This window comes from Megalops cyprinoides, chromosome 2 (assembly GCF_013368585.1).
Source record: "Megalops cyprinoides isolate fMegCyp1 chromosome 2, fMegCyp1.pri, whole genome shotgun sequence".
In the NCBI taxonomy this organism is placed as follows: domain Eukaryota; kingdom Metazoa; phylum Chordata; class Actinopteri; order Elopiformes; family Megalopidae; genus Megalops; species Megalops cyprinoides.
In genome coordinates, this window is record NC_050584.1 from 6700274 (window position 1) to 6844452 (window position 144179).

At 38.7% G+C, this 144179-nt stretch overlaps 1 protein-coding gene across 4 annotated transcripts; it reads right to left on the reverse strand.

Annotated features, from left to right (window-relative positions):
- Positions 1-8184: 8184 nt before the first annotated feature.
- LOC118772387 (cadherin-7-like) lies at positions 8185-120930 on the reverse strand. 4 transcript variants are annotated; one of them, XM_036520664.1, is made up of 12 exons: positions 120781-120930; positions 111133-111576; positions 69336-69630; positions 62138-62257; positions 45355-45522; positions 40863-41050; positions 39722-39975; positions 38627-38763; positions 30232-30353; positions 20772-20889; positions 19353-19604; positions 8185-9907 (listed from the first exon to the last, which is right to left on the reverse strand). In XM_036520664.1, exons 2-12 carry the CDS (start codon positions 111343-111345, stop codon positions 9405-9407), a joined length of 2370 nt encoding a protein of 789 aa, XP_036376557.1. In that variant the 5' UTR covers positions 111346-111576; positions 120781-120930; the 3' UTR covers positions 8185-9404. The 4 variants fall into 4 exon arrangements, with proteins under 4 accessions (XP_036376557.1, XP_036376559.1, XP_036376560.1 ...); XM_036520665.1 differs by having other exon boundaries at positions 9800-9907; positions 19339-19604; XM_036520666.1 differs by lacking the exons at positions 62138-62257; positions 69336-69630; positions 111133-111576; positions 120781-120930 and adding an exon at positions 56979-56998.
- Between the last annotated feature and the right edge of the window lie 23249 nt (positions 120931-144179).

Here is a 144179-nt window from a genome sequence, read left to right on the forward strand (position 1 = left end):
TCGGAGGGAATGAATTAATTTTTCTTCAAGCTATTTTGTTATACTTTAGACATTCTGTATTTGACACTCCCCCACAGATTGACTTTAAACTATGGGTTATATTACATACAGAGAAGACAGAAGACAGAGAATGGAGGTGTTTTAGGCTTGCATTTCTGTTGGAGTCCACAAATGAATATGCACACAAGCCAGATTTAGATTTAGAGTAATGATACACTGCCATAGCAATCCATCAAACTTAGGTGCCATTGAGAAAGAACATTTTCAAATTGTTAGTGGGAACTAAGGTGAAACCTCCCCCTGGGACACTTCTGGGTCATCACAATCTTCACAGTCAGTTAAGGCTTATGTAGCTCTTAAATACACTTACACTTACTCTTGCCTCTCAGCCGTCTGAGCTGTCTCTCCCTTGGATGTCCTGTCATGGCACCTTTAGCTGATGCTCTTCTTGACCCTGGTGAGGGCCAGGTTGCTGAGTGTGCGGGGGTTTGCGATTGTTTCCCTATCTGAAAATGTTTGCATGTGGCAAGCAAGAGCCCTCTTAGACCCATGTGCATGGAGGTTTGGTCTCCCTGAAGAACACTGCAGAGACCCATGTTCAAGGAGCACTGAGGCAAAACAAATGCAATCCTTCAAGAGACCTACCTATTTTTTTTTTTTTTACACTTAAAGTCACACAGTGCACTACAGGAGAGTAGGGTGCATATTGGTGGATAGGTACTATTCCACTGACGTCATCTGAGAAACTTGCACCTGTCTGACAAATCAGAGGAAGCCCTATTTGGTCAACCCACCCTGGCTGTTTTCACTATGAACCATGGTTTCATGTCTTTGCAAAACATAGCATGGAATGTTTGATTTGGTCATGTGGGAGAACACCTTTATTCAAAACATTACCACCATACCATACCACAATAACTGTAACCGAGACAGACATTCTTTTTACATTACATCATTATTGTCATTTTGCAGACACTCTTATCCTGAGCAACTTATATAGGCTACACTTTCATCCATTTGTACTGCTGGATATTTACTGAGGCAGTTATGTATTAAGTAATTTTCCCAGAGGTACAACAGCAGTGCTTCATCAGGAAATTGAACCAGAAACAGTTTGGTTGCAAGCCCTGCTCCTTCCCATTATTTCACACTGCTGCCATCTTTTAACCATGTACTGTTACTACATGTTGATCTGTGAAAGATGACTCCTTTCTTTTTAAAGATTTAATTGCATCCTGGAGCTGTATGGGCCTCACAACCTCCTCTGTACTGGCGAATCTGTCTGGTGAACTGGTTATGTACTGTTCTTTAAACAATGACACAAGCAGTGATGCCACTCAGCTGGAAAAGGGAACATCTTTCTGAACATACAGCTGATGAGGGAATTTTATGTGTATAATTGGTGTGTTCCCTTAGATTTATGAACTACATTATGCATTATGGTAGGATATTCTGCTCATACTAAATAAGCAAGTGACATGCAAAAATGTGTCATGTCCATTTTAATTGATATGATTTTTCTGAAAACATAATTTGGTAATGATGAATATTCTTCTATAAGCATATGTTTGATTTGTTTTTCTAAATGTTGTTTCATCCTTTTAGAATTGGGATCTCTTTATGTTAGTAAATATGAGCTGTTGCTTATGTGAACTATTACTGTAAATGCTTTTGTGCCAGTACTTTACAATGCCAGAACTTTAGCTATCTCTGTAGTGTGCTTGCTTGGTTTGATGTGCAGATAGTTATCATTGTGATGATTAAATATATCATTGAAAGGAAATGGTAAAAATGACTAACTACTAACCAACTACATATAACTAACACAGTTGATAATGCATTGTATTCATGTCACTGTGGTAAACCTCTGCAGTCATCATAGTTCCAGTCCTAGATCTGTTGAGAGCTCCATAATAATTATATAAATAAATTCATGGATCCATTGATCCAGCAGGGGCTGCCAATGCAGTGCTAGCTGTGTATTGACAAGACTGGCTTAGCAAATTCATGCGTATTTTCTTGAAAGTTGGAAGTCTAAATCACCATTGAACAAGAGTGCCTGTAAGGAACATGGAATCTGCTCCATGGAAAATCCATGTTAAGTATTTTCAATACTGTAGAGGAAACATATCTCAGGAAAATTGAAATAAACTAGTAAATGTCCCCATTGCACCCTAGGGGTAGAGGATACAACGAGTAACAGCTGAAATTGATGTCATTTATGTGGAATCAGGAATGTTACATGACATTTTTTAAAATGAAATAATTGATGGTAAATCATTCTTAGAAGCAGAGGTTGTATAATCCTCTATTGTATCTGGGACCTCTCTTGTTTTACCCTTAATATCTGGAGGTTTATGTAGTGGATGAATACGGTAGATTTGTTCCCCAGGGTAATCCATAAGCTTGCATTGTAAACTACAGTATAGTAAACAACTGCTATATTGTATTTATTTTCTAAATCCTGTCCAAAGGCTGTTCTTACTATTTATGGCTCTATTCTGACATCGTGGAAAAGAGAAAGAGGTGTTGGCAGAGGGAATTTGTAGTTATAAAAAACGGATGACTGTCTGTGCACTTTAAGAGAGAATTTTTTTCAACAATTCAACAATTGTCAGGTTGAAATGAAGTTGGAAACAATAGGATCATGTCTAAATCGACAGCCTCTGAAAGGAATGTCAGAATAAAATCTAGCTTGTGTGGCTTTCTCCCAATGAGAAACATGAAACCTGGGTACATGAATTCAGCAAATTGGAAAGCAGGCAAAGAACAAATTAGTAAAAATACAGCTTAAAACTGGGAAAGGCTAGGCCCCTACTGGATCTTTTGTAGAGAGTTTAATACGTTTAGTAGAGAGTTTAATACATTTTCTATTCAGTTTCTATATGTTCTATGAAGCAGGGCGTCAGATTGCCATTGTTTTCAATGAAACTAAACTAAACTGAACAAACCACTGCTGTAAAAAAGTAATACCAACCTCAAATTTACATTCTACAGTAGAGAAGTGGAACTAAAATCAGAAAAACGTGCATTTCTACATGACTTCTGTTTTCTAAGAGTGAGGGTAAGGTCCTCTGACAAGAAATTACTCCAACCCCCAGTAAGAATTAAAAACTTTGGTCTGACTATTCTGTTAACTGAAAAAACAGCAACAACAACAACTATGCCATAGGCTACAGAAACATATTTGCATATACCTCTCCATGTTAAATATTATCACTGATACCTAAATGGAGAGGTATCTACTAATACTATTGCAACTGGAGCAGCAGTCAAATATATTTTCTAAATTTTACATAAGGAAAAAAATGGAAATAACAATGAAAAGTAGCATCACTGATAACTTTAATTTCATTTCAATTAGGTTGTGTCCTTTAGTGAAAGCTGTAGCTAACTGTAGCATAGTTTGCTAATGCAATATTAAAAGACCCTTTTCCTTTGTCATTATTTACAAAGTCTGATCTGTCTGTATTGTTTATGTGGGTTTGCAGAATCCAGTGATCAATTTCCCTGATTGGCATTATGCTGCTGGTGGGCAGAACTGTCATTTTTCTAAGAAAGTGAGGATTTTTAACTGCAGGATAAAATTTGATAGATTCTCTGCCAAAATTACTCATCATGCAGGAATTACACTTCTGGTTCCTGTGAATTACCTGCAATCAATCCCTTGTATGGTATCTAAACACACACTTACTAATGTGTGAATGCTAAAATAATGAATATTTTTGTCATTTATGCTCATAGTTTAAAATGATTTTCCCCATCACATTTTAAACACAAATACAACTGTGAAAGACTGTGAAAGTCACACCAGGGGTACATTGTAAAGAATCCAATAAGTTCTAATAAGTACTGCTCTTGTTCTGCTACAGTCAGTCAAGGATGTGCTGATTATTGTTTTGAATCAATCATTGATCATTTGAGTGATCATTGTTTTTATAAATATAGTCTTCAATCTGCTGAATGAATGAATCAATCATGAATTTTCTCACATATGGCTTTCACCAAATTCCAGCTAATTCACACATAAATCAATAGAAGATATCTTCTATTGATTTAAGTGAAGTCAAAATTGGGGGTTGGGGGAATAATATAAAATTTTATTTTTAAAATCAGTGTAAGAAACAACATAACAACATATGTCCTAACATATGAACAAATTGTTTGAACAGATTGATGGCATGATTACCAAAGAATAATGAAGAATGAAAGGAACAAGTGTTTGCCCTTACCAAAGCTGTGAGATATCTATTAGCCCTGTATTTATCCTTTCAATTGCAATACATTATTGATTGCTGAAGGGCTGATTAACTTAATTTAACTTAAACTATTTTTTTTTTCAAAATTACCCACAGAAACCCCTTCTTTCTGGCCATATTCCTCCTCCTTACAGTACATCCTCAAACAAATCTATATACATCTTTATTCACTGTTTTTCTCCTCTCAAAACCCATAAATATCATTCACCAACTCACTGCCATCCTCTGATTTAATTTATTTTGATCTCTGCTACATTTTATCCTGCAGATGAATGAAAATAATTATAATAACAAGAATATAAATAGCAAATAATAAATAAATCTGTCCTTAACAACAGTTAGCAATCAGTAGCAATGGGTGTAACACCACAAATCAATTACACAAAATGAAAACAGACAAAAACAATAAGCAAATAATAAAATAAAAATAAAAAACAATAAGCAAATAATGAAGTTACTAATTAATTAGTGCATTACAGTTTAATTGCAGTTTGACCCACATTACAGTTTGATTTTGATAAATAATGGATGTCCTTGTATAAAGAGGAGAGTAGTTGTTATTAAAAGTACATATTGTTTTATAATGGTTTTTTTTCTGACAAAACTACTATTTTTTTCTTCAAAAGTCATCTTCTCAACAAATGCAAACAGTGGAGCATGAAACAGTGATTGTCTGCTTTGACTGCTTGAGGCTTAGCGTGTTATTAGTCTCTTAAGATTAATTTTGCCTTGGCACAAAGAGGGTCACATAGAAATTTGGAATATCGTTATCCAGCTTTGGGAATGTAAAGAGTTCATATATTGCTTTAAATGCTTGACACTTGTCTGTCCCAATTGGCACATTTCATTTAGTTTTCTATAAGTTATGTGGAAAATGAGGATAAATTTAAGGCCATTTAAAATATTAGTGCCAGTAAAGCAAGAATCAAAACACAGACAAATTGTTAACTGGAACAAATATCGTTTTGGCATTCGGCCCTTGTAAACACGAAACAGATAACACTACCAGGTTTCTTAATTGGTCCCAAACAAAAATGAAAACTGTGAAAGGACATTAAAAATATCTTTGCAAACTCTGCCAATTCTCACTGAAGCCTGAAGTGTGGCCTGGCATTCATTGCTCATACTGGTATAAGGCGTCCCAATGTGTAGATGTGATACAATGACTAGGTGAAGAATCTGTTATCCAAAGGAGTTTTTGATGTAACCCATCCTAAGGGGTCATCAACCCCATCAGGCTTCCATGTGTACCACAACAGGACTGTCGTGCATGAAATGCAATATATTTTGTTAGTGTGTTATACATTTAAAAAATAATTGTGAGTGATGTAGTTATTTGACTAAGGTACTGTCTGTGAAATTGGATCCTGTAATAGCACCACAATAAGAAGCTGTTATTAACATTCCACTGCAGTTGCTCTGAGGGTGGTTGTTCTTCTAATGAATGAACACTTAAAAATACATTTTGTTCAAACTAGTAAAATGTAAAGATAAAACATGGATGCTCAAATGTACCATCACACATCTTTGTAACTTTTTCCAGCTGAAAAGTCCCGATGCAAATAGCAAATGTCTGGCTGTCAACTGGTAAAATGTTTTCGATGGATACTGTCCAGAATATGGTACAAGCACCTAATTCTAAATGAGTGAATCCTACAACTTTCTGAACAATGTAAGTACTAACTCAATTTGCCAGTATGCGAAGGCTTTTGGTACTCAATGGCACATGATTGACTAAGCCACACTGAAGCTGTCACATGAATCTGCATTGGTGCAGACTGTAAGGAACATTTCACAATGTATTTCAGTAGCATTACTTGGTTTGCTGATTTGCTGAAATAAAGACTGCATGAGAACTTGTAACTAATTCCAATATTTGATTTGAATTCTAACAAAATAACATTGGTGCAACACTGAATAAAATGGCTTGGCACTTTGAGAAGAATGGTGATTTGTCATAAATGAGAAATACAAAGTTAGATGCATATTTAACAATCAAGCATCTATTAAGCAATGAAGACCTCATATCAACATTCCAATGCAGCACTTGGAACCATTTTCCACTGGCTCACCAGCTACATTTCCAATTAACCCCTTTTTCTGGATTTGTGTATAACACATATGTGCGTATATTTTGATCTCCAGGCATCAACCAAGTCTGAGGCAACTGTTTCTCTCTTTTTGCTTTATTTAGGGTTAATAAGGCTCATCTCTTCTAATTTGCTTCATTAAAATGGTATTTATCAGGCCTTTGCGCAGAACAAAATGAGGTTTCGATTGCCTTTTTAGATTAGGTTTTGAAAGCCAGTTAACAAATAATTAGATTTGCTTTAAGGCAGCAGCCCCTTTCAGACAATATTCTCAATCTTCATTATCTCCACTTTGCAGCAAAATGACTAAATTATTCTTTGAGTAATTAAAAAATTGCATTAGTGATACGGTCAAATGGACATATTTTAAGTATAAAGGATGGTAGTTTCTTGTAGGGAAAAAGATTTAGTTTTTTGTTATGAATTAGAACTGATAAGTTAACAGCAAACCTGTATTCTGTATGTGCTAGATTAACAACTAAATTTATCTTTGTTGAAGTCAACTGTATGAGGAGCCTCTTTAAAAAAAAGCTATTACTTCTCACTGTTCGAAAGACGTTAGTTCAACATTAGCGTATAGAAAGGTTTCCAGAACCTAGAACACACAGTAGGCCTACAATGATAAAAGGGTCTTGACTGACAGAAGTACCGACAAAACTAGGAATGTAGCGTAATGGGGAAACTCAATATTCAAGGGAGCCAGAGAGAGGACACAGAGACCCCTTAAGGGGCGTTCTTTTGAATTACAATCATCTGGACCATTCGCCACATATGCTTTCATAACGTTTACCCCAAATACAGGTACAGCATGTGCACACTGTATTCCTTTAATCTTCCCATTCATTTATTGATCGCAGGCCGTAAGCATTACAGACAGGCCCTGAATAAAGCGAATGGGTTGAATAATGCCTGACCTGTGGAAGAAATCATTCTTCACAAAGCTTCTTGATCTTTGACTGTAATGTAATGTTTGTTAACATTAAAGGGGAAAAATCAACCTTGCTTTCATATCATAGATGGGAATGCAGCAAGTGCTGTTAAAACCTATCCAGATGTAACAGATACTATTATTCTTTATTGCTGTTGTGTCCTGGCAGAGGAAATGCATATTTTATCAGAGCAATTATAGATTGATATTTAAAAGCAACATCAGATGGTACAACCATAAATGTGTACATGTGTACACATTTATGATTTATTTGCAAAAGTGTTTACAGACCCTAAACTGACAGTTTAAGTAGAGAAACACCTACCTAATTTGCAAAGGCCTTTTAAATGGTCTGACATGACCAGCCCAGCAGATTGCAATTCCTCAGGCTTCATCTGTCTCAGATTCTCTTTTCAAGTAAACAGGTTCATAGAGAAAAAAGGAAAAAACTCTGTTCCTTCATCAGCTGAGTCAAAAACATGTTGCATTTTCCATGCTGCCTATCACTGAAGGCAAGGATATACCTCTGTAAGCTTTTCCTTCTTTTTTGTTTCTTTTTGTTCTTTTTGTTTCTACCTAGGTATATCTGCCTCACCTTGATAAGATAAAACATCAGAATTTTGTTAAATGTTTTGTCATATTGGAAGGAACTGAATGGGCCTCGGTGTTTTGAAGAACAGAAGTTCTTTTTATTGTCAGTAAACTCAGAAAACATCAGTCACATTTTGCCTCTGCCAAATAAAATAAATAAATAAAGGTTCTCTTGTCATCACTTCTCATATAATAAACATATTCGAGAAAGAAGTTAAATACTGAAATTCAGAAAGAATCTTTGAAGCCAAACCTTACACTTAATATCCACAGTGACTTGCAGACATCACTGACTCCTACATTGTTTATCTGGGGGGACAAGCCTGTGACTTTCAAATTCTCAAACTAATTTACATTAGTTTTCTTATGCATGAGCCACATGGGTACAAAGTACCCTTCAAGGTCTACCACCAAAATACTTTAAAATATACATCTTTTCAGAGCCAGCTACTTGCTCCTGTGTGTTTTGTTCATCCCATACAGAAGCATAATTCAATCTTGACTAAACCTCAGAAAGACCCAGGCTGCATACTCTAAGGATATGATTTTTTTCTCAGGAAAAGATCACACTGTTTGTGACAATGTTTACCAGCGCAAGCGAGAAAGTGTTTATTCTTCTGTATCGAACAGAGGAAACATCAGAATACCTCAACAGGGAACAGATTTTTTTTTTTTCCTCAGCTAGAGATCCCCCTTTTCTATTTCTTGGTATGTGATTGTAAAGTCTCTTTTACATAGGAATAGAGCAGTTGCTTCGCTAGACTCATGTCTAGCATACACACCCTTGTTAGGAAACATTGATGGATTTAATCCTGCTGTTTTTTTTTTCATCCTACACTAAACTCTCTCTTCTAATGACTACAAGCCCATTGTTGTGACATTTTGTTCCGTTTCCCTAAAAATCCATGAAAAAAAAGAAAGAAACACCTTATACTGATCGAATTGTACACTCTTAATGACCACTGAACTGATTAAACTGCCGCTGTACTGACCAACCACTACAGAAAAAGCAATAAAAAAAAGATGTCACTTGGAGAACAACAAAAGCAGTAAGATGCATTGCAGCATTAGGCGAATAACACTGATGCTGGGACTCCACCCAGCTCAGACACAGGAGCCAGGGTCAACACATGAGGTTCCACTTATTAGGTCCAGTAGTTGAAGTCCCAGGCTGGCTCCCATGGCAGCATCTACATTTCATAGTCTTTGCCCTGTACATTTCTCTGGGAATATCATATTTATGGTTGATGTCAAAACTTCTCTTGTTTATCCTCTTAAAAAAAATTGTCTTCAGGAAATTGAGGAGTAACACCTTCTGAATTGAAAATGTTCTCATGGTTGTTTGTGTTCTTGTAACTTTTTTCTTTCTTGCTTTCTTGGTCAAAAGTAGGTTTCTACTGTCCAAAGAACGAGCCCCTGCTTTTTTCCGCTCTCTGGGTCAGCCTACATTTTCACTTTATGTAACAATGTAAATAATCTTACATTTTTATCAATTTTACCTCCACAGTCAATGGGAACAGTAAATGTAAAACAGGGCTATGAGAATATATTGCAGCCTTCGGTGTTCCCATACAGGTCAGCCAGCTTCTTAAAACGAGGCCCCCAATCACTGAGATAATCATAGTTCTGGTCGGAGTCTGTGCTCAGTGACTCCAGCGAGCTGAGCGATTCTGCAATGGAGCCACTACCCTCGAATGCGTAGGTTTGCAGGGAGTCATAGGGGGGTGCTGATGGGTCCACATCTGCATCTTTCAGCCGATCCCATATAAACTCCCGGAAGATAACATTGTCCGGCAGGGTCTTGTAGGCCGGCCGAGAGGAAAAGAAAGAAGTCGCCTCAGGGGTCACATCCCGCCGCGTCTTGTGGTCCCGAATGACGTTGAGGTTTCGCAGGGCCATCATGTCAAAAGCTTCTGTGTCCTCCTCCCCACCGCCCTCATCGTCGTAGCGCACAATGTTCTCCCTCACATCCCGCTCTTCCTCCAGGATGAGAGGCTCCTTCTTCCGGCGGCGCATGGTCACGATAAGCAGGACCAGAACTGAGGCAGTAGCAGAGGGAGAGGGACAAAATTAGTCTAGAGGATATACACTTTGCACGGAAACAAGGGATGGATTCCAATCTCTTGATTGAAACTGCCAACTATATTACACTACATCACACGATTTGTTCATATGTACATATTCAAACATATTTGCCTACTCTGATAGCTCATGTTTTAAACATTAGCCATACAGCTGGGTGTAGTCAAGCAATTCAATTTAAGTACCTTGCTTAAAGGTATGATGGCAGCGCCTAGGAATTAAACCTGAACGTTTTGGGATATGAAACACTGCCAATTTCACTGCAAGTGTAAAAGTCACTGAGTTCTAATATGCAATATGAGACAAAAATGCCTTTTTCTTTCATATAAATTATGCCTCCAATGACATAATTAATATATGTGTTGGAAGCAAGGCATTCTTGATTTTCTACCAGAATAGACTGGGATACATTGCTTACCTTTTTAACATTTTTTTTTCTCCTATGTTGTGGTGTCTTCTTTCAAGTTTCTATTATCTAGCAGAGCAGTCTCTGATGTTACTTCATTTCTATTTTATAGGTCATAAAGCCATAGGCTTTTGCTGAGAATAGTCAATTTTGAAAAAAAAATTGTGTATATATATATATACCATTATGCTGTTTTGACTTTCCATAATGCCTGCAACACATTAATGCTGCTACAGCAAGACTGTGACTGTTTACTGTATAGTCACTTTCTACACTTTGTAACCAGGAGAGGAGAAAGCTTAAAGACAAACAACACAAGATGTGCATACCTGTGCATGTAAAACTGCACTCATTCCAAATCTCTTTGCCCTCTGCACACACAAGCAAGTTGTAGAGCTCTAAGCCATTACAGAAAGTCCCAAATCAGAATCTAAACACCCATGCAACTTTCTGGCTGCCCCTCCCATCCCAGTGGATGTATTAGGGCTGAAAATAACTTCCTGCGCTGGAGAAAACAGGCAAACACCTAATGATCCATCCATCAGCACTGTCAGAGTGAGTGTGAAATATTGCTTCATAGACCCATGTTTCTCTCCTCCACCATACACATTTTCCCCGGGCTAGGCAAGTCAAGAGCAAGTAAATGAGGGGAAACTGCATTTCCCACTACATAATGAAAAGGCAAATGGAGGAGGAGGAGCAGGTGGCAATGTCTCTGTAATAAATTACTGAATGGATATACTTTTTCCTGTGATTTGGTTGCTTTGTATTTTATTGCCCTCATGCAAAAAATTGGGGGTTGCCCTAGTCTGTCAAATGCATTAGCCAATAGGAGGAGCGATTTGTTGCTCTGGCTTTGCAGAAGTAATTAGAGAGAGGAAATGTGCAATGCCTCTCGTGCAGTTTATCCTAACATTGCATTCCCCCTGCTATCACTTTGGATTGCTATGCGCTCTGCATATAATACTGAGACATAAATATGGTTAACAATCCTTACAACAAATTGCTGCAATATCTACAGCATGGAAAAGGTACGTGTGGACAACTCTAGTGACACTGGTGCAAGATTAGGCTAGTTTGATACTGATGGAAGTGTTCTATGAATGTACTGGTGCCAGAGTGTCCTCTTTGATTTAATGGCAGCAGAACTGTAAAACACCAGCCCCCTCTCCCCCCACAACAGCACCTGCCAGTTAAATTAATCAGTTGTGAGATAAGATATTGTTCAATTTCTATCAGGAATTTTCATTGAAAATGACAAAACTCTTAATAAAGGATTGGAAACAAGTGAAATGGAAGTGGAATTGTAGTGCCCAGACGAATGACAGACATCATCTACTACACCTCACCACACACTCAGAAAAGTGGAACGTAGAAACTGTAAAGATTTAAATTGTGGGAATGATTAGATGGCCTGGTTAAAGTATGTAGATTGGAGATTATTTTGTTCAAATATACAGTGTACACATGAGTAAATGGCTTTGAAATGAGATAGATGTACAAAGATACAATTGATCAATCTAACATTATCCTTGATTTGCAATTGAATTATTTTCATCTGAATTGTGAAAACAATCCATCTTGGATAATCAACCCTGCATGAGAATAGTATTCAGCAATGCTCTAGTCTCAAGGTTCATCAGTAAAATGAGCCACCACCACCAGATAAACACAGGCTTTGCTCTCTTCACTACCTCTCTCACTATCAAATACGAGCCTTAACAGCCACCATCTGGAAAAAGAGGTTGGCTACTCCGTATGCTTGCCATCATACACTCTCGCCCCCTATATTTCAGTCCAGCCTGCACTACTGCAATTAGGTATGTTCTTGGTTTATGTGTGGTTGTGCTGGAACTACGGACACACCATATCAAGACATTGGGGTTAGGGTTAGGGTTTTGTAGTAGGGCTGAGACTGGAGGTGTATGTAGACAAATCTATCTGGGCAGGATTAGGTGTGCCCCCTCTTCTAGGCAGCATCCTTAACCTCCTCCACAGCTCCAACGCTGGTGATGAATGATATCCTGAACTCAGGCCCTACCTCAGCACAACAACCCCTCCGTGCACCATACTGTAGAGTGGTCCCTCAAAACAAACATTAACTATGATCCTGAATTTACATCCATCATGCATTCTTCACACTCTAGCTCAACAGTAGAGCAGCTCAGATGCTGATTATAATTGAAGATTATGACTCTTTGGCTAATACTCTGACAAATACCTGATTGCAACTTTCAGTGGTAGGGGAATGCAAATTGTATGGTGACTCAATGCCCTTCACAGTGATTCAAATCTTCACCTGCTCAAAAGCTGAAGCAGTATAACTGCTTTGGTGAAGTGAGCACTGGTCACATTAAGGATAGTATCAGGGCAAGGAGGAGTAATTTGAAGGTGGACTTCGAGTCCTTTGAGTCTTTCCTGGGTCTACAGTGTAGGAAAAATTGGGGCTGGAAAAGGCATCACCTTGAATGAGGTGACAGATTTAAGATTGTAACATATGCAGTCACAATTCTTACAAAACATAAACTATATTCAAGAAAAAAACAAATGAACAAACTAGCTAACTAAAGGTAGCTCCTAAAGGTCCAACTTTACAATACACTGCCCTTATTCCAGTGGAGTTACAAAGGAACAACCTGTGTAAATATCATGTGTTTACACCGTATTTACATGTGATTACATACCTATATTGTACCTATACCTAGTACCTGTACCTAGGTACCTATTGTACCTATATTGAAAATTCCTATTATTTTCTGTTGTAAGTACATATATGCAATAGTATAGTGTTTCTCAATCCTACTCCTGGAGGCCCCCTGTCCTGCATATCTTCTATCTACCCTTGCTGCTAATCAAAAGTGCCACTGATGAGTTCAGTCAGGTAGGTAGAGCAGGTTAGTACCAGGTTAGGCATTTTTGCAGTTCTACAATATGTCCTTATAGTTTTCGATGTATGGATGTAGTTACCCATTTTAGCTAAACCGTGTTACACAACGGCACTTACTGTTACACCTGGCCCTTGTTACACAGTCCTTGTTACACAGGTGTACGTACCCAATGAATTTCATTCTTGTTACATAATTGTGGTAACATGGATGTTACACATTTGACCTCCTTCTTGTTACATTGTTCTTCTAACACTTTTATACTTATAACTGTAAGTATGACTAAACCACAAAACATTTGAAATTGCCCATGTGGACACTATGAAATTACATGTAAACACTTCATAAATACATGGTTGTGTTTATACAGGTTGTTCCACTGTAATTCCAGTGGAAGAAGAACAGTGTATTGTAAAGTTTGACCAAAAAAATACATGTACCAGCTAAGATCCCTTACATAACTTGACACTATGTTGCCTTGTTTTACCTAGATTACTTGATAATAAAAGACAAAATAATCATCATGACAAAGAAGAAACACATCTTTGCTCATTAACTGACTACCTAGCTAGATGATTCTTAACTTACTTGCCAGCTCTAATTGGTTCATAGCTATCTAGCTATTCAAAGTAATACATAGCTGGATTATTGAAATCGTAAGGTAACAAACTGGCTAGCAAGCCATTTGTTACATATAAATTCACCATCAATTTACTTTGCTGAATAGTGATAGTTTGGTAAGTATTTAGCAATATATTTTTAACAGGCAGAGCAAATTTCTAATGCTACTGTGTAGCAGATTGAGCTATTACTTTACATGCATTTCCTGCCAACAGCACATTCTTCCTGTGATTATTTTCAAATCATTGATCTCAGCACATCTTTCCCACTAATGCCTCAAGTGAAACACACCCCAAGCTTGATGTTTTCCAGGGCCCTGTGATGACATCCAGCTGCTAATGAACATGAAAAGTGAACATTAAGGAGGTCTGTAAGTACTGTCTGACCTGACCTCACTCTCTCTCTTTCTCAGTATGTGTCCCGTCTAAGGGCAATGACTGAGCAAAGACCACACCTCTGAACCCAGAGTGACAATAACCTTTGCAGCAGCTGTTACTGACTGAGATGTGTTTTCTAAATTCATTGCATTCAAGACAGTACCTCCCTTTATGATGATGCCCACCAAGGCCAAATGACATCAAAACCACATCAAAGAACAACACAGTGTTTCATTATCAAGTAATAGATTATGTCAGCTTTCCAAACTATTCACTGATTAGGATATGCCACTGCAACAGTACTGAGGCTACTAAGCAGCTTCTTTGGTTCAAAAATACCTCTGATTACCTCCAGCTCCTTTAGGACCTGAAATTCCTATTTAGTGTTACCATCTCATGTCAAAACTTTCCTTTGGGCATTTTGTGTACAACTATGGAATGACTACATGAACTATTAAAAACCTCTGTAAATACTTAAGCTCTTGCAGCAAAAACAAGAAAAAGGTGGATTGTGATTACTTTCCAGCAAGACACAAGATTGAGACTTGCAAAGAACATTGCCAGGAGCCCATTTTGGATGACTGACAACAAGGGTAGCGGTCATGGTGCATATTCATTCTAAAAAGGTTCCACTTCTCTTAGCATCTCTTTTCCAACTCCATCCTCCTATTAGCCTCCCTCTTCTGCCAACACTGGATGGGATACACCCCCTGGGGTAGGATTTACAAGCCCAAAATAACTCAGCTTGTCCATGCAGCAGTCTAATACATTTGTCCTGAGAGAATCTGAACCAGGAAAAATGTGGTAGATATTCAATATTTTAAGTAAACAAAATGCTATGTCTATTTCATATTCAAAAAGCTTTGTGAGAAAGGCTGACTAATGTTAGATTGTAGAGTGGTAGAGGATTGAGTGCACATGCTATGTTGGTCAAACAGATTTATCAAAGATCATGTCAGTGTGAAACCAGTATCTTTCCTGTGTAAACACAGTCAAATACTGTCTCTCAGTAATCCCTAAACTTTGTGTATAGAATAAATTAACTACATTATTCACATGGCTATAAGTGTACTTTTTGATATACTTAATATAGTATTTCTATAAAATATATGCTCAGTAGGATTGTACTGAAAGCTGAATATGTTATTCAAATGCACACAGATAATAACCTTTAAACAGACATCTTTTCTTGTGGTGTACAGCATTCTGTATTCTTTCTAAATTTCAGCCAATGGCATTTGCATTTTTGTTTTATCCATGGCAAGAGACAGAGAATTTCAGAGTGTTATTTGCTGGAGGACATGTCTTTCTATTGACAGCCGATTGAGGGAGAAGGGGTGAGTCTTTTACAAGGAGCAATGAGCCTTGCTCACACATGTCTGCCTCACTGCCTCTCTGCAGCAGCCTCTCCCTCAAGCTACAAGACTATATCGACTGTTTTGTCGTTCTTTTTGTATTTCTCGCTTGATTTTTTTTTCTTATTCCATCTTTATTCCTGTTCTTTCTTTCTTTTAAATTAAATGAAACAAAGGTATGAGTTATGATACAAAGCCTAAGCTTACAGTGCTTTCTTACAACCACACACACATACAAGCTGGCTAATAATGGTTGACAAGTGACCTTCTAGCTGGCCTAGCCACCTAACAGTTAGCAAGCAGTCCATCATATAGTTTGTGTGAGTTAGGTTATCGCTTGATTTTTCCATTGACTGAATAAATTAGAGATTGTTAGGTAATGTTAGGTTAATTAATTATATTAATTAATGTTAATTATATTAGTCAGCAAGGTTATAAAATTATTATTAATTATTGTTAAATTATTATCGCCTCCCTGAACTTCCCCGTTGTTGCTTAATTTTTTTGGATGTTTTCTAGCCACACCTGCTTCTGGTTTTGCTAATAGTGCTACAAATATACAGATAACTGTGAGGGTTCAACAGATACAGATACAGATAGTGACTTCTCTGTGCATGACTAATGCTTAGTAAGACTATAGATTGTATATGCTTAGTAAGACAACAAATTTTAGACTCCATCATAGCTCTTCTTATGGGTCATAGACATTCCCCACATCCTTTACTTAAATTTGGCCAGTGAGAATGAAGGAAATTGAGGAAAAATACAGAGACAACTAAAAGCTTGTGAGCAGGGTCTAGGAGCCAGACACCGCTGAGATGAAAATGTGCTTTGCTGCTGCAGAGACCCGAGGTGACAGTGCTGAAGACAGCTCACGTCTCAGCCAAACAATGCAGTCCGATTGCAATCTGCTGATTGATTGAGGGCTTGTTAGAAGCAGATTAGGTGCAGGAGGAGGGTGGTGGGACGGGAGGACAGGTAATGCGTGGAGTTCTAATACAGGAGCAGGGGAAGACAGGGACGGGCACAGAGAGTCAAAGATGTGTTCAAGACCAGAGGCCATGAGTCAGCATGCTGAGAGACCCACTGCAAATCAGAGGCCCGGAGCTGAGAACAGTTCAAGAGGTGTTTCATTAAACGAACTGACAGTGTTACAGTCCACTGTTATTATTTTTTCTTTTTTTCCTGTGTTGATCTTTTAAATAGATTATTTGAACTTTCAAAAAGGTTTAAAAATAAACAAAGAAGGGTAGCTGTATAAAAAATGAAACTCGGTTTGGACATAATCAGTCATTTCAAAATGTGCCTGGAGTGAGTGATGGACTTGGTATATGCATGTCTATAAGCACTCTCCCCAGGTACATTTTCAAATGCCACTGACACTTCTTTCCCTGAAGATTTATTGAAAATCCCAACAGGTATCGCTTTTCAATGACAATTGTAAGGTAACTACATGCAATTTTTCAGAGACTGGCCCTAGATGCCTTGTTACATAAGAAGGTTCTTCATATCAATATTCTTAACCAATTCATTTTAAAACCTCTGGAAGCATCCTGGACACTAAAACCATATCTAAATAGACAATCTAAATGAGTAACTGGCAGCTTTGTGTAAACACATCAATTAACTATCCAATTGAAGTACAAATATAGCTCTACTAATTACAAATCGGTATTGAACCAGTTACAGAGAGGAATCGGTATTGAACCAGTTACAGAGAGGAACCCAGTACCTGTCTAGAACAGTGAAGAAAATCCACCACAAAATCAATACACTGTTCAGCCTCTACCAATGGGAGAAGAAAAGGAATGGGAAGCCAAGCCTCCACTAAAAGTTAATGAGTGTTTAAATATTGTGTTTAAATATTGAACCTTTTTTCTTGCTACGGAATTCAAAAATAAACAAAAGTTGTTTTGATCTGAAATACACTGCAAAATCGTGGAATCTTGTCTTTTCCATTTAAAGTTAATCTATTTAAAATGATTAAAAAACAGATTTCAACAGAAGTCAGTCAGATACATTGTCTGATGCTAACAACATTCTGCTAAGAATTTATTCCCACCCAAAAGCCTGGCTTCACATCTACTTGTAGAGAGTTTGTACTACAGGGGTGCAAATATAGGATGCAGGACATGGAGGATCTGCGAATGTACTGCTGGCCATGCGTGCTGTTCAGTTCTTAAGGTTGCTCCCTGAAGTGGTCAAGAATGTGATTTGATGATTTTGATCATTTTGACAGCTTGCAAAAGGCATAACAAGAGTGCATTAGTGCAAACGCTAAATTAAGTGCAATGGGCAAAATCCGAGTTGAGCATGCAACGGACAAATTCACTTGTCTTAAAGTACCAAAGCATAATGAAAAACAGGAAAGTATTGAAGAGCTTGATCAATACATTCTCCTCAGTGGGGCGACAGGAATTAGCTTTTAGAGAGAAAGATGAGGGCAAAAATTCTGTTAACTAGTTACAGGGAGTTAGTTAAAGTGACTGCTTAGTATGATGAAGTTCTGGTTGGGCCTTTTGAATCTTCAGCAGCATTGTCCAGTAAGGCAAAAACTAATGCAATAATAACAATAATAATAATAATAATGTAGAGAAGGGCCACATGTTTCTGTCTTTGTCTTTGTCATTGTCTTGTTTGCGCACCACCCCCATCTCTCACAGGCACTTGTTTACAACCCAGCTGAAACCTGCCCAAACCGTTCCTGCTGCTCCCCTTATCAGCAGGACCCCCACAGATAACCCGAGGCACAGGCGCACCCCCAAGGACGGCCCCCAGGTCACCATTTGCCCTCTAACCTGTCCGTATCCTTTGGCCACCAATGAGAACCTCAACAGGGCCAAGGATACGGGACAATAGGTAGCGGGGACCTCCCCTACCTCAGTACCGCACCAATACCTGGGAGGTGAAGAATTGGGGAAACCAAGCATTGTGCTGTTGTTGTGTGCGTCTGTGCCAAAGTAAGTAGTATGCCTAAGTTCAACTGGTTGTAATACAATTGCCTGTAGAGAGAGAAGTGTGTGTGTGCATGTTAATTAAGATAGTCCTATTAAGTTATTAAGTTTGTCCTTGATGTATAAATGTTTCCATAGCCATACCCATTAATGCAGTCAAAGCCTGTATGTCCCATACAATGTTATCCCAGTGCAATGTACTTTGCAACACTGCTTGAATGCCTGTTTGTATAATAATAATTATAATAATTATAACCTAATTGAATAAATTTCAGATATGGTTCTAGAAGAGATTAAGACCAAAAGTGACACAGGTCCTTTTTTTGCACGGCTGATGGATGAAATTCCTGATATTAAGTGTTATGCCCAGCTCTCAATTATCCTATGTTATGTGGATGCAATGGGAATCATTCAAGAATGTTTCAGAGGTTCTGACAGTAAGAGCAATGACAGGTCAGTCAAAGTAATTGTCCAGTATAATGAAGTTCTTGCTGGGCATTTTAAAAATTCAACTATTTTCCAGTATACCAACATAGACGTTATCTCAGCTCCTCATTTGCATATGAGATAGATGAAATTACTGACATTGCCCTGGAACTAGGACACCCAATCAAGTAATCAGTGACACTGAATAGCACCTCCACAGCGGGATGAAGGAGGCTAAACAACAAATCAAGTAATGGATCAAACTATGAAGCAATCACCCTCTCAGCACCATGGAAATGGAGGGTATCCGCTGTCGGAACCAATCAAGCAACGGGCTACTCAATCAATGAGCCAATCAACTCACGGATGGGCCCTTACCCAGCAGGGTGAGGACGCAGGCGAGAATGGCAACGAGAGCACCGGTGCTGAGTCCGGCTGGGAGCATGTAGGCCTCCGCACTGCAGGACTGGGCAATGCCGTCTGGGTCGCAGTCACAGACCCGGATGGACAGAGTGTTGGTGCTGCTGAGGGAGGGACTTCCACTGTCTACGATCAGGATAGGTAGATGGTACAGAAACTGGTCCTGGCGCCGGAACCCTCCCCGCTTCGTTAGGATGGAGGCTGTGTTGTCTGGAAGGAGTACATGGCATGAAATGGTCAATGACATCACAGGAGAAGCTCATCACACATTCAAATTCAAGGGTAAGACAGTACAGTTTTTGCTTTGACAGAGGTGCCTTCCTATAATCAATATTAAAAACGTACATGAACCATTTTTTCATCTCTTTAAGATGTAGTAAATTCACTTTTAGGCGTCAGGATAACACTGGCTGAGCTAATAAAAAATTAAACAAGAAACCTAATGTTTTGCCTTATGCTCTTAGGAACAGTTAATTTTTTTCAGAGGAACTGATCACTGCATGTCTTTGAAACATTCACAGTCCTCTGCAGAAACTACAAAGATGTCAGCAGATGGATGATCATAATAATTACAATGTTAGGGTCCTGGCATTAATCTAAAAATATGTTTTATTCCACCTGGAGATGAATCACACTGTTAAATATTTCCTTTGTCATTCCCTCACTGCACAGTTTTTGAAAACAATATGAGAATAAATTACATAAAAGTAACACTATGGAAATGCACAAAATATCCTGCCTGACCAGACCAAAATGAACAATTTGTGCTGTATTCTAATAGATTTAATAATTTCTTCATTGAGATATTACATTGACAAGACCTTGTCCATACTCGCTTTTGCACTGTAAAAGTTGATTGATTTCTATCTGCACACCTTACTCATGGCTTACTGTATCAGCCATTGCAAGTCTGGCAGGAGTCACCTCTGCAGAAGCAGGTAGCCCCTGTTCTTATGTGTGTGCTATACAATTTGTCACTATATAGGGGTCTTACTTGTTGGTGCTCTCTAAGTCCCACAGAGACCCCTTCAAAATGGCTCCAATACTCTCAGCATAATTCAGATCAAGCACTCCAACACTCTAACTGAAAACCTGCTCAGTGGACTGACAGTAGCCTTTTCTTTTTTTTTTTTTTCCCTTTCACTCATCCCTTATTTCTGACCGCTATCAACATTGAGGCCTGATTTTCTGTATGCATGGCAGAGCTGAACCAAATGGGTGACAGCTCTGAGCAAAAGACTGAAAATGGAAAAAAAAAATGGAAATGAAAATGTTTGAACCTAAATATTTATGGGTGATAAATAAATACAAAGGCTCATTACTGAGAAACTGAAAAAAAAATGTCTCTTGTCTGGCCATATGCTGAAGGTCACAGACCTTTGTTGTCTCTGAGAGTGAAGTTCAGGTTGCCTGCAGCCTCAGCAGTGAGGGCAAAGAAGAAGCGATGTCCACTGGGTGGCTCGTCTTTGTCCACAGCACTGATGGTCTGGATGACCTGAGGAGACATGGTAGTTTTAGGATTTCAGATACTCACTCAGATGTCACAGCTATGAGACCAAGGGTTATATCACCATAGAATTATAGTCACATTTTTTCCACATGAATCAATTATGATGTAACATAAGGCAAAAATATGTCACTTTATTTTCACAATATGCACTGACAAAAATATTCATTTGGGAAACATTTTGCATAGATTTATGTGCTTGGGATCACATCAGTCCCATATTATTTAGAAATTAATTGCTGTGAATACCAGGTATTGAGCTGGGTAATGTTTGAATACAATTACATTAACGTTTCTGGTCAAAGATTCTGTTGCGAATCTTTCATTTCCTCATGAAGTTGTTGCAAATAGTCTATTTTTTGTCAAAAACATGTATTAACCATGATGTTACAGTGCCCTTAAAACTTTAGAAATTCCAGATGCATCATCTACAGGTCAGGAGATATTTGCAGCAGTACTTTGATACATACTATATTCAGAGTTGTAAAGTAATGGCTTATAAGTATGTGTGTGTGAAGGGACGAAGGGACATTGCATAACATTGCACACGACAGCTCAGATAACATAAAGGAAATGAGCTACACTGAAGTATTTACATCATGGTAAATGGTTCCAAAAAAGTGCTTTTATACTAAGGGGTATTTTTAAAAAAGCACTTTTTTACTCTTACTCAAGCAGTTTCCAGGAGAAATACTTTTAACTCTACTCAAGTACATTTTCTCTACACAAACAGTGCTTCTGCTTGAGTAGGATTTTCCAGTACTCTTTCCACCACTCATTTTATTACATATAAAATTTGGTGAGTACTGCATAAAAATCTTGGCCATATGTCCAATGATATCCATAGCTTACTATTGCAATGGAAATACAAAAAGTAAAAACCTCTGAGAAGGATGTCAAGATGCTTCAGAATAAACCTTCAGCTGACAATATGTAGATCCTATCATTATTCTCTGCGGGATCCAATCTCTCTGTAATTTTTTGGTTTAGTCGAGGAGCACAGTCATCTGAGAATGTTGGATTAAGACTTTATCAGTCATAAAATCTCTCATAGCCTGGGGGTCAACACTGTGAGTAATTCAGCAGCAAATATAATAGGCCAATCTTTAATACTTATTTTTGTAAGTGATAGAAATATCAATGACCTTGTTCTTGCCAGGATTTTTGTTAATTTCTTGCAATATGTATTCATCTGGAAAGGGAGCAGGAGATGTTTTAGAATAGAAATCATTTTCTCCAAAATATCAGAAGAATGGCAGGGATTTATTTTGGTAACATTTTTTCCTCTGTACAACTGTGCAAGAGAAAATGTTCATACATGGCTCAAATACCATTGCCTAGCATGTACAAATCTATCTGCTGTTACAGACCGTCTTACAACACCTAGGTGACCTAGAGATTGGTTGGCTAGGCAAATTTCTACACTTTCTAAATTGGAATCGCTAACTTGTTATTCAGAGATGGTAAATGACTTGGGAGAACAATGCATTACATAAAAACCTGAAACACAACTGATTGGAGCAGACTAAATAACTCTTTGACTTTTTTTTTTTCTGTGCTGAGAAATAATGACCATAGCTATTGCTATGTTTCATTGCTAAGGAAAGATTATAAAGTAAGGCAATTTATTACAAATCCTATATCATTAACCTGAAATACGAAAAAAAAAATTGATTTAACCTGAGATTAAATATTTGTGGTTTTGACAGATATGCATCAATGCAGTTGGCAGTAACATTAAGCAGACCCCAACAATGTGCATCCACTCAAAGAGATGTGAGATGATGTCCACATAATGGCGTTACATGGAAATAATACCCAGCAATGATACTTTGGGGGCTAAAGCCACCCCTTTAATTAAACTACACTATCAACACGGTCTTTTGTTTCTCTTCATGTGGCATTCTAACTTCACATAAATTTACTTATGGCCAATTAGTTTACTGTTTTACAGGACAGACGTCTTTCATGGAAATTAAGTCCATCTGAAAATAACCCCCTGAAAGCAAGATATTCCTCAAAATCAATGAACTTTTCAACCGCATTTCATTATCGGGAAAGTGTTTTACATAATTACTATGTCTAGATACGTTACATAAAATCCTTACATATTTTCACAAATCAGTGGAACAAAAGAAAAGAACATGTATTTTGAGAGAGTACAATTGCATATATAATTCTGTTTTTTTGTTTTATGGAGCTGAATATTTACTTCTGTAATGAATAAATCTCAATTTTGAGGTAGGAAGGGATAAACTACAGTATGCCATGATTAAAGTAGTCATATGTGTTATTTAAATAGCACTTACTTTCCCATTACAATGTAACCCAGTAGGAAATATGGGTTACTATTTTTATTTTTTTGAAGAGATAAATCAACTTTAACCCTGAGCCTATCAGAACTGCAAAAATAGGGAGGTTCTGTGATTTTGAGTGACACCTCTTGCATACATATTGCATGGTTTGCCAGAGCACCTTGAGCAGTGAGACAGAGGCAGGCAAGCATTTTGAGCAGACTGCTCTCAAACCAAAAACCTAACTTGATAAAACATGATAACAGTGACCAACACCTATCAAATTCACTGTATGATGGCCATTCCAACAATTGAGCAGTCCAGAGTCAACCTGCAATCCTGTTTTGCATTCTTTTTTACTTATTCAGGTCTGTAGGAGACACAGATTTTGTGATCCTGACATTGTGAGGAACTGGTCTTCCGAGAAGTCCAGTGTTAGAGAATTCAGTCTGATAGAATCTTGATGGTGGGCCACCCAGCTTGATCGCCATTGACAACTGCATGCAGAAGACACACAAATCATCTAGTAAAGAGAATTAATCTGTCATTGATACAGAGCTGTGTTAGGACTGTATGCACATGGAACATAGACATTCACACTTACATTTATTTTAAGGGTGTACCCATACATACAAAGACTAAAACAAACAAATAGTGTGAAAAAGTCTGTTATCTTCTTTTTGAGGGGAATTTATTGTTATGTTCTGATTGCTATTGTGACACTACAAAATTCACATTTTTCAATTTTCAGTAAATGAATGGAAATTACACCTTGTGTCATCTCTATCCATTTATGGCACACTGTCTATTTCCATTGCTCCTTTCCAAACGTAGCTATACGGTATACATACCCAAAAATGTGTTACAGAATACCATGGGAAGAACCATTGATGAGGTCATCACCATAGAGAAAGCTACTGCCCATCAGTGAGTTTGCTACTTAACTAATTTTTAACATTTTTACAGAATGAGAGGTTGTAAGAGCCAGAAAGTACATGGCTAATGTTCCTGCAACCACTTGGTGAAGCACAGTGTCATTCACTAAAGTAACACTTGACTTGCTTGTTTCTAGAGCTCCTCTGTGATGTATTTTTCAGTAGTTCCAACCAGAGGCAAGAGAAAAGGAGAATTACAGAGACATAAAATTACAGAGACATAAACCTTACTGCCTACACAGTGTCTGGTGGAATGAGACACAGGAGCCAGATAAATCACAGGTTTAATGGAATAGTGTGTTTACACACCACAGTGTACAAGAACAAACAGACATAAAGGCTTCCATATATTAATCTTGGGTAGTACAACTGCAGTACCCAGTAAACATATGCAAGAAAATATCCATACTTTGCCATACGGCTACAGGCCCTTGTATTACAAAACCACCTAACCAAAGAAAGTGACACAACAGAGCAGTATCAGCGGCACCACAAATACTGAATTGTAATATATTCAGAAACATAAGGCACTGACAGAAGACACAAATTACTTCTCCCAACGTGCCAGACTTTAGTGCTTTGGGGACCTGTTCTTAAAACTAACCATCTGTGTTTTTTTTTCAGTACCATGACAGAATTGTCTACTGTTGCACACTTTCCAATTAATAATTACATCTTCACTGTGACCACACTATATCATTATCACAAATGGATGGAAAAAGGGGAAAGGTGACAGGAATTTAGCCAGTCTACCTGATGAGCCAGATTGTGCTCAGCTTCTTTATTACCATTCATTGAAACACAGTATCTTTCCATTCTTCAAGGGCCTTTCAAAATGTGGATGTTTTCAGTCTACCCCACAAAATAATAACAATAATATTAATTATGCCCTCCGTATGTGTTGTGTTACCATAGAGACTCAGTGACTGTCATCAGGCTTACATGGTCTCTGCTTTTGTCCTGCGTTGCACCAAACACGCATTGCATTCAAGACTTAAAAAAACCTTCAGGATTATCACATAAACTTCATTTAAGCACTCCAGTTTAAAAGCAGTTATGTGTAATTGCAATTGTACAATTCATGTGAATATTAAAGCAAAATTGTTGATAATGTGATCCTGTGTCTCCAACACCTTTTTAAGCCCAAGGAAGAAGAGGAGTATTCCACCTTTAAATTGATATTTTCAGAGAGCAACACTGTTTTCAGATTAATATATATATATATATATATATATATATATATATATATATATATATAATATATATATACTGTATGTGAAAGCAAATATTATTCCTTTAAAGCTAGAAAAACCTTCAAATTACAATAGTACAGACATGCTGTTTCTCTCCCTTGTTTTCACCTCTCTCTTTCTCCTCATTTCTCCTCATCAAGCAGAACAGGTGGAAGAAATTAATTGTTTCTAAGTTTTCTAATCACCCCGCAATCAAGTTTTGTGCTTTCCAAAATCGGCGTTGTTAAAGTGATTTGTAACTTTGTTCTAGTTCAACTTTTATAGTGTGAGGAAGAAGAATGAATGAGTATGAAGAATGAAATAAGAAAAATGTACAAAATGATGATATAAAATGATATGAAAGTTAGTACATCAAGTTTGGCTAACAGATATTCATACGGATTGAATTCATACAAATTCCTCAACAGCCTTGTAAAATTTTTCACAGGAGGGATTAATAAAAACGGATACATATCTAACATCTGTCGCAGTACATCATTTCATACTGGTAAGGGTGTTCCTCTGCTTTTACAGTTTACAGTTGAATGTTTTTAGACGTGTATTCACAGGTTTATTAGATGCCCTTTGGAATTTAATACTTGTAACTAGATATTTGTCAAAGGGCTGTTAACTTGTTCCACAATGCAAACAATGGGAAAGGTTGGACATGAGCACAAGATCTAACACTTTGCTGGAGGAAAATGTATACATCTGGACTACAGCAGTGAAAGTTCTCATTAGCCTCATGGGCCTCATGCAAGTACTGCAAAAAAGAGGCAGAAGACTCTCAGACCACTGAAGTCATCCACAAGAACTCTGAGCCCATTTTAGTGGCCTCAGGGGATACTTTTTCTGCAGCTTCTGAGGGTCCTAGTCAAGAGGATGAATTAAGTAAAGCCACTGCATTCTACCCTTCTCTAGCTGAGACCTTATGGTCTGTTGAAATTGTCCTTTACCTATTTGCTTTCAAGACCTCTAGTTTTCAGAGTGTCACCAGTTTTGTGGAGAAGGCATACAGGGACTGACCATCTAGAGCACCAGGACAGTTCCTGGTGCACTGACTTGTCTGTGGACGGTGGGCTGAGAAGGATTAAAACATAGGCCAAACCAGACTGTTGAATGTGTAGAATGGAAACAAACCAACTGGGAAAGACTTTCAAAGAAATATGACAGTATCAAAAGGTTTGTGATACAACAGCAAAACAGCAAAAATCTGTAGTGTGACATTGCCATGCAGTCTCGCAAAGGGTTGTTCTTGCAAATATTGTCTTACTAGCTAGCTGAAGTCATCTAAATGGTGAACCTCCAATAAAACAATAGTACATGTGCGTATTGTGGGGGGCCAGTCTGGATGATAGTCCAAGTCCACCCCTGGTTGAAGTCAATACCAAAAAAGTAAACTAATATTACACTACCGTTCAAAAGTTTTAGAACACCCCCAATTTCTGTGAAGGAAAGACCTACACTTATAAGGGTTATAATGTTCTGGCTCTCTTCCTTTGCTAATTGCCTTTTCCTCGCCATTATGATAGCAATATACTACTTCCTGCAGTGCAATATTGTCCAAATAATGCCTCAGAGCGTGTAGTAACACAGTCTGTTCTAACACTGCTTTTATATAGACATAGGTAATCAACAAAAGTCAGGAATTGTTTGCATCAACTTTCAAGGCTTAATTTACTTCCATTCCTGCAGAAAAGCTGTAAGTTGTTAACCCATTACTTGTTCCCTGAAAAAGGCCTTTTTTATAACTCTGAAATTTACATTATTTTTCAGTTTTTGGTAACCTAAACTTTTTTTTTAACCTCTGGCAGTTTACTGCTTCCTTTTGTTCCATTTCAGGTCATTCACTGGACTTGAACTGCGTAAATTTCAATTAATTTGAAAAATTAAGATGTTCCAAAACTTTTGACCGGTAGTGTATAGAAACATTATGGAAAATACTGCCCAAACATGCTGTCTGCGGTTACAAAGCTTCATGTGCCAAGGAATTTGGCCCATGTTGTGCCCCACTTGACAACCAAGAGTAAGGTTGGGGAAAAAAATGAGTCTGAATGAAATACAAGAATTTCCCACCAATACTCTCCCCTGCTGGAACATTTTCCAAACACAAACTTGGGCAATCAGCTCAAAATCAACTTCACAACATCAGCTGGCTTTCCTCTTACACTGCTCAGACAGGAATTTCTAGGAACAGTGTGCTGGAGGAGCCCGCTCAAGTGTGTAATGGCTACATCGGTGGAAATTATCATGCCGCATGACCCCGGACACAAAATCAATTAATATTACTGCAGAGGACAGGCAACCAACAATCCATATAGAGAGATGTCTCCCAAGAGGGCTCTCACCCTGTGAGGGGCTTAATTAGAGTAAAAGATGACAGGTTATTAGACTCACACCCATTCTACTGTAATCAGTGTCAGGAAGGAGAAGTGGTTGGCTTGTAATGTTATTATTTTTCTTGATCGGCGCAATCTGGAGGCTGTTGATGAGTCCGGGATGCATCACCCGGGTCTGAACAACCCTGCCAGTAATGAAAATTCCCCAGGATGTGTACCCACCGAAACTGTGTTGCACTGGTGTGTAATTCTTACATACTGCAATGAAAAAAACCCCTGAGATGAAGCTAAATGATCTAAATTGGATGGAAGTGGGCTGGGAGATGTCAACCTCAGACAGTGCTGGTACTTGGTGTATACAGTGCACCGTGTATACACCAAGGACCAGCATTTCTATGTAATATATTTTGTCTGTGTGTAGAGGCAAAAAAGCATCTATTATCAAAACTAACCTTATATGAGAGTGTAGGATGATATGACAAGGACAGGTGAAGAGAAGGTATTGGGGGAACTGAAGGCTGTTGTCAAAAAGCAACCACCACGGTGTCTATCTGCTATGTTGGCAGATTAGGGGTGCAACACCTCACATCAACTGCAACCTTTTAGTCAGACATAAATGGTGCTATACTGAGGATAAAATAACACAAATGCCACTGTATTTGACAGTAAAGGCCATAACACAGCATAACACATGTACCACATATGATTTTACACACTACCAAAACGCATACATTCACATACAGTAATATTGTATTGTGTTGTCCCCAACACAAAACAAGAAGTGAATGTGCTGACACAAATGTGTTGAAAGTAAATGAAATTATCTGAATGTTTGACTGACTGTATAATTCATTTCCATAATTGTGAAAGGGCTTTTCAGTTTTAGAGTGTGGTCAGTTACACTTGTGCAGATATGTAGTGTGTAAATGAATCCCCATTACAGGCTTCATTCATGAAGCTGCAATGAAACCCTGCTCAACAGCAACTGACAAATGGTGAGCGACACAGACTCTGTCCACTTGACATGACAATGCCTTTCCAGAGCCCAATTCCATGCCACATTCACCTCATTCCATTTGCATGCTGCAGTAATGCATTTTCCACTTCAGTGCACAATGTTTTCATCCTGAAAATACCACGGCCAGAATCAGAAATAAGCCGGAACCAGATCCCTTTTCCTTCCTGGGCTCAAACATTGTTGTGTCCATACAAATACACAGAGAAACAAACATTCCAATTATTCTAAATGATACTATATGGCACTGATGCTACTCGTTTATGTCTGGCACAAGACAGAACTTTTCATTAATGTAAATAAGGATCAATAATACATCCCTTAAAATGATTTTTTATATTTGAAGATGAATTACTGAATTGGAAGTTTTTTCAAATAGCATATGCAAAAAATTTAAATTATAAATATGTTCATGTGATTGAAGCTACTGCTTTGCTTAACCTATGCATTTGAAGTCACTTAAAATAAAAAGGCTGAGAGTTTTAGCAATTTATGTGTATGTTGTTGTTACCGACAGCTCAAGGAATATAAAAACAAACTCAAAAATCAAAGCATTTCAAAAGATGTCAGTACTTTGCCCCTCTAGCTGTTGTTTTGGCGTTGCTCCCTGTCTGTCAGTGTCATCCATGTACTTTTTTTTACAACTCCCATGTGTTCCGGCCCTGCCCCGCTCTCCGCCCTGTCCCCACCCACCTGATTTTCTGACCGTCTCCACCTGCCTGCCTGCCCACCTGCATTCCATCTCCTTGTCAGCCCCAGCCCTATATATTCCCTGCTTGTGTCTGTCTTGTTGCCAGTTTGTCTCAGTGTTTTCTCTGTTATGTTGTTACTCACGTTGCTGATCCTGTACCGACTTCTGCCTGACTTACTACCTTGTCCCTACCTACCGTCCTGCTTTGGTTGCCTGATCTGCCTGCCTTCCCGGTTTTGACCCAGCCTGTTCCTGTTTTGATCCCCGCTCCCTGTTTGTTCTGCCTTGGACTGCCTTCCTGGTTTTTTGACCCTGCCTGTTCTGCCATCATGAACTTGCCCTATGATTCGAATAAAGCCGCTTGGAACCTGAATACGCCTGGTCTGCACTTGAGTCCGTGCCTGTGCCCTGACAAAAGAACTGCAATTTCAATCATAACCTTTCATTTTGCTTAGCAGACACTCTTATGCAAAGCAACTTAAAAAGTGCACATTTTACATGTTATCTATTAATGCAATTGCATATTTACTGAGGCAATTCAGATTATGCACGTTGCCCAAGGGTAGCAGTTCCCCACCAGAGAATCAAACCAGCAACTCTTGTGTTACAAGCCTCTGTCCTTACCACTTTGCCACATACAAAATTGTGTGAAAAAGGGTTGCCCACACTCAATTTTACGTTTGATAAAGGCCAGAAATAACCACTAAATTAAATCCATCCGAAACAGGTTTAATTCCAGGCCTTGTTTTGGTCTGGTCCAGATAACCCTGTGCATTTCAATTGGATGTCATTATGATAATGAAGGAAAATGGCTTGGGCCGTACCTGTCCAGGCTTGGCATTTTCACAGAGGAAGGTCTCATACTCTATGGCAAAAACGGGAGCGTTGTCATTGATGTCAATTACTGTGATCACAGCGATACCCTTTCCAACTTGGGACGGGTCCTCTACAATGAAAGAGAACAGAGTTGTGAGAATACACACAGAAGGCAAACACTAATTCATCATTATATATCTTGCAAACTCACTGCTCCAGAGGGAAAACACTAATTAAAATGGTAGGCATTGGACACTGCTTTTGCAGAGCAGATCTATGGATGCCCAACATGAGCATGTTTGTGCTTTCAATAACCTTATTTTCATCAAGTTTACTATCTTCAAATATATTATTTCAATAAGATTTTTTTTACCTAAATCGTAAGATGTTTTATGTTTCACTAACATAAACAGAGTTTAGTGCCTGAACACTACATTGAGTCTAATATTTCAGATTCAGCTTTGCAGTGCAATAAACTGATGACTAGTTGAGATTCAGTGTCATGGTGTGATTTATGCCCATATAGCCACATTAAGAGTACTGAACATAATTTTCATCAACTATATTTGACTGCCTTTAACAGCAAGCCAACTGGAGTACATTTCAGTGGGGAAAAAATATTTTTATTCTTTTCTAAAGTGGATCCATGTAGGTGACACTGTTGCCCAAGTGTGTACCTTATTGCAAGGATGTGATTGATTTGGCTGGCATCACACTTTCCAACCACTATTGCCAACACAGCAAAGCCCTCACAGAGTGATTCATCTGGTGCCAAAAATGGTTCCTTTTGATGGGTGAACTTGTGCACTTTACTCAACCCCAAGGGGCAATGTCTTCCCAAGGGGCTCATTACAGACAAATGCAATGGCCCTGTGACATCAAACGTGGCTCACCATGGGGCTACACTATGTGCTTGTTTTTCTCATCTCTGTCAAGGAGACATGACTGGCGTTTTTAACACCTGCTGACTACTCATTATGAAACAGTTCTTTTCTTTACTGAAGGTGGCTTTCTGTTCCAGATCAGGCCTTAGTTGGTAGGACCTGACTTTTGTTTCATTCCATGCTGGCCTATGGCATTGTGCTTGGTTTGATTCATGTGTAAATAAGAAAAGGACCAATCTCTTTTTTCATGCTGTAACTCCTCACATCTACATCTCTGTGGAAAACTGCTGCTGGTTAACCACACACCACACACGCACATCTAGGAGCATCTACTTGTATGACTCCTTGGATCATTCAAAGTCTGCAGTTATGATGATGGTCCCCATAATTCCATTGCAGTCACCTCCTGCTTGCCAAATCACACATTTGACAGTAGGGCTGTGTAATATGGCCTATAAATAATATTGCAATATTTTTAGGCTATATCGCGGTACACAATATATCTCAATATTTTGAAATCTTCTCTAAAGCACTTCATAAATGTTCAATTTAACCCTTTGATGCATACAGTCGCACCAGTATAATGATTCTAGTAGGCTAGTCCCTGCAACCAGGGTTTCTGTTATGTGGTAATTACCGGGTTTTGCCTGGTAAAATTAGTAAAAAACCTATAAATTAAAAACTTGTCAAAATGTCCGGTAATAATGCTCATAGAAAACGTAGCTATAATGAAGGCTATCCCTAAACAGGACATATGTGTTTTGACAGCGAAACGTGCTTATTCAGTGAGCTGTACCCCGACTGGGCGACTAAAATTGCCTGTGTTCTGCCCGAGTCAAGCGTGCCAGCAGAGAGGGGCTTCTCTCTGCAGAATCGAATTAAGACAGCGATGCAAAGTTGTCCAGAGGAGGAGAGAGTGACGCGGCTTATGCGCATTGGAAGCGGCAAATACAGGGCATTCAGAAAGTATTCAGACCCCTTCACCTTTTTCACATTTTGTTATGTTGTAGCCTTATACTAAAATTGTTTAAATTCATTTTTCCCCTTATCAGTCTACACTCAATACCCCATAATGACAAAGCGAAAACAGGATTTTAGAAATTTTTGCAAATTTATTAAAAATAAAAAACTGAAATATCACATTGACATAAGTATTCAGACCCTCTGCTATGACCGACGCTCCACCGATCTGGGCTTTATAGCAGAGTGGCCCGATGGAGGCCTCTCAGTAAAAGACACATGAAAGCCCGCTTGGAGTTTGCAAAAAAGCACCTAAAGGACTCTCAGACTGTGAGACTCTTGGCTTCAATTCTAAGCGTATGCCTGAAGGAAACCAGGCACCATTAATCCCCTGTGCAATAGCATCCCAACAGTGAAGCATGGTGGTTGCAGCATCATGCTATGGAGGTGTTATCAGTGGCAGGGACTGGGAGACTGATCAGGGTTGAGGGAAAGCTGAATGGAGCAAAGTACAGAGGTATCCTTACTGAAAACCTGCTCCAGAGTGCTCAGGACCTCAGACTGGGCTGAAGGTGGACCTTCTAACAGGACAATGACCCGAAGCACACAGCCAAGACAACACAGGAGTGGCTTAAGGACAACTCTGTGAATGTCCCTGAGTGGCCCAGCCAGAGCCCGGACTTGAACCCAGTTGAACATTTCTGGAGAGATCTGATAATAGCTGTCCACCGACGGTCCCCATCCAACCTGACAGAGCTTGACAGGATCTGCAGAGAAGAATGGCAGAAAATCCCCAAATCCAGTTGTGTAAAGCTTGTCGCATCATATCCACAAAGACTCAAGGCTGTAATCGCTGCCAAAGTGCTTCAACTAAGTACTGAGTTAAGGGTCTCACTACTTAAGTCAATGTGATATTTCAGTTTTTTATTTTTAATAAATTTGCAAAAAAATTCCAAAATCCTGTTTTTGCTTTGTCATTATGGGGTATTGAGCATAGATTGATGAGGGAAAAAATTAATTTAAATGATTTTAGCATAAGGCTGCAACATAACAAAATGTGAATAAAGTGAAGGCGGTCTGAATATTTTCTGAATGCACTGTATACATTGGACACGTTTGATTTCAAGTCGGCAGCAGAGGACTTTGCCGTAATGAAAAAAAGGAGAAAATAAAATATTACCTGGTAGCCTATAGGCTACATTTGATGCCATGTAGGCCTAACTTTTTTTTTTTAAACAGGCTACAGATGTTACAGGTTACAGATGTTTCGTAATAGCCTACATTTTAGCAGCTAATGTCGAGGTTTTGCTCAATCGTTACAGTTTGTATTGCTTAATTGTTACTGTTCATTAAATAGTCAAACTAATTTGAGGTCATTGCCATTCTTTTGTCAACCTAGGTGTACATTAGCCTATATTTGCATTTGTAACAGACTGTTATTGAAACGTGAACGGTAAGTTTCAAATTTGCCCAGGAAAGTAAATTCTTTCCGGACACTCATGATGAATGTCTTTCAAACATTCATCTTTATATTCATTAGTGGTTTCTATTGGAACAATTTTAAACTTGCAGGCAAAAAAGGGGGAAATCACAACCAAGTTAAACTGAACAAAACAGTAGGCTATTTATTCAAACCAGGCAATGATTTTGCTGCGTATTTTGCAGATGACTGTTGTTTTTTCAACATCTTCCTTGCGATACCCAAACCACTGCCAGATGGAGGATTCAGTGCTGTTTCTTTTCAGAACCAATTCGTCCGCCTCCATCTTCTATTACCATTTCCGAACTCCACACATATAGGCCGTGTCCCAATTCAGGGGCTGCATCCTCCGAAGGCTGCATTTGAAGACCGATTGCGTCACAGTCGCGCGACAAGGCTGTCCCATTTCAAAGGCTCCTTCAAATGAGAAAAATGTGAAATGTGCCCTTCCTTTCCCGGGCAATGAAGAATGCAATGGGTGGATCCTTTGCTGGCCAACCTATCCCAGGATTCACTGCGCGCCACTGATGAATCACTTTTCAAAAAGAAAATGGTGGACACAACAAACACTACGAACAACACAGTGGCCGAGGAGTACACATTTATGAGTAAATGTACTTAGTTACATTCCACCACTGGTTATTTTAAATATGAAATTGTATTGTCAAAGTTAAATGACATTAGCCATACATTAACTAACTGTTGTTAACTAGCTAATGATAACATTATTGTTGGCTAAAAGTAGGGGAAAAGCAGGTTGAAAGTAACATGGGGCGAAAGTAACACTTTTGTTTTCTCTTTGTCTACAACGATGATAGACACACATCCTAAGGTCAGCATATAGGGCATTTTAACCTTTATCTATCTGCCTAACATCTTCCTGTTATGTCCTCTTATCACAGAGTTATAGCCGATAAACAATTTTTGACGTTTCTTTGTAAATTTCATTACTGGTTGATTTTTCCGAATATTAAAGAGTGTTTTTTTCATGTACGGGTTCAACTTCATGTTTATTCAGTAGATCACATTTTGCAAGATAGAAACCTTATATAAATGCAAAGACTTGCTGCTCTCAGCCTGAGATATATCATCCGCCAGCACCGGCAGTGAAGCATCTCCATTTCCTCTAATAAATGATAAAACAAAAAAAATAAATAAAATAAAAATTTCTGGCTCCATCTTTTTGCTAGCTAGCTGTGTCCCAATTTTTAACTGCAGCTGTCAAGGTTGCTAGGTGACAGGAGCAGTGCTTGGTGAAGCAACGGTAAGGGCTGGAACAGCTTGTGGCGCAAATAGGAAATCCTCACGTAGACCAGACCGTCTCATTTCGGTTCGGCCTTCGCAGTCTCTGAAGGATGCGGCCCCTGAATTGGGACACAGCTATAAACTCGCTTTGGCACTTCACATCTTTTGCTAACTCCAGACTCCTTCCCTGTTCCCTCCAGATACAAAAACACACGTTTAACCTATACGTCACACACACTCGCCCAGGAGAGTGGTCTGGATGGGCGGGCGAGTGTGTGTGATGTATGTGAGTTTTTTTTTCTTTTTTTGTTTGTGAGAGGGAGAGAGCCATAGGAAAGAGCGAGAGAAGCGAAATGCAAAAGCGAGTCTCATGTCAGCGGCTTAAAAAAATTACATGACAATTTGAACTCAAAGTTCGTAATATAGTCATTTACTACATCCCACGTAGAACAAGCCGCGTTACATCGAGTATATTTGATATATCTCCCACCCCTATTTGACAGTGTATCAGCAGTTATAGGTTTACTTAATGGTGATATGTGAAGTCTGACAAATGTACACAGAACAGATACATACGTGGGATGTATATAGTCAAAGGTTTGGACACTTTTCTTTCTATATTTTTACTATTTTCCACGTTTAGAATAATTATAACGACATCAAAACCACGAAAAAATACAAATGGAATTATGCAGTGACCAAAAAAGTGTTATAAACAAATCAAAACTATCTTATATTTTACATTCTTCAAAATAGCCAAAAATATATTCCTTTAATTAAAAAATATTTGGAAAGAAATTCATCAACTTCACTATCTATATTTGTCTAAGGAACACATTTCAAGCATTAATGAAGCAAAAATGAATGCATGTTTCCCATTATCTTAATAAGGTGTGTCCAAACTTTTAACTGGTACTATATATTTATATGTGTGTGTATTTGTGTGTGTGTGTGTGAGTGACTTCACATCACAAATAACACAGCTATCTCAGTTTGTGTAAACAGTATAAACTCTACAAAAGCACCCCAATTATGAACTGCCAAAAAAATGAAGAAATTATGTCAGGAGCAGCTTCAGTTCTTTCCTGCTCCTTCTCACTGATTATAGCTTGGGTGGTAAACAGACTGCATGCACCTGCTACTGATTCCTGCACACCTGTTGTTGACTTAGCAAGGTAAAGAAGGAAGAACAGGAGGATGAGATGCTGTAGTTAATTAGAATGTTTTTTTTTTTTTTTTCAAAGGAAATTATTTACTCGACACTGAATATGATACACAACAGACAGCCATATGGGCTATGGCTTCAATACAAAAAAGGGTGCAAATTGAAGGCACGGGCTGTCATCACTGCTGTGCTGTACAGAGATAAATGGAAATGTATGTAATCACAGTGTGAATCAGCAAACTTTGCAAGACTGGGGGGATTTTCATTGAAAAAGCACTTTGCTGTAAATATGTCATTCTGTACATTCAGGACAGGAGGCATCAGCTGAACTCGAAGCCATCTTTACACATTGTCATTTATAAAGGACAACTGAGTTCAAGTAAGCTCTCCGCCTCAACAGCGTTTAATGAATTGGTTGAGGCACCAGTGATTTGCTTCCAATAAATCAATGGGGTAGGATTTGGGGGTGAACTAAGATATGCAGCAAAAGTCTGCAATGGCAGAAAATCCAACACCAAATTCAGTCTGTTTAGAACACATAGTGTCAGAAGCACTCTGACGTCACCCAAACAAGACCACAGATTCCTTCCTACCAAGGTTCCTTAAAGTCAGGATGTGCCCTACCATGAATGTGTGATATTAAGATATGTATGAATGTAACCTTCAAAATAGCTTGAATGACTGCACTACAAAGCGTAACCTTAGCTATGTTTCTGTAGAAATAACATATTCCGACAGCTGGACAGGTCAGGTATTTAATCCAGTTGTGGGAACTTTGTTATATTGTGTTTTAGAACAATGCCTAAGACAATTTTTTGCTATATTGGTTTGATGTTACAGAACTTTGTGTGCCAATGCCTATTTACTAGGTCTCACAACTGGAGATAAGATTTTGCATATATATTCTATATATACATATATTTATACATACATATATTTCCTCACTTATTTTTGTATTGTAAAAGCGAAGAAAACATCATAAGTCCTGAAACACGGCAAATGTTGTCACATTTTTCATACTCTGTTTGAGGAACAGTATTGGGTGGGAACTATGATAAAGTGACAAATGGGGATATTTAAAAATGAACACAGGTGGAAGAGAACTGCTTCATGGGACCGGTCCCACTTAAAAGTAGGAAGACGTTCCTTGGTCCTATCTGAAAAACACAACCTTGCAAGAGGAAGAGAATTAATTTCCAGGGGGACGTCATACCTACACTATCCTGTTATATTACACTAACCTTGTTGTGAATTTATGTAGGCTCATCAGTATATAGAGATTTTTTAAACAAGTGTTCATTAACCTTGAATCACAATACCAATGCTTTGAAAAGCTTACACAGTCGAGCTCCAATGTTTAGTTTGGTGGTTCAGCAGGCCCATTGTCTTCAAACAGAGCTCAATGAAAATATCTCAGTCTTCTCTTGCACAGTTGCACACAGGTCTGCCAGGTGTGGGAGCACATCACAGCATTTAAGTAATGATTATGCGCTGCTTTTTTGCCTACCATCCCAATCAATATCGCCCCATGCTTCCGTCAGTGGTAGTCTGTGAGGCACAGTAAGGCTTTAGTGAAGGCTGGCAGTGAAAGGAACGCCTGTGCAAGCTGCAGGGGAGGAAGAGGCTCCACCATCCAGAGGAATTAGGGAAAGATTCAATCAAACTGGACGGCCTCCAGAGGAGTAGAAAGCCGGCTTGCCCCCGGTCACCTCTGCTGAAAAGCATCTGTTCACAGTTTGTCAGATCCGCTTCAGTGCAGGGCGCAATGAGGAGCAGCAAATGCACTCAACAGTTTCCCACAAATAAAATATCGACCAGTATTCCCACCAAATCGCCTGCTGCGTGCCACTCCACAATCTCTGCCTCCACACCAATAGCAAACACAGTGCCGTGAGTAAGAGAACGGAATCGAAACACAGAAGCATGGAAGTGTGTGTGTGTGTGGGGGGGGTTGAACAGACAGCATATGAGAATATGTCCGTACATCAGTGTCAGTCTACCTTTATATTATATGCCTTTAAGGGCATCTACAGATCTTCTCTGGAAAAGGTCCTCATTTTTCTTTGTCTTATTTCTTAGCATGCAAATCTGCATGGAAGACAAACCGTAGAGAGCACAGTGGTTATATGAAGCAAAAAGGTACGACATGCCGACTCCATGTCAGTTCTGCTGTATAAATTCTTGGTATGCCCAAGTCAAAATAATTACTGGGATTTATTTTGTCATAGCACAACCCTAGATAACAATTCAATTGTACTGGGATACAGGGAATTCCCCTTTAGGTGTCAGGAATGTCACACAGGACCTACAGTACAGGCTGTTTATGAATCCTGTTGTTACACCGAAGAAAGATAACTGCTTCTGTGTAAGACGCATATCATTCCTGTTTCTGAGTGCGTAAGCCATGCCCGTCTTAATCGTCAAAAGCATCGAGCTGATGGGCAGGAGAATCAAATTTGCATAGTTCAAAAGCTGGAGTGCATGCGCTCTGAGTCAGCCGTCTCTCAGTGTGCCGCAATTCAAAGAGCCCTTGAAGTCAAAGTGACTTTTAAATTAACATTCCTTGTCAGTGACAGTGATGGAGCCATGAGGCTGCAGAGGTGACCTACATCCTTCAGCATCTTAATGTAGGTGGGGAGAGCATGACTAGACAAAGACTCTGTACTCACGACTTTCCATGGCGAAAATGGTGATGTTGTGCACAGCATTCACTTCTCTGTCCAGCGACTTGGCCGTGCTGATGATGCCAGTTGTGGCGTCGATATTGAAGAACCTCTCCAAGTCCGTGTTGCGGTCAATAGAATACCTAGAAAAAGCAGTGGGCTTTATCAGACTGCTTTCCAGTGTTATAGGTCACTACCCACCTACATAAAGCCTATGTCATATATAAGCAGCAAAGAGAAAACCTTCTGCTCCTTATCCTTGAGAATATTGACTTCAAAAACTGAAGAGCAGCAATAACCAGGAACACGCGGTAATACAAAACAGTCCTACTTATAACCATGCTTGTCATACATTTAATGCTAGGGCTAAGACTACTAATGGTCTCAAGTATTCTTGCCTTACTTTGCTGCTGTTCTGTGGTCATTATTCACTAGCTTGCTTTCAGACTGGATATGGTTGTTACTCCATGTCTAAAATGACATACTGACTAAATAAATGACCATCTTCTTTAAATGCAGTGGCTCTTGTACAGACTGCTAGGTCTTGTTAGAGATTTTCTGGCATCAAAATGTCACAGTCTGTGGAAGACACATCACATCATCTGGCTTTACAGTTATGGTGCATAACATTAAGCATGCACTTATAGGGTCACCTAATGAATATCTTGCACTCTGTGGCCATTGGATTGACCTAGCATGTTTGCATCAAATGAGGGATGTCTTGTCAAAGTCGAAGACTAACTGCTTCACACTAAAAGGGATCAATAATGCTTATTAGATTGTAGAGCAGAGCTGATGATTTGATGTTTTTTCATAACTCTCTTTGCATAACTTTTATTGAACATATTAACTGCTAATTAAGCAAAGCCTATTTTAACATGTACTTTTTGAAAATTGTGCAGTATACTTCTTTGTGTGGAGCTTTTTTCAGAAGCATACCTTTACTGTAAAGTTAATACACTAATACACATCTAAACATGTTATCGGGAGGAGCCAAGAGACAAGTGAAATGTATTGTTGCCATCGCTGCTCTGCTGCACAAGGAAACCAACAAGAAGCTGAACGTGTCATGATTATGAAAGTTGGGCAAAATGCACCTACCTAATAGTGCTGTTGGAGGCATCGGGGTCATGTGCTGAGACAGTCCCCACAATGGTTCCCACCTTGGCGGCCTCAGAGACCACCATCTTGTTGACCAGCGTAGAGAACACAGGCGGCTCATCCACATCCTCCACTGTCACCTGTACAGTCGCCGTGTCGCTGAATGGACCCAGACTAAGGAACTGCGGGTCAATATTCCGGTTTGTTGCCTCAATCCGCAGTGTGTAGCTGGCCCTAGTCTCAAAGTCCACAGGCTGTGGATTGAAAGAAAGAAGTCACAGCAAAATCAGGGAAAAGGCAAACAGCAGCAAGACCAAAAATAGACAAATGATTCGATAAAGACCATGAGCATATAGATTCTTCTGATCCTCATTATACTTTTTAATCGTATGATGGCTTGGCATTTATGGCTGTGTCACTGACTTGAACCAATGCAGCTTTCATTTAGATATTCATATTAATTTAGTGCAGTATGAAGGCAAACTGCTGACTGAAAGAAAAAAAATACAAGCCAAACATTTCTACTTTTGAACATTTTTTCTCAAATCTTTATTTGCTCAGCATGTCCAATCTGTATATGACTGTACTGTACACTGTACTATAAACAGTTCTGCAATCAGGTTGATAAACACATGAATTGCTTACAGTTGATGATATGACTATCCAGTCTGGGTCTTTTTCAATTCTACAGGTAGTAGCTAAAACAAGAACATTGAGTCATGATGTTCCTTACCCCCTCACCCCTGTGTGACTAATTCTGTCAGCCACATTTGTTGCGTTCAGCAAGAAAACAAAGATGGGCTGCGGGAGTCAATGGCTTTGGCAACTGTTCAAAGTTAGAGGCCACAGATTTAGAGCCTTTGCTTCATTAATTAACTCCCTTTATTTCGCTACAAATGAGTAATGCTGGCACTGTAAGACTGGAAAGGTGTTTTCATCAGTTTAAGTCCACAAGAAATAAGGTCTGCTGTTACATAGCAGCATTTAAATTTGTTTACTTGATTTTTGCAATCTATTTTGACCATTTTAGTAGCAGAGCTTTATATTTACTCTATATTTTAAGGCTTGGTAAAATAGGACAAAAGGACAAAAAAATTCTTGGGTGCTTATTGTTTTTGCTCTGGTCCCATGCAATCCATACCTTCTGCAGAGTTAGGACTCCCTTCTGTGTGTCTTTGTCTGTTGAGATTCTGAACATCCCTTGGCCATCCCCATCTATAATCCTGTAGTCCATTTCTGCATTGGAGCCCACATCGGCATCGATGGCTTCTATCTTGGCCACTACAGACGCCACAGGCAGGGACTCCAGCACGGTGTATTGATAGGATTCTGCAAAAACCCAATAAAGGTACTGACGAGACTGTTTTCTTCCACATTGCTTAGCTGCTAAAAACCTGTCTGTCTTATGTAGCTACCTAGCACTATACTGCTATGATTTTGACTAATCTCATCGCTAGATTCTGCTTTCTCTTAGAGTGCTTCTGTCTTGCTGGTGGTCATACGGCATGCGGCGGCAGTGTAGTATAGTTTAAGGAGCAGCACTTGTAAGCGAAAGTTCGCTTCCACACTGGGGCACTGCTGTACCCTTGGGCAAGGTACTTAACCCACAATTGCCTCAGTAAATATCCAGCTGTATAAATGGATGCTATTGTAAAAAAAAAAAAAAAAAAAAAAAAAACTGTAACCAATGTAAGTCACTCTGGATAAGAGCCACTGCTAAATGCCAATAATGTAATGTAATAATGTAATGTGTTGTCAAGGCTATACATAAAATCCTGCACACTTCTAACTACACAGCAGTCAGAGTCAGTAATCCTCATGCCATTAAAAAGATTTACATAGTGGGTCTGGAAAGACGCAAATAGCATCCTGGTATGCTGTGTTACCACAGGGAAGGATGAAAAAAGGATTGTGACGTTATCAGCTTTTATTTATAGGCCCATTCATCATTCACATCATGCTTATTACTTTAAGACAGCTGTGTGTATTTGTGTGTGTCTATGTTTTTCTCTGATCATGAGTGTGTAGCTTCACAGATGTAGTTAATTGGAGGACATTCTTACACATGTTTTGGAAGGAAAATAATTTTCATTACATGCACTACAGGTATTTATTCTTCTCTATATATTTTATTCAGCCATGCATTGTTGAATTTATCCTATCTCTGGATTAGTATGGTTGTTTCTATTGAGTACTTTATCCAGAGACAAACAGAAAACACGGATTTAAGTTCTGGACATAGGCAGTACTGTTTACACTAAACAAAACTGACAATATGCACTTTTGACAAGTGCTGTTGAACAAAAAAAAATGCAATAAAAAGATGAGTCAGCCAAGAGCTTCAGAAAGCAAATGTATTCTCCAACTGCTTTTTGTGAGCGCTGGTCCCAGTCAGCACTAAGAATATTGGTTTCAATGAGTATTTCCTTCCCCTATTCCATCCTCCGAGGACTTGCCTGCACCTCTGACACTCGATTACACGCTCCCTCTCCCCGAAAATCATATTCACAATCATAATCGCCCCAATCACAGCAGCAGAGCTCATTATCAGGACACTGCATGTACTTCACCCCAGCATCTCTATCAGTCGTGCTCCCAATGCTAATATCCCCCAATATTGTATGCTGGTGAGTAATTTTTGTGATGGCTTTTTAATTCACCATGGAATGGCTGCTCCTTGAAAGACAATATTGCTTCCCTCCCTGTCAGCCCCTCCCTCCTCCCTCACTTGGCCCACGACTTCATTCATATACTTGACCACCTTCCCTCTGAGTTCAGAGCCCTAGACATGATCTGCCCTGGTCACAGAGCCGGCCCTGACTAATTTGGTGCCCTAGGCAAGATTTTAGCTGGTGCCCCTTGCATCGCAGCCAATTTCACCACCACGGTTAATTGTGGTTTTAAACCATTCTTTATGGTCAGAACATGACAACCACTTGCCAAACAACGTTCACAAATCTGAGGTAGAACATTCAAAACAATTATAATGATAAAATCTTTTTTCAACATCAAAATACGCATGAGTAAAATTAAGTAAAATCCTTTTTCAGTCCTTTTTCCTCAACAAAATAAATATCTTAATAGAAAAATTAAGTGCTGCAGTGTGATACAGCACACATGTAAGATGGCTCAGACTGCAAAGTTTAAAAGTGTTTTAAAGGATAATGTCAATAAATAAAACAATAAACAAACAAATAAATCTTAATTCTGGTCAGCATGCCAAACCCTTTGCACAGACAAGTTGAAACATTTTGTAAGTGTTTTAGCTGACAATGTAAACAAAATATATAGACAAAAGAAAAATCTCAACTGTGGTCAGTATCTTCTGCACAAGTTTTAAACAAGCAAAGCTATTACCCTACAAGTTACGGGCAAGAAAGACAAGTCTGTCTACAGTCTCAGGTTTTAAAGCTGCCCTGGGACAGCTGATAAGCTTCTTGAATCTCTCATTTTTGACAGTGCTAATGGGAAGCATGTCTTTTGGAATGCAATATGCAATTGCATTTGTCGTAAGGCACGGTGCTGGAAAATGCTGATACGATCGTTTGCTGCTGGGTAGTCACACCTGGTGCTTGTCGGGGGTCTACTAACAACACTCGTTTGGGACTGTAATTTCTTACTTTCTGCGTGTTCTAACTGGTGATATTGTTTCTAATGATGAAACACGTTTGTGGTGTTGCCTGTCTTTGATAGAACGTGTCTTCGCCACAGTTTGCACTGCACGCTGCTCTGTTTTTTGTCGGATTGTAAATAGCCAAAATATCTTCAAATTACTGAAGCTGAGTGACCTTTCTTGTCAACAATGTCGTCCTTCGAGCTGGTCACAGGCACTGCTTTTTCTTCTGTGTTGCTCATTTTGCTTATTACTCTCCAACTACAAGCCTGTCAGCCACTGTCTGTAAACAATACCACGTGCTGGCCTGAATTTATACCTCTCACCGTGCAATCTAACGTGCGCAATGCATACCTCTATTCCTGCGACATGATTGGCAGTTTGTGATTCATTTCTGTCATCCTGTCTAAGCATGGAAATTAACTATATCGCACATTTGTTATATTTCTATCAAGGAAAATTATATCGCAATAATTATTGTTATCGTTTATCGCCCAGCCCTACGTTACAGTTATTAATTACAAAAGGGGATGGAAAAGGAAAAGAATTCTGACTATTACAAGCAGGGCTAACGTTGGCCAACTAGACTAAGATGTCAATAAAAATGTAGCCTATGCCTGGTTTCTTGAGGCATACATATGGTTCGTGCAGCACTCTTAAAAGAAAAAGCGTATTTCTCAAAATTATGAATAGTCTTTCCAACTTTCCCTAATGAATTTAAGGTGGGAGTAACTGACGTTAACTCTAGCTGTTTATTAAATTAGCAAACGTTACTATTGTCCAAAGTAAGCGAGTAACACTCTGCTCCAACGATAACTACTATGTAATGGATAAACTATTCATTAATCACATTACCTCTGTCTGCTTCCCATTTTTCCTCCTCTTCTTCTTTGTCTTCCCTGGGCACCAGAGGTCTTTTTGACATTATATAGGCCTATATATTTGAATTAGGCTACTGATGTTAATCGTATGATGTTTAACGGTCAGTGTCACTCACTAGTTTGAATAACTCGCCCATCCCCCACAATCAGGTAAATCTAACTAAGATCTGTGGTGATCGTTACACATGTTGTAGTGGGACTATCAGTAATTCACATGCTCACTACAGGCACCTTGTGCTGTTGAATCCAAACTCCTAGTCTGGCAGCCATCAGTGGGGTGTTACATAAATTCATTGCAAAAGTGTCCCATTCATCCAGGTTTTGAAGTTTTCAAGGCAAAGAGCCCTGAAGCTTTGACTGGGAGTTTGGAAAGAGTAAAGCCTTTATCCCTTGGCAAAATGTGATTGAAGTCTTTGCATCAAAGAAGGACAATAAAAGCACATTATGCTGGTCACAAGCAATCAGCACAGCAACAAACTGAAGGATAGATGCTGTACATAATTTAGACGTGATAAAAATACAGCATTAATTTAAATAAATCATGAAAAGAAAACAGTGGGCATATATATGAATCATCAGCATATTTCACTGAATCCCATAATTACATTGCATATAACCTGTTTTCCAAAAACAACTTTGCCTGTACAATTCTTTCCTTTGGCTGCAGTCTAGATAAAACGTGACTAAAAATGAAAACATTTTACTACGCTCCTCTACCCCAGCCGAACGTTCTAGAATGTGGGAGGAAATACGGTACCTATAAATGAGGAGACTAAATTAGTTCAACAAATTTAAAAAAAAAAGACTCTTGAGCTGAATATATCTGGCAATTAAATTTTAAAAGATGAACTATGATTCCAGGTGATAGTAGGCGGTAAACGCTATTGATTTCTAAAACATGCGATACACAGGTGATGTACACCATGCAGGCACTATTAAAAACAGAATTAATTTCAAAACCATGACTTAAAAATTAGGGTGTGACTCATCTACAAATGATGGGCGGCCGCAGGGGAGTGGTGGGGAGTTGGGGGGGGCATGGGGGGTTTGGGTGGGTGTGGTAGCTGGTGCTATTAAGCTCTGAAAAAGCGGAGGTCATGCATCAGCAATAACTTGACGCACAGGAAGGCGTGTCTTACTGCGGGAGAAGCGTGGCGGGTTGTCGTTCACATCTGTGAGGGTGACAGTGACGGACGTGGTGCCAGATAACCCACCCATCTGGCCCACCATGTCCTTGGCCTGAATGACCAACACATACTGGTCACGGGTCTCACGGTCCATGTTGGGGAGGGCTGTTCTGATTATGCCTGTGATGGAAAGAGGAGAGGCAAAATATATTTTCAGGCTCAAAAGCAGGGGTTGCTGTTGAATAAATACTGCTGTGGTGAAAAGGAAAAAAGAGAGCACTTACTATTGCAAATACAATCACTGTATTATAAGGTTTGTCTTTAAATATGTATACCAAATACATGCACATGAATGTTTCTTATGATAAACGATTACTAATATTGAGGGCAGTTATTACTTTGGACATTCTTCAGCTAATAAAAAGCCCCAACAAATTCATAGGCACCTCTTCTCCTTGAATAACAAGTAACATTAATTTGCCATGTCAAATGTGAAAACATTAAAAGGAACCCTGAAATCAGTGTTAATAAGAGGGTGTGAAGATATTGGTCACACCATTATTAAGGGTTTAACCCCCTTCACCCTCCTTCAAAGCTCTGCACATGCCCACTCCACTTCCAGGTTATATAAAAAAAAAGTTAAACAGCCTGTAAAACATTGTTCCTGACAGGAGCTGAGGTGACATTAATTTGAAAACTGACAATAGGCAGCAGGTGGGATTGGTTTTCACCCTCACCCCCAGCTTCTACCTCTCCCTTAATAAATTACTACAAATTATATCATACCACAAAGAGCTATAAATTGTGCGTCTCCTCCATTGTATCATTTTGATATCTTTAATGGAAGTCAGATTCATGGCTGCAGACAATCAGTTCCACCTTCTGTGGCATTCTGCATTAACAGGGACTCACTGTCTTCCAGCATGCATCTTTGAAAGCATCTTTCATCCATTTTCTTCTTCATAACTAAACAATGTCTCTACTACTCAGTCCTTGTGTGTGTCTGTGTGTGTGTGTGAATACCATAGAAGCCATCAGAATGAAAACCACTGTTGGCAAATATACAAAATTGCTACTGAAGGCAATTACACATAGACCAATCTCTTGCTCTTTATTCAAAAACTTTCATAAGGACCCGGATTCAGTCTGAAGACTGCCAATGGAAAACAGTAAAAGTTATTTTTTCCTGCTGTCCATTGCCCCCAGTGTGACTGCGCAGGTGATATAGAGGTCATTAAAGTGCAGGCCATTGATTGTGAAAAAGACAGAGTGAGAGATGGGCTGAAAGAGGGAGAAAACAAAAAAGAACAGGAGAGAAGAAAGGGTCTGTATGGGTGTGTTGAGATGCAAAGAGGATAGGAGTCTTCTAATCATCTGTCACTGCTTATCCAGACCTTACATATCTCAACCCCACCCGAATACACTCTACACCTCTTGCCTCCATCCCAGAACACCTTATGCCTCCTACATTCACTACCTTACACTATTTACCTGCAGCCCGTAACACATTATACCTACCACCCTCATGCTAACACATACATCTCTTAGCTACACACCAATGCAACTTGTGCCAGGTACCCCAAACAAAATGCATCATACCACTTACCCACTCCACAGTTTTTACCCCTACCCAGGAGCACTGTTCAAAACATATCCCCACCATAGAATACCTAATGCCTCTTCACCCCAATCCAATATACTGTACCTTGGTCCAATTAATTACACTCCAACTCACTTTACAGTTCTTAACCCAACGTCAAAACACTTTGTACTTCTAAACCCCACCACAATACACCTTGGTCCTATTAATCGCACCACAACACACCTTACATCCCTGTACCCACCAATACCACTTGGCCCTCATAACCCCACACTACCACTCAACAATATGCTGATTGCCACACGAGAGCAGCAATATGTGGCATTGGTTAGGGCACTCATTGGTTTTATATGAAAACTGCGTATATAATAGAGCAGTTTTAAATGTGAAAATGTCAGATAGAACACAGATAAATAATTACATGCAAGGAGGCTACCTTAAATATGCAGACCAACACTGGATATTATGCATGTCATTTCATCGTTCAATTCATGTCAGCTGCCCGTTCTGTCATATTTTAGACATGAAGTCAACAATGAAGGCATACAGTTATAGCTATACCTTTTCAAGTCCCTTGTGAAAATAACTTTTTCCTTCCTGCTGTCCAGCAGTCTGTTTCTCAGTCTACACATTCTTCTTGATACAGAAATCCATCTATCTGTCCAATGTCTGTCTCGCTGTCTCTCCATCTTTTCATCTGTTTGGTTGTTTTTTTCAGAATGTAACCCATGTGCCCATTAAATGCAGCATCTGCACAGCATATATATGTATGTATATATATCTAATCAGCCAATCATCTGGCAGCAACTCAATGCATAAAATCACAAAGACATAGTCAAGAGGTATAGTTGCTGTTCAGCCCAAACATCAGAATGGGTATGAAATCTGATTTAAGTGACTTTGACCGTGAGATGATTGTTGGTGCCAGACAGGGTGGTTTGAGTATCTCAGTGACTGCTGATCTCCTGGGATTTTCACCCACAACAGTCTCTAGAGTGTACATAGAATGGTGCGAAAAACAAAAAATATCCAGCGAGCAGCAGTTCTGTGGGCGAAAATGCCTTGTTACAGACAGAGGTCAGAGGAGAATGGCCAGACTGGTCCAAGCTGACTGGAAGGTGACAGTAACCCAAATAACCACACGTTACAACAATGTGATACAGAAAAGCATTTCTGAACATACAACACATTGAACGTTGAGGTGGATGGGCTACAGCAGTAGAAGACCCCTCCGGTTACCACTCCTGTCAGCTAAAAACAGGAAACTGAGACTACAGTGGGCACAGATTCACCAAAACTGGACGGTAGACGATTGGAAAAACATCACCTAGTCTGACAAATCTCGATTTCTGCTGTGAAATGCAGATGGTAGGGTCAGAATTTGGTGTAAACAACATGAATCCATGGATCCATTCTGCTTTGTGTCAACAGTTCAGGCTGGAAGTGGTTATGTAATGCTGCAGGGAACATTTTCTTGGCACACATTAGGCACCTTAATACCAATTGAGCATTGTTTAAATGCCACGGCCTACCTGAGTATTGTTGCTGACTATGTGCATCCCTTTATGACCACAGCCTCCCCATCTTCTAATGGCTACTTCTTCTAATTGGCCCTTGACCAATTCTTACATTTTATTGAATTTTATGTGGATTTTATTTTATGAGAATAAAAATGAAATCATACATTGAAATTTTGTTCTGTGTGATATGTTATTTTAAAACACTGAAACTAAAAATGAATTAATTTAGGGTAATTTGGTTTTATTGTAATATTTTTAAGAAAAATGAAAAACCTAAATAATCTGTTTGCATAAGTATTCAACCCCTGTGCTCTGGAAGCTCCAAGTTTACACAAATGAAAAGACTGCCCCAACAAAGACACAATTGCCTCTATCTGCAAACCATTAAAGTAACAAAGCACAGTGGTTGAATACTTATGTAAACAGCGTATTTCGTATGTTTTTTTTTTTTATTTTTCTCATAAAATATTTAAAAGAAAAATTACTTAGAAATATCTCCTTGTTTACTCTGTTTTAGATAGATTACTGAGGATCTATGATAGCTATCCACACATGCCATTTTTTTCAGAACTAATTTGTCTTATGGAAAATGCCACCAGGGGCTCTGACTATACAATGAGGAATTTGCCCTTTAGTATGAGGTAAAATCGTTATCGCTTGTTGAAAAAATGTGTTTTCTTGAATGGCCCTCCAAAAGCAAATGTGGTAGATTAGGTAGTATAGACTGTATGGATTTTACACACATAAAAGCCATGTCAGAGGAACATTCCATTGCTTTGTAAAGCAAAAACAATCAGTTGACTATCAGCGGAAGATGTGTACATAAATTTGAAAGTCTGAAAAAAGAGGTTTTTTTTTTTCAATTTTCAACACACTGCAAACAGTAGTTAACTATTTACTTAAATACTGAATGACATACTATAAATAGATGCAAAACAACTAAAGATAACAATAAATATTTACACACATAAAATAAATACAATGATAACAATACAGCAACACATAAATGTATATATTTTAGTGACCAAAATCAAATAGATGCAATAAATCAGTTCATATTTCAGTCAATTTACTGATAAAAAGAGAAACTGCTGTCATTAATTACCGAATTTGGTCTTGTTGCCTATGTTTTATCTGTACTGAAAGAGATGTCCATCTGAAAACTCCACAGCCATCAGTAAGCAGAGATTGCATCTTTATTGTATACAATTCTGTTGTTTATTCACATCTGATTAAACCATTTGTACCCACAAGTCCAGTATACAATAAAAAGACAATGTTTATATGTCCTAAAATTGCCAAGAAATTAAATGGAGATGACCTGGAATTCTTTTTGAAGTAAATAATAAAACCACTGGCGATGCAAAAATATAGACAGATTTTGTACCACTATTGTGGGGCTAATTTTACATCTATTAAAGATGTATTCCGCACATTGAAAATGACTAGTCTCCTATACACAGCAACATAAATGGAAAGTTTCTACAGGGAAAAAAAATGACTGTTATTCTGCAGAAGAGAATGTGGCAAGCTCACATGGCCGCAATTTGTGGCTTTCAGGCTGAAGAGGTCAGTATTGCCAGAAATCTATACCCCAGGCTAAGGGCAGTATGAGAGGAACAGCACAGTGTTCCCACCAAAGCTAACACCTCACAAAGACTCCTCAGCTTGCAGCGGTACCGTCAGTGTGCTTTGATGGCTGCACCCATGCCTCTGCTCTGCCTCTGTCTTTTTCTCACCTTGTTGTCACTCTGGGGATGGGCATCGGTTTGTTTTGAAACGTGCTGGGGACAACGACGGGTTCGACATGTTCAACTAACTAAAGGCATTCAAAAAGTGGTGGGGACGAAATGGGCCACGACAAAAAGTGGTAGAGACGTGTCCCCAGTGTAAATGACGCCTGTGACTCTGGGGGACATCTGGACTGAGCACCACGGCATGTTCTTGCTTCCCGCCACCAACTTCGCCTCCAGTGTGCATCTCAACAATTATGGCCACATCTTTTTAAATAAGTTAAGCCTGAGTCTCCTGCAGAAATAGCCACCATGCACAATCTTTGACATTTCTCTCTGAAAGAAAAATGTCCATGTCATAAACCTACTTGAGAGCATCTTTCAGGTCAAGCTCACAGCAGCTATGAAAAATCTTGTTTCGAGCACTAGACTTGTGAACAAATGACTGTGGACTTGACTTTTGAATCCATGCACATAAATATGATTTTTCACTGTGCCCTTTGCTTACCCCTAATTGCCCTAGTACGTGCTCAGGTTGTATATATTGACTGTAACTGCAGTGTGTCTACTTGTATGAAAGTGTTTGTGCAAAAAGCACAGCCATCCACAGTCATGTAATCAACACCATAAGCTGCAAGGCACCCTTATTTAAGTGGAACTGTTCTTTCTGTCACATCTATCATGAATGTGGTGGGATTGATTTCATTTTAATGGGATTGTCCTGGGGAGCCTTTTGACATACAATGCACATCATCCCAGCAAATGAGTGCCTTCTAGCCTGTGCTCCTGAGGCTGGCACAGAACACAGCTTGAGATCCTGCTGTCAAAGCTCTTTGCTGTGAGGGAGTCCGCAAACCCTTTTCAACCTGAAATGCACAGCTGTTGTTTTCCTGCCCCTGTGGCATGGGGAGTGGTCTCCACTGTGCATTTTTACTGGAGTGATTAGCCATTGGGCCAAGCAGGAACCCAAGCAGAACTAACAACCATGAGTCATACCAAATACACTCTTTCTATAGAAGAAACAGCTACAGGACACACGCATTTGGAATATTCTGTTTTTACATTGCATTACATTCATTTAGCAGATGCTTTTATTCAGAGCAACTTCCTGCACAAGAGAACAGAAGTGTATCCATTAAAGTTAAATGAGCAACAGGGCCAGACCAGGCTAACAACCAGTGAATATCAGCAAAACACCATTCAAAGACTACCAAAAGTTAACTTGAGCTAACCTGAAACCAGACAGCCTAGAAAACTAAGAGAAGTCAAGCACATGCACAACTATCACAGTCACTGTATCACAGTATCCATAACACATTGCGATACTACAAGGAAAATAAGCAGCAAGTAATATAAGTAGCAGGTGTTAGGGGGTGGAACTCAGATGCAGTCTGAAGAGGTGGGTCTTCAGTCTGTGTCAAAAGATGGCCAGTGATTCAGCTGACAGTCAATTTCCAAGGTTGCAGAGCGTAGTGATCTGGCTGGTATATACAGTGTGAAGACTGATTGGACATTTTAAATATTCTTATACTCTTATTTTTACATTCTTAAAATGGAGTTATGTCCAGTTTTATTTATTCATGAAATTCTCTATGTCCTTTACTGATTGAAAATATTGGAACTATCAGAAACACACATACAGGTTTTTCATGAAAAACAACAGAGGCCTGAGAAACAGGCCCGCACACACCTCTTCATTTTTGTATTTCCTTTCGTTATATTACAGATTAAACTACCTCAATGACATTGCATTGTAGACCAGTAGGTTTAGCATCACCATAGTCTTAGGGGAGGCTGTCACTGCAGTGTCTTTCAGCTGTTTCACAGCTGATGAGTGTCCACAGCCCTTTTACGTGTCCCCCACATTGCCTCTTGACCCATCTGTGCTGCACAAACGAAAAGGATTTGCAACTGCAGTCCTACAGTCCAGCATCTAAAAGGGCATATGTATATCTTAATTATAAAGGGATTATTGTTATTGAAGTCATGTTAGCAGGACATTCTCCATGGTCGGCTTTTGCTCGCCCATGATGGGACATGACCGGCAAGCCAGCCCATGTATTGATAAAACAAATCTAAACAAGGTTGGCCAGCTCTCTTTTTTCTTTTGTTGATATTAGTTTTTTCATTATTCAATATTTCACATTCAATTAAACAATCTTTTTTTCTGTGCTAGTGGGTAGGCAGAGATAAATCTGAGTCATTAAGTGCTGCCATTTCAAAAATATCAGGTATGTCAAAGTGAAATGCATGGCTTCCTTCTTCCACTTAAATATCCCCTTTACACATAATTAATTCTCTCTGAGCTGTCTGGCCTTTCTTTATACTCTTTTCATTAAGACATGAAAGTGTGTGGTAATTGGGTATGGTGAGGTGATTTCGATTTTTTTGCTGAATGACAGCTGGCGATTCTATGCCTGGAGCAGGGTTAGAAAATAAAGTTCTACGGTTTCAAGTAGAGTGAAAACTTGTGATTAGGCAGTAAAGGATGGAAGGAACATTTTACTTAGCTGTCTTCCATCATGAAACCATGGATCACTGAGATATGTTAAATTTAAGGATCCTGTGGGAAATGGTCAAATATCATCATTGTTACTTAAAGAGACAAAGCCATATGTGCATTTTGAAAATTTTCCTCTTTGTCATTCATCCTTCAGTACACCTTACTGAGAAATTATTATACTGTCATTCATGTCAATCTTACTAATACTCATGCCATCTTAAAATAATCACCAATTTGTGTATATAGAAGACTTCAGTCACTACAGTTTCTTTTCATTTCATTCTTTTCATTTATGTCCAGCATTGAACTAAATGAATTCTGTGTTTAATTCCTAATTTACATAAAGAATCTGGATATATGAGAACAACTTGATTATAAAACAAGGCTTGTAATGGATCATGAGGCATACATGTATAAATGTTCACTTTGGTTAGTTTTTTTTTTCTTTCTTTCTTTTCAAGGCACATGCTTTTAACTGAAATCAAGTGCAATTACAGTCAATTTCTCCTACAAAAGCCACTTCACCAATCACTGGGGGCTTTTGAACATCTGTGAAAAATCAACACACAAGTACTCAGTAATTAAATACACCAGTCTTAATTGACCACTTTGCAGCGATACATACTCAGTGCTGAAAGGCGTTCAATTAAGGCATATTGTTTCAATTAGCACATACTTGACTGAAAATATACACTAAAAATGTAACATGCCAGTATGAAAGAAAGGTGATCATTGTGCATTAAGACACCATGTCCTCAATCAAATGAAGCTTTTTATTCTGATTGGAATTGATGTCATGCTGTGCCACTTGCCAATTGGTGCTGTTGTAGGAGACTAACTTCATTATAAATCCCATGCAGACCCTTTCTACCAGCTCAATCTACTTCAACAGTCTGTAGATTACCAGATTTTAAACAGTGGCACATTATCAGAATTACTGATAGTTATACTGGTCCAATAATATGAGGCATTTACCTTTCTTACCAAACCAGCTACAGGGGGATGTTAGATCATTCTTCAAGAAGGAAAGCCTCCAAGTCTTTGAGAGATGCATGAGGTGAAAATCTACTCTGTGGTCTACATTCCAGAACTTCCCATTGTCCCAAATGTTCAATGATTTTTAGGTCTGTTGACATGGGGAGGCCATGGAAAGTGTTTGACTTCATCCTGGTGTTCATGAAACCATTCTTGAATCCATTTTTCAGTGTGTATGGGTGCATTAGCTTTTTGGAAAATGAGAACATCTTGAGGAAACAATATTTGCACCTTAGAGAGAACCTCGTCACCTAAAATGGCTACCTTAGGCATAATTCTACTATGCAAAATAGTCCCAATAGCTCCTAAGTGATGGCTGTCTATACTGTAACAGATCCACCATGTTTAACATTTAGGAACAGGTAATGTGGATTAAGGCCACCCTTTGGCATTCTCCAAACATACACCCATTCAAATGTAGGAAAATGAGTAAAAGACAACTCAAAGACTTTAGTACTTTTTCAGTTGCTCAGAAGTCAGGGCTTTGTGCTCATTACACTAATTTATGTGTTGTTGCACATTTTCCTTGGTTACAAGTGGTTTCTGAATGGCACTCCTGCTATAAATATCAAATTTGTGAAGCTCACAATGTAGTTTTGTACAGCAATTATCCTGTCCTATTAAGTGTCTGTCTATTCCTTTCAGCGAACTACAACTTGTGACCACTGTTCACTGTTATGTTTTTCATTGGTTGATGTCTGCTGTCATGATTTCCCACACTGTTCCCCTTGACACATTAATAATTTTGGCGTTTCTGTGACTGACACACCTGCAATTAGGGCCCTGACTGTTTTAGCGCTTTCAAAATCTGTCACATTTCTCTTGGTGCTTTAGAAACTCACCTATTAAAAATGATGATTTTAATATGTGTTTTTGTAACAAAAACATATTGGTAATTAGTATTTACATGAATATTAAACACATGCATAGACTCATTTTTAAACACAGTTTAGTTACTTCAAAATAGCAGTCCTTTTATTTGGCCTTTCCATTATGTTGTTTGCTCCCCGTGGTAAAGAGACAACAGATCACTCTGATCAACCACTGACTCAACTGCGTTTCATTAACTCTAGCTACCCTTTAATTTTCTTAAGTATTAGAGGGCTTTATGGTTATATTATTCTTACAATGGGCACTTGTTTTTTTCTTTTTTTATTTGTGTTACAGACCACATTCAGCACTAAGCTAACTTTCTCAGATCCTAAGTGATGGAGGGAAGTCAGTTGAATACAAGTGATACAGTTCGGGGTTCAAGTCTGCAGGCCAAGTGTGGCCTGAGATCCCTCAGCAGGCATACTTCAGTGGTACACAGATGAGGAAGAATCCAGGTGTAATACTTTCATGAGCTGCTGTTTTTCACTTACAATTAAGTGGGTCATATCTTTGCTTAGATACTTTTGCAATGCAAAATTTCAATACAATTGCAATGCAATTTCTGGGCCTTTTCTGGGGTGATGTATATGTTCCACTTTCCTGTGTACACAAAATAGCAAACCAATAACCATATTAAAGTACTCACATCATCACTTAAAGTGTGTTATAAAAAATAAAATTCTTCCACCATCAGGTTCAGCATTTATGATTTTTTTTTTTTGTTATGATTACATGTATTTCTGTGCTCTGGTTAATGTCTATGGTAACACTTTACATTATCACAACAAATTATCGATACATTTACAAAGCCTAAACAGGGCTTTTGTAGACCTAGAAAATAGTTAACAAATACATAAAGAAATGATTCATAAAGGTGTTACTCCATGTTGAGTAAGAAATAAAATACACAGTTTCACAGTAACAGTACATGTTAGCTCATATGTATTACATGTGATCTCCAACTTAAAGATCAACTGAGATTAGGCAGAAGACTGATCACTGTTCTAAAACATTTACAATACTTGCCCATGAATGCAATTAATGCTATGATCTGTGACTTTTTGCCACTGGGGACAATCATGCAGGACTGCTACATTTACATTTACATTTAGTAATTTGGCAGACGCTTTTATCCAAAGCTACTACTGCTAAATGTGTACTACTTAGTACCAAACATGTGACTCACAGCTGGTCTGAAATCCAAAACAAACTGATTTATGTATTACAATTGCCTGGACATTATAACCATATATATATATGTGTGTGTGTATGTGTGTATAGGACATTATTTTACTTGACTACTGCCCACACATGAGGTGGACAGTCTTAGAAAAATGTTACATCTTGTGTCTTTAAATAATATAAATAAACATTAGTTTCCATTGAAAAGGGGGGATGCTTCAAGGCTAATTCCTTAGCATAATGATTTAGTTGATAACCACACACATCATCCTCCTGCAGTTAGTAGCACATTGGTTAATCATGTAAAGCATTCACTGACTACCTTGCTCTGTCCCTTAAATGTTCAAATGTACCTCATAAATGTTTTCATGCCTTTACCATGAATAAGTCATGTGTCATGATAGTTTATAAAGCATGAACCCATGTTATTTCATCATGAATTCATTCTCTTTGGGTACCTGTCGTAAAATGGCTACCATTTACACATTTACCAACAAATAAATAATGTGTGATGACAGTCTGATAAGCATTTAATTGTGGTAGTTTACCATGCTCTTTGTGCACCAATAAGCTGGCATCTATTCATGTAACTATGGCATCTCTGGCATATACCTTTCCCATAATTAACCTGCAAGTGCTGAATGACTGTTAAGAATGAACAGATTTGTCTGCAGCAGCTATTTAGGAATGCCCTTGACATTGGTGATTGCTTTGCAAAAATCTTCAGCACTCTTTTGTAAAGCTGCACAGCATCTTCTGGACTGATAACTAAGGAGATAGAAATAAAAGAAAAAAAAAGAAAGGTAAGTTTGGAAGTTAAAATTTAAACAAATTAATGTGGAAAAAACCACCATCTATGAAAGAGAACGAACAATTCTTTGAAAATGACAGATTGTTATGAAAAAGACTAAGGTCTGATATCTTTATTTCCTCAGTGTCTTATTGACCTGTCAAAACATCAACATATGGGTCTTAAATAGGCATTAAATATTTAGTATAATTAATTAGTTCTTATCATAACTATACCCTTAGTTAATAAGGTACAATACTTTTTTTTAATCCCGTAGAAAAGAGGTATCAATGTCAAACTTTATTATTGACTCAAGAAGAGAATTTAAGATTTAATAAATACTAGGGAAAGATGACATTACAGTAATTACACTATTTTGTTTTCTTTTATGTAAACATACCTCTGTTCCAAGATTTTCCTTTTTCTCTCATTCGTATTGATTTCTTCTTTTCTTCCATTCCCTTCTTTCTTTTTCTGAGGATTTATTTTCCTTCTCCCTCTGAGGGGATGAATCAGACATGGAAAAGGTGGAAAAGTCTGAAGAAATAGATTCTGACTCACTGGATGTCTCATCATGTGACCCCTCCTCACCTGTGTTTGGCCTGTTCTTTGTCTTTGTTACTTGTAACAACACTATTAATTTTATTGGCAGATGTGAACAATGCGGTAAATGAGCAATGCATTGTGTGTGTGTGCGTGTGTGCGTGCGCACACACTACTTAATATAAATGTACTATTACCCAGAACCCTCTGAATACCAACAACTTAATAATTTCTGATTCAATACTGTGACTTGCCACATGCAGAGTACACAAGGTACAAGACGAACCCTCTAAATAATGGAGTACTACCCTAAGAACATACAAAGCTCAATATGTATTCAAAGGCAAACAGAAACTTATTTTTCTTCATGTGTTACAGTTCTGTGACTTACATTCAGACAACTGCCCTCTGAGGAAATCCTGCTGTACTGTAAGGGCTTTATTTCTTTCCTCTGGTTATGCAGCGTTTAACTTCACTTTCTCCAATTCTGCCTTTGGTTTGATAAAGGCAGCATTTATATTTGGGGCCTCAAATGTCAAGTAACCTGGAGTACAAGTGCATTGGTTCACAACAAAGTTCTGACACAGACAATGTACAAACATGACAAATCACTGAAACAGTGGTTTTACATTTATAACAGATACTTTGTATTGTCAATTGCAGTAATAAATATTAAGTACTCAATTTATACTCTGAAGTATTATTACCTTTGCTAACCTAATCATCAGTCCTTTCAGACACATGTTAGATAATAATCAGCTAACCTGGTAAGTTCACAGTTTATTAAAATAACAAATCCTAGGAGATGTTTATACCTACCTTAACATTGGTGGTCAGCACACAAGCTAATTTATAACATTACAAGGTTACCACAGACAACAGCAATCATAGAGATCTTTGCAGTAGATAGCTAGTCTAATCATCTTTTAGCTAGCTTCACTACGTAGCTAATCAAAATGATCCACATTTCACTGGTTAGTAACTGACCCAAACACAGATATAAAAATTAAATTTATGATCACTAAAATTTGCTAAGTAGCTATCTATTTCGTAATGCGGCTATCAGGTAGCTAGCATAGCTGCAAACAGCAAGGTAGGCCATGCAATTAAAATAATCATCTAGCATCAACATCTTACCTGTGTTTCCATAGAGTCTTCACTTGCTGGTGGCATTCTTATTTTTCTGTATGGTAAGAGGTGGCACTCCTCTATGGGCACTGGTTTCTTTCTCCATGGTTGCTATTTACTCACCAACATTCTTGGTTAGCTAATGTCCAGTTCAATATACTAGTTGTAGCTTACTTACTTATTTACTTTACTATTTATTTATTTAAAAAAGGTGATTGTGTAGCAGAGCTGAAATGAGTAGCTTGCGTGAGCCCTGCGTAAAGCTAGTAGGGTAGCAGGTAGCTGAGCAGTTTCAGCGGTTACGTCTGTTACCATTGTTTCCAACCTTTAGCTCAACTGGTAACGACACTGGTCATAAGGATTTAGCTGAGTAGAGAGAACTGGCTTGTTGACCCAGTCAACATCCATAAAAAAACGCAATGCAGTCTATACACCCACTACAATTGGATCAAAGTTGAACGGGTCACCGATAGCATGCGTACATGTTTCACTTAAGCTGTAGTGCCAATCTTAATACTTAGTTGTTTTTTTTTTTTTTTTTTTTTAACAATTCTCAGTCTGGAGCGGAGTTTACAATGTGCAAAAATATTATTTCGTATGTAGTTTTTAATGGTACTTTGCAGGGGGTCTTTAACAAATCCTTGGCTCTATTACGTTAACTCTTTGTCAAGTGCCACTAACACTATGATGATGATTAAACACCAACAATCATTCTGTCATTTCAAAAACATTTACACGATAGTTGATGTGTGACTCCCCAGGTACGAAGTGAAGTTTTAACGGCCAGTTAAAACAGAGGGTCACTGTTTGTCTGAACTCTGATTTCATCATGACTAAGACCTGCTCAAAATCATTAACGATGCTCCATTAGCTATTAAGCAATTGCATACATGTCTGAACACAAAACTGCAGGTTGCACATTGGCTTGTTTACATTGTCCAAATGTTCAATATTTTTTTCTTAATGTATTAATTTATGAAGATGTTCCACATATACACATATTCATCTTCATTCCTTTTTGGAATACATTTGAACATTGAATGTGTTTACAATTTGAACTTCTCTGAAAAGAATGTAACAGTATGGCAAAGTGTGTGTATAATGGTTGGCTGAATTGTATGAATCTGTTTCTCTACACAGCAAATATAGCTTTAGGAAGAAAACGTCTATAGAAGGAAAGCCAGTAAAAAAGAGGATTTTGAAATTGATAAAATGCCAGACGCTCGAAGCCAAAATGAAGTTCAGAATGTGCTGTAATAAAATGAGGATGACACCAAATGCCAGAAGAGGAGATATCGTTGTGTGGTATGCCCTCTAAATGAGTGAAGTACAGTACAATTTCTGTACTATTTAAAAGCTTGTATGTTTCATGTATAGATGTATAGACTAAGAAAAAATGTTTTTGGTTTTCATACCTAAATATTTTTCATGTAGTGTTTGCCGACTAGGTGACCTTTTTATAAAATATTTCAATGTTTTCCTGACAGACACCACAATAAATAACATTTTTCTAAGACTGTCCACCTCAAATGTGTGGGTAGTAGACAAATAAAATATCGTCCTCATTTTTTTTTTTATCTAATTGAACCATGAAATCCATGGTTATAATGTCCAGGCGACTGTAATACATAAATAAGTTTGTTTTGGATTTCAGACCAGCTACAAGTCACATGCTACATGTCATATGTATTTTCCATCACATGTATTATCCAATATCGGGGAGTGCAGTAATATCTAATGAGACTGGTAGGCCAGACGAGGGGATAACTTCATATTATCATAGATCCTGTTTGGTAATAAGTAGTACACATTTAGCAGTCCTACATGATTGTCCCCAGTGGCAAAAAGTCACAGATCATAGCATTAATTGCATTCATGGGAAAGTATTGTAAATGTTTTAGAACAGTGATCAGTCTTCTGCCTAATCTCAGTTGATCTTTAAGTTGGAGATCACATGTAATACATATGAGCTAACATGTACTATTACTGTGAAACAGTGTGTATTTTATTTTGTATACTCAACATGGAGTAACACCTTTATGAACCATTTGTTTATGTATTTGTTAACTATTTGCTAGGTCTGCATTAGACCAAGTTCAATAGAAATATGTCTGAAACTAAACAAGAAGCTTTTGTGTTAAGTGTAAAATTTTATAAACCCAAAGCTGCTACTTTGAACTACAGGATTTTAATTGGAAAAGTGCTTGTTTACTGATATATGATCAAGTTCTTGACTTATGTCATAATTATTTTCTATTTAAGAATGTACACATGCACGCACGCACACACACCAACTGTTTCATTGCCTCAACACTAGAACTCACTGTGACCAGATCAAAGATCAAAATTTTTTCTGACATTCTGTTTTGTTTACAAGGTTCATTTTCAGCAGATGTTACTGGTAGAGGATGGCATGGCCACTGGGACATTTAACAAGGGATGGTTTATTTCTCAATTTTGTCCTGATCACTGACTATCGGACAAGAAGGCTGTCATTTGAATGTCCTGTTGGTGAAATGTACCATAAACCAGTACCTTCCACCAAGCAGCAAACAGCTATAAATCAGAAATGGCTTTCTCCTGTTTAAAAATCACCTGCTGTTTTTTTTTTTTTTTCCCCCTCCAGGAGTGCAATCGTGTGTACAGTGCCCTTCTCCAATTAGTCTTGGAGTCACCTTTCAAAAAGACAGAGGGAAGATGACCTTTTACTGCTTCTGGGTCTCTCTCTCTCTCCCTCCATTCAGACATAGAAGCAAGGGGCACATCAATATTCAAGACGAGGCTCTTTAATTCTCCAAGATGCATTCTTATTCCAGACAAAGGCTGCTTAACATTTTTAGAACCGTGTTGTTAAATTCAGAACACATAAATCATTGCAGAAGAGCAAAAAAGGTGCCAATTGATGTTTACCTGGCTGAACTAGCAATCCGGCTGTTCCCCTACTTTGTCGCAGGGGACAAAAGACATGATGCAAAGAACGGAGGATAAAGAAGAGAGAATGAGGCTGTAGTGTCCTAACCTTTCACCTACATAGGTGAAAACACACAGTGGTACAGTTAGCCTGTCAATAAACAGGCCATTGATATATAAGTTGGAGCAAATTCTACATGGACTCCAATGTACCTTGAGTTCTTTCTTATTTTCCTCAAATGCCTTCTTGCCATAAACACTGGCAGATATACTGCACTGCAAAGGAGGACAGGGGACTCCATTGATATGGGTAGTGGGTTCAAACACTGTGGGTTGTGTAGTTATTTGATTTTGTTTTCTTCAGTGAACATGATGAAAGGAGAAGGTGAAATAAATTAGTTGATTAATTTTCATCACAGGACAGAGGCACTCCCATGCCATACCTCACCATCATTTTCTTTGCTTTTACCCCCTCCTGAAATTATGTTTACTTTTTTGAGGGAACAACTGTTGACATTGATTAAAATAACCCCATGGTGTCCACTACTGGGGATATATGGGTTGCTGGTTTTTGATCCAACTCTGGTCTTAATTATTCAACTTCAGCCATTGATCAGATGGGAATTGAACAGGTGTCAGCCAAAAAATATGTGAAAATTTTCTTGAAAACTTTCAGTGCTAGACACTACTGACCTGACCTGAATACATTTCCTGTGCAGGACTACAGTAGGAGAAGGATACAATTAGCATGATACAATTTTAAGAACATTTGTCTCACAGGCAGTACTATAGAGAATAAAATTGCCTACAACTGTGTGTGTGCTCTTTCCAAAGTACAGTTTCAGATATACACTATATGTATGTATCCACCAGTCAAAGCTGTTAGGAATGCAAGGATATGACACATTACACTCATTTTTACCCTGATAACATCCAGAAACAAGGAGGACAATATGTCCAGCTGTATAATTTGTTTACCTGTCTTTGGTTCGACTGAGAAATAGGGCTGTCCGTGGAGGATACTGTAGACCACCCTGGCACTGTTCCCATAAGTGGGGTCATCAGCATCTGTTGCTGCCACTTGGACCACTGATGTTCCTGTGATTAGATAGCATTGATTTCCAGGATTAGACACTGCTAGACATGTAGATTGATAAAAACATTTTTTGAGCAAACTCAAAGTCATGGAGTTATGGGTTAAAACACTGGACAATAATTCTAAAGTATATGGGGTATAACAATGGACTTTAATTCTAAAAATTTATGGATTAGAAAACTAGACTATACTTCTGAGGTTTATGGGTTAGAACACTGGAGAGACACTGCTGCTGTGCCCTTAAGCAAGACGCCCTGTAAGTAACAGCTCTAATATAATGAAATTTCTTCTTTGATCTGAGAAAATGCAAGGCAAATAAATGAGGTATTCTTTTTGGGAAACTCAACAAAAGAAAACATGCCATTAAAAAACAACAGATTTTCCTGCATTCAGAAAGTATCTATCTGCAATATTCCATTTTTTCTTGTGCATTCTAATGCCTTCAACAGTACAACTCATAAATTACATCACATTACATTACATTCATTGAGCAGACACAAAATGACTTCCAGCACAACAGAACAGAGGTGTATCCATTCACATTGAATAAGCAACAAGTCAGGCTAACAACACTCCCAGACCTGGGTGTTTGAGCATAACTCTATTCAAGCCATAACGCAAGTTAACTTGTGCAACCTAACTAAACAGGGGAAGCACACCATAGTCACTAGATCATAGACCCCAAAACACAACACAATACTACACATAAAATAAAGAGCAAGTAATACAAGTTGCAGGTGTTAGGGGGTGGGGGTTGAGGTGGAACCGAGATGCAGTCTGAAGAGGTGGGTCTTCAGTCTATTTCAGAAGATGCCAGTTATTCTGCTGTCCTGACCCCCATGGGAAGTTCATTCCACCACTGGGGGACCAGTACAGACAGGCTTAGAGGAGCAACCCTGTTGGGATGGGGTGGCCAGTTGCCCTATGGTTGCAGAGCATAGTGATCTGGACAGTATGTACGGTTTGAAGACCGATCGTAGGTATGGGGGTTCTGTCCCATTCACTGTCCTGCCAGCAACACAGGTTTGACCTTGTTGCGAGCAATAACAGGAAGCCCGTGAAGTGAGGGGAGGAGGGGTGGTAACTTGATTACGCTAAAGGAGGTTGTAGAGAAGTTGTGCAGCTGCATTCTGGATTAGTTGTAGCAGTTTAATGGCACAGGCAGGAAGACAAGCAAAGACGGAGTTACAGTAGTCCAGGTGTGAGAGGACCACGGCCTGAAGTAAGAGCTGTGTAGAATACATAGTGATGTAGGGGTGGATCCTTTGGATGCTGTACAAAAGGAATCTGCACACCCAACTCATTGCTATGGCCTGCATTGCCAGTGGAACAAAAGCCCATTTCAGAATCAGAATCAGAATTTCTTTATTGTCATTGTAACATGCACAACGAAATTTGAGTGCAATCCTCAACAGTGCAAAGATCAATAAAAAAAACGAGTAAAATAATCTATGAAAAAAATTTAAAAGTAAAAATGGTAGAACACAAGTAAAAACACCCAGAGATATCTACAATGAAAAATTGCACAGATCAGAAGGATTGCACAGATCCCTTGTTTCAGAGTGAAGAACCCTGAGCATTAATTGCACAGATCCCTTATTGCAGAGTGAATGTGAACATTATTTTGTGGCATTTAAAGCTTGTACAGCTGTGGGATAAAAACTGTTTTTGAGTCGGTTTGTCCTCGTTCTAATGGCTCTATACCGTCTGCCTGACAGTAGCAGTTCGAACAGAGAGTGACCAGGGTGGGATGTGTCCTTTATGATGTTATGGGCTCTCTTGAGGCAGTGGGAACTATGTAGGTCCTCCAGGGTGGGGAGCGGGCACCCGATGATTACCTCAGCAGTCTTGACGACCCTGCGAAGCTCTTTTTTGTGTGCCACAGTGCAGCTGGAAAACCACACACAGAGGCAGTAAGTGAGAATACTCTCTATGGTGGAGCGGTAGAAGGACACCAGTAGTCTCTGGGCGATGTTGTTCTTCCTGAGGACCCTCAGAAAGTAGAGTCTCTGCTGTGCCTTCTTTACCAGTTCTGTGGTGTTCATACCCCAGGTCAGGTCCTTCTCAATGTAGACTCCCAGAAAATGGAAGTCCGTGACCCTCTCCACACAGTCCCCGCTGATGATTATGGGTTGAATGTCCGTTTTTTTCCTTCCTGAAATCGATGACTAACTCCTTTGTCTTTGACGTGTTCAGGAGCAGGTTGTTGTCTCTGCACCACACTGACAGCCGCTCCACCTCGTCCAGGTAGGCGGACTCATCGCCCCCTGAGATGAACCCCACCACTGTGGTGTCATCGGCAAATTTGACAAAGGTGTTGCTAGAGTGGACAGGGGTGCAGTCATGTGTATAGAGGGTATAGAGCAGGGGGCTCAGCACACAGCCCTGAGGGGAGCCGGTGTTAAGGCTGAGAGCTGTGGAGATGTGGGGGCCTACTCTAACCCTCTGTGTGCGTCCTGTCAGGCAGTCTTTAATCCAAAAACATGTGGAGTAAGGCAGACCCAGGTCCAACAGTTTACACACCAGTCTATGGGGGATGATGGTGTTGATCACTATGCATTTCAGTTCCTTTGGAAATTTTATTGTGTATTTTATTTTATTTGTGCTTGTTATTTTATTAACAAGTATTTGTCTCCTTAACTATGGGAGTCATGCCTGCTGTATTATCAAATATGACATGTGGAAAGAGATTATGAATAGAAAAGAATTTGCAAATGCATTCTTTAAAATATAGCAAAATGCTGTTAATAGTTGGACATGTAATTTGTGATCATTTTGTGTCCAGCTTTCTAATTGTAACAATTCTAGAAAAACTAATACCAATTATTATCTAGCTGACATTGATTACAGAAGAGATCTGTCACTGTTTTAAGGTTTAGGTATTTTGTGTTTGTTTAATAACTGTAACTGTGATCATAATAAATTCTTACCTCACTTTGACAATGTTTGATGTCTCTGTTCTTTGTAATATGCGGTGATTACTGTTTATTTCCCAGTGAGCTTTCTTACATACTAGCCAGTCACCACAACAATCGATTGTACTTGCATGCAAGTGGCCTTGCTATAAGTAATGTTGTTGCAAGGCATGCAAGCCCTCCCTCTCTAGTTCACACAGCATATTGCAATTTTATTTGTAAAGCAGGGTTAAAATGGGTAATGCTATATTACAGTTGTAGTTATTGGCAGTTTTTCACATGCTTTAATATCATATTTATCTTTGAGAGTGAATGACAGAACTTTAAATTGATGATTGGCAGTCAGTACACACCATGTAACTTTAAATAGAAATCTGTAGAACCCAGTTTCACCCAGCTTTTGCCTGTCTTAACACAACCTTATTCACACCTTTCCTCATATTTTAAACTGTAATGCTGTAAGAGTTATACACTCAAATGATTGTAGATTGAATTGCATGACCTTCACTTAAGGCTTGTACCCAGCTCAGCTATAAAATGGTAGTACTTAGGAATGCATCCTTGCCTTCAAAAATCCAATCTCTTATTTGATCCAATCAAATAAGAATAGCAGACAGAAAAAAATACAACCGTAACTATGCTTTGTTCATCTGCATTGCAATGACTATGTTTAGATGAGTTTGCCCTTTACTGTCTAAAGTGAAATACAGAATACTGTATTTTAAACTATTTCATCTTAATGGGTATACAGCTTTAGCTGGCACATAAAAGAAAGCCCAAGCTCACAATTAGGTTATATTTTATTTTTACAGTAAAGTGCCTAATAAGATCTGCCAGTCGCTTGCATGAGACATATTTATAGGCTTTTATTGAACTTAGCGCTCACAGAATGCAGGAGATTAGCACCCCCCTTCTCTAATCATAAAGTTGAGTTAAAAGATTTGGGAACTGTCAAGTTTATGTCATTCCAGAAAGAACTGTGTTTGGAGAACTCATGAGAACCCATGTAAAGACAGTCTTTGTTTTTCCCAAAAAATAATTGAGCTCCCTTTTTCTAAAGATATGGCCATGTGTGTCCAGAAAGGCAGGCAGGCAGGCGGTCTGGCACTTTTTTATACAAACAGACTACAAAATGAACAGTGCCAGGAACTGAACGGGAACTACAACTTGTGTGATGTTTTTACTGGCCATTATATACTGTATAAAATAGAAACTAATGTGACCTAGGTTTCAGTTCTTAAGGGCATATCAGAAAAGCAGTGTCTTTCCCAAACTTCTCACAATAAGTAAAGGGAAGACTCTGTGTGATTGTGGTGTATTGATTAAGGTGCTGGGTTTGTAAGTGAATTGTTCCAGCAAATGACTAGTTGAATAGAGGTTGCTATGTTAAAAAAGAAAGAAAAAAGTTTAAAAAATTAATCTGTCTACTAAGACAATAATGAGTATTCAACAACTTCCTATTTTTATAATGCACAAGCCTTCAGATTCTGTTGGAACTGAAGCTGCACCCATCTGTTTATGGACTGTGTACTTGAGGTTGGTTTACATTTTCTCTTTTTCAACAGATGACAATTTTAAACAACGGAAAAGGACAGATTCATTCTTCTGACTCTCTAAATACTCTGAGTTCCCAGCCCTACTACTAAATTACAGCGTACGGGTTAAGGATGAATGCAATTATATTGGTAACTTTGAATTCTGATTACTCACTGGCAAAACAAAGATCTCATCCAGAGAATCAGTATCAATATTTTGAAGAATGCTCCTATACAGAATGATAACCAGCTATGATCAATGTGAGGTTCTCTCTGTTTTATCTGAAGCATGTTTACAGAGTAGTCTTTTCAAATCTCAGGACACAGGGTCCCCCACATTTACATGTCAGATCTGTACCTAATTACCTAATTAAATTAATTATTTCCTCTTAATTGAGCCCATTTATCACTCAACCTAGGCCCTCTGCTGTTAATGATTTAAACACCTCTATAAAACAGTCATTCAGGACAAGAGTTGTATACCCTTCCTGTAGTTTATGGCACTGTACATTGCTGTATACACATACGAAGAGGGGGTTGAATTATTCACGATCCATTAACAAGATTTTAAAAGAAAACTTTAGTAGGCCATCCCTATGTACATAATGCAGAAAGGGACAGATAGTGTACTGTTTAAATATTCAGCATATAGCATGGACACAGCATGAATACAGCTATTATGCTCCTTACAAATCAAAATGTTAAAAGCCCATATATGTGGAAATAAAAACAAAGCCATGAATCCATGCAGAGAGTGCATCACATTGTCAAAACAACTAATGCCCTTGAAAACTTGAGGGTCTAAGGAACGGAGGAGGAAACCTTGTGGACATATTTAATTCTGCACTGTTTTCCATTCACAAACAACCTGAAGCAACTTGAATCCACTACTTTTTCTTTCACCAAAAACAATGTGTGTTTTTTTATTAACCTCCATCCAACTCTCTGTATTTCCCTCACTCTTTGATGTATTATCACAAAATCTGTTTAGCCATGTACCAGCCATCACATCATGTTCAAAATAAATAATGCTGGCACACCCTCAATGGTTGGTGATGTTTTTATAATGCAAACCATTACTATGAAATACTGCTCTTTCTAACTAGGAGGCTAGAAATGATATATACAGATCTTATGTAATACTCCACAGCAAGTTATTTTTCTACTGTCTATCTTATCATTTAAGAATAAAAGCTGGTGACCTAAGCCCTGGTATTAGAAAATTTAATAAAAGTACGTACCAATTCACTGTATGTCTTTGTGTGAGTTTCAACAGGAATGCTAATCTACAGTTTCTTTCACAAAACATATGTCGTCTAATAAACATAAGTTAGTCATGGTCACATATAGGCCACAACATTTTACATAATCTGTATAAAACTGAAAACAACATTTTTTGAAAATGTCTTGAATGCAAAAAAAAGTGATTCAGCATTGTGCAAGTATGCACTGTTGGCTATTGTCAATCTGCTTTATTTATGAATTGTTAAGCAAAAATAGTACTGAACCCAATGAATTGGTGACCTTTTCTTGTCCCTGTGATTTTGAAGCTCTATGCCGTTCAGCTTGTGGTATATGTTGTTTCTTTCTTAACAGAATATAGCTCACATTTTAAATCCATGTTTCCAATGCAGACAGTGCTTGCTAGAGGTCTTGAAGTGACATAATAAGCTGTGTATTCTTTTCTGTCATGAATAGTCATGAATACTTTTCGGTGCTATTTTACACACCCTGTCCTATATAATTTTGTTGTCTGAGTACACAGTGTTATGACTTCCTATTGTTTCTTGGGCTTCTTGTTGTTGTACTTAGTTTGTGCAGCACAATTATATTTTAGGCCAAGTTTTTTCTCTATTCCCTGTGTCTAGAGGTCATTGGTCAGACTATTTATTGAGAACAGTGATTAGAAATCAAGGAGTAATAATGATCATGGCAGTTAACCAGGACTCTGGTTATGAGAGTATTTTATGATAATACATATCCACAGAGTGCAAGGCTTTCAACACTTCCCAACTTAAAGTGCAACAACTTTGTCCATGCAAAAAAGCCAACACATCCTCAAGTACTGTATCTCTGAAAAGTGCAGCAGTGTGCTATCCACTCATATTTTTTGATGCAGATGACATTACCTGTACTAACAGTGTTAATGTGTTTCTTAGGTTGCCAGAATTTTATTATGTTTTTTATCATGAGACATTTTATTGTTATTTATTTAATTTTAACTTGAAACTTCACCTTGACATACCTGGATAGATCTGTACCAATTCCAACTTGATTCATTGCCTGTATATTAATGGCATATTGAGACTCTCAGTGTAATGTGTATGGAAAGTTAAAGTTCTGCAGTATGACATATGCTCATAAATTTGGTTTCTCTTACTGAAGCAGCTACTTATAAAGCTATTACCAAAGAATAAAAACCTGATGCGAAAAATACAGCAGATTAATTACTGTCTCCACCTATTTGAATTACTACTACCACTACTACTTCTACTGCTGTTACTCTGATGTATCATATCATTTATTGCAATACTGACATCATCAATGCTTGCACTAACAGAATTATTAATGTTACATTACATTAACAGAGAGCGAGGGAGTGAGAGAGAGAGAGAGAGAGAGAGACTCACCCAGAGGGGACATTTCAGGAACCGCAGCAGTGTAGGGACCATCTAGGAACTTTGGTTCATTGTCATTAATGTCCTGAATCTTGACAATGAACTCGGACTCAGGCTCCACAGGTCTGTTGGTTTCACGGTCAACGGCCTGGGCCCGCAGTGTGTAGTAGGCCTGCTCCTCCCGGTCCAGCCGCTTGGTGGCATGGATGTCACCAGTGTTCTCATCAATTATGAAGATAGAGGTTGCTCCCTCTCCCGACAGCACATACTTCACATTGCCATCCCCCCTATCCACGTCTGAGTGCAGCTGAAGACAAGGGAGATTTCATAGTGAGTAATGAAACACAAACAGTTCACATAAATGATCATCTCTTGAAATATACAGTCCTGCATTTGTGCATCTTTCTACGAAAATCTTCACATCCCATAGTTGATGGTTAATGATTCCCATTTGGGGTCCAGAAACCAACAGACAGCCGTGTGGAGTAATTCTTGTTTCAAGTGCCACGGGCCAGAATCATTACCTGAGCAGAGCAGTGGAGCTATGACCATGACATGTACCTTATAAAGCCTGAGAGCTATAGCATGACATAACTGTGATTGGCCCCGGTGCAAATATTTTTCTTGCCCCCCCGCCCACAAACAACAATAAAACAAATAATTCACAGAATAATTTACACCAATCGTGTAATTAGTATAAATGATTATGCTTGCGAAACAGCACAGATTGTCTGTAGTCTGTGTGCTGCTACAACGTGAAATTGTTTAATTAACAAGGATGGCATTTATCGATTTAAATTACATTAAATGCTCATGACACATCACAGCTTTTGTGAGGTCTGTGTTCTAAACGTTATTGTTCATTGCACTCAACCTCACCTAAAAGTTTATTCTCAGTAATTTAAATCGATTTAACGAAATTTAGCTTGTTTTGTAATTTGAATTTTGTAACACAAGAAAGCTACAATGTGAAACATTTAAGACATTTAATTGTTTAAATGTCGCATTTAATTATTCAAATTGCCATCCTTGTTAATTAAACAATCTCATGCTGTAGCTTTCGCAATAGCACACAAATGTCAGACAATCTGCAGTGTTTTGCAAGGATAATCATCTAATTTTGTCAGTTCTGTTCTCTTTTTTCCTTCTTCTTTTGAGCACCGCTTTTTTTGTTTGGGCTTGCTAAACATTATTTATTATGCTGCTTATCATTTGCTGAAGAACAATTGCTTCTTGCTAAAAGGTTGAACCTAGAGAAAAAAATCACAACGTCCATGCAAGTTCTCACAAATGACAGGGAGCAAATTAGCATTTCCCAGCATGCCTTCTTCCTTTGTAACTTTTGAGAAGAAAGCAACCAAATTAAATAAGTGGTGGGTAGAAATAATATTTATGTTTAGTAAAACAGTTTGTAGTTTGGGAACATTTCAATAAGGACAAATAAAAATACATAAAAATAGGCTATGACCCAAAACTGTAAGTGTGATACACAAGGTGGGAAGGTGGTATTATATAGCTATCACAATTGCTAGTCATTCTAGTGATATCGTTGAATGGTTACTTTGAAGACTGCATGAAATAGTCAATGCTTGAGAGGGCCCACCTACAATAGCAAAGCAGCAAAAATCACTTCCCTACATGGGCCCCTGACAGCCCCTGGGCCCCAGTGCAGCACACCAGCTGCACCATCAATAATTACACCAATGCTCTGAAAGACAGACAATCTTCCAGTAAAAAAATAATGTGTATGAAACAATCATTTGATGCAAGTTAAGAGAACACATGATGACTCCAAGATAGAATCCATGATGATTCAAAAGCATAATTGAATTAAAATGTCATGCACACTAGATACTGAGGTTTTTTCCTAGTTTCATAATTTAGTTTTTTTTTTACTCTAAATGACAGGTTCTGTGAGCATTTGAGTCTATGAATAAGCATATGAAACAAGTTCATAATTTTTTTCTAATAAAACGTAATCAATACTGAAAGAGACCAGCATCTGAGAAGCACTACAGGCTCCTGTCCCCTCAGTGCAAACTGAAGAACAGAACAAAACATACCGGACTGAAATAAATCTTTTATGCATTGTTTAATTGAAAGAGCTTAAAAGTGGCATGCCTTGTGGTGTATTGCATTTCCAGTTGCATTATGCTGAATTTTCACCAAGTGCTACATTTGCTGCTCTTGCAAAACCATAAATAGTGGCATATGAGTCTTCCTCTGGATTCCCCAGAGATGTATAGAGCACAGTTCACCCGTGCTATTTAAGGACACACCACCGAAAGCTCCATCACACTGAGAAGGTGAATGGAATAAAATTCTGATGAATCAAGGCTGACACTGATTCACTGCTTTGTGCATAGATAGATCTCCAAGGGAAATGGCCACATGTGTTCACATCCATTTCTTCAATCTTGCACAGAGGAGATGGGTGAAACTTAACTTTGGAAAATTAACAAGGCCACTAAGACTTGCTATTCATTCATTATGAGCAGTGCCATATGCAAATTGCATTAGTGGAAAGGGCAATTATGAAGTGCCATCATGCTTTAATTTTGTTTCTGATTTTCAGCATTTACAATTCAAATTGTAATTTCTGCACTTTGCAAACCCAGGCATTGTTCTTTATCCAATCTCGTTTCTGTCTTGCAACCTTTGTTTAATAATGGTCCCAAGAGGTTCCTTAACTACAAAGATGGCTGAAGGCTCTTTTTCTTGATAAAAGTCTTAAGTTTTGCATTTATTGAGTCACAGGAGGGGAGGATTTCTTCTATTCAGGGTACTGTGTACACAGTGTTGAGCCAACTGAAAATAGAGAGCCCACATATCCACCAGCATCCTATAAGCAAGGCTGGCAATAGTACAGCAGTCTGGTCTCCACGGTACTAAAGATTTCTGCTCGCAGAACAGGCCTACATATTGCACAATGGCCTCTCCAATACACTGGGAATGAGCTGAAGTTGAGATTTGTTGTTGTCATCTTGTAAATCATTGTGTGAATGCACTACGAGAGACACTGAAACCAGAGTCAAATTCCTTGTATGTGTAAAACCACAACCAAACTTGGCCAATAAAGACTGATTCTGATTCTGATTCTGACTCTGACCTTTTTCTCACATCATGCAACCCCACAGGACACATTATACCTATGTATTCAATATAAAGCAGTCAAATCAAGACATGCTGGCTATGCAATATCAATCTTACAAACAAGCATGGCCTGGTGTACAATGATACCAAGGGGTGGCAGTTTGTGAAAGAAAGCAAGTGCTTTGAGTGACATCACCCTAATAAATACACTGTACAGCAGAGAATTTGTGCTATTGAGGCATCCTGGTGCTACCCAGATGGAGGTGATTACTTTGTCAGGAGGGAAAACGCCTAAGCCTCAGAGCATGTGTTCTGTTGATTCCTGTTGTGACTGTGAGTTGTCACAGCTCCAAATGACAATGCTGAAGAAAGGTCTTTGCAGTTAATAAAAGGTAGTGATGATGTGAAACATATCCTGACGTGATTTCATTGCTTGCACTGTCCTCCTTTGAACTTAAGTGTCTGAATGACAAATATGAAGAAAGGAAAATGCCAATGTTAACTAAGACTAGCATCCATTCAGACTTTCATACAAGCACAAAACATGTTCACTGTCTTGTTGGGTACGCTTGTAAGATGTGGGCATAAGCTAAAAACAAGAATCTAGAAATTACTGGCAGTTAAATGGTTGATTTGATTATTAAAGAAGCAAACAGTTTTTCTCTTGGGCTCAAATCAAGTACATTTACTGGAAAGCTAGCTTTTAGTTTTAGTTAAGTAGCTTCATGATCCTTACATGCAAAGTCACAAGAGGCTTTGATACATCATTCATACTGGCACAAGTTGGTGCTTTATTAATTACTAGACATGTACATGATTAAAATACCCCTTTCACTGTCAGTGTTAAATTAACACTGCTACTGATTATCCTTGTTTATAGAAAACTTCTCCATTTTGCAAGCAAACATACTTGGGCTAAACCACTGTGACATCCATTCCTGACAGTCACATATAAATGCAACATCTTACATTTATGACACAGTAAAATACAAATAGACTCAAAGTTTGGTTGGTATAAATTGCACTATTGTTTACATGTAGGATCTGATGTAGATGAGCCTTAGACCCCACAGTGAGATGACTGTGGTATCCCTGGTTAATCAGCACCATATAGCAAACACCATATTTCAAGTACAGTGAAGTCAAGTGCCTCCATGAGGGAAATAGAAATGTACCTAAGAGGAGACACAAAGACACAAGGCAGGGAGCCAATTGCCAATGCACTTGTCACAGCCTGGCTCTCACTGTGCTGGGCTTTTTCTAATTCACTTATAACTCTCCCTGTGGATCTTGACATTGCCTTGGACTCAGACTACTTCTCTGTTTCAGCATGCTCAGTCTCTCTCCTAATTCTTCTTTCTTCTACAACTGAAGGTGTTTGCAGTGTATCACAGAGGGGTTCCAGAGGAACGGCACCTGGTCACCAGCACTCAGTGAGAGGGGATCTCACTCTGTTGACAACACTGGGGCCCCAGCATGGCACCCGAAAGGAGTTTTTCTTCTTCTGTAAGCACACCTCAATTACTGTGGCCCCAGGAGCACACACACAGAGCCCAGGTGGGAGCCCAGTGCTAAAAAGGACCACATCCCTTTGCACTTCCCTTTGCATGTTTTTGTACATCCCTTGGTCCATCCTCTTGTTTGTGCACACCACCCCCACCTCTCACAGACCCTTTGTTTTAAAACCTGCTGAAATCTGCCCAAACACACTGCCAACCACACATACCTGCACTCCCTTAATAAAGCTCTGAATCAGAAATCTGACTCCGACAGCAAACTTCTCCTGAACCTAGTTCACGGGTGAAACTGCCCCCTCAGTTTCAGTGGTCCTTCTAGCCAGATAGTGCTGTTGCAGTGCAGATGTCAGGCAAACCAGGTTCAGCTCCCTCATCTATGAGCCGCTCTCCCCGTAAGACCTGTTGTCTGGCACATCAGAAGAGCTACAAGGTGCAGTATGTAGGGAGGAGCCCCTACAGACCCAGAGACGTCCATGACAGTCAGCAGGAGGGAGAGGACAAGATGACGCCCCCATCAGGCCGCCAGAGAGGATTTCCCCATTCCAGCAGAGCCAATCACCTGCGGCCCCAAAAGGTCAAGATAAACTTGTGCTGCAGCTCCTGGACACCATGAGGTTACAGAACAAGCTCATAGAGTGCATGCATGCCACCATGTGTTCACAGGGGCCTCTTTGCACAGTCTGCACCTTAGGTCCTGCTGGGTATGGTACACCCCTGCTCCTACTGATCTGGAGCTACCATATCATGTATATACAGGGAGTATGCATGTGACTCTCAAAATAAAGGGCACATCAAGGCTACATTCTGACTGCAGCTAGACGTGGCCCAATTCTGATTTTTGACCCTATTCAGATGTTTTTAGAACAGTGTGAAAAAAAAACAAAAAAAAAAAAACATGAAGTCATGTCTTTTCAGTTGCAAATTGGGCCACATCAATGTGGAAATTATTCAGATTTCTAGCCATGCAACCTACATGACCTGTGTGTGATCTCCACTTCAAACTGCCTTGAATATAAAGGCTAGAACCATAGCTTTCATAAATAGACAAGACCGTGACTTGACGGCAGTGATGTCTTTTTTGTTGTTTATATTTGCATGTTGGATATTTCAGGACGGAGTTTCATTCACACTGTAACAGGACCAGGGGAGTGGTGGTAGAAGGGCACTATGCGCCTACAAAGTGGTTTCTTTACCTGGCAGACTGGAATCAGGCAACATCCTCCAGCCAGCCTGCAGTCAGAAACCTGTTGCCAATGAACTCTCCCCTGGCTTATTTAAGGCTATTTAGGGCCCAATCTGTCAAACACTGTGAAGTATAATTGAGTAGAACTGACTCTGTATAGTGAATAATTTTGTATGAGTAACAGTGTTTGATCCTGGAGTGTGTTTTGGCTGCACTCTCACCTGCTACCTTATATTTGTTTGTCGCTCTGGGAACCAGCTTAGCTGGCCAGTAAGAGTGGGACTGGGGGAGGTGCAGGTGGGCTCAAAATGGAGTTGGATTTTTTACTTTCTTTGAGATCTGGTGATTGAGGTGCCCATGGCATAAGGTTTATTTCAAAATGTGAGTCCTTTTAATTTGATGTTTCCATTATTTTGTCTACCCTACATATAGGAGGTACATATGTACATAAACACACACACACACACACACACAGACATAGGATGTTCACGTAGTGCAAGGAACATGAACAATTTGCTACACTGACTAGAATGCACAACATATTTAATTACTTTGGGTACAAAAAAAGAATACATTATATTGTATTGGGAACCTTCAACGGAGTATAATCTAATAATTTTGAGATAATTTTTGGTGATGTTTATTTTCTTTTTATTAAATGTTTTGTCTCTTCTTTTCTCTACCTTCATCAACTCCAGTCAACCATATTTTCCAGCTACTTCACTGTATTGATCCAAAGATATGAATAGAATACATATGCCACTAACCTAAAACGGCTTAAGATCTAAGGATGTGTATTCTTGTATTCTGCTTTCACCTTAAAGTAGTGTCACTACCTTTTGAAAAAGTGTAGAAAGACTGATAATCTGACAGCACCCAACAGAAAACGTGTCTCAGTCTACAATTGACTGGTATGTCCTTGAGGACTTTTTTTACTCATGTGAAACAGACTTTATTATAGAGTGAGAGGTGCTGTCCTCAAATCCCCATCATCAGGAAAGCAGCCAGGTTATCATGGGGAACATATTGTGCTATGATAAATAAAACAAATTAAGGATGTCATTACCACCACATGGCAAAATGATGTCATTTGTCTTTAGTTGCAGAAAGTAGCAGAAAGCATTACACCACAAATTTTAAATACCACTTGTTTTAGATTAATCTAATTTGGTGTTCATCTGTCTGACTCCCATTATAACAGCTTTAATGCCATGGTCCCCTCCAAAAACTGCTTGGCATTATGAATACTGTGCTGTGTGACTTGCCACCGCACATCACTTGCATATGCACAGGGGTCCTCACGGTGAGGGCGTTGTTTCTCATACTAATATACTTTACATTATGCAGGGTGGGGAAATAACAGCGCTGTGGTGCTTGCATATTCAAAAGAATGGCTCAGCATTATGAGGATAAAGAATCATCAGAGATGAGGTCATTTGTGCCATGGCTCAATTTCTGTAATTAAATCTGATGCTCCCTACTGTGCAGTTGTCTCCCGTACCAACTGGCTATGGTGGCTTTAACCATGAAATTTTGAGAAAAATTAGAAAATGCTGCATATGGTATTCGAACAAATAAGTTTAAGTTTAAAACTGCAGGTTAAATTGTTCACGTAGGCTTTGAACAACACTACAATGAAGAACATCATTAAGCATTGTTGGTCACCTGCCCCACTGTAAGATTACCAACTGCTTTCAAATTGGAGAGATTCTAAGAAGAAATTGAGGGGACACTTTCTTGACACCACACTGTTGTAATAACAGGAACATGAAGGATTCTTTTGATTCAATATTGAATAACTGGCACAGTGACATTATTGCAGTTTTCAATATGTCAAAATACGATGGAAGGTGGACTGTTCTTTGAGGTGTGGTCTTATTTACATCATAAAAAGCTGGTATTTTTAAATGGCTTCTGTTTTCCCCATTAGAGTAGATAAACAGCCACAAATACCTGGTTTAATCAGAGTGTGAGCAAAAGTGAATGGCCATTCTATAAATGTAAAACTATACCAGAGTGTCATATAATCATAATATGGATTATATAATTAATTTATAATAATGTTATACCAACATCTTACAGCCTGTCAAGTACATGGTTGATTTCAAGTAGGTGACTACTATAATAGTAAGAGTTCACTAGAAATAATTCTAAAAAACAAAATATAGATAATCATTACTTTATTTCTTTTTTAAATCATTTTAGGAAAACATCAGCAGGCATGAATTGTTTAAAATGATACCATATCAAACGAAGCCTCTAGTCCAGAGGTTTTCAACCTTTTGGGGGCAAAGGTCAAACCAGAGCATCAAGGCATTCCAACTTAAAGTTGGTTATCGATTATGAAGAATGTCACACACATTATGATAGGCTATAATTTCATTAGCGAGATTCTGACTAATTTTAGCTGTGAGGAAACAGCAGTTTAACAATAAAAAATATAGCAAATGCTAACTGAAATCTATGAGAAGCTTAATAACACTAATGAAAACATAACGAACCATGTAACGTAACACGCGGGCTACATAGCATAAAAATAAGTTACGTTCAAAAGGGTTAATAGCAAAATATAAAACATCAGTCTTCTCACAGAGTATAAGTGCGCACACACACACCTATATAAAAACACATCGGGTTCCTCAAAATTCCACGGCACACTTCACTTTGCCGCGTTGAGAACCACTACTCTAGACCACATGCTGCATGCATAGAGACACACTGGCAAGTCTCATCATTCAAACCACAGTTGAGCATACTAGCACTTCCGCCCCACTTGTATTCCATATGTCCGTAAGTAAAGTTCTTATTTGCAATGTTGTAATGCTGTGATGCTGAAAATTACAAATGGGCACCAGTCTCACTCTTATGTGCTTCCATTTCACTGAATTTGGTAGCCTTTCCCTCTGAATTTAAGCTAGCTCTGAGTACCACCCAACATTAACATTATAAAATCTATTCAACAGGACTCTATGTGTCCCACAAAAGTCTATTAAGAGCATAAGAGGTATCAGCTTCCCTCACAAAATCACCACTCTGCTGACCATCAGTTATACAGACCATCAGATGCACAAACTAATACAAAATATTTAATTAAAGCACTTTTTTTAAATGAAGACTGTCTTGCTAAAGAAGAAATTGAGTGATGGTATCCATTAGGATTCTACATCTGCACAAAGAAAAATCTGAAGTAGGTCATCATGAGTGTTTGATTATTGTATGTCTGGATTAGCTCCATATAGAGGCTTTCCAAAGCCCATGTCTTTATGCTCTATGAATTTATTGAGACTGGTGTCAGACTAACTGTCAGTCAGACCTTAGTTATTTCCCAATTAGGCACAACATACGGCAAAAAAACACCCACATTATATCTTACAAATGTAAGGTTCTGCACTTTTTTGAATGCACATGCTCTGGCAGTTTCAAGGCTGCCCCAATCATGCTTTAATAAGATTGAGAGATTTTCTTCTATTTGTGTAATACAGAACCACAGAGGGAGAAGGGTACAGCTATAGTTTTGGGAATGGGAGATGCCTTTTATAAAGGGACAATGAACAAAAGAACAGAACTGATTTCCTAGAATGAAATGTACAAAGACTGATCAAACAGCTCTTTAAAAAACAATATTAAAAATTCATGAATGTGAGTCAACTGAATACCATTCTAATTCAATTTAATATTTTATTCAACTCACAATTACATGTATGAAGAGAGCAGGGGAATTTGCAGTTGTGTATAATTCCAAAAGAATACCCATTGCCACTAAAGCAAAGATTGCATCTGTGACAAAGTATGGTTCTTGATTAGGTTTTCAACTGGCCCTGACACACCAGGTAAAAGTAAGACTGACCTACTTTTTATTTTCAAGTTATATTACAAAATAATAAGTTGTACCTTTGCCATACCACCATACATTCAGCTATGTAGAAGTATTTGCATTAATTGCATAATCAACAAAGGGACAAAGTACAGCAGGCCTGTTTTATCAGGTGGGTAAACAACAGGCTTCTTTCACAATAATGCAGTATGATGTACAATAAAACACTGAAGACAGGATTCACTATCCTTGATTGCATGCCATTTAAGGCGATGGTGCATGGGGACATTGAGGACTCTTATTTGACAAAGCAAATGCAAAACAGCAGAGCCAAGGAGACGGTAGCAGTCTAAGGCCTCAGCAAGCTCTGCATGGACCACATGTGATAGCTTAATACAGTGGATGCGACAGGGAGTCAGAGGGGTAATCCTTTGCAGGGATGAATGGCAGAAGATATATAAAGCCAGCCAGTGAGAGAATAAAGCAGGCATCACTGCTCTCCTGCTGTCACATCACTGAATCAGCTTTCCATCAAAGTCAGGACTGATTTTCAAAATTCTGATTACTATTTATGTGCTCTTTCACAGCTCCAGGACTTCAGTTCTGGCACTGACTGCTGGAGCCATCATGCCTCCAGAAAATGTGTCTAATGCTAAGGGCACTCAAGTGTAGGAATGAGAAGCTCTGAATGAACTGAACTGGGATCATTATATGGGTGTTGTATGTAGTCGTTCGGGATGCATGCCTTCTTTGATGTAATCCTTATTGGAAATATGAAATGGCAAATGACAGACCTCACTCACTGGCCTGCTTCTCAGAACTCAGGTGGAGAAAGAATTTCATGCCTCTGTATGAAAGAAGGCTCATATGTGCCTGATATTAAAACGTTGTGCCAAAATATAGAATGCAATCTCAGAAACAACTCAGTCATAAACAGCTATGCAATAAACACAATAATTTCTTTCTGATTATCCAAAACTCAATTAGAACTTAAAAAGCAACGCAGGAAAAGATAAATGATGGAAAGCTGCCTTTGTAGGAAGGGTCAATAGGACATGCAACTGAAAAAGAATGTGAGTGTAGACACCCTTTGAAGACAGTGGCTATATCAACATTTACATAACCCTAAATATGTGTGGCACACACAAGACCTCTGTCACATTATGGAGTTTCAGGAGTGACAGCTATGATAACATTGCTAATCAATGCGATAACCATTGATGAACTGCATAAATCACAATGATAACTTGCTAGCTGCCAAACAGCTGACCAAGGAACAATTTAATCATCCAGAATTATCCAGATCAAGCCTCTCAGCCAAGGTCTTGGTGCAGGTAAACAGTGCTTTGTGGTGACTTCAACTTAAATTAAAGCCTCTGTGCTCTCTTTTCCCTAAAGGAAATGCAGGGTTTTCCCTACCATCGCAAAGGCTTAGGCGCTATGCCTACGTGTTTTTTGCGGAGCGCCTTAAGCCGAATGAACGTAAAAAGGCATTTAGGCAACATATCAGAATGAATGTAAAAAGCAACGGTGACAGTTCTATGCGCTGACAAAAAATAGGAGGTGGCTTGATCTCAAACAGAAAGGTAAGCTGGCAACAGGGATGACCTGCCAATCAACAATCAGTGTTTGGACGAATGTTTGTGTGATTGGTGCTCATTGCCAAGCTAATCAAACAGCTGATTGGATATTTCTCTGTACCATCAACTCGGGTTGGTATTTATAACCATCGACTCTGATAAGAAGTTGCAAGCCATGGATAAGGTAAGCCTCAATGAAGAATAAATGAAGTATACACTTTTTTATTAGGGAGTAATTCCTGTGGATGTTAACAATAGCGATAGCAGACAGAGATAAGATATAACTAATGGAGCCTATTTTACAACTAATGAAATTGCTAACCTAGCTAATTTACATAGATCTTCATGTACTTGATTAAGTTACGTTAGCCAGCGAAGCTAGTTAGTTTACGTTACATAAAGATACCTCGACTAAACTAACGTTAGTATCTAACGTGGCTTGGTAGCTAAACAAAGTTAGGCTGTGTTCACACGTAACGTCTTTTTCTGATGAAAACGGCTGGTCAAAGCGTTTTTTCAATTAAAAAAAAAAATTGCAGTTGAGAGCGTCTTTTGTTAACATAACTTACACAAACTTAGAGTTAACGTTAGGTAACAGGCTAGTTTTGCTAGCGACTGAAATAAACACAAACACCAACCAGAAACTCTTAGGACCCGGCTGTTGAGCTCAGATATTAACAATCTTTAGCCAGGATTGAGGACTACACCTTTAAAATCAGTTTCATTTTTAGGTCAAGACAGGCTGACTGATGACGACCTGGAAGATTTTACAGGGACATCAAGCTAGGAAAGTGAAGTGTTCAAAAGAGGGCTGCGATATTTGCAGTTGAAATAAATCAAGAAATTCTGTCTCCTTTATGTCCTTTGGTTGCATTTTCAAAATAATTACATATGTATTTCAACATGTTTGTTCTTCCAATGTGTACAAGTTGAGGTAATCCACATATATTTTCATTAAATCTCAAACATATTTGGTGAATAAAAATAATGGTGAATTAAAATAACTTCCTTTGAATAATTTCAAACCCCCCAATCACCACCCCCCGGAACCCAGACAGCACCTTAGTCCTCTGAAAACCTAGGGGAAACACTGCAATAGAGCTTACCTATGAATACAGCTAAGCAACCTAATCATAACTAGCTGGCTAGCTTATAGTAATCACAGAAAGCAAGTGTCTAGTTAGCTAATTAACTGGCAATAAACTGACTAAAGTTATGTAGCTAGCATAAACATAAGGTAATAACATTAGTCCTTCACAGACAGTAGTACATATGAGCTACAATAGCTACTGTTATTACCACAATTGGTACCTCTCCATAGTAAAATTATTATAAAAAATATGAATACCAATGGTACAGCCATCAGATTAATTATGTCTATTGAATTGAAAATATTAGTCACATTCAAAAACATATCACCACAGCTGCCATTTTTCAAAAGATGTGTTGGAATTTTTCATAAACCTCATTGCCTTCTGGGATTGCCTTTTGCTTTGAGGAACCATCAGATGTGTTCTTCAAATATGATAAGAAGTAGCTATCTTAGGAAGCAGAATTTTATGACTTAAAATGATCAACAGGCTCATGCTGCCTTAAAATGCTACCTTCTAAAGCAGCTGACATGGAGGATTTGCAATGATGTAATACACATGAAAATTAAGATGAAAAAACAAAAGAAGAAGATCAAAAAGAAAGTGTAAATTGTCTGGCCATATGAAGTATCCAAATTTTGATGTTAAGTTTAGATGGCACAAAAATGTTTGCACAGACTGAGACCTCAAACCTATTTCAGTTATTTCTGTAAGAAACTATAAACAGGGCCTAATTTACTGTACTGTATATGCAGATTATGTGCCCCACCAACCTACAGAGACTTTTGAAATCACTAAATCACAGCCAGCTGATGAGCAACTGTAGTTTAAGCATCTTACATCTTTCCAATGATTTGCATAGACAAGTGGTGCACACATTTGTGAAACTGTTTATTATGTGTTTTAACATTAAATGTCAATTGTGATAAAGTATTTCTTTCATTGTTAAGAAACCAAAACTCCCTCAATGGACAAACTGGACTATACATGCAATGCAATCCTACCAATTTGTGTCCTGTTTCTCAGAGAGGACCTTTTTTCTCCATCAACAGAAACTGACATGTCAGTGCTTGACTACATGATTTTTGGAGGGGAAAAAAGCCAGATTGGGAAGGCTGTATAGAGGGAGCCTGTTAGTGAGAAACTCTTGATTTCCTTTCCATAACTCTTTGAAGGGACTTTATTCATGTTATCCATTTCAATGTGCTTGTGGGAATGGTTGTGAAAGCAGCAGGCAAGCCTGGAGAAGAGCAGCCTGATTGCCAGTGTATTATCTTTCATCTGCCTCAGTGACAAATTGCCATGGCGAGCAAAACTGGGGAACTGGATTAAAAGGCACACCAGGCCCTCTTGTGTGTGTTCAATTAACAAACACATGTCAGGAGAAACTCTAAAGAGACACACGACAGCTATGAATGCCAACATGAAACACACGCTTTCCATTTGATTCGCTTAATGTCATGTTTAAAATGGATGCCTGGGGGCTAATAAAAAGCAGAATCCAACCCATATTTTCAGTGGGGCTTGCAGAGGCATGACTTCCATTGCACAGTGGGCTGGTTTTGGCAGCTGCAGCAAGAGCATGTAAATGGATCCCGGCAGCCACACTGCACTGCCTCATGTCTACGTGAAGGTTCATCAAAGCATCTGCACCAATTAGAGTGCCGTTCAAAGACTTTTCTCCACTGGGTGAGCGAGGAGAGGTGAAAATGTGGTCAGGCACTCGAAGAGGACAGATCAAATGTGGACTCTGAGTTGGAAGGCTTCTAGGAACAAAGGTTGAAAAAGATTGCACAGTGCAGGACTTTCTCCCTGCTCTTCCAATGACATAATGGGGTTTTTATTCCCTTAGGTGTGAAATGAACTATAAAGCAAGATAAATATAATATATTCATATAAATATTGGAATATTGAAGGGATTACTTGGCAATACATCACAGACCATCTGCAAATACATGTACATAAAAATACTATGGAATCATAAAAAAGCAGAACGAATAACTGTAGCAATTAACTTATGGACACAGGCTCCACAACCCCCATCACCATAGCTGCAGCACTTGATAGGGTTCTAATGAAGATGTGCCAGCAGAGGAGACACTGTGGTCATCCATAATAATTGTTGACATAACTAAATTAACCCCGGAGACTTGGAGCTGCATGCATAATTCATTGCAGCACAAGTCCTTCAAACAGACTGCATCGGACCCCTACAAGGCCTGTCTATGGGAGGTCTGTTCAAATGCATATTTATCAGCATCTTTAAGAAGCCGTTATGGCTGCTTGCAATAACAGATTCAATTTATGGAGTTATAATTTGTCCAAGGAACGGTACATGATTTATCATTTCAGAGAAAGGGGGACATTTCTTAATGCCCAACCAGGGCTTATCTCTGTTATGTTTAGCATAGTAAAGTACAGCCTATTCATCAGTAATGTTAATATCTCTCTAGCTCAAAGTGCTTTGCATAGTCATAGACAACAGCAATAGATATGCCTAAACACAAGAGTGTACATGCATATGTTAATGGTTGTAAATCTGCAATGGAAATGTGAAGTTATTGCTAAGATTCAGAAACATGAAACCACTGAAAACCAGTCATGCCAGGAAATAAATACTCAACACCAATTCAGCACTAATAATCATACGGAACCAATAACTTATGGAAACTGACTTCAAGAAGGGAAGAAGGGTGTGCTTATCTTAGGTTTAATGCTATTCTTCATCTGAGCCATAACATGTCACTCAGAGCAATGCAAAACCTCCTGTTTCCTTCAGCAAATATTCTGTAGTCAATATCAAACCAGAAATACACAATTCCCAAGTAAATAATGCACCCACACATACGGTATGATGTGTGCTTACACTTATATACTTATATCTGCAAGTACTGATTTGTCAAAGCAGTCATCACGGACATACATTGATTTTTTTCAATACACTATATTCTGGACATGGACAACTTGGTCACATCATTGTGAGCTTTCCCATCTGTATGTAGTGCCTGACAATGATCAGGGTTGGGAGGGTTACTTTAAAAACGTATTCCGATACTATTTCTATTTACCTGTTAAAAAATGTAGTCAGTAACCTAATCCAAGTATCGCAATATTAAAGTAACGTAACTTGATTACTTTCTGTTACTTTTGGATTGCCTCAATACCAAATATGGTAGCTAGCTAGCTAGCTAACAGTACTAAAGTTGTCAGAACAGACTGCTTGCAGTGTCTGTGGTAAAATTAATTTGGTCAGAAGAGACATGAGACACCCAGTGAAAACATTTTTTTTTCACTAGAGGCCATGATAATGAAATGGCAACTGTAAGATTGACTGGTTTCACTCGAGACCAGAGTGGTGAGACTCGTGAAGTGTTGTAATGTGTGCGCATGTGCATGGGAGTATATCGTTATTTATTTTAAAATGTATTGTAATCTTGCTAATAATCCCCATTATTACTAAAAGTATTGGTAATCTGATTACGTCTTTTTTTCTGTAACTGTAGCAGAATACACTTACCTTTTTTTGTATCCTAATTACGTAACGCCATTCCATGTATTCTGTTACTCCCCAAGCCTGACAATGATGATCACAATCTTTTCTCCTTGAACCACATTCACACAATAAATGACTTAGCAAATCCCTATTGAGCCATTATAGAAGAGGTTAGTTCTGAATGATAACAAGTTTGGAATGCAGTCCTTAATAAGAGTAACAGGCAGGTGTCAGTCATGATGGTCCCTATAAATACTCAAAACCCAGGCAATATTCAGTTGTTATCTCATAATCTCGTCAAACTCAAGAAGCATTGACTTACCAGTGGACTGAGACAGTGGTTTATAGAGAAATAGAGACCACAGTAAAAGTAAGTGAGCAGACACATGCATACATACAAGTACACACATCCAGTCAGTAGGGAACAGCTGAAAAAAACACAAACCCAAAACAGAGTAGAGTTGGTATTGTGCAGAGAGCTGACTCCATCTAGAATGTGACATCCAGAAAGTCACACAAAGAGTCTTGTTCTCCTTGTCTGCAACAATTGTCTAAACATGTTCTACAAAATTTGATTCTCTGTATCTTCTGTGCTGTCTATACAATACATTCCAAAAATGGCATCTCAACAGGAAATTGACTACTTGCAGCAAGACATCACACCACAGCATGAAAAGTTAAAGGCAAAACAGGCAGATTAATAACACTGACAGTCTAAGTGCTGTCATAAGAGGCCATTTTAATGAAATCCTCCACCAAAGTCCAATCTAATAGATCACAATCAAAAAGCATGCAATACTATCTACTTGATTGCACATTTGACTTCATGGAGAGCCAATCCAGTATTCAAATAATGTAGCCAGAACTTTTCATTCAAATCAGCTTCCCTGAAGAGGAAACTAAAAGTTCAGTGATAACATACATAAAAGTATGGCAGATGGACAAACTGAGTAACATTTTTGACAGCTTTCAAATAAGTTTAAGTTACTAGGTCCCCATAATGCAAGTGCTGTTTTAAGTACATTTTCCATGAGAACAAACTGTATGATACAATGTGAAATGTGCTGTACATCAGCTCATAGCAGCATAGCTATAACAATCAACTACAGAGATTCCTCGTGGAGGCAACTGTACATACCCCATTCAATGAAGCCTGTATAGTTACCAAAACATGCTAAAGTATATACTAGATTCTGAATCACAAACATAGCGGTGACAGCTTTCATTGTTTTCTAACAAAGTTTAAAATTCATATTATCCATTTTGCCTTACTTCAGGTTTACAAACACAACAGCGAAGTAAACCAATATCTCAAATTCCTCCTGAGGCATTTCATTCTTTTCGAGATAGATTTTTAGAGACAGAAGCCTAAGATACTGACCTACTCCTTTTGAGTATGAGATGCTAGGCTCCACAGAAATAAACAGAAAAGGTGCAATGAGACTAAACTCTGGAACCATACCAGAATTTTAAATGATGCCCAAGCCCTGTCTAGCTTCCCTAATGAGTGTGGCATAATAGAGGTTACATCCATATCTAAGAGGTTGTTTGATAGTTAGAGAGCAGCACTCTCAGGGCCAGCTCATTAAGAGTTACTTCGTTTTTATTTGAAAACCAATCCCCATTCAAAGCCATTCAAATAAACAGGTTGTCTAAAAAGTGGAAAGATTGTAACATCACAAATTCAAGTGTGATAATTCTGACTTTCAATGGAAAATGGATTGGCATGCTTTGTACGGGATGATAAATGGAAATAAACCCTTAAGAACCTTTTGAGTTGTTGTAAGTTAAACATTCCTGACCTGTTTTGTACAGCATGTGCATACCAACTCAGGTTTAGTTGCATACCTCATATTCTATACACAAAATAGTTTAAAATGTGTTTAACAATAAACAATACAGAAACAAACGTATATTTTGGACCATGAATTACCCTCATGATGGATTTTTCTGGCATATCGTAATGAAAAAGAATGGAATTGCGAACAGTCTGAACATAGAACGAGAACAGCCCCACACAGCAGAAAATTTTATTTCTCTTCACATCCGTGGCACCCCTCTCTTTGATACACACAGCTATCTCCTGGAAATATGTCAGTCACTCTTTTTAACACCAATTCTGAATTGGTATAGGCTGGAAAATGTTACAAATTGGCAGATATACAGACCTGTGCAACATAAAATACCCTAAAATCTGAGAATGATTCAGTGAAGTCACAGAGTGGGTGGGCTGGGCTAGAACATTTCTTAGTTTCCTTTTGTTCCCCTTTACTTACAGCTTTGACAATGTAAGTAAATCCACCTCTTTTTAAATTTCCACAGCTGTTGGTGTATGATTGCTCTATGTGTCTGTCCAACTGGATATATGGCTCTCTGTTACTCTTGCCCCCAGTCCATGTGTTCCGTGTTTTAAATATTATCTTGATGTGGCCATTAGCAATTTGAATATTAATAGAGTATATTAATCAATTGAAGCTTTGATAGATTTGTGTGTGTTTTTTTTTTTTTTGCTGATACATTACAGAATTTAAAAATACTAAAAATTTACTTTTATATTTGTGATTAAAGGAACGCCCATCCAAATGTAGCTTTCACTTTCGTCAAAAAAAAAATACTGTTTGCTAAATACCTCTCATTCTGGTTATGGGCAGATTATCTGTCTCTGTCCTGCTTGCTGCCATACCTGCACCACCTGACTGCACTGCCTGCAGCAACAATCACTCTAACCTGATTCACTTATATCTTTTAAACCATGCCTTCACTCACCCACTCTACAGGCATCTATGACTGTCAATCAGCTTTCAGAAAGGCAGCTTTCCTACCTTTCCCTGGATTGGTGGAGATAGAGACTACCCCCAAGCATTGACTCTAGATCAGTTTCAGATTTTTTAACATAACGGTAGGGGTTACAACTCAGACTGAATACAGAGTTCCCAGATTAAATGGGGACAGGAAGTAATGCCTCTAGATTAACATGCTTTCATAAAGACATGGCTCCATCCCTTGAACACATCTCCAAAGAATCTGATCTCCAACCTGCATATGCCCTGCCCTACTCAATTGCTCCCTAAGGTCTGCTACTCTGTCATACTTAGATTTTCTCAGTCCTCAGTCCTTGCTGTTTTCACGGTCCCATTCTCTTTCCTGTGTCCCTATCTGAACCCCATGTTCTCTCTATTATGCATCCAGTTAAAATGTTTCTCTATCCTGCTGGATTCTTCACACAATGAAGTTGGTCATGTGTGGTGATCTTGAGATCTGACTTCAGTGTGAACCCTAAATGTCTCACCCGCTCTCTCAGTCTCCTCCCTCTTGATAGCTGCCATTATGTCTCTCTGGCCCTCTACTTCTTTCTTCTCATACCTATCACCAAACCAACAGCAGTTTTACTCTGCCCCACATTTTACTATACTATTTTAGACTATACTATACTATGATATACTACTCCCATCTGTGAACCCCCTTTAGTGTTTCTAATATGGCTTCCAGTGTCCTTTTGTAGCCATGTGTTATTCTTGTTTTTCCAATTAATAAAAAAATAACACCTGCAGTTTGTATTCCATTTGGCTGTGTCTCAAATTAGGCTTTTATAGTAGAGCCTGCACTGGCTCATTTCATGTTTGTTCATAACCAAATGAGCAGGAGCATTTGCCATATGTGTGCAGTTGATTACCTGCACATGATGGATGAAGAAATCCCAATGGTTTAGTTAAAGGAATCACAATTATGGATGCAGATTAAAACCAGATGCTGAGTAGCACATGTGGGATACATGTCTGTGCCCTAGCATGAACTATAAATGTAATGTGTAAATTAAAATATACTACCTAATTAGTATAGTTAGTTATTAAACAAGAATCAAGACAAACACTATACTCATTGCATTTACACAGAGTAAATGTGCCTTCTTATGCTTGACACATAGGACTGAAGGCAAACCTACTCTTCTTCCTGGCATTGGTTAACAAACTGTTGGCACAGGCCAATTCACTCAGGTACAAATGACTCAAAGCTAAAGACTGTCAATGGAAACAGTTCCCAATGACTGCATAGCTCCCAGGATAAAGACTGCCCTTGTACATTTTCACCAACTCTTTCTTCTGTCTTTTATCCTTGAGGCTTGATTGTACCATTCTCTCCAAACCCTGGTTCTTATCCATTCTAGGCACAAAGAGAGATAGAGGAGGATTAAACTCACTACTGATCATGATGATCAATAAAAGCACACTGATCTAAAGCACACTCCCAACAATCTCACCACTTGTTTTTTTTATTTTCTCTTAACTACATCCCTTTTCCACCTCCCTATTTTTCACTCTCCATAAGTAGTTTGGCTAACCAAACTATTTATATTCTCAATTTCTAAACACTGAACCAATCCCTCTGCAAAGCTACTCATCACATGGACCAACCTCTGATGTTGACAAACCTCAGACGTTGGTATTATTGTAACATATTCACACTCTGCCACATCTAAAAGACCCCTGATACACCTACAATCTCCTTCATCCTTCCATTGCCACTGAATACTTCCACTAATGCTTCAACCAGACATCATCTCCATCCTCTCCTAAAAAACACATATTGATCGTTAATCTACTACCCAGTGTCTTTCCTCCTCTACAATTGAATTTACAGGAATAGCAATAAAATTGTGTCCCTTTACCTCAAGATGAATCATCTCATCAATTGTAGGTCATTTTCAACAAATGCCTCACAATTTTCCATGATTCCTGACATCTCTGAAACAAAGAACATCAAGGAACATTTGGTCCTTCATTCTCCATTTGCTGAGCCGAGGATCACAGGCACCTGGCCTTAGCTGGTTCTTCTCCAATCATTATGCAAACGTTCCACTTTCTTAACCAGTGTGCCTCATGGTTCAGTGCTTAGCCTGTTCCTTTTATCCAACTGTACAGCTCTAAATCATATACTTTTATTTAGTTTCATTTGATGCAAATTTTTACTCCCTTACCTCGTGTTAGAGAACTCTCTTCTCAAGTATTGTTGTATTTTTCTGCTGTCTCCTCCTATGTTATATAACTGCCCATCAGCTCAAGCATAGTTATTCTAAAGCAGATATGCTTCATGTGCATACATCCTCAATGGTCCTTATTTTCCTAATAAGTGTTATGAGCCAATAATTACTGCCAGAACAGAATACAGTATCTGTCTCAACTTGATTCTGCCCAGAAACTGTATGGTTTGGCTGAAATGATATCATGAATCAACACTAGTCTGACCCCTGATTGTGTTATCTGGATATTCAGGTATTAAAAGGGTATTAAAGATAATATACCTTTAATACATTGAATGGCATGGTATTTTGCACAGTACATTTGTATAAACACGTCTGCATTATGATAATAATAATAATAATAATACAAAGATGAAGAATCATCAGGAAACCAACCATGGATAGAAAGATAGAAAGCTCCTGGTAATTTCAACTGCTAATACCACTGTAATATCAATTATGCAAATACAAAATAAAATAATTTCACATTTCCAGTCAGTGCAGGGAATGTATGGCTGTTTTTTGTTTGTTTTTGGAAAAGAAAGGCACTATAAAATATGTTGATTAGACATGTAACACTCCTTGTTAAAACTATTACTTATTCATATTATCCATTTTATATGATAAACAGTTTTTTTTATTTAATAAATATACAAAACAACCTTCCCCACACAATCAATCTCCGTCATGTAAAACATGAGACAAGTAAACTTTTCCCATTATGCTCTATGACTAATATTATCTTTACTTTTTGTCAGAGGAAAATGGCTTATGGAAGTGTGCAGCAGGGGATACAGCCTGAAAGCATTAAACAAAAACCTAACTAAAAAGTTGAGTACTTAATTGGATGATTATTCATCTTTCCACAGTATTCTTTTAGAACCACAGACTAAAAATAACAAAGTTGCAGCACAAAGGTCCTGTCTGCTGTGTGCAGTGGTGACCCATTACTGTGTGTGAGCACTATGCCTAAGGGTGAGGAGAAACTTTGTGTCCACTGGAACGTGAACAGGCCTATAGGTCACAGAGGGACACTATCTCAGCTCCTGGACTAAGAAGAAGTGCAGTCAGCTTTTCTGGGGATTTGTAACAAAGGTTCAAAGCAAATTAATCCAGTAAAAATAAATAAATGACAAATGAAATATCCCAGCAAAAATTTCCTCATAAACCTGCACAAATATCTGTATGCTGACATGGTCACAACCAGCCTTCAGCTTCAGACATAGAAAATAATGCTTGAGACTCTGTTGGTGGAACATTTGTGAAATATTCCCTTCAAAAAAACAATTTTCAGATCACTCATTACAGCTAAATCCATAGTCACTTGGCAATCACAGCTATTTGTACAGTACCACTTTTAAGATAAATACAGTAAGATGACCAGTGTTGCACAATCCAGTAATGTGGCTGAGGATGTTATATACACAAGCATCACATCCAGACACTGACAAATTAAAAAAAAAAAACTGGTGTAATATAAGCTGAAACAAAATTAAATAGCTGCATTAAAGCTATATTACTGCATTAGTAATATCAGATGTAATGCCGTGTCAACAAAGTACCTCTTCATTTAGATATTAATATTAGTGAATTTGAATGGCAGTGATGAATGATATCTTGCTATGGAGTTCATAATACAAAATAGTAGAAAACACAATACAAAACAAAAGTATCAGTTAATATGATAAGCTGTCTGCTGACATATCAGCTAAATAAAGTTAGTTTACGTTAAGACACATTTCCACTGGTTGTTTAAAATATTTGAGTTTCCATTGGTTATTTCATTTTTTCCAGCCACCGTGGTGAACTTCAGATCTTCAAAATATCGAATTTTCTGGGGCTTTCATATTCTTCCCCTCCAAAATACGTAGTACATTGTGTCAATGAAAGGCAGAAAGGTATCTGTTGCACTGTTTTATGTTACACAGGTTGAATAACCCATGTGGAAAAGATCAGCCTTTTCTTTACTACTTAGTTTGAAATATAAAACAGCAAAATGTCTGATTCAATTGATGTAAACTACTGAATTTCTAACACCTAAACTAAAGTGTACTTAATTCTATCTCAGCATTTTAGATTCAAAGTGTAGAACCCCTTATGTTCCATAACAAGAGACACTTAAAAAAAAAAAAAACTAAACTAAACATCATTCTGGGGGCAGAGTCTCCTGGTACCATGCCCCTGTCACAGGTGACACACCTCTCAGATGACACTCATATGGGAGTATGACAACTTGTACAATACTGGCTTGTAATTACATTTCCACAGACATAGATAGAAAATAGTTACAGTTTTCAGAGCATGCTAAATGACATAATCCATTTTGTACATCCTGAATTAAGACTGTTCATAACTGTTAACAATTATTTTCTGGCCTGCATATACAGTAGCCTGTTTTGCATTGTATTGACTATGTAACATTTGTATAGTATTGCACTTGCAGTAATTCTGTCTACTTCCATGCCTTTCAGTTCCCTTGTTCAAGCTGCAGCTCTTTTTTTTCAAATTTTACTTGCTGTTTATCATATTGTACATTGTGGCAAAAGATGAATTTTAGGTCAGTGCACTAACCTCAGGCTAACTGCCAAGTTTTCCTCAGCATAATGAGGCATTGGTTCTAAAATTCAAAATCTGACAGCCAGCGTTAGAGGCCAGCATCCCACCTATTTGCGGGAGGATCAACCTGGCCTGAGAGATGAGATTGTTTTCTTTCCTATTATTTTGTGTCACCTTTTTCCCTGCACAAGCCCTTTTCACCATTCCCCCACAGTGCTAGACAAATAGAGGGAGCAGAGGCACAGGGCAATGAAAATCAACAAGAAGAATTCGAGGGAACAAAATAAAAAGGTAGACAGATTGGTCATTGTTTTTTTTTTTTTTCTTCACAAATAGAAAGGATTTTTCTTCTTGCAGGTTGAAGATTCCCATTCATTATTTATGGACCTGAGCTCTGTATTTAAATAAAAGCTTGATCAGATACTATGTGCCTAACATGCCAGCCTATAGTAACTCCCTCTTCCCCAACAATGAAGGTGTAATTGTGAAAATGTTTCAAAGCCCAAAAAAAAAACATTGTGATCTTGACACTGTCCGATAAGGTTATAGCTTCGAAAGGGGTAGAAAGTTTCCACCTGCTGAGTTCAGGGTCTACTCAGAGTTTGCAAGGGTTTAAGAACAGAGGTCTGTCATAGGCATAAAAGGATAAAGTTCACAGCCAAGATCAGCACCTGTTTTCAAGTGTCTTGAAAGATTCACAGTGTGGGAGCTCTATGTTTCATTACAAAGGTTTTGAGAGAAGGTGTTAAGATGGCTGGTCAAGATTTTAATACTGTGCTTACAAATCCAAAAAAAAAATTATACCATAGAGTTTCAGAATTTATCTTTCCTTATGTGCCAAATAATCACAGTCTGCTGTTGTTGTTTCTTAACAGATATTTGTCTAACAGAGTTTAGCATGTATTGACAATTTGCCAAATTCACAATAACTTCTGTTTCTATAGAGCATCTTGGATTGATCCATGAGAAAATGTTACCCAGTAAAAGAGTCTTGTATTATTACAGGGAACTTGCAAGAATAAGATCAAGCTCCTACTGGCATATAAAATGTAAAACAATAACATTGGGCAGAACCAGACAAAATCCTCAAGATGAACTTAAGCTGTAAACATTCACCTTAAATTTCATATTCCAAGACATGTCTCATAGCAATTCATATCTTCAGACCGTATGTTCTTATCCCACAAAACTAATGAAACAGTATATGGAAAATAGAGTTCAAGGACAATCAATCCACCCCCCCCCCCCAAACTGTTACATGATAGCTGCCCACCTCTTCTGTACCACCATAAGAAAAAGTTTGACTTCAACCTGCACTAGTACATCATACTGAAATGTTATCATCTGAATACACAAAAATATATCCAGTAAGCACAAAGCTCCCCATACTGTGAGATAACACTGATTCATTGTTTCCTCTGCCTCAGATGTTTTGCTTTGATTAATTCCTCAGGTCAAATGTAAAACTAACATGGTACTGCTGTTTAATCCTTTTCTGTGATGTCATTGGTTTGCAGGTGTGGACTGAATGTTAACAGGACCTGGGCACAGTACAAGGAAAGCCTTGACTGATGAAGGAAGACAATCACAGATTACAATACCACTGACATTTTGACATATAGCAGTGGAGAAGATGCAACCACATGCACAGATGTTCTTCACTGTCTTATAGTCTATCACACTTATTATTCATTCAGAACATCAACCAAAAAGGAAAAATGGTATAGAAGATGTGTACTACTGTTTGATCAGTCAACACCATAGATAAGCAGTTCAGATAAATGTTGTCGTTCAGTCTTTTATACCTAATTGGTTCTGAACCATCCTTTGCCAAGCCAGCTCTATATGTATAAGCAGATACGGTAATGTGATTTGCCAATCATGCTTGCTTTGTGGAGAAAATAAAAGGTAAATGGGCTGCAAATTAACTTGCCTTCCTGATAATAATAAACTACTATACAAGAAGCAAGTAATGCAATTTGATTTGACATATTAACTAAACAACAAACCTTTATTTTGGACTTACTTTACAGCTAAAAATTAGTTTAAAAAAAGTTGTCATCAGTTTCTACCACTATAATATACCTGCCAATCAAACAATAATTACCTTATGAAGGTTTAAGAATTTGATAGTTCATCAACAGATGGCACAATGCCAGCATTAAACTTAAATGTGAAGTTGATTTATTTACAGTACTTATTTGTGCAAGAATTGTATGTATGTATGTTCATGTGTATTAACAAAAACGAAAAAGATTGTCTTGGCATTCCATGTTTCAGCTGTAAAAGTAACAGTAAAATTTTACCATTTCATTTAACGCTATGAGAACATGATAAGAACTGCAGTGATTCTAACTATTACAGGTTCTACATGTTGACTTTGAATTAATATTTTTCTTTATATGATGAATCATTTCATTTCAAATGTTATAGTATACTATTCATCAGTAATCATGATATAAAGGCATGCTAACAGTGTGCTAACCATACTGTGACATCCTTAGCAACATTTTGTTCAAAGACAGTCTGTCAGTACTCAGGCTCCCTAGCTGTTTTTGTTTCTCCCTGTCTGTCAGTGTCGTCCATGTGCTTTTGTTTATGGATCCCATGTGTTCCGGCCCTGCCCACCTGCATTCCATCTCCTCGTTAGCCCTGCCTTCATCTACCCTGCTTGTCTCTGTCTCGTTGCCAGTTCGTAACAAGTACCTACCTGTTTTGTACCTGCCTGATTATTTGTTTGTGATATTTCGCCTGTCTTCTGACTTCGTCCCTGCCCACCGCCCTGCCTTGGTTGCCTGTTCTGCCTGCCTGGCTGGTTTGACCCAGCCTGCTCCCGGTTTTGATCCCTGCTCCTCGCTTGTTCTGCCTCGGACGGCCTTTCTGGTTTTGACCCTGCCTGTTCTGCCATTACTAAACTGCCCTGCAATTTCCTATTCCTATAAAGTCTCTTGGAACCTGATTATGCCTAGTCTGCGTGTGAGTCTGTGCCTGTGCCTTGACACAGTCATATGATATGTGATTTTTCATCCAGCCTTTGAAATAAAAAAAAAAAAAATAAATTAAAAAAATTGCTACTTTGTCTAGGACATGGATACTGTAAAGAGAGGCTATAGAAGGGCAATATGCATGCCCATTTTACAGAACTTTGACATGTTAATGCTTCAGCTGATACTCTGATACATTAAATCTCTGAAATATAAATTATGCTAGAAATGCAAGACAAAGTTTGGGCAAATGCATTCATACTGTGATGAGCATTTGAAAAGCAAAGCCCACTAGTGGCTTGCCATCTCATAATGGCAATTCCCTGTAATTATGCCCCTACCTCCATTATGCTTGGCCATGGAGACATCACATATCTGACCCACCCTGCTTACACCTTGGGAACACATCAAAAGCTTTCTGCTTTTTGCAGAAAGCACTGAATATACAGTCAAGTATGGTTGAAAAAAGGTCCTATTGCCAGGAGGCATGTAGGTCAGCTTGCAAAATAAATGTCAGATTTGTTAAATGATGGGTGTCTGACATGCCTTGGCTGCATGGAAGGGTACCGGATGTTACAGATGCAATGTCCTAGCACCTGCCACCTTTACTGGCCTGCAGGACTCTAGAGACAAGAGACTGAATGGAGAGGAAGAGACCAACAAGGAGGATGACAAAATATGTCTTGTGAAAAAGCCAAATGTCATATCCAAAAATAACTCAGAATCACAGTACGCACCATAACCATCTTTTTTTGAAATTTGATACAATTTGAATTATTCCTATTTTTTCCCTTTCTCTATAACAGTGGGAGATTTGCAAATTATGTATGATTTATTATTAGTTATTACCTTGACATTAAACATGCTGTTTTGGGAGATATTTTTCACATATGTGCATACTGTGGTATGATAAATAAGTAATTATGTACAAAGAGTTACACATACATCCATCTAGCAGTAGCCAAAATTAAATTAAAATTAATGAAGGGGTCACGGTTATGATGTTAAACATTTAATTTCACATTTTAGACTTAAGAGAAAATAAGTGTGAAAATTATTGTGACAATTACTATGCTGATTTATAGACAGGGTTGCACACAGGTAAGGGATAAAAAAGGTGAGAACATTGTGTGGACACCTGCCACAACTAGGGGGCCTGGGGGCATGCTCCCCCAGGAGAAAATTTTGAAAGATATTCACTTTACATACTCATTTCTAGTTATTACAAGTATATTTGCAGCTGCCTGAAAACTAATTCTAACAGCCATTATGGGGTAAAACAACCCTACATAAAACATAAAAAAGGAATCAACAGATGTGGGAGCTGAATAAACCAACAAAACAAAAACAAGAAGACAAGAAAAAAAGGTATGTTGGAAATCAGCTTCTTTATTCACTCTATTCACTCTTCCACAGGCATGTAATTGGTAAAATTCATAAAAATATTAAAAATAATAATAATAAATAAAATAAATAATATATATTCTATAATATAATATTTTGAGGCAGCATATGCGTGCTGCTGACATCAAGGCTGTCCCAATCAGAAGGAATTGTTTTCTATTACGACACCGACAAAATAGAACTGAATCATACTTGACACGGCAGCGGCGAAGAGTTCGGCAGCAGAGTGCGCCGCACTCATGTTGGTGCTGGTGTGCAGTCGGCTTAAGGCAGCTGCCTTTAAGATGCCTTGGCTGTTTATCAATCCGCTTTTTGTCCATTCTTGCGTTCTCGTGAACTCGTTTGACTTCATCTGTCATGGCCCAAGTACGGTTCCAATACGAAGAACACTCTTAACTCAAGAACACTTAAAATGCCCAGGTGTGTTCTTGATCCGCCCCTTTTATCGAGGATGCCTCGGTTGGTGACTTGGCCAGCAAGAATGCGACTGATATCCCAGAAGTCATTGCAAGAATGATGGCAGGAGCGGCGAGCGAGGAACTGCTCACCTGTAAGTTTTTACTTTTCTTATTTCAAGTAAACGGTAGCCTACCCGTAAATCAGCCTCTGAAAAAAAATGTGACGGGAAATGGGCAGTACAGTTGCAGAATATTTGCTTATTTTATATAAGAAACGGCTAAATTGTAGGTTCGCTCCGACTTTCATGGGGAGTAGGCTTCGGTTAGCTAGCGTTATTCAGTTCAGTGGAGACGGTAGTTAATGTTAGCTAAGTTAGCATGGGCTACAGAAAATGTAACTTGAGGGATGGCTTTTTAGCTTTATAGTTTATTGCATTTTTCAAATGTCTTATTGATCATATGAATGTAAATAAGGCTATAGTCTCCATACAGCCTTCTACCTTCTAGCCTGCATGTTTTGCATGTAAAACCCTTTACTAAAAGTAACTAGTATTTGCAGCTGTTATAGATTAATGTAGTGGAATAAAAAGTAGATTATTTGCTTTTGGAAAGTACAAGTACCTCAAAACTATACGTAAAACAATTTACATTAAGTTACTTTTCATCCTTATACAGCCAACCCCACCCCTGGTCAATCAACCACTTAGCTAGCAAGATACTTTGTTCATTTTAAAGGCAATTCACGTGACTGTTTGGCTTAGGGCAGGAGCATCTTAACACTTGTGATGTTAAATAACATTTTAGTACTCATCCTACCACATGAGTGAAATGACAAACACGAGTTCTGAGTTCGCCTTTAACTTTATTATATGAACAACATAGCAGCCTATATTATGGCAAAACACAAATGTAATACACAAGCACAATAAAACAAAAGTTTATCAAATGTTGCGCTGATAATGCCAGTGTTGTCATATCAATGCTTAGATGAGCTGGGCCCAGGGTATTGTGCAATAGCAGGTACGCAAGTACACATAGCATCTCAATCCCTGATAGGTGCCTTCTCCGTCCTCACGATCTTGCAAGACCGTTCTCGGCAAGGACGCTAGCAAGAACGTTCTTCTCAAGAACACAAGTACGTTCTTGCGTTCTTGGAATTGATAAATAGCCCTTATTTTGGCTACATTTGTGGGCAGCGTCACATGTATCCTTCACAGAGAAGGCAATCCCGTAAATCCCTCAGTCTAACAAACATTCCATGAAATGGAAAAAAAACATGGCGGACAGTCGAAGCGGAGAGGCAGAAGAGTCAGTTTATAAAAGTTAAACCATTTGTTTATTGGTAATATTTTTATGACTTGAGCTATATTTTTCCTCAAATAAGCCATAAACATAGCTAGGTTGTCAATTTCAACAGAGTCATAAAAGCCAACTGGCTAGCTAACTCATAGGTGTCAACCTATACAGTTTGCCTGTATAAAATACCGGGTTTATGCATATAGCCTACTGCAGGATACAAGAAATGTAGTGTAAATGTAGTGGGTTTCCCCACATGGAAACAAAAACAAAAATAATAGAAATTAATGACCTATAAATAGTAAATTAAGCTGTAATATAAATTAACAGGCTGTAAATCATCTGAAATCGTCTGATTTGTTTGTGTATCTAGCTAGCTAAGTAGTAATCCTGCCAAATTTTATTAAACATTTTTTTTAAACATTTTTTTTTAATGAAAAGAGGGAACAGAGGGAGAAAGAAGTAGAGATGCTCCGTTTGGAACAGGAGAAACTAAAACTGGAGCATAAAACTGGAGAGAAGGATTGGGTCTGTTGATTACCTGATTGCCACTCCTGATAGGAGAAAAAAGAGTAGGCTGTGCCATGTAAACATGTTAAAAGCTTACTGTCAGAGAGAGGAGGATGAACAAGAAAAAATTCCTGCTGTAAAGACTGTCACTTTATCCTCTGTAGTGAAGGATGGTGGCATGGAGGAGCAAGAGCCTGCCCCAGTGGTTCAGGGAGGACCTGAGGGTCGGTTACAAAATTCAGAATTTTTAAGTGACTTGGACACACATTTAATACATTTAGGACAACAAGAATGCATGGAGCTAGCAAATTTGATTTGTTCATACAGCGTGTTGTTTTCTGATGTCCCCAGCAGAACCACACTTATGTCCCATGATATTGATGTTGGGGGTGCGGCTCCTAAGAAACAACATCCGTATAGAGTGGGCCCAGAGGAAAGGAAAAATCTTAGGGACAAATTGTCTTACATGCTTGAACATGGTATTGTGGAGCTCCCCATGTTTGTTGGTTCCCAAGCCAGATGGAACTTATAGGTTCTGCACAGACTATCGGCAGATGAATGCAGTGACCAAAGCAGATTGTTATCCTCTACCCAGGTTGGATGACTGCATTGACTAGATTGGCCCGGATAAATATGTTAGCAAATTGGATCTCCTTAAAGGCTACTGGCAAGTTCAGATAGGGCAAAGGAGATCTCCACATCTGTCACCTATGAGGGTCTATACCAATACACAGTCATGGCCTTTGGGATGCGAAATGCCCCAGCAACATTCCAACATTCCATGAATCAGGTTTTGTGTGGGCTGCATGGGTGTTCCGCATACCTGGATGACGTTGATGAGATTGGCATGGTTGGATATTATAGGGGTTTCTGTTGTAACTTTTCATCTGTGGTGGCACCCTTGACAGATTTACTGAGTGCCAAGGTCAATTTTGTGTGGACCCAGAGGTGCCAGGAGGCTTTTGAAAGGGTCAAGGCAATCCTGAGTAGCTCCCCTGTGCTCTCAGCACCTCGTTTTGAGAAGGCCTTTAAGCTCGCTGTAGATGCTAGTGATGCTGGTGCTGGTGCTGTCTTATTGCAAGAGGATGAGTGAGGAATTGACCATCCTGTTTGTTACTTACATGAAAAAAAAAAAATTGAAGGTTGATGGCGTTGGAGTTTGTTTCTCCAGGACTATAACCTGGAGATTAGGCATGTTCGGGGTAAGGACAATATCATTGCTGATACCCTGTCACGTTGGCATGAGTAGAATAAATTTTAGATATGACAATAAATAAATAAGTTTGGGTTTGGAAATTTGTTTTCTTGTTTATTTATTGTCTTAAGGGGGGTGGTGTTACGAGTATGCCACATGATGTCAGGTGAAGGGTGCACGGAAGTAGGGGTTATGGGTCACATGACGTCAGGGTCACGGGTGCACGAAGGTGTGTACCTCAGGTATTTTAAATGTCTATAGCGGCAATTACAGTCGTTGGGGAATTTGAGTCCCTGCGTGGTATATTGTGTGTGTCTAGCTGTCTCTTATACAGAGATTAAGTGCAACTCTATGTATAAAGTTTGTGAGATGGTGGTGCAATTTTTTTGCGTTTATTTTCTAGTTTTGTTTTGTTGTTTTGGGTAGGACGGTGGAAACGGTACGACGGTCTATTGCAGACTGGCCGGTCCCCACCGTTTTATTTCATTCTTTTGCGCACCGATCTCCAGAACTCATCTTTTCTCTACTCCACATTACCTTCTTCCCTCTCTCAAACCACTCTTTCTGAAACTCCTGTGCACTGCTATCTCTCCAACTATCTTTTCTCTGACCCGTATAAATACTATTCAGCCAGTTAAAACTCCAAAGCACTCGCCGCTGCGTCGCTTGCCCGGCTGGACCAAAAACTGAAGAGTGAGTAGCCGGGATGTTGTACTTTTATGTGCGGAGCATTTATCCTGCCAACTGCCCTGTGACTGCTTGTAGTCACCTTTGGCAGGAGTCTGTCCGTAACAGTTTGGTGACTGTGAAGCTTACTGTGAACGCGTAGTGTCAGTACTGCGCTTGTTTGATGAAGATGGTGATGTGGGAGTAAACGTAAGTTTCGCGTTACGCATTCAAACTTCAAAGGGCATTCCAAACACCGCTGCCTTCTGAGATACCTACAGGTTAGGCAGCTGCCTACGAAGGCAGTGAGTACCATGTCACCTGCCTTCCGAATGGAACGCGCAGACCTTTTTGTTTTTTTTTTTTAACCTTCTCTGATTGGCTAGTACTCATTGCCTTCGTTAGTTAGGAGCAGAGCCATGGCTCTGGTTACGATTAGTGGTGTTCAAAACGATTCTTTTTAGTGATTCGGTTTCTTTTGTTCAGTTCAATAAAATGATTCAAATCTTTGACTCACTGATTCGTTCATTCCCATATCCGGTCGGGCGGCATACACGAATCTGTAAATAGTTTTATTGCATTTTAAAAGTTAATCTACATTGTTCCAAATATCTTGTCCATTATTAGCCTGCTCTGCAGCAAAACAGCACGTGTGAAACCAAATGTCAATGAAATTAATAATAATTAAATTGTAATATTCATTATGTGAAACTGCACCATGTTATTCAAGCAATCATGCAGCCACAAAGTATACTTCGTCTTTAGGAAGGTAATAGAACCCCACATTTTAACGTGTTTAATAGCCTAAGTACATGTCATTTGCTAAAACTAAAAAAAAGCACTGAGGAAAAAAGAGCCACGCTTATATCTGAAGCGAATAACTTTGTTTTACAAGTTTTACAGCCCAGACATTTTAATATACTTGTAGGCCTAGTCAGTGATGTCGTATTTTCATTTGTTGTTAATGTAGACATAGTACGCTACAAATGTGATGCATAGGCTTATGCATCACATTTCTGTTTAGTTTTGTAGCCTACTATGTTGATTTGTCAGTATTTATTAATAAGGACTTTATTCACGTTAAAAGGAAATGTAATGTCAACATTAAATACATCGTAGCCTACGTAAAATTGCAGTTGTGATAAACAAGAACTGCGATAAATTGTGCGCACCTAAAATATGCTACTGCAAAAAATATAAATATAAAATAATATTGCAGGTAGATGAGCAAAATAATATTTAATATTGTTTTTAATTCCTATAATGATGTCACGGAAGTGCTCTGATTCCTTTTGCATCGTCACAGTCAATGGCAGATGTAGCCCAAGCCTGCTATACTGAGAACTAGCGATTCTGGCAAAATGTAGCCTAGTCACCAGGTCTTCATAGTCAGTGAATCTTTGGAGTCTGAAGGAACTGATGAACTGAGGACTCACAGTTCCTTTGAGTCCGAACGAACTGGTGAACTGAGGAACTTGTCAACAGTTCATCAGGTCAGTAGGTGGAGTTTAGAGTCTTCGCAGTCGCCAGATCTTTTGCATTGTCCCACATTGTCAGCTGTGCCGAGATAGCCAGTGGGAGGTGCTTCGAGAGTTTTAGCATTTCAGCCATTGGCTAGTTGTCGTCATGAATGAACTGCTGATACAGTTTTGTGATAGGCTGCTTTGTGGAGAGACCACATATCTAATATCCACTGGAGGGAGAGTTATAGCTGCTATGCCAGCTAATCAGCGCGCATGTTTGCAAAGAGGAAGGAACGAATCTTTTAAACTAGGGATTCAGTACACTCAGTTCACCTCAAAGATTCGTTCAAAAGGATTCGTTCGTTCACGAACTGCACATCAGTAGTTTGGAGTGAGATGCTTAGGGTAAGAATATCAGGGCCAGAGCCAATCAGAAGTAGAGTAGGGGCGTGTCTTTGCAGAATGCCCCCCCCCCCCAAAAAAAAGCAATTTCTCCTCAGATCTTCACGAACTAGGGAACAGCGACTGAGACAGATGTGGGTCTGCCTGGAATTCAAACTTCTGCCCTTGCAACTTCATGGAACAACTCACTGTTCACAGCTCACTAATATGTGCACCTAGTCTCAAATTCTCAAACTCTGGGTGGTGACATCACCCTCTAAACTGTAATGGAGGCCAGTTGAAGCACTTGCTCGTCTGGGTTCTACTACTCATCCTGGCAGTATTTTGCGCAAGTACTTTCAGTAATGAAAAAAATAGAGTAGGGAGTGTTTAACTGGCATCTTCTAGGGATAAAAGCCTGAGATTACACTGGGAACAAATGCACACTATACATGTTTTTCATCTATTCTGAAAAACAAAAAATGTTATTTTGTGGATGCCAAAAAGTTCAGCTGACTGCAAATGAATGGCAGATACTGGATGCACACAATGGAATTGAGTTTACTGGACTATTAAAAGCAATTAAACATTATCTGGTGCCATCTGTTGCCCCCCTCCCCCCTCCAGTTCAGGCAGAAATCAAAAGAGAATTAGCTGCAGGTCAATGAATGGTTGTTGGGTTGATGAAGCAACTGTAACTGTAACATTGTTAATTTTGATATTGACATTGTGAATCAGCCTATGACATGTGGATGAGACAGGAAACAATTTATCATGTAAACCACAGAGGTTATGTCCTGTTTATATCTGACAGTACACCTCAAGCAAGAAATGAATTGGACTATGTGAACAAACCGGTAGTCCATACATATCATACATTCCTATTATCCAGTAAAAGACGGACATGCGTAAGCAGAGGTGTCTGTTTTCTTTAAGAAAATATACTGATTCCCTGCTATCTATGCTCAGACCAAGGTAAACATAAGCACAAGTTGGCATGAACAGAGATTTCTGTTCCTTTTAGCATGGAGCTCTAAGGGTATAGTCACCTAGTCAACTAATCAGGTGACAAAAGAGTACCAAAGGAATAATGAGATGGGAATGTTACTTACAGTAATGCAAACAAAAAACAACCCACTGTACCTTACAGGCATGCTTTGCTCTCACCAATGGTAAATTGAACCCCGTCAAATATGTGGATGTACCCTTGTGATGTACTACTGTTGTGACCTCCCAGGAAAATAGCTTACAAAATCTAGCTTTATCCAGATTTCCAACTTTTTTTTTTTTTCAAAAACTAAGCTTCATAAGCTAACAGACTTCATAGTGGAATTTCAGTTTGTATTCAAACAGCAGAGTTCTTTCAGAATATCAGCAACTCTCAGAGACACTCAAAACAAATGCTGAATCCCCAGTTTTTGATCGTTAAATCTAACGGGCACATGAACACATTCCAACACTTTGATTCTAAGTTTTTTGTTGCCTGTGTACCACAGATTTCCCTTACACAGAACTCAGTTTTGATCTGTAGTAGAATGTAAGTCATGTGTGTTTTGCAAACAGATTGTTGCCAATCTCTTCACAGGAGTCACAAATATGAAACTGCTTTTTCAACTGCTATTTTGAAGGAGCAGTTGAATCCAAGGAGAATCCAACTGAGAGCAACAGACTGAAGAGGGCCCATGTGGAACTAGGACAATATGAACCTTTGTAGCCAATTATAAAGCATAATGGACATTTTACTGCAACATCTGACAGGCTGATTCATTGATAAGGAATAGGCTACAGTTTCTTTAAATTTCTTAGTAAAAGCATGATTAAATGAGTCTGCAGCTGGGGCTTATATAATCTGTATTGCATGCAAGTACCACTGACATTGACATTGATCACTTACAGACTTGATTGCTCACAGACTTAACACAGAGTTAACTGTGTTTTATGTTGACAGAAATCTACACGGCTGAAATGGAAGTATTTGCTCACTCTTGCTGTTCTTCAAACAAGCCAACCTGGATAAAGTAATGGACTAGCTAAGCTGATTGATGTGTCATATTGCAATTATCAGTGAATCTTCATCACTTGTGAAACACTTTCTCTTGTCTGAAGAGAACTAAAACATATACAAGGGGAATAACAAGTAAGGAATGAATAAAGAGTCCTACTGTCAATGAAATGGATAAGAAGCTAAATAGTCCATGCAGATATGATTCAGTAATTGCTGGATACAATTAGAGAGGTGGCCTTTGTTTACATGAGTTCAATAAATTATTTTTAATAATCTATTTACCTGTAGCTAGCCTTGTGGGCGTAGCCCCCACTTATTGCTTATAAAAGACTACTGATTTCACACACTTTGGACATCTTTCATATATGCATCGTTTATGGAGTGACATTGATTTGTTCTGATCTGGTTATAAACAATGTCCTCCACATTTACCCATACCCTTTAACAGAAGTTAAAAAACACAACAGAAAAATGTAGATATTTCATATCTATATATTCATATTAAGCAATGTACAGACCACAAATAATGAATTTCATTCCAGAAAGCAGAAGTCACATTCAATCTTTGTAATTAATATTTTTAAAACAATAAATTCCTCTTTCATTAATCTCACTGCTGAGATGTGTCCTGATGTGCTTCATGAGCTTCCGGGACCTCTGTTGGGGTCTTTTTTTTTTTTTACTTTCTTGACAGCAGATTTGTGCCATTAAGAACTATTGGTTTTGATTTGTGAAATTCCTTCTTGAGTTTGAACCACAAATGTTTTACTGGATTAGAGTGAAGCCACTCTCCACCATGGACATTTTCCTGTTTGTTTTCATTCATGTATGAATGCATATATTTGCAGTGTGTTTTCAATGATACAAACTTTCCAATAACTAAGCTTTTTCTCATCAGTTTCAAAGTTTCAGTAGAGCAAAAGCACGAGAATGTGCAGCTCAAAAGGTAATGGATAACTGCTTAACTGATTAGCCACTCCCACCAGGTGATACAAATCAGAGGTGGGTTTTAAGGGGAGAGAAAAGAGCCAGGACAGAACTAGGGAGGCTTGTGTTTTTTCTTCTGAGAGTTATGTGGTTTAGGTCTTGCTGTGAACCTTTTTTTGTCTCCTGTATGTATGTCTGTTGTTAGCCTGTTTTGGTTACTGTAGCAAACATTTTTTAACATTTCAGCCAGCTTCCTCATGGTGTCTTGAGATTAACAACAAATTGAGATTTATGTAAAGGTAACCATTTATTTGTAGATTTGGACGACTGTCTTATCATCCTGTGTAAATTGCTTAAAAATGTAAATACAATCACCTCAGAAATGGCTTAGTTGGGTGATTTATGAATCGTTAGTACAGCAAATCACACACCCTGTGTTTTTCATTTATCCACCCTATTTCCTTGTTAAAACATGCTGAATGAAAATGTCAGCCGACGGAACCAACTTTACCTTTGAAGTGGGTGTTTACTTGGAACATGTGGTGGAGGTTAACACTGCATCAAAAGGAGGGAATCTCAATTTTCCAATGAACATTGCCAGAGGTGGAAAACCCCATCTTCAGAAAGTAAAAGTCCTACCATGTATTTGTTCTAGCCATTCACTGAACAAGGTGATTTCACTAATAAGCTCCCCTACCTGGCTGAGGAGTTGTGCTAATTAAATTCAGCTGGTGTAGTGCATGGGTGGGACACATACGTGGCAGGACTTTTACTTTCTGAAGCCGGGGTTTTCCACCTCTGAACATTGCTATATCTTTTAAAATTCTAGCACGGGTTCTTATTAATTTCATTTATCCATTCTGTGCAGGTTTAAATTTACCATACCTATGTGTGATCACAACCTTACTTCACAAGACATAGGGTGAGACTGCACTTCAGAATTGCAACCACTCTATGGATCCTAACAATGAACCATTTTTTTGTGAAACTGAAGCAGTAGCAAAGTTCTGTACAAGGAGTGACCCCTGGATAATTGTTTTTTATAACATACAGACAATGTATGATATACATTCAAATTTTCAGATCACCACCCCCCCCTCCTATATTTGTCATCAAATAAAGAATTGAATTATTAGCTGCAGTCATAAAACAAATGTATAATTTATCAGCACACTTAGCAATGCAGTAAGATCCTTTTCACATCATAGTCAAGGACCTGAGAATGGGCAGTGAGCCCAGCTCCACATCTGTCTCCATTTAGTCCAAGATCAATCGCTTGATATATGCATCATAACGTTCAATACTCAATTTGGTAGCAGGCTTGTGTGACACGCCTGATGATGCCATCTTGTGTTCGGGTAATAGGGGTAGAAATAATATACAGTGAGAGAAAGTGAAGAAGATCCAGACACAGAAAGACAATTTGTACAATTCTTTGTTTGTGTAAAATCTGCCAGATACCGTAAATAATGGGATACATACACACTACACACATACAAGGACAGAGAGCCTATGAAGTTGTATGTACTGATGTACACAAAGGCTACTAATTCAACCATAAATGGTCATTATCAGTGGCTATTTCTTAGACTTTCTTTTTAACAGTGGCTATTTCTAACACTTGTGTAGAATTAGTGATTGTTCTCCCTTTTTTTCAGTTTCTTTTTATTAAATTACATGAACCTTGTATTGAGTTGGAACTCCTTTGGTCTGAGCTCATAATTGTTTGAGATTTCAGATGACTCGTACAATTCTGAAGATCATCCAGTGCTTCACACACTTTAAAAGACTGAAGAAAAAAACTCTTTGACACTTTGAAGATTTCAAGTGCTTGAAGAAATGAAGAGCTCAAATTAAACAAAGACTTGAGTATATCAAGAGGAAATATGAGTGAACACTCTAACAAAAGCTATCAACTGGCAATCTTGTATGTTATCTAAAATTAATACCATCCAAACTTTCATATTGCTGGAAAAAGTTTATTCAATATCAGACCATTTACTAGGTCCACAAACATACAATGGCACGAGGGAGCTGTCAGTTGAAGCTGTCATACTCAAATGACTCAGGGAAGCTCCACTGAAATACATTGTCCATGCTTCAACAGTGCAGCTAGGTCAGTTGAGCTCAGGTTTTAGGGCCTAATGACCAGTACCCATGGCCCCTTTCAGTGACTGTGCCCTCAACCGCCTGAGTTATCGCATCTGGGGGTTACAGTCCCTGACAAACTATACAGAGTGTGTTTGTACAGCAAGCTCCTGCCCACAACAGAGATCAACATTAGTTCTGACCATAAAAAGATATCTATTCTTGAAAACAGCATCTGTTTAACAGCGCACCAGCAGTGAAAATTTAGGGGCATTTTTGTAGTGTTTTAGCTAATACTATACAAACTCAGCTATGTGTCTGCCTTTGTGATGATGGTAAAATAGCTACCTAGCTAGTTAAACAAATGCCAAAAGTTTGCAGTCATATTTACAAAAGATCCAGTCATCTTTTTGCTAGGAAAATGCTCTAGACATCCTCACAAATTGTGAAATCCCAACATATAGTACTGAACAGATTATAAAGATTTAGCTGTATGCAAAGGTGGATTTCTTCCACACATTTGTTCCCTATATAAGCACACCCATATCTCCAGTAATGTAATGATGCAATTATAACATTATTATTATGTATACTTATATCATAATTGCATGCACACACACACACACACACACAAACACACACACACACACAATAAATTAAAAGCCTTTTACTGTACTTACATTTCATGGTTATGATCATGTTAAAGTCACTCATGGTGACAATGGTCATGTGGAAGTAGCAATAGAAATAAAAATAGACTGGAGTCAATAATTCCAATAATATGCAAACTGCCCTTTTATTCTCTGCTCTACTATGTATCCTGGGTTCAAGGAAGTTACATACTGCAAAATAATAAAATACTACTTTCCCTAACTGTTTTGAACTTTAAAATATCAAAAACACACTGCAACTAGGGCTGGGTGGTATATCCACTTTTTAAGGTATATCAATATATTTTCAACCAAGATATAGGATGAGAAAATACTGTTTATAATATCGATATAGTTTGATGTTGCGTTACATAATCCGTTTCTTCCATAAAGCCGTGCCAGTGTTGGCATCTCTCCTCTCTAACACTCTCCGCGCAACCCTGCCCCCACTCTCCCCCTGCGTCTGGCACAAAGCCGGTGTTTTGTCGATTTGTCCTACCTTATCGAAATGTCCTACCGTAGCGTAGATTGATAGTCATATCTATCGATCTTTGCTACCCTATCGGGAAATACTACCACAAGTAGGTTGTGCTACCTTAGAAGCAAAAAAGGTCGGTAATTCTTTTTCTTTACCTTATCAGAAAATGGTTCTAAGCTAATTACATTATTGTTTTCATTAATTCATCCAGCAGCAATTTCAAAAATTCTGTCAAGTAAATTTTAATAATAGGCATGGCCTACCTACAATTTATCCATCACATAAACTGTATGTATTTCGACAGTCTAGTTTACATGCTGACATGCAAATTTGTAGTCTAGTTTGTCCATCAACACACTGTAATCAATACCAACGTAAAACTTTAAGTAGCATATTTTGATATTCTAAACCTTATCAGAAAAGACAACCAGGATATAACTATAGAATGCTCTGATAGTCTGAATTACTTTATCAGAAAGTGCTACCAACATATAAATGTTTTTTTTGTTTTGTTTTGTTTTGTTTTAATGGATGAATTTAAACTACTAAACATGTATTACAGATTTCAGCACTTTATAAACATGAAGTGAAGTGACACTTCAAAGCAGAAATGTTTGATTTTCCCAGCTTGCCTCACTTTTGAAAATGTCATCAAACTTACATCATGGAACAATATATTATAAAGTCAGTTCTGCAACCCTTAAATACTCTTCAATACTTAATGAACTATGTTTAAATTGTGATTGCAACAAAGAAAATTGTACCTGCAAGTTTTTGAGGTATTTGAAATATATGCATAAAAAAGGCCAACTGCAGACACTTTTTAAGGAAGTATAAAGGGCTCCCAAGGTAAATGTAATTAAAAATATAAACTGATCACTCTCTAGTCATATAATGACAAATGGCATATGAATGCTTGTTAACCTTTGCTGTCTGCATTCTCAGAGATGCAAACCAGCTCTTAATCTCAGTGAACCAAAAATTCAAATGATCAGCCTTTCTCTCATAGTTAGATAATATTCCATTATACCTTTGGGGTATAATTATGAAGGGTGTGTTTAACAAAAGAACTATGACTACAATAAGCACACTAATGACAATTTCAAGAAGAGAGCCACTAGTGTGATGTCTCATTCTATTTTTCCTATTTCTGTCATGTGGGGCAATGCGTTCTAACTAAAGGAAGTAGCAGCTACAATCTTTTGTCAGTGTAAACAGGTATATATATAGTCGCACATGTCAAGCAGTCGTTCAGAAGTATAACTAAAATTAGCATTCAACCTTTGGCGAAGTACAGTGTAGTTTCAGAAGTTCTAGATCACTATTTGTGATGAGGAAAAACTGCAAATAAAGAACATCACAATGCACTAAACTCTCAGAGATAGGAATACAATTAATTATATCATGTTTTGCAGGTATCTTTCTTATAGCTAAAATATTTATTGTAGTGAAACATACTGTGGATTATTGTGTAATAAATTTTGAGAGGAGTAATTTGTTTTAACATACTTTTATGAATGCTTTTTACAACTTTCGTCACTGTTGGTAATAAACCTGACAACATTTCACTCTTAAATGGAAACTGCTATGTGATTAATTCCACAATGTGCATAGCCAAAATAAATCTCAATATTCTTCCTTTTCTATTCAGATTGTACATATTGACCATGCAAAGAGTCAGTTAGTTATTTGCCAGTATAATTATGAATGCTGATAGTAATTCATGTAATTCATGGAATACATAAAAATTGTCATGTAATTCTGTTATGTGATGTAAATTATTTTAAAAGTGGAAACTGGAAAAAATATCTTTTCTGAAAAATTCACCAGCAAATGGAGAATGTTCACTTTAATCATTGCATTAGATCTAACACATACATGGCCTGTATATGTGTGTATATGATCTAGGCCAGAATAGACAGCTGTTATCTCAATTACACAAATACAATACAAACTATCCTTTCCAAAGACCACATCCATGCTGACAAAAGCAGAGCCTGTCCAATAAAGAGAGCCTTACCTTTCCCACATAGAGAGGGTCATTGCCTGTGTACTCCTCAAGCACGAAGAACTGGTTCCACACCCAGCTGCGCTTGTGTCTGCGTAGAGCCCCTCCAAGGCCCGTAGGGGCCTTTGGGGCTCGAGGCTTTGAGTTGATGCTCAGTTGCAAGCAGCCCACCTCCCACAGGGGAAGCAGGAGAGTCACCGCGCCCAAAATGCTGCACAACTGCATCTGGGCCTCAACCAAAAAAAATCACACCCACGTGGTAAAAAATGATAATGAGGCACACCCAAAGCCCTGTAGAATGTCTAGAGGATCAATAAATGCTTTTCAACGCAGGCAGTAGGGCAAATCCTGTCATTTCAGAGATGGAGGGATGAGCATTATGGGTAGCTTCAGCCAGGAGACAGGTCAATGGCTTCTGAATCGGCTTCTTCACAAGTGAGGAGGAGCAAGTAGTACCTATCAGAACAAAGAAAGAGACAGCAGAGACTCCATCAGCATAATCACCCTGATGACTGCAGTCACTTTGTATTGCAAGGCTCAGCTGATGTAATAATATTAGAATTTTTCCCCCAAAGTGATTGAAGCGCCCACAAAATTCACCTGTAAACACAAAGCAAGTTCACTACTGTGAACTTTCCACTGGAAAGCAAAAATACGATTTTAAATGTATTCTTAAAAAAATAAAATGAGCCTCTGCTGCATCTCATCTAAAAATTCAAAGGAGGACATGCAAACAGAATGAGGTTAAGTATTAAGAAATGGCTTGAGAATATTCACTGTTATCTGTTCAATGAGTACAATTGAGTACTGGTAAAGACAAGCTATAAGGGCCTTATTATTATTAATGTAGCCATAGACAGCTTTTGTATGAAAGAGTATGAAACCATATATGAAATTAGTTAAATAAAGCAATTTTTGTCCCTTTCTGAGCAAAAAGCAATAAGGGCATATGATGTGATGGCAGAATAACAAGCCACATGATAAGTGTAGTAAAGCCTCATCTACAAGATCAACAGTAAATTCAAGCTGTCAGCAACATGAGGGAATGGGTCCCTTTTGACCTCCACACTCGGCAGCCTCAATCTGTTTGCTCATACTGTATGCAGTAAGCATACATCAGCTACACCACAGCAACCACTGTGTCACTGCCTACCAATGCCATGCCACGAGCACAGGACAGTACAAACGGAGACATGAGGAGACTACATCATTGCTGATACTGAAATGTTTCCCTAGTGTGACTCACGCAAAGCACCTAGCACATTTGCAAAAGTGGTGATATATTAGGATTAAATGACCACTTGAACTTCATATTTCAAGACCACATGTTTTTCACAGTACTGTTTACATCAAAATGCTTGGTTTTCACATAATGAGAGCTGGAAAAGCCCAAAGCTGTTCTGACCAAGGTAATGCTAAACTCAATTTACATGTCAAGAAATTAATCACAAACCCAGAGCTGATGCCAGCCTACACTATGTTGTGTAGAAATGAGAGGTTGGCAAAAAGTGGAAGACCCTCCATTAGAAGTGTTAATGGATGTTTCAAAATTCGAGCAAAACTTGGAAAATTGGAGGAGGCCAAGTCTGAGCAGAGTACCCTGACCTTTCTCTAGCTCCCTCTCTTTCTCACTCTTTTACTCTCTCTCTGTTCTATAATGGCAGGTACCTGTGCAGTTGAGACAATTGCCTCTGCACACATTAACCTCACACTTCCCACACAAAGGCACAGTCTTTGTTTTTCTCCCCAGAGACAATTTTTAAAAAAAGCCAACACCTTGTCCTATGGTAGCCGGTTGCTGTGTATTCCACTTACCTTATCGAAATAGTTATCAAGGATCAATAACTGCCTTGAAGAGGTAAATCACCAGAGCAAATGCATAAAGTATTTCCATCAGCAGCTTTCAGGACCCACACATAGACACACATACACATGCATGAATTAGAATATCTTGTGGTTGGTGTATGAAATTACAATATTGTAGTTGTGCATGGATGTCTGTGGATATATGTAATTGCAGAACCCCTGAACAGTGGGTCTGCTGGGTGTAATATTGGGAGCTGGGAGTTATTCCAAGTGTACTTTCATTTCAGCTTTCTGTATGTCTGCTGATGATACGGCTGCAGAAGGACTTGTTTGCTTGTATACAGTTCTGCGTGTAACACCTCATAAAGCGCAAAGGCCTGTCTTGCGCCCATGTTGTAAATGCAATTTCTATGAAATGTCAGTGAGGAATTGATATGTTGTGAGATACATGTGTGAGTGTGAGTTTCCACACACACACACACTCACACACACACGATGACACAAGATGACATGACTTGTATTTTGAAGTAATTAAATCATCATGTTTCACATTAATAATTAATACTAATAATAATTAGTACAACATTTTAAAATCAGCGCTTTAATATGTGTTTCTCTAGCAACACAAGAGATCAGATTTTGAAAGAGGTCAAACAGTTGGTGCCCAAATTGCAGGTGTGTCAGTCACAGAAATGGAAAAATCTTGTATATTAGCCACATCATTTAGTTTATCTGTATGTTAGTCTGCCACATCATTTAGTTTATCTACATGTTAGTCTGAAAATACTCTTTCAGAATGTACTCAATGATTTTTTTTTTTTTTGACTGAAATGCACTTAATGTAGCAGTAATTGCCACATACTGATGATTGCATTGGTTCGCATAATGGGCACTGTAAATGGAAACCATGTGAAAATACACATGATACACATTGCATGTATGAATGTAGGAAGATACAAATGATGGCATGTATTTTAATAATACTGGAGACTAAGGGGGGGCAACATGCAACACATCTCCGTAAGAGTTCACAACCAAGGAGAGTGTACTATCAGCTTTCTTCAACCACATTTTAAAATAGACACGGACTTGATAGTGCTCAGAAATATCATTTGCAATTTTCCCCATAGAGTTTCCAGATCAAACTACTGCTGCTTCAGGTTCTGAAATCAAGAGCAGCCACATACAGAAACCAAAGCGTAATCTTGTACCATGCTATTTATTTGCTTAGCAGATAGCCTAAGCTACAGCAGTTTGCACATTTTACATTTTATATATATTTATTATATAGCTGATTATTTACTTAGGAAATTTAGGTTATGTGCTACGTTTGAGGGTTCAACACAATTGTTCCACCAGGGATTTGCACCAGCCACCGTCTGGTTACAAACTGAGTTTTCAAACCACCACACTACACTGCTGCCAACAGTCTGTCAGAAAGGGGTCAGTTTACTGCACGTTGTGAATCAGTTTCTTTTTTTCATATTAGCTTAATTCTACATTATATAATCTGTAAAACTTTAAAGATGCAGACCAGAACATTGCTGCAGCTACATAAAACAGATACAAAGCTCTTCTCTTCCCGGAGTTGTTATTCGGCAGCCATGGAGGAAAGTGGAGCAAATTTGGCTCAGGGGCAAAGAGCTATAGAAGCCGTGCAGCGGTGTGATTATGCCGGCAAGGGCCGGTGCCAGGTCAGGCTTGGGGGGAAGAGAGAAATTAATGCCTCTTATTGCATGTAACCTGGAGCCCTCCTAAAGGGGAAGCAACCGAGTCGTAGCATAAGCCAGGTACCTGAGAATGCATTATGCATCAAAGAAGAGAAGAGGAAAACTGTTGTCTGTGACCTTGCACTTTAAAGAGGTATTTCAATTTTTCAGCAACTGCTGGTGATGCCGACAATGAGAGGCTTTTTCATACAATCCCCTTTATATTCTTGCGATTTACTTTGTGCCAGTGAAAAACAGACCCGTTGTGAAGGCATGCAATGTGAACTAGCTGTGCTATTTTTGAACGGGAATGTGAAGCCCTTATACAAACCCATTTCATTGCAGGATCCTCCTGAGGGGTCCCCAGGGCAATTGCTATGTGGAAACCTTTAAGGTGTTTCGAGGAACCTTTTTAGTCAATGCTAACACATGAAATGAGAGAGATCAGCATGGCAGAGAACACCGGAGTTCCCAGGAGAAAGAATCAAAGTAACTCTCTTTCCTAGAGTTCAGAGAATACTGTTGTGAGCCCCCCATGCAATGCCAATTCTGAGGCAAAAGAACACTTCTAATTCAAGTTTTTGAACATTCTTTGTCTTGTGCTCTCTGGTGCGTTTCCTGGTAATGTCATATCCGCTCCCCCCCCCCCCCCCCCCCCCTACAAAGTGACCCATGAGCAAAGGGCATTTTAAAGGACAACCATTCTCATTATACCCTATTACATGTTTACATGTTTTGATTCTGCCAAAGAAAGTGACAAAAGGCACACAACAGAGAGAAACAGAGACATACGGAGAGAGGAGAGCAGGACCTAAGCCTATGTTAAGACTATCTGCTAAACAACTCCAAGAGAATCCATCTGGGAACTCCATCCATTTCCCTTTCAATCAGAGAACAGGTCCTGCCACTGTCTGAGGGGATTGGCTCTCCTGGTTCCCTGCCACAGACAACAGAGATGGGGTGACACTGGTACAGGGGAAAACCCTTATCTGAGCCCTCTAATCTCATTTGCAAGCCTTGCTTTACAGCAGGATTACAAGTGCTTAGTAACTGATAAATTATTTTCTTTTTTCTGTTCTTCCTCTCAAGCTTGGCCTGTGCATTTGTTGTTGAAAGCAAAGAAAGAAGGGAACGAGAGGAAAAAATAAAGGAGAGCAAGTGTGAACCCGAAAGAGATTTGCATAACTCAGCTTCACTTCAATCTTCAAATGCCAGGAATAGTCTAAGACATTTTTTTTTCCTTCCTGTCAGTTCTACTCACGCCTGACGGATATAAAGATATTCCATCGTTATGTCTCGATCAAGTGGACAATCTTAAAAGGCCAATTTGATTTCTCAAAATGTCCTATGGCATGAAGAAGAGGAAAAAGGGGAATTTTAGCATTTTCAGTTTACATTATTATTACATTGTACATACGTTGCATTATTCATCCTACCACCACTATCTAATACCAAGTAACACATTACTTCCTACCATTTTCATCACTTGTAAGAATTGGCTGGGCTCTAGGGAGAACCATATGATACAGTCACTTGCTTCATTGCATTTCCATTCCGCTCACTGTCTCCCAAGGTTACGATCCCAAGAGAGAGCATATTACTCCCATCCCCTCTCATCTGCTATGACTGATACACCATCTGCCCATTCACATATGCGTCTCTCCTGACTTTAGCAGTAGTGGTGGTTGTATCTTTAAGTGTTGGTGGACAAGTAGTTAATTCTATTTCTTTAGCATCTCAAGACCAGTCAAAGGGTTGAAAATATCTGTAACACTGATATTTTCTCAACAGAAATTGCTTTCACGACACAGTCTAAGTGCTGGCAAGAGGAGAGAGAGAGACTTTGAAATATACATTTCGTCTTACAATACAGTAATCTTCATGCAAATATTTTTTACATAACTGACTTGAGAATTTTTAAGACATACAAGTTTGTGTATTTCTTTTTAAAAATAGAAATAAGCCTGCGGAAATCACATTTTGTTGCAGTTAGAATTTTTTTATCTGAAAATAGAACATAATGTCTTATTTTAATGATGTAGCGCAACACATTTTGAGAGGCAGTGCAGACATCTATTGAAGACTACAACAGCATCACACATTTTTGCTTGCTTTAAATCACCAGTTAATTTAAGGGATTAGTTTTATCAAAGACAGCATTTTTAATTGAGCCTACAACACACAGACCTTCTCCTGCAACAGAGAAGATAGCCAGTTCTCAAATGTGTAACACAATTTAGTAAGCAATGAACAAATATGGATGCTGAGGAATACTATTCACCTTAACTGAAAGTTTTGTATATTCTGTCTTACCTTTCCACCTCTACTCTCTACTTCAGTCCTACACCACATCTGCTCTGAGACTGTGTGGGGAGAACAACATATACATTCTGCTCCCAAGTTATCTTCTCAACTCAAGGTAAATAAGTAAACTCTTTCCATATTTCACACTCTGCAGACAAAAGAACAGGGCACACAAACTCGTGCTAGAGGTCTTTTTCCAGTACATCTGGAAGATACTTCCATTAACTATCAAAACTTTTCAGGACAACGCCTCTTCTGTACAAACAGAAGAATATGTACCATAATGACAATGCTCTTTTGTGAAAACAAAGTCAAAGCCTACATCTGGTATGTTAGGTTATATTAATACATGCTATATACACAATGTGTAGTTTTAAATTCCCTTGTTCACATTTAAAGTTTTTTTTTTTTGTTGTTGTTTATTTTTCTCCAGCTGCACCCACATTGTGTTTAAAATAGCAATGAGTTTCAATAATATCTATGTCAGTATAGATAATATAAGGTGAAGGGGGTATGCCAATGCAGTCAAAAATGACGAAAATTGACTAAAATAGAACACAGGTTGTTTATTTCTGTTTTTATATTATTAGACTTGTTATGGTTCTCATGCTGCTGTTACAGTTACTATAAATCAAGGAGGCCAAAAAAGGCTTTCAGATAAGGTCAGCTTCCAACTCACACCCCATCCCCCCACCAGACTTTGCTCGGCCCTGAATCAAGTGAGTGTCTTGTCTTGGCTGGTAACCCAGTCTCTGTGTTCTGTGCAGCTCGACCAAATGGCTCGGGACAGGATGAAGTCTCATTAGCCTCCAGCACCATCTGACAAGAAGTGCACGAGAGCAAGCACCCTCCCCCACAGTTAGAGTGGCCCTGCAGTTCTCCAGGGAGAACACTCATACGCAGAGAGTGCATGCTGCTCCTGGCATCTGCTCATCCAACATGGCAACCGGAAGACTGATAGCATACAGTCTCGTTATTGCTGCCACCTAGCACAACCTTGCTTACAGAGATGCCAAGTGTTGCTGGCAAAGGGTCAAGACGCACAGACAGGCATCTACATCATTGGCACATCGGCTCTTGCTTTTTTCTAACTGGGGACCTTTCAGCAGATAAATATCCAGTAACAGCACTCGTGATGCGTTCTTCTGAGAGTACAAGTAGCCAAGACTACCAGGTATGGGGAGAAGGCTTCAAGTAAGGACCCATCTCCATGTGGAAACTGAGCTTAGCTATGCTGCAGATAGAATCAAGATATGAATTACCATCACATTTGAACATGTCACTGTGCATTTCACCCCTATATAATATTATCTACAATAGTCAATGTCCCTGTCCCGTGTATCTAAATTTCTGGATGATTTTAATTACAAAATCCTATAATATAGATATAATAAGCAATTACAATCAGTTAAGATGTAATACTGAATACAGAGATGACAGCATATATTGTATTAGCATTACCCAGTGCAATGACAGCCTTAATCCAAACAAATTTATTTAATGTACACTGAAAAATGCAGTGTTTCTTTACACATATGCCTCAATCAATAAAAAATGAATGCATCATTTGTTAAGAATGCAAATTGCAAAGAGGATTCTAGATATAGCTGGAAGACGCTGTACACCATGCAGCACTCTGAGTCAGACCGCCTTAGTGTTTAGGGCTCAGGCATGTCCTCAGCGAATAATTCACCAGGGAACACCATATCAAATCTCTCATCAGAGCCCGCACTGCTCTGTCCAACTGCAACATATCATATAAAGAGGTCTCAAAAGGATTCACAGCTAAAAAACTTCTTCAGTAGTGCGGAAAATGAGAAAATTCATTAAACAAACTCTCCAAAGCAGCATGTTAATACCCGTTTCAAATGACCTAAAGTTTCACCTTCAGTTTGGATTTAACTTTTTTATCATTACAGCAGCCCAGGTGTTTTGCTACTGTATTAATGCATTTATTATTATGAATGTTGTTGTTATTAACGATGATAATAATAATAATAATAATAATGTTATTGTTATTCATTAACATGCTCTATTGTGTGCAAATTTAAGATTCTGTGGCATAATTTGTTTTTGAGAAAATTATAAGCGCCAAATAATTTATTGTACAGCTATGTACGGATTTTTGTTCTCTTGTGTGCGGCATCTTCGCCCCATGAAATCAAACTGCTCCTCAGTGCTTCAGCTGTTCGAGAAAGAAGTGTATACCTGACAATATATTGCCGATTATCCGCGCCACCCGGTGGCAATATTGGGTACTGAGTTTGGACAAGTTGCTCTGTCAGTCAGCGTTGAAACAGAAGCGTACTGTGTCATTTGTTACCCCAGTTTGAAGGCGAGATGAATACAACATCAACAGGAGTTCAGAATTAAAAACAGTGCACGTTTACTGATATCAAAATCAGCTTTACTTTCAGTATCCGTCAAGCGCCAGGTAGCGTCCCGGACGCTATTGGTCATATATTCCTTTTTGTTGTTTGTTTTTTCAGTATTATAGACCAATGTCGCACAACAAATGAAACCATAGTTCTAAACGAGTAATAATTTATATATGAACCATGAATATATAACAATAATACATTTTTGTTATGTTCGTGGACTACCTATCAACCTGTACGGTTGTCATTTAGGCTACGTTGACGTCCCCAAATCCATCCTGCGATTAAAAATTCCAAGTCGTAGTAAGACATTCAACCTCCATGGGTGCTCTTTGTTAACTCTGCGAAACTGTTGAGACGCAAATTTCACATGAACTAAAATGTCAAAATAGGCAACTAAGAACAGAGTGGAAGGTAAGTAGCCATTTTTTGTTTCAGCGACATTTAAGAAACGTACTTTCATTATGTTAACTTTTCAAACGCAAAACAGTGGACCGTCATTGTGAATAATATATATTTGTCATCCGATGTCCCTGTCATTGTCCAAGCAATCACTTTCGCTATTAAATTACGTTTAGGGCTGAGCTCTAACAATGTTGCTGTAGTCTTCATTTCTTTGCCTGCCTCTCTAAGTGCCACTTTTAAAGAACTCTCTAACTCATTCTTCTTTGACTCCATTCATCCCCCCCATACAACACAGAACGGAATTCCATCCATCTCCTTCAGAAAACGATATTCCAGAAAACATTAAGTACCTGCAGCTATGTTCGCCAAAATCCCACCTACACCTTATTAAAACGGTAAAGCGCACCGATCAAAATCTTAAAAAAATATTTAAACAAACAATAATCAGAAGGAAGGATGAGTTATCTTGCTTAATGTACAGTGAATAAAAATGTAATTCAAAATGTCCCCGACGAAAAAAATAAAAATAGTATTAGTAGTAATAATAATAATAAATAACTGTCAATTTCTCATGTTGCTGAGCAACCCTTTTCTACGGATGAATTGGCGACTATCACTTCAGTCGCGCATTATACGCCACTGAACATGTACCACCGCAACAATAAAACCGTAGCGAGAGCCCATCATTTGTATTAAAACGCATCAGACCACATTTTTAGAAATACTTATTTCGTAAACCCTCTGTTTGCACTCATAGACGTAATTGTACCAACTTCCATTCGTTGCCGAAGCACATATACATTTCTTGTGCGTGTTAGATATTACAGATGTAGCGGTTGTAAAAGTTAAAGATCTTGGTAGGCTACCTGGTTCTGCAACATTTCATAAAGCTGTGCATGCTTTCGCAGACCTCTTCTGCGCGATCCTCTTACCAACAAAACAATGAAAATAGATTTTACAAAGTCCTTCAAAGCTCTCAGAACACAATAGTAATAACCGCTAAGGCAAATAAGCATCCTTGCAACAGCCAATGAAACAATTTACGAACTCTCCCTTACCTCGGCGTTTACGTATTCCCTCTTTCGCGGAAAACGAGAGACGGCACTGTGTCTATTGTGATTGAAAAGACTGCGTTGGTCCTTTTTCACATACCCACTCTTGCTGCCGTTAGCTCCATTGAGAAGTTGCAGCTGCTGCCATCACCCTAAGCGCAAGAATCATACTGTGTAAGTGGAGATGTCGCCGAGCTCCGGACTGCTTAGAAGGAAACATTCTAAGGCGTCCCAGTGCCACATCAATTTAGTCGCATGTAATAAAGAAAACAGGGGAGAAAGGAAGGGATGAAAATAATTAAGGGGAGGGGAAAAACAAGACTTGTTCCTTCCCACAGCACCCCAAGGATGACGAGATGTTATTCTAATAAAACCCACAACAGACCTCCGTTTTAACGCTATCGTAAGTCTGAATTTTACGTTGAAAGAAATGGAAAGATAGTGGATAATATATATATATATATATATATATATATATATATATATATATATATATATATATATATATATATAGTGTGTGTGTGTGTGTGTGTGTGATTGTGTGATACAGACCTGCAGTCTGATAACGTTGGAAAACCCAAAAGCTCACGGAGAATAAAAGTCTAGTTCTGTGTATATAAAATAAGTGTATAAGACATAACATAGGCTATCAGTCACCGCAGCACAAAGCGGATTACCAAATTCAGAATTAAGTGCCTTCCTTTGTATTTGGGCATTTCACTGCACAGAAATCCAGAGTGCTCTTGTTAATGCAAGCGAGAGCTTCTCCTCTGTATTCTGTTGTACTGTAGCCTCGAGCTTTTGCGCTGTTCTCTTTTGACTGTCAGTCGGGTCTCCTTGGTAAGGAACTGTAAAAAAATCCGACCCGGTTCAGAGATGCTGTGTGGAATCGAATGTCAGTAGAATCGAATGTCACTGGCATAATTCATTAATTAATAATAAAAAAAAAACCTTTTTAACCAATATAAGCGTAGCAAGTGTTAAACTGCACAGAGATAATGGGAGAAAAACTTAAAACACAGGAACGCTGATACGTTTTTAAATTGAAATCGAAACAACTTTAGGTTAATTCTTCCAGTTCTGTGGATTATCAACTATGACTCCTGGCTCATTGAAGTTTCAGACTTCAGACATTCAGACTTAAATGTATTTGATGACTAGCCTTCATCTCTGGCACAGTGACCTACAAACATTTTTAGTTGTAGAGATGACTTATTTTCTTCAGATTAGACCTGCAACATGACCAGTTACCATCACAGAGCTCAGGATGAAGCCCTACAACACATTGTGGCCTATGCATTAAACCCTGTCAAATAAGCAATTACATCTATTCCTTCTGCACAATCAGTTCAGGAGAATACAATATATTCTATATTTACAGTTTATAAAGTATACAAAATTATATATATAGTATGTGTGTGGGTGTGGTTGGGGGGGGGGGGGGGGGTGAATGAGTGTGAGTATTGTTCACTACGGTTCGACCATAGGGTTTATTGGTTGACTTACCAAACCATTGTGTGTGTCATTGTCAACACTTTGTGAAGTACTTCATCGGAATTTGCACAGCAAACACCAGGCTACATAAACGGTTAATGCACGAATGTGAGCAGAGTGATGGACAAGGGTTTCTCCTTGGCGAGTAAAATTATTTCACATAGGAATGTCTATTTTTTTTCCTTTCCACAAGGCCAACTCTTTTGTGCATTCATGTTGTTCTGAACCATTCCTGAACCAACTCTTGTCTGAAAAAGGGTCTATGCTGGAAGAATGAGCCAGTCATATTGAGAGTAGCCCAAGTAGCCCAGTGTTTCAGCAGTTCAGTGACAAGAGTTATTTAATTGACATTGGATTTCTGAAGGTCTGCTCCCTCTGATGATCACGGACAGTCATAAAGTGCCAGAGGTGTGTCAAACGATACCTCCTCCTCATTTTGAGTATGGGTGCTGCTTCTGCTGTCCCCCTGCACCCAAAATCTCTCTCCCCACCAAACCTCTATGGCCTCACCTCCACCTAGTGTTCTTCTTGGATCCATTCTGTAGGTGTAAAGTTATAAAGAAAACTCTCCCAGTAGAATTTTTATTTCATGTTTACAGAGGCTCTTCTGGCTAGTTTTTATGTGGTGGTCGAAGTGCTCTTTAAGTTTTGAATATAAAATACTAGGTATAAAAATATGTATTGGTAAATTTGCTACATTACCTAAAACTTTGCTAATTTTATGAATATTTTATTTGATTATGGATATTTTCTGTAATTCTAAAATTATATAAAAGATCTAAGAAAGAACATTTCTAATTACTCTGCACTGGATTACAATCATTGACATCCAAATATGGCACATACACAACTATTGCTCCATTCCTCCATGATGTAACTGTTCTTTCTAACTGTGGCAATCAGCTCACAGGAGGTACATAATTTTCTTGGACCACTAAAAACCTAATAATAAAGGAAACAGTCAAAAATCAGGCTTTGTACAGGACACGCTCTGGCCCATGTGTCTGTACAATGCTTTTAGGTCACAGTGCAACCCAAAGTCATGTTGTAGGCAAGGCTAAATATAAAGAGCCGCTGTTGAAATGACTAATTACATTGTAGCATTACTCTGCTGAACACTGTGAAAACACTACTGAACACTGTAAAAATCCATTGCAAATTAGATATAGAAAAAGGTAGGCCATATGTAATGTATAACAAACTGTGCTTTTTACACAATCCAAAAAGAATCATGATGTCTGTCTATCCAACCAGAGGAACCATTGTTAGCTTGAACCAAGTTTGACATCAATGCAGTAGCTGATAATGAAATCACACTTTCCAAGCTTATTATTTCTATATTTCTGCTTCATCGGAGGTCTTTATCCGAAACAATTTTCCTGTAAGTCTTGATATGTCAAGGCTCCCTGTTCAAGCATGGAAAACAGAGGTGCAGTGTTTTAGGTCTGAAGACAGTACTGGGCCTGTGTGATTTACCTCCACTACTGCCACTCTTAACTGGTTAACTGAAGTTCATTTGCACACAAATGTAAATCATTCTTTACTGCAGAAATTAATAATTTTTTACGCCAAAGAAATTTCTGAAGATCTTTCTTTCTTTTTTTAGATGTATTGCTTACAATTTGCATAACTCTCTAATGGCATAAGCCGCCACTCAACGGAGGCATGCCCATAGGATCCCACGTATCATGCATACACCAGCGTGGGTTCACTTTGTGGTTAATACTTGCAACAAGAATAAGGTAACATATTAATTGCAATTGTTGTGATCAATATAGTATCTGCATTTAAGTATATTGGAACAAATGTAGACTGTCCTTTCTTTCTATCCTTTCTTGTGGAGGAGATGCCTCTCCAACCTCAGACCTCCAAAAGGGCCACATTTTTGAAAATGTGTGGAACAGTGCTCTGCATCCGAGATAAACAGAGAAGGGAAAACAGCACACTGTATGTTCATTTAAACAACAATGGTTTTATGACTATATGTATACCCCTTTTATACAAAAACGTGATTTTTCATTTATGAGAATATGATGTTTTTTTTTCATTCATTGTTGATATTTGAAATATATTAATCTGAACCAGGACACTAAAACCCAAAGACATTAAATTACTATAATTTCTCATGGCAATAGCAGCTATTATCATGCCATTGTTCCTGGTTTAAAAACACAAATGTCAAGAGAGAAAATGTCATTTTTCCATCTTTTGCGATGTACAGCAATACTGTTGCAAACCTGCCCCACACCAGACATGATGACACACCTTACAGTGACACCACTCACACTGATAACCATCACAATGGCAGTCATCAAAATGTGCCTACTACCTGGTGGCCACAGCAAAGTAATGACTCAGAAACCAGGAATTATGTCTGCCTCTCATCCTATTTCTAAAACCCATTTTTCTTCCCATTTTTGAATGGCTCTGGGCAATCTGATTTCAGGAAGAGATTTTTTTCTTCCTCAAACACTCTATTTAAAAAAATACTGAAAATGGGCACAAAAACATTTGTCAATAAAGTGTTGATACTAATCCTCACAGATGGACAAAAGGCAATAAAAGCTCTCTGCACCCAATTAATGAAACAGTATTGCATGTCTTTGGTTTCAGCATGGGACTTGCTCCATGTGCTCAGCATAGGAATGTGACCCTCATACTTTATCTATGCAAATCAGGCATTCATACCCAGAAATTCCATTGAAAATGTGTAATATGCTGGATGGAAACAGCCTTGATGAATGAAGGATAGCTTTGCCATTCTCAGGTTTTAGGTGACTTACAAGAACTTACAAACTACATTCATACAAAGTACCCTAACATAATGGCTTTATAGAAGGAAACAAAAGCATAAAAGGATGTGAAATTAATACTAGTGCATTCCACTCTCTTATTTGAGCTAGCCATATTGAGCCAGCACATAATTGCTGGTAGAGTGCTAAGCATAGTATCTGTTAACATTGGCAGGTCAGGAGAGGTGAGGGATAAGGCATATTCAAATTTTCATTGTAACTACAAACAAGATATACATTTGAGTGATTCTTGAGGTCTTCACAATGACAAAAATTTGCATCTTATAGTTAAGCATTTTGTATTATCTGTTATAAGATGGTTTGCTAGGATGATATGTTCCTGCTTTTTGAATCACGATTCAACCAAGGCTTCCACAAAGTGAAGTCTAACCTTACGTTGGTCTTGCCATGTGCTATATTTGATCTTTACTGGGGCATTATAATATTATGTTGTTGGGATGATATACTGTATGCACAGACAAAGCAATAAACTTTAGTCTTACAGATGAGACAGAACAATGTTTCATTAGGAAAATTATCCAGTTATATAGCATGTTGACTAATACAGTAAATAACCAATAGTTGCCAGTAAGAAATAAAGTAAGGTATTCCCTGATTTTTGGAAGCATACAGCTATACTCATGTGGATTATGAAAATGTACAAATAAAGTCAAACTTCAGCAAATAAAGTAGCCATAAAATCAAAAATATCAATTTCAAGCAAAAGGTAGCTTAACTGGATAGATAGGTAGTACAGTATATTGACACTTCTGATTTCCTAGCTGACATTGGAGAAATCAATGTGTCCTGTATGTCGAATTTTATTGTAAGTAGGACAGGGGTAGGCTCTGAACCACACATAATGAGTAAGATGCAGAAAGTGCTCGAATGCATGAAGTGTTGCATTGTAAATGAATGATATAGGCCTTCAATTACAGTTCTTCTCACCTCACTGATAATCACTGGAAAACATTTGTAGCAGGCAGGACTCTCAACCAATAGCCTGATATATTAAAACAAACAAGAGAATCAAACTTTTACTGGGGGTTAATTCCAAATTTAGCGTGAACTTATTATCACCCAAAACATGGTGTAGGCTATTCAAGGAAATTCTACTTCTCCTATCAGAGCAACATAAAAATGGAAAAATGCCATGTATCTAAACAAAATGCCTCAAAGCAATCATTAACATAAAAGCCATAACAACTAATGTAGGGGTAAGAAATTCGTTTGTAGTCAATCTTGCCAATAATAGTGTGTGTGTGTGTGTGTGTGTGTGTGTGTGTGTGTGTGTGTGTGTGTATGTGTGTGTGTGTGTGTGTGTGTGTGTCTGAGGTCCATAAATTTAACAGTAATTATGCTGGATTTAAAGCTGCTAGGTAAGGGTGGCACTTAAAGGGGATGACAGTTATGTAAATCCACTCCCATCCTTCTCACTGTAAAGATGGAGATGGTGGACCTGCATTCACATTGCCTCTGATGTGGTTTTAGAGCTGCCTATGTCTGGAAGTCCCTATGTTTGGAAGTATAATAATTATTTACTCATATATCATACTAACTGTACTTACTCCATCAGAACTGGACCTTGGAGCAGTGGAAGAAGGCCGCCTGGTCCAATGAGTCCCGTTTTCTTCTAGATCACATGGATGGCCGTATAGATGTGCACCGTTTACCTGGGGAACAGATGGCACCAGGATGCACTCTGGGAAGATGACAAGCCTGTGGAGGGAGTGTGATGCTCTGGGCAATGTTCTGCTGGAAAGCCCTGGGTCTGGCCATTCATGTGGACGTCAATTTGACACGTGCCACCTGCCTAAACATCATTGCAGACCAGGTACGCCAATGGTAGTCCCTGAAGGCAGTGGCCTCTTTCAGCAGGATAATGCGCCCTGCCACACTGCACACATTGTTCGGGAATGGTTTGAGGAACATGATGATGTGTTCAAGGTGTTGCTCTGGTCTACAAATTCTCCAGCTATCAATCTGATTGAGCATCTGTGGGATGTGCTGGACTGACAAGTGCGATCCATGGCGGCTCCACCTCACAACTTACAGGGCTTGAAGGCTCTGCTGCTAATGTTTTGGTGCCAGATACCACAGGACACCTTCAGGGGTCTTGTAGAGTCCATGCCTCGGCAGGTCGGTGCTGTTTTGGCGGCACACAGAGGACCAACAGCATATTAGGCAGGTGGTCATAATGTTTTGGCTCATCGGTGTAGATCGCAGCCAAAAATAAAACACAACATGGAACCGGTGATAACATTAAAAAAAAATGTGCTTTAAGACAGTTAGCACATATCAAGGCCTCTCAGCATAGCTAAATAATTTTTCATCATAATCTGAACCAGTAAAAGAGTATCATCACATGTCCTTTTGTCATTGAAGACAAATGGAGCTCCTGTCAGCTATTCCCCTTGGCACTTGCACTGAAACCACAAAATCCAATTCCCTTATTTGAATTTAATGCAAGTAACATATTTCTTGTACTGTGTAGGACAATACTTGTTTTGGTAACTGTCTTTCCCTTTTTTATATGCTTTTATAAAGATGAAAATTAGCGGGAAATACCATCTGGCAAAACGACTACTATAAAAGCAGATTCCACTTAGCCTCCAGCCTGCAAACATATCAAAATTTCGACCCTGTTTCTAATGATTTCTCATGATTCACAAACTCAATGCTGATGGCTGGATCCCCCTGGAGTGATTTCTACAAAGTTCTTTCAAAGGAAAAGTGACAAGGAAAAAAATGTATTTATCTCTGAGTTTCTTGGGGAAGAATCCACAAGACTCTTTTACAAAATGTATATAAAATGTAAACACTGTTGCCTAGCTGTCCTTGAGGCTTTGTGCTTTAAACCTTACGGACACAAAATCCTTTTGACCAGCACTCCACTGTGGCCCTTCACGGTAGCAAGATATTTCCAGATATTCTGAGCCATTTAATCATGCCATTAAAGGCTAAAGTGGACAGTAGAAAACCTCTTCCACCTCAGAACTGAGACTGAAGAACAAACTGCAATTTCAGCACAAATCCAAAATCCTGCTGTGTTTTGTTATTATGGGTAATTTAAGGATTAAATTTGGTTAAATGACCAGAAAATAGCTAATAGCTGAGGGTCAAATAAAAGCTTTGTCCACCCAGGATTAGGAAAGAATGTTATGTTATTTTATGTCATGTCATGTTATGTTATGCTATGTTATGTTGTATCTCTCTGGGATTCAGTGGAATTACTTGATTACCCAAAGTCTTTTCTATCACAAGCTATCAGTGGTGCAAAATCAACCAATATACTTGGAAGAGTTTATTCCTACAATAAAAATGTAAATATAGGCAAAAAAAAGTACCTAGAGATGTACACTACAAGCAATGAGGGAATAACAATACAATGACTACAAACCAGATCAACTTGTATATTAGTGGCAGTTTTACTATATGTACTGATGACCAAAGTACCTCTGTTTTGATTTAAATGTTGCATATTCTGCAAAACACATGGCTGTGCAAAATTGCCAATGGACAAATTATTAACATATATTGAAATGATTCATTTTAATGATAACACCTGACACCACACTTGGGTGAAGGTGAAGTCATGTGAGAGGATATTTGCCATTATTTCTTTGTTAATGTATCTATTACCTACTGTACCTCTATTAAGTGCAGGCTCAATTAAAGTCCCAGCAAAGATCCTGTTGATTTCTCTACCTCCAAGTTTTCTGCAGTATAATGAGCTTATTCATACACAGTTTAAGGATCAATGGTTCTTAAATATTTAACATTTTATGAGAGAAGTCAAGCATATCTGTGAAACACAATACATTGCATTCTAACAATGATCATACCATTATGGATGAGAATAGATTTTGTGTGTCTGTAAAGCTATCTATTCTGTGTGTCTGCAAAGATATCTATTCTTTGCCTTCCCCTAATTCACTTTTCAATGTCAGTAACACAACTGTTTTATCATGGAGGACAATCATTACACCCAATATTCTGTAGTGCTCACAACACATAAACATGTACATATGCAAACGTGCCCACACATATATATCCTTTTATTGATTAGCATGACAGAGGTTCTCAAGCACTGTGCTTATGAGCCTCAGAGAAACTTCCTTTCACATTTTGGTGATCTGTTCTGGCTCTGATCTCTCCCGAAGGTAGCCCCTAAGCCTCTCCAAAAAAGGGTCATAATTACGTGAGGGAGGCTGTTATTGGAGAACGATACACTGTTGTGCCCTGGTGCCACTGAGAAGGGAGGAGAGGCAAACTTGCAATGTGAGCAATTGTAGCATGTCCTTCTGCAGAATGAGGCTTGAGGCATCCCCAGATAGCGGCTCATCATGCATTCAAAGGGGCACAACACAAGAAAGATGCATTCAAAAGGTAAACCAATAGACCAAAGGCTGAGGCATAGATTTATGTGGTTGATTAATTACACCCAGTACATTTGAAAGCAGAAAAACACGCTGTTGGAAGCATCCACACAATTTATGAAAACCCACAAGTGCTGCGGACATAACAGTAATTTAAGTGTGTGATAGAGTAATGAGGCCAATAACTGAGTACTAGGCTCGATGGGGCACTCTTATTTGCTGCTCATCTGCGAAATGAGTGAAAAGCTTTCAATTACCACCGTGACATAGTACATCCTGAATACCCAAGGTGTTGCACAGTAATGAGTGTGAAAACGTTTTAAAATATTTGTTTTGATGAGCCTGTCAGAACCCTGGGAAAGAGCATCCGCCAAAAGGAAACAAAAATATGTATTCCCTTTGCAGCGAGTTTATTAAGTTTCATAATTAGATGAGGATTTGTTTCTTCTCCATCTCCTTGAGCTACTGAGATTGATTGTCTCTCTGTGAGACATATCTGGAGTTATAGCAGCATCAGCTACATCTGAGGTGCAAAAAAACGACAGCAGCAAAACATAACTTTGTTGGAAGGGAAGACAACGATAATTTAAACGATAAATTTTGTGTTATGTCTGCAAAACGGTTAGCCCTCTTTTGTTCTTTATTTTCCCTCCATGTTTTGTCCGCCACTCTTTTCAAGCAAGCTGGTCCTCAATCATGGCACGATTGAAAGGTAACAGATGTTTCTAAGATTGGCAGAAAAGTCTGTGCAGTCTGGAATCCCCGCAAGCTTTATCCCCCATTGAGCGGAGAAAATAAAGGATGGAGAGGTTTAGAAGCTCAGTTTTTCATCACGGTGGTTCCCACTGCTGCCAGGGATATGCATGCACATGCATCAGTGGCCCAGCTGAAAAAGGGAGGCCAATTGCATTCACTCTCACAGAGCCACAGTCATCATTTCTGTGTTATAATGAACATTCTTGCCTTTACCACCCCACACACACACACGTACACCACACACAAACCAACTCCCCACTCAATCTTCACCCTCCGCTCCCCTTCCCCCACCTCCCTCTACCCCATCCCCCCAGCAGCTGCACTCTTGCTGATTGCTGGAGCAAATTGAGGTGATTTGGGCAACCAGCAGGGGTGAGAAAAACAAGGCCTCTCTATCTTGCAGAGGGCAAGGAATAAGAAAACTTAAGAACAAGCAGAGACTTGTCTGGCTCATCCCAACAAAGCACCATAGGATTGGATTTGATACGGTCAATACTGAAACATACTATCCCTTGGTTGAAGGCTAAGCCACCATGGGTCGTATTCTCCCATGCGTGTAAGTCAAAAAAGCGCACAGCTACACACTTTTCAGGCAACGCATATTCTCCCCTTGACTTAAGTCTATGATTTGCACGCCATGAGGGCAGTTACACGCTTCGGGCGGAGCAACCCCAAAATCTGGGCGTTTCTTATGTAAACACCATTTATGCGTATTCTGCCTTTGACTTACACGCTTTTCAGCTACGCCCTTCTGAAGGCTGTAGTAAGTCAAGCACCACTACATGCCAAAACACCATATTGCCTTTTAAGTCGGCGGTCGGCATACATAGAATCGTATGCTTTTCTTTGTGCCGATTCGTAATATAGCTCTTCCTTTGCATTTATTTTCAGAATCAGAGTCTGGTTTATGGTTTGAATGGATTTCAATGACATTCACATGGTAAATGCATAAGTCCACGTTGCACATTTTCCTGACAGCCAAAATAAACGAGGTTGTGACTCAGTCTACTTCTATTTTAAATAAATCACGCCTCTTTCATGAGCCTGCCTTCATCCTGTTAAGCGCAGTGGGCGTGATTGGAGTGCGTTGGGGAGAATACGCGTAACTGAAATGCATATAACTGGAGGCACGCAATAAAGGACTTACACGTGAATGGGAGAATACGGCCCCATAGTGTGCATAGTGGAGTGGTTGTCCCCAGATGACCAGGACAAGGGACTGAAAAGAAGCACAGACATTACCCTGATATGCTTAATTAGAGCATGATACAATCTTTTTAAGAAAGGGAGAATAAAGCGTAAGGACAAGGATCAAAAGGAACAGAGAACAGTATGAAGGCAAACAAACTAGGCTAAAATGAAGGCCTTCATGAAGCGTGTGGTTGTGTCTGTGCTCTCTAACAATACAGATGAGAGAGTGCAACATAAAACAAATACAAAATATTTATGTATAATGAAACTAAATGTGCCTTTTGCAGTCTTCTTGCAGATTTTATTTGATTTATTCCTTACTTTCACTACCTTTTTAAGTTTAGACTTTCTGGTTGTTGTTTTTTTTTCATGTAATTTTGTAAAGTTCTATTGGTTTATTTGTTTTAAATAAATAGCAAAATAATTAAATGGAGAGCTCAGATGCACATTTATCATCTGATTGGATATTTTGAAGCTATTCAAAATTTTAAGAACATAGCCATTAAAGATGTAAACTTGCTCTATGTTGGCCCTTAAAAGTCATCATATCCAAGCGTTGAGAAAGAAACTCAACACATTATTGCTACCTTGGATACAAAGTTATACAGCTAATGTTACTTTTCCTCTCACTGGATGAGAACCTAAATCTAAAATAGTTACATGATTGCATATTCTGCAGCACATTGTCCCAGTGTTGAGCAAGCCGAAAATAAATTTAATGGGACTGCATGAACATACATGTGCTGACGTTTTGAACTTTTAAACTTGCCTCCTTTGTACACTCATTATCAATATCTGTCAAGGGCATAGTACAGATGGGTGTTGCTGCTAGGTGTAGTCAGTTATCAGGCTTTCTATCTGACAGCTTTACCAGATAGGCAGAATGTTTAGAAGACACTATGCTAGCTAATAACTGCTGCAATGTAGTGGTAACATTGACAGTTATTGAGATTCAAGTTTAATAAAAAATACTCTGGCAAATAAGAGAAACACCTTGTTTTAGTATGCTAAAGTATGCTTTAGTATGTTATTTGGAACAAACAGTCCCTGAGTCAAAGCAAGCCAAATGTTTGTGTAGCTGAGATAGCTCAATTGGACAATATTATCATAAGTGGAATGCAATTATGTGTTAATTATTTGTAATTTAAAGGCACAAGGATGAAATTGTAATTTTATCCAAAATGCAAACTTTCATACAACCAATAAATAAAGTTGTTTTCCATAATTATTTCTGGAAACAAAAAGTAAATAAATGCTCGTTTTATTGATACACACCTGGGCTCTCAAAAAGTATATGTAAAATTTTAACTTTCTTAATTTTAAATTTCACATGGGAAGGGTCACACCCCCAAATAATATCTACAATGATCGGTTTGGGACATATTCAATATGTCATGATTGTTGACATGGTTTGCCACAGCTCTTCCACTCCACCAGCTATCATAAACATTTTTAGCATGTCCTCGCTCTGTGCCTGAAAATTTTCTATACCTATGGACAGCTGACATACATGAAATTGTTGAATTTGAAATGTGGAGTTTCACAGACATATCAGTGCCTCCCCGGCTATTTTTTCTATACTTCTACTCCACCCAGTGGACACTTTATCACCTACTGTACCATGTTTTCCTTGCAACTTGTTTATAGTGGAACTCTGCATGGTTGGGAAAGAAAAAACATGAGGAAAAGCCCAGGAAATGCATAGTCTGGAAACAGGATTGTTAATGCCTGTGTTCTGTCAATTTCTATGATGACACAGACATCTGTGACTCACTGACATGCAGGGCAGAGATCAAGCATGGCTTCATCATCTCAAACAGAAAAAACAATTGGCTAGGAGCCAGGAGTGTAGGGAATGGGGTTGAGTGTGTGTGTGTGTGTGTGTGTGTGTGTGTGTGTGTGTGTGTGTGTGTGTGTTTGTGTGTTTGTGTGTGGGTGTGTGTGTGGCAGGATGGGGGGGGGGGGGGGGGGCAGAGGAGATAGAAAATGTGAGAGAGAGAAAAAGTGAGGAATATGGACAGATGAACAAAGCTGGAAAGCAAACTCAGTACAGGACCATATGGAGTGGAATGAAAAAGAGCAGAGGGAGAAGGAGAAATGAGGGGGTATGGGGGAAGAGCTGTAGACCCAAAAGGAGAAGAAGAAGAAGAAGAAGGTGGAGAGACATGAGTAGAGAGAGCATGAGAACACGTCGATGTCTGTTTCTTCCAAAAGATCAAAATGAAGATTGCACAGATGTCTTTACAAGGAGGCCAACTTAGGAGGTAACCAGCAGGGTATATGTAACAGTAGTTAGTTTGAGCTTCAAATAATGGACCTCTTTGATTTTAATTCAATAGATACATTTGACAGACAGCTGAGAGTTTTGAGGGGAATGATTTACGGTTTTTGGTAGTTTTAAAGTTATATAAATCTAAAAGATTGTTTTCAAAGAGACAGCTCAATTTCAGTTTCATCTGTGAAACCATGATGGAAGATTAGGAAGAGTAGATTTAATTTGGATTATTGTTGGATTCATGTGCCCTTTATCTCATATTCATTGCACGTCTATTCTAAACTGGTAGACTTTTGATTTTGATTTTGATAAGTAGCCTTAGTTTTTCTTTCTATGGACACATACAGTATATTTGTATCATGACCAGTATTTACTATGATTGTATTGCTAGAGGCGATCGCAAGGCATATATACCAATCTGTAAATTAACACCATTTTGTTTAATTTATAAAGCATGAGTTTTGCTAGCTCTCAGAGCTTTTCATGCAACATACAGCACTCCAATACTCTAATATTCAGACACCAACCCATGAAATTGTCAGACCTGCCTCCAGCCAACCCCCTGTTCAGCCACGCCCACGCTCTGAGTCACCTGAGTTTTTACCACCTGCAGCAAATTCACCTAATCACCACTGGGGTATTTAAGGACTGCAGTTCAGGCACCTCTTTGTGAGGTATTGCTCTGCTTTAGTGAACCAGTTCCTTGGTGTTTATACTTTGCTCAGTTCCTGTTTTTGATCTGTTTGCCTGTCTTTTGACCCTGCTCTTTGTCTGGCGATTTGGATTGGTTGGTTGGACTCCTGGTTGCTCTCCATGTTCTCTGACCCTGGCTTGTGTTTTGACCATTCTTGAAGATTCTGATTTGGATTTGTTGGATTTGTTGGACTCTTTATTAAAAGTACTGGAGCTCTGCACTTGGGTCTTCTGACTCTTTCGTTACAGAAATATTTCACACTCCAGTTTAAGGGAACAAAATGAAATAATATTTATTTCTTTACTATTTATTTTGTCAACATCCTTATGTAGACTGTGGAAGGCACAAGTGCAAAAACACTATATGATCATATTTCAGCTCATCCCTTCCACAGCTTACAGTCAGGAGACGGTACATTTTCTGAGGGTGGAAATGATATGGTATCACCTTCCAACAAGGTCTGACCTTATTCATTATCAGTTCCAGTCCTCTTTAATTAACATACAGCAGTGACCTTTCAAAGACTGACAATTCAGTTCTCTTCTGTTATCACTCAAGAACAAATCTGGGCCAAATGGCAGCAATGCAGGTGTGTGTGTGTATGTTAGCTGTGTATAAAAATGAAAAACATTAACGTGGACATACAGGAATGTACAGGAACGGCAACCCTAATTTGCTTGTATCAAGCCTGAACACAAGACACGTGACCTACAGTGCAGATGTCAACACAGGGAAAAGCAAAATCTAGGAAGTCAGAGAAAAGATATGATTTGCCGATGCAAATAATTAAATCTTCTTTACCTGAACTGAAAGAACACTAGCAGCGAGTACTCTTCAAACTTGAGGTATATTTATTGTACATAAACATATTGCACTTTTCTGAGGTTAGTGCACCTGTCATATTTTCATTATAGGAGCTCATACTGAGCATGAACAGGTAAATGGATGCAAGTCTGCACTTTAAAGGTATAAAATAGTAAAGGCTCTCTGTTCACAGCAGAATTCACAAAAATACAGTGGTATCAACAGAGGAAATGGTGCATTGTGATTGGCAATGCATTGTAAAATGGATTTTCTTCATCTCCATTTCAAAACAGACTCTCTTGTCTTTCCAACTTTTAACTGTAACTAACAGCTGAAGTCTGAGATGGACATATTCATTAGCAAAATATAAAGAATGTAACACATTTAACAGCATTGAAAAGGAGGCTGTTATTATAAATGTAGTGATTGCAAGCAGGCCTTTATTGTAAGAGCATCACCTCCACTAAACAACCAAGCATTCAGACAGCTCTTCCACTCCACCAGCTATCAGTAAAGAACAGTGATCTGTGGTAGCAAGGCATGAGGTGTCTGACAAATTGTGCATGCTGTTGGCATTAAATAAATTTACTTAGGATATGATCATTCTTCAATTTAAGTGGCATGTAATGTCATATTATATATTCGATACTCAACAAATGGGCAGTGTTTAATGATGAACTGTGAAATTTAAATGAAGCGATGTAATGTGATTATTATTGTGATTATTTCCACCAGTATTCCTGTTTATTGTCACTTTAACACAACATCACAGCGCATGAATATATAGTAACTTTGCATCTATGCTACTCGATGGTGGGGATGCTGCTGTACCACTAATATCTTCTTCAAAGTAATGTACATACTTATTCAGTAAAGATTGTTGTTGGCAACAGTTACTGGGAGGGAAGCTTTGAATCATTGAACTAAGTCAATATCCAATCCACAGTTTTAACATATTTTAATCACCAGTCACCCATGGACTACATGCCATTGCTTCAACACTCCCACTCTGGTCCTTCTGTTACAATAAAGCAGCATCAGGTCTGGGCCCAGTGTGCTCATCATAGCTCACAGCACAACACCCGTTTGTCATGGGTCACCCTCAGTGGGCTTGTCATGTCTAATTAAAAGTGACACCAAAAATGGCTCATCAGACAATGTGACTGCAAAACTTGTTAGGTTAATCCTTAAAAGCCACAAGGGGGAGACTAGTGGACTGAGGCTGATGAACTATGTCGATTATTTGCATGAATTCAAATTTTGTGACATACACATATGTTGGCATGCAGTTTTTGACATTTTGCATTTTGAGTGCCTCCAACTAAAGATACTCTCCTCACCAAAGATTCTGACTCAGTACACTTTGGTAGGTTAGGTATCTGCTGAAGCACAGCCAATAGCTAAGATTTGAACTACTCTTAAGATAGGTCACCATGACAACATTGAACACTTGAAACTTTACCCTTACAGCAATATACAGCAGCCATCTGAAGCACTCAAAACTTGGTGCCTAATGCACCAACATGTAATTTACAGCTCCTCGCATATGGCAGTCCCATTGATATTTACAGAACATAATTTTTTTATAATAGCCAGTCTATTTATAACCATTGCTTGCACAGAAAGTGGCATTGCTATAGTAGCTTACTGAGCTATGTCACATTCGGACAGGTGCAAAATACAGAATCAGAATCAGAATCTAATGACCACACGACCGAGGTCGGTGGAATTTACTTTCGGTACAGCATGGTGGGTAAGCTCAATTCAACAGTGTCAGTAACATTAAACATAGGCAGATATCAACATCACATTTGACATTCAACATCACATTAGACACTAGAGACAATGACTAGCACAGCAGACAATGTTCACAGATACTACAAGACAAAATTCACAGACAATATTCACAAACACTATTTACAAGATTGACACAGGAGAATTCACAAATACCACAAGACAGGATTCACAGACAATGTTTACAAGATTGGCACAGGAGATTTAAGTGCCGGTACCACTGTCAGGGTTAGAAAGAAGTGTTCAGACTCCTTACTGCAGTGGGGAAAAAACTGTTTTTAAAATGGGATGTTTTGGCGGGCAGGGACCTATAGCGCCTCCTGGAGGGCATCAGCTGGAAGAGGTGGTGAGCAGGATGTGAGGGGTCAGAGATTATTTTTTTACTCTTTTGATTGTGCATTTGTTATATAGTGATTCAACTGATGGGAGGGGGGTGCCAATAATCTTGGATGATTTATTGACTATGCACTGCAGTTTTTTGCGTGTGTGACTGTCCGAGCTGCCGTACCAAACTGTTATGGATGAAGCGAGTATGCTCTCAATGATGGCTCTGTAGAACTGAAGGAGGAGGCTTTGTTTTACTTTGAATTTTTTGAGCTGTCTTAGGAAAAACAATCTCTGCTGGGCCTTTTTGATAACGTGGTCAGTGCTGATGTTCCATTTGAGTGTATAGGTGATGTGGGTGCCAAGAAATTTGAATGAGTCGGTGACGGTTATGGGTTCTCCTGAAATGTATTTGAGGGTTTTGGGGAGGGGGCTGTCCCTGCAATCCATAATCAGTTCTTGTGTTTTAGATGTGTTGAGCTGGAGGTCGTTATCAAGGCACCAAGTGACTGCTTGGGCTACCTGGTCATGGTATCGGTGTGACAGAGTGCTGTCAGTACAGTTGAGTATGCGCTCTGACTGCCATACCAACAAGCCTGGCTCTTTAGCGTTGCGGTCAAAGCTGCAGTTTGGTACCCCATAGACTCAGGTTTGAGGCTGGGTGGGGTGACTGCTCTCGCCATTCACTACAATTGGTCTTTGTTGTTGTTGGTTATAAGTCCAATTATAGTTGTGTCATCTGCATATTTTAGAATGGTGACTGTGCTGTGGTGGGATATCAAGTGGTGTGTGTAAAGGGAGAAGAGCCAGGGTGAGAGGACACAGCCCTGGGGGGTGCCTGTGCTGAGGGTCAGATGGCGAGATGAAAGGCTATTTAACCCTCTGTTGTCTTCTCCAGAGGAAGCTTTGAACCCAGTAGCATATGCAGGGGTCAGTGCTCATGTCCACCAGTTTATTGAAGAGACTGACCGGGTTTATTGTATTGAAAGCCGAACTGAAGATGATGAATAGGACACGTGCGTAGGTGCTAGGTGACTCCAGGGTGACTCTCTCTGTTGTAGTGCGTGGTGGGATGATGGCGGCCGCGCAGCTTGCCCCGGTACAAGCTCTGCTTCTGTGTTTCGCACTTCTGTCTACGTTGTGTTAAAAAGTCGTAATGTCTATTCACGTATACCCGATGAGAGCTACTATCCCTTAGAGACAATTCAATCACAGTCTTGGAACCATATACTTTATCAGCGTTACCTGTGGAAATACTGGCCATAAACAACACACCTGGCTACCCGACCTCCTGGAGGCGTAAACCGGGTAGGAGAAGGTGGTGTGCCGGTGTTCTCTCCAGGTTCAGGAGTCGCCCGTACTGGCCACCACTACCAGGCCCAGACAGGATCAGTCCAGCTTGTATGACCCAGCTTCAATAATAGTCATGGCTAACAGCATGCCCCAGCAGTGATCAGTGCTTGGATTTTTACAGAGCCTCATCTCTGCCTCACCATATAGGGTATCTTGCATTGCACTTACCTAGCGCATACATGTACATGTATCTCAGCCTCTGTTTGAGGCTGATGCATGTCTGAATATGGTCTGTAGCGTCCTCTATGTGACATTTTTCATATCATATTGTTAGATCCCTATACTCACTCTTTGTAAGTCATTCTGGATAAACGTGTCTGCTAAATGACAATATGTAAATGTAAACCTCTGAACAGCTTGACCATCCAACCATGCACATCTCAGCCCACACAACATCCCAACATTCTTTCTTGTAACTTAAGAATAAATGTATCCCTTCTCCTCCATTGTCCTTTTGCCATTACATCCATGTCCAACATTTGGTAACAAATATTTCTTGCTTACGTTTTGTTCCTTTACATGGGTATCAGGTGCTGTTATGGGAGGTTATTTATGCTCCCCTAGTCCCCTCCCCTAGTATTTATGATCCCCTCTTACAACAATCAGCTGCAATTGTTGACTGTTCTGTTGAGAGCATGGTTTCCCAGGGTTAGGGGCTCACATCAGCAGATAGGAAATTAGGGATTTCATCATAGAAAACTGAATCTCTCAAGGCAGAGACAAAAATATACTTAAACCAAACAAGGACACCTGTGCTAGTTTATATATATGCTAGGCTAGCAATCACTGATTTCAAATGCTGTGTACAATAACATTGTTTTAACTGGATAATGATATGTGACATATGTTGCATTGTGAAGACAATATGCTTCTGACTTGACAAATCTTTCCACTTATAGCTCAGGTAAGTACACTTACCAGAACAACCTCTGAGAAAAATACTCCCAAAAGTAAAGTCAAACCATCACACCTAAACAAAAAACAATGTCATCAAAAGATGATCCCCTCAGAAATTCTGATTAAATTTATAATAGCACTAGTGAGTGCAAGCAATAAGCAAACAAGGGAGGTAGCTGGAGGGACATGGCCTCTCATTCACATTATCCAATTGAAAGTGGAAAAGAATCCATTTAAACATTGTTTCAAATACTAAAAATAAATGAAGTATTGCTCCTTTTTCATGATTTTGTAGAATTTGCTTGTATGCTTCTTCTGATCATGCACCAAGTGTTTCTCTGTTTGAATGCTAATTTCCATGTACTGTATTTTCAAGCACTGAAAGTTAATCTTGTGGCTTAACTTGAGATAAATGAGTGCCAGCCTCAAATAACACTGCATCTTCATCTTCATGTGAAGTCTTCATCTTCACCTGGCTTCCCTTTCAAAAGCCAATTGCCTCACTGATCTCCTAAATTTCCACTCTACAGTGCATAAAGGCATCAGCCAAATTGATTATACTAATAATAATGAAAATTACAATAATAACTTATCTCTTTTATGCTGTGCTGGTCTGGTCTTTATTGTTAATGCTTTTAGGGAGGAGGAGGCTCTTGAGGGCTGCTCTGTAGACTGGTGACCTTGACTTCACAGACTGTTCCACATTACCTCTCTCTGAAATATGTACTACTGATTCAAACCACAAATGAGTTTTTTGAAGTTGTTACTGTGTGAGGTAAAAAGTGATATTGATCTACACTCCGTGCACACACGGATACTGCGTGCATATGTAAATATGACCCTGGATCTCACAACAATTAAAATTAATCATGCACAAACCATAAATTGCTATACTCACAAGGCTTTTTCTCCATTAGTGTTGGTGTGTTTCACTGATCAGAGAAATACCCATGGATATGGATATAAAAGAATACATATTTTTTCAAGCTGAGTTTATAGTTTTCCATTCACTGTAATGAAAAGCTCTGGCTGGTAGTAAGTTTGGTTTACATCAGCAAGTAACATATCACAGACAACTGCAGGAATTTAAACCTGGAACTCAGTACATAGTCTGAATGAGGTTCATTATATGCTCATGGATAACTTCCATTACTGTGTATAAGAACTTGTTAATCCTGAAATAGGTATTAACCAGAACAAACATAAAGAAATCAGTATCATGAAACAAACATGTGGAATAAAACCAATGTTAAATAATTAATTTGTCAGCAAGTAACATGAATTCAATTAAGGTTCAGTGCACCAAAATCTGTCATGGTACACACTTGAACTTAAATTGGTTGCCTCTCAACAGCACAATATGTATACTTGATCATTTATTTATGACAGCAAACAAGTTTAAAGCAAGAGCAGCTTATTTTCATATGTAAACACTGAAATATCTTGTGATATACTGTTGTGATCACAAAGATGGCTTTTTTGTTTGCTGTATTCTCATCTTTCATGCTTTTAACTTGCTGTTTAATTAGTCTGACAAAAAAGCTATCTATAAACATGCCTGAAATGTAAAACATATTAAAAGTCCCATGTCATGGTAATGGCATATACTGTAGGTAGGCCAGCCACTCTGTGCTGTCTCTCTATAGAGAACTGAGTCAGAGGTAATGCACCTCAAGAAACGAACAGAGCAAATCTGTTTTATAATGGAATAATATTTATGGAGCGGTGGGTAGTAGCTGTAAGGTAGATTGGCAAAAGGCTGATTGAATCCTTGCCTGCCTCTCCCCTGCCCTCCAGCCAAAGTCATACAAAAAGAAGAAAAAATAGAGATAATTTCCCATGCAGATGCATCCTGCTCTTACACTGTCACTGCTAATGTGTCTGAGCTTAGCATCACTGTATGTCTGTCGGGAAGTAAGAAAGTTTAAAAGACAAACCCCCTCTTCCCCCATACTGTCTCCAAAATCAACACGGTGTGACATCATGGTTCAGACTATGATATCTATTGTAGGCATCCAAATAATCAAATGCCACCCATACTGCATATGGTGTAATATTATGTGTAATGCAATCTTGTAGTTGGCTTAATGGGTTATACTGAAATGTACAAATTGCTGAAGACCTAATAAAAATATGCATATCAGATGAGTAACTGCAACCATTTCTGCAATTGCAACCCTACTGTAGAGAATGTATTTACAAAGAAAAAATAAAGAATTCTGTAACTAGACAGAAACACCCCCAACTCTAGCCACACACCAAAGTAATATTATTATAATATTACTGTAATATTATTATTCAGTCAGACTCTCATGTTAGCACTCACAAAAACTAATCTAATTGTATCATTTCTTGTCATTTAAACTTTCTGCTTTGTCCGTAGTCATTGTTATCTATCGTTTAAGGCACTATATGCAGTGTTAGAGACTGTTAGTACAAATTTCAAAGAGTTTATTGCACTGAGGAGGATTAGAACTACAGAGCATTTCATTCACACAAAAATGAGTCTTGTGAAAATATTAATATGAAGAATCTATTCCAATAGCAGAGATATTACAGAGCTGCTGCCCAAAAATTCTGTCTGTAGCAAACAATTTGAATTTTAAAAATGTATGTGCTGGATTTTGAAGGATTGCTTAATATAAAATGGGTGTAACCAATCAATAAGAAAAGTTCTGAAACTGTTTTGGCTAATGGATTTCCATTTAATTAGATTTTTAGCTGTTAACATACTTGGCAAATTAAAATAAATTGTATTACAGTACAAACAGCTTTGTTCTTGAAACAAAACAGCATAAAAGGCAGACAGAAGCAGAGGGAAGACAGAAGTTCTAAGGCCCTTTGGCTCCATCGTGCAAAATGAATTTAGAAGGAAGTGGCTCAGAGAAATCCAAAGCAATTAAGTACAAATTATTGAGTGAGCTGTAGAGTGGCCTTACAGATCAAATAAACCCTGCAGTCAGTTTTCCCTTGAACGGCCCCAAGGAGCTTCCTCATACACTACTACCTATTTGGAGTGCTGCTCCACTTTGATTGAATTGACTAACATTTAGGTCATATTAGCATCATCTGTACAGTATAAATCACATTTTAACATATGTAACCTGTAGTAGCTTGGAAGTGGAAGAAAATACATGCAGCTTTACAAATGGCAAGTGTATCACATACAAGCACGTATGGTACACAAGACATGAGCTACCTAAAGAAATGCTTGTGTTAATCATTTCTTGTTGTTAATAAATTGATTGATATAACTGAAGTGATTACATAAATCTCTGGCTCACAACCTTCCTTAAATAAACTGCTATAATGTTATTTTGAAGGGGTGCTTATTGAAGTCCTCAGGGCCCAGAATTGCCGATGCAATGACTTTCTTTATGTTGTATTGATGCACTGCTGCAGACGTCCAATACTCCAAGTGATGAAACACCACAGTGGCTGGGCATCCAGTAGAGGCACTAGAGTCCATGAGCAAAAAGTGCGGCGAGCACAGTGAAAACTAGATCTGTGTGCATTTCCTGAAGAGGATGCCACGTGTGGTTGCATGTTTGAATTATGTGTGTGTGCATTGCTACTGTTCCTATTGGAGTTGCTGTGAGCCTCCTTATCTCTCTAACTGCGCACATCCCCCCACCCTCCGTGTCTGACGTTACTGGGCAGCCTGAGACAAAGCAGTGTGGTCACGTGACTTACAGGGGCAGCTGAAGTCCGTGACTAATTGGGCTCATAACTCAAAAGCCATTCATCACAGTGCTGAACTGAAGGTATCAAGACTGTCTCCCTGCCCAAGGGTCACTCAAATGAAAGAAGTTTTGCAGAAGTCATAGGCTTTTATATCTGAAGGTCAAAACCCCTGAATATGTGACACAGAAGCTAGTGTGTCCAACAGAGTATCTATGCCACATTTTGGCAGTGTCATTGCTCTATTCACATTAGGGGTGGGAATCACAGAGTAACTCACGATACTATCACAATACGTTGCCCACGATAACGATGGGATCACGCGATGGTATATACTGCGATTCTGCAATACTCGATACTTTGCGAGACAATTATCTACGATACATCATGACATCTGTGTAACTGAAGAAAATAAGGCAAAAAGCAGAAATTATGTACTTATCCACTGCATTGTGGTATCAGTTCCACAGTTTGGCAATTATCTAAACTTCACAAATGCTGACTCTAGGAGGCATCAGAAAATGTGTTGTGTTACATATTTTGCGGCAATTAAAATCATTCAATTCAAGTCACGAGTTCATTCTATATTTTACATTAGATGTTTTCTGTATGTCCTCCATGTGTATTGAAATACAGTGGTTAGACTAGGTGTCAAGCTAGATCATGTGCCAGTGTTTCTCAATCCTGCTCCTGGAGGCCCACTGTCCTGCACATTTTCCATCTTTCCCTGCTCTACCTACCTGACTGAACTCATCAATGGCACTTTTGATTAGCTGAGCACACCTGATTTAATCAAGAGCATGTTAATCACACTAACCAGGTGTGTTTGGAGCAAGGATAGACAGAAGATATGCAGGACAGTGGGTTCCTAGGAGTAGGATTGAGAACACCGAGTAGCCTATTTTCCATTATCAGCTGGCTCTGTTATTTCTTGTAGGGACACGTCGATAACAAGCTCCTATCTGTCATGA

Bases quoted from the DNA above. Each gene is read 5' to 3' on its own strand.
- LOC118772387 (XM_036520664.1), bottom strand. From the start codon at position 111,345: ATGCAGTTGTGCAGCATTTTGGGCGCGGTGACTCTCCTGCTTCCCCTG. The intron at 39,976-40,862 runs GTATGGATTGCA...TTCAATCCACAG, and splicing joins GAGTCCTAACTCTGCAGAAG to CCTGTGGACTTTGAGACTAG. The intron at 19,605-20,771 runs GTCTGTGACCTT...TACTCCTTCCAG, and splicing joins CACTCTCAGAGACAACAAAG to ACAACACAGCCTCCATCCTA.